This window comes from Rhipicephalus sanguineus, chromosome 1 (assembly GCF_013339695.2).
Source record: "Rhipicephalus sanguineus isolate Rsan-2018 chromosome 1, BIME_Rsan_1.4, whole genome shotgun sequence".
NCBI lineage: Eukaryota > Metazoa > Arthropoda > Arachnida > Ixodida > Ixodidae > Rhipicephalus > Rhipicephalus sanguineus.
In genome coordinates, this window is record NC_051176.1 from 54,150,644 (window position 1) to 54,280,283 (window position 129,640).

Here is a 129,640-nt window from a genome sequence, read left to right on the forward strand (position 1 = left end):
ACACTCAAAATTCCTTCCAACAAATCCTGGGTCGACATTCCTGAAAAGCTAACAGCTGTCCTCAACAATTTTTCAGGCGCACTCGTGGCGGTCGCGCCCAGAAGGCTTTTCTCGTCAAGCGGGGTGTACGATGCGCATGAAAGTTAATCACCCCCTCGTCGAGCCTCACTACTTTCCCTGTAGCGGACTTTTCTTTGTCGCCTCCTGCCACCTCGCAAAGGTCACCGACCTCGCGGTGTCGCACCTGTTTCAACGTTCCTCGAAAGGAACAACGGGGAGTTCTTTTACCCACTGACCCTTTCCGCGAATCATGCGCTTCTCTTTTCTTTTTCTTTCGGCTGCTTGGACGCCTGCGATCTCGCACCTGATCCGACGCTCTTCGAAAAGAACAACGGGAAGTTCCTTTGCCCGCCGACTCTTTCCGCGAATCATGCGCTTCTCTTTTCTTTTTCTTTCGGCGGTACGGGCGCATGCGGTAGAAACCTGTCCCTGACGGCAATCGCACTTGTCTTGCAATTTCGCGCCGACTTTTGAACTTCTTTCTCAACCGCGTCGCGACCTTTGTCGCATTTCTATCTTTCGGACGCTTTCTCCCTTTCGCACGCTTCTTGGTGCAGACTTTGGAGCATTCCGTCCGCCTCCGATGCTCATCAGCATTAACATGCTCCTCAGCTGTCTCGCGCTTACTGTCTTGATGATTGCGCATCAATTCATCCTCTGACAGATTCCGCGTACAATGCGCGGCGCACTTCTTTTGTTTCTGGCCTCTCGGACGCATGCGATACAGACCTGTCAGAGATGACAACGGCACTTTTCTCGCCTTTTCGTTGCGACGTTTGAAGCCTTTCTTCAAACGCATCGCGATCTCTGCCGCGTTTTTGTCCTTCGGACGCTTTCTCCGCTTTGCACTCTTCTTGGTGCCGCCTTTGGAGCCTTTAGTCCGCCTCTGACACTCATCGACATCGTTAAAACCCTCGCCAGCTTCTTCGCGCGCACTGTCTTGATGATTGCCTAGCAATTCATCCTCTCGCTCAGTCGCTAGACTGGCGGACAGCTCAACTTTCTCTAGACCAATGCCGCTACTTACATCTTTACAAGGCCGCTCGCGTACAAATGAGCTATTCGTAACAGCATTGTCTCCTCCACTCAGTTCCTCTGTTAGCCCTTGTGGCCCTTGGTCTCTCAGAGTGGGATCTCTTTCATTTTCGGCAATCCGAACGGCAGGACTTACGTCTAGGAGCTCTCCTGTGCACTCTGCTCCGCGATTTACTCGAGAACCCTCCGAACTACCCACTCCTTCCTTAGCTGGCGCGCCTTCCTTGCTATCGTCTGTAGTGCTGTAAGGTTTACTTTTGGTGGAACGCTTTTCCACCGACCCTTCACACCCTGACGTGGTCGCGAGCTCTCTTTCCTTGGAACGGGTTAGGGTCTCTGCTATGCCTTCACCTGCACTAGCCTTTTCTTCGGCTGTAAGCGGCACCGCCGCTACATCGCACCGTTTGTGCTCTACATCTACAGATGTCAGGCTTCTTTTCTGCTGTGCCTCATGCTCTAATGCCTGCTTCTTCCTCCTATGTTCTTCCTGCCGGCGCTTACTTTCTATATCCTTATCAACTTCGGTAAGCTGCTGCCAACTGTCTGACGTGGGGGTTAAAACTGACCCTTCCTCACGTTCTAGGCATTCCTCTATCTGGCCTTTCCATTCGGCCGAACCTACACTACCACAGTGGCTGAACAACGTATTCTTAACCTCAGTTACTACCTGCAGGCCTTTTGACACTAAGGCTAAAACTGAGCCTTTCCCCCGTCCGAGGCACTCTGCGTGCCTGTTGGCCATCTTTCCTCTTCCCCCATGCGTGCCCTCGTCCGATGTCCTAGCTTTGCGCGTATGACTCAAACGCTGTCGGAATGCTTTTGCTGACAAGCGGCATTTGCGCAACAGCGCCTCTTTGACCTTGTCATACGTTTGCGCGTCCTTCCTATTGAGTCTAGCTATTACATCGGCGGCCTCGCACGGAAGAAGAGTTAGCAACTCTTGCGGCCAACTTTCTAGGTGGATTCCTGCCTTCTCGCACGTTCGCTCAAAATTAACAAGAAAGAGCGCGATGTCCTGGCCAATTTCGAACGGCTGCAAAAGGTCTTCCATCCTTACCGCCTCCCTCACTATGGGAACCTGTCTTGCGGCGGATATACGAAGTTCCAGCTCCCTTAGGTTCAACTCATGTTCCTGCTCGGCAGCTTTCTCTTTATCCCTTTCCTCCTTTCTAGCTCGAATCTCCTCATGAGCTTCCTGGGCCTCCTCGACAGACACCCTCTCTGCCTCCATAATCGGGAGGATCTGTCGTTTCCGCTTGGCCGAGCCAACGGAAATGCCCAACTCCTTGCAAATTTCAAGGAGGTCCTGCACTTTGAACTTGTCCATACTGATACTTCACTGCGCCTCGTTTACCCTCGACTTAAACTAAGCGGTCAGACCATCCAATTCTTGGCTGACCAAACAAAGTTACAAGTCTACACAAAATGTCAAAACCTGCTAACAATGACTTAGGCTAGCTAGGTCTGGCAATAAGAGAGGTAAACTTCAGGCACTCACCACACCAGGGTAGCTGACGCTGGCCGATCCCACCGCTGCCACCACTGTTAGGTCTGGGGTAGGGCCCTTCGGGTGCGCGGCGTAGGATCCGAGGTCGTTGCATCCCACCGCTGCCACCACTGTTACGAATGGGGTAGGGCCCCTCGGGTGCGCGGCGTAGGATCCGAGGTCGTTGCATCCCACCGCTGCCACCACTGTTAGGAATGAGGTAGCGTGGCCCATCGCTATCGTGCTCGGAGTAGTCAGTAATGGCAAGGTGAAGAAGGAAAAGATTTTATGTACACTATTTACATATTTTTGCTGCCAGCCCGACCACGTCGGCTGGTTCGACTCCGTTCGAGTCGTTCTCCTTCTCCGATCTCCCTCGTTCCACGGACCGGCACGGCCTTAAATCGTCTAGCCGTCCATTGTCCTGCTGACTGTCCGCCGGTCGCAGGTGTTGGGCTCTTATCCAAGTTCTCCAAATTGCGGCGCGCTGCCAGGAGTATCAATTGCGACGAGCTGCCAGAAGCCGCACGCAGGTGTTGGCTCCTATTCAAGTTCTCTAAATTGCGGCGCGCTGCCAGGAGTATCAATTGCGACGAGCTGCCAGAAGCCGCACGCAGGTGTTGACGGTCTTCTAGTCTCTTGACCGCCCGCCGGCCGCAGGTGTTGACGGTCTTCTAACCTGTTGAGCGTCCGCCGGCCGTAGGTGTTGACCTTCCTCCGAACTGGGATGCGCCGGCATGAGCAACACGCAGGTGTTGACGGTCTTCTAACCTGTTGAGCGCCCGCCGGCCGCAGGTGTTGACGGTCTTCTAACCTGTTGAGCGTCCGCCGGCCGCAGGTGTTGACCTTCCTCCGAACTGGGATGCGCCGGCATGAGCAACACGCAGGTGTTGACCGAAGTCCAGGTGCTGATTCCTCTCCTGGTTGCCCGAAAGCAGATGCCCAGGCACAACAAGCCCCACCTGGCGCCGGCCTAGGATATTTTTTTTTAAGAGCTTGGCTTAGGTCCCCAACTATTGACATCGGACTTTTGGCCGTCCTGCCTGGCAGCTAATTCACAGGGGGCTGTCTATGCCCACTTTTTTTTTTTCATTTCAGTATTTTAAAATTCGGATCATGGTCCATTGACAAGGCGAACATTCACTGCAAAATACCCCTCAAACGAATTTGTATGTGCAGAATATGTTGTGTTGATGAACCACTGAAGGGATCATTTAAGCAATGACAAGTTAAAAAGTCTTGACCCGCGTAGCGACCGGCTTCCCTAAAATGCTGATAAGAATACAAGGCAATCCGACACAGTCAGTCAGTTAATGCTTTCGCACACACTTGCTCTCCAATAAAAAAGGGCAATTTCTTAGTTGTCTACAAATGGGTACCCTTCGACATGCCTGCCTATAAAAGTGCCGAGAAAAGACGGCATTTTTTATTTATCAGCAGAGGGTTTTACTACTGATCGGTGACCGAAGAGCAGCTCAAATACTCGTTTAGAAAACAACCTTTGGCGGAACAAGTCGTAACCCCAGCTTCGCACAAGGTGTAATGGTAGCAAATGGTATTTGCTGCCTTCTGAGAAATATTTTTGGTCATCTTAAATTGAATTCAATGGCATAGCTAAAGCTTCCTGTGCCAGCATTAGCCTGCTCTCTCCTGTTTGGTGCATGTTTTAACAAAGTATAGGATGTCAATAAAAATTCGGGAGATCCCACGCATTGTGGGAATCGATTTTATGCGATGCAATCAGCGAGTAGCAGCCTATGCGGCCTTCTTCGCTATGAACCAAGCGTTACGAGGTCGATCGATGCTTTATGTGTAAATTGAAAAATAAATCTGGAGTCTCCACTAGAGATCTTGATAATGACATCTCAGCGACTAGTTATATTAAATTCTTTAATCTGAAAGTCGGTCTCTATTTTTATATATACGGGCTGTCCCAGCTAACTTGGACCAAGATTAAAAAAAAAAAAAACATGTGCTCTAGGAAAGTTCTACCTGTTGTATATTAGCGGTAGTCGTGTGTGCATGCAACCTGTATTTTTTTCATGATTAAGCGCTAATTAATTAATGAGCTTTAATTAGCCAACTTTTTTATTCTTGCTCGAATCGGTAAAATATTAACTTTACAGTGTACCTCACCTCAAATAACCCCAGAATCAAGCATTTATTTTTTCCTGAAATCTGCCTGGTTGATTTTTCCGAGAAAAAACAAAAGTGCGCGAAACACGCCAAATGAAATAGACGCGCGCTCGAGCGGTGCTACCCCAGCGCTTCCAAGCGCTCTTTAGTTGATACACGGCTGCATTCGTTCACCACCGCATTGTAGAGGGCTTCACGCTCGATGATGGACGCGTCAGCAGCATATCTTGATGCGCGTCCATCAAATAGTGTGAAGCCCTGTACAATGAACGAACGAATGAACGGATATTTTTCCCATTCTAGCAAGAATAAAAGGGTTGGCTAATTAAATCTAATTAATTAATTAGCACTTATTCATGAAAAAATTACATGTTGTATGCACACACGACTAGTGCCAATATACAACAGGTAGGACTTTCCCAGAGCGCATGGTTTTTTAAAGTCTTGGTCCAACTAAGCTGGGACAGCCGGTGTGTATATATATATATATATATATATATATATATATATATATATATATATATATATATATATATATATATATATATATATATATGGGGAGAGTGAGAGAGAAATGTGTGTGGAAGAGCTATAGTCGGGCCACCGCCCCCTCCGGGAAAATGAAAACTCCGCCTATGGTACACAGTATTGGGCGTCTTAGTACCCATGTTGGCAGTCCTGGCAGCGACAGTAGAGCTGGATGCTGTAAGGTCAGATGATGAGATAACGTGCCCAGCTGTCCGGCTGGTGCCGTCAGGAGGGCGTCTCCACATTTCGGCGTGGTCCGGCTGCTTTTCGACATCCGTGGGCTTTTCCGGTTGTGACGTCGTGGTGTCTGCGGCATGGGTTTTGCTTGTCGCCGCTACACTAAAAAAGCTTGAGCCACGGTGCTGATTTTCATGGCCACAATTAAGGCACACTCCTGTGTTGTTGTAGTGGATCCCATCTTTGTCCGTTATATCTGGTCTCCAACCCTCGTTTATGTCGAGGAACCTGTGTCCGCTGCGCTTGCACCAGCTCCTCAACTGTGCGTTGGCAAACTGTATCGCAGCCCTGGTCTCGTCGCCTCTAGAGGCGATTTCTGGGATGGAGCACACCACGAGCCTGGCCGTGCGATTGCGCCAGCTGGTCTGGAGGGCCTGGGTGATATGGCAGGGATCCTGCCTCAGTGCATCAGCTAGTCCAACGTGTACTATCTATTGGCGGAGCACATTTCTGGCTTTCCGCTCATAAGTATCAACGTAGTGCATCGCCTTTTCACTTGTGGCTTTTCTCCCAAACAGGAAAACCACCGCTTTGGGGGGATCCACATTGGTTTCTACGTTAGGTACGATCCTCCCCACATTGCCATCTTCTACAATTATGACTTCACGTTCAGCTTCCGGATCTGGCCGCACCCATTTCTTGTCTTTTACATTCGGATACACCCTGGTTGACGGTGATCTGTAGTCTGTTGCTGTTGCTGACTACTGGCCCGTGTTTTCTCACTTGCCACGGTGGGACATCGCTTTCCGGCAGCTCTCTTCATTCGTGTGTCACTTTTCGTCGGTTCTCATTTGTTGTTACTCAGAAAGTAACAACAAATGAAACGAACCACGTTGTTCGTTTGAACGTCCGGGAGCTGCGTATGCGAGTGCCTGCTTATCCGGGAGGCCGAAGTCTCAGCGTCGTGGAGGCCTTCAATACTGGTACATACCATTGGGGGATGCTGTTGGTGAAGTTTTAGCAGTTGCTCAGTTAGCTTTCGCATTGTAGCTTCGAGCGTCTCAATTTTGCAAGCTCGCTGAACTGTGTTTCCATCTCGTCGATCTTTCTACATAGTGAGCACAACTTTTACAGCCAGGTCTCCGATGTGCTCTTTTCAATTTTTCTGTCCACATAAGCTAAAAAAATGTTACTGAGGACTGGCGCAACACTCGACCCAATGCATACTCCCAGAGCAATTCATACTCCTAGAGCATCGGAGACCTGGCTGTAAAAGTTGTGCGATATGTAGACGATTTTTTAGTTATTGTAAGAAGTTGTGATGTACAAAGAAGAGTTATTGATGTTTTCAAAATGTTCAGAGAATGCGGTAAGGGCCTATCTTTTAAGTGCGAATTGCCTGTTTCTAGATTTAAAGTTATTTTTTTCTACGGGGGATCACGTCTGTTGGGAGTATTCCCCTAGGGCAGATAAGCCTTTACTAGCGTTTTGATCTGAACACTCGAAAGTGGTAAAAAGCGGTATTAGCGTAGCATGCATCCAGTCTTCTTTGTTTAAATCATGTCACCACATGATGCAACAAAGCTTTGCAAGACAGGTGTCAAGACTACAAGAAGCAGGATACCCCACTTGGGTTATCACGAAAGCTTGTGAAAAAGTCGCAAAAGTAGTGAAAGCTAGGCCGAACAGAACAGCTGATGGTAATCGCGCTACCGCAAAAAATAATTTAGCAGTGATTCCTTATTTGCATAGGTTATCACATGGAATAAAAAATGTGGTAAATAGGTACCATGTTGACGTTGTTTTCAGTGTTGGCCACAAGTTGCGACAGGTATGTCCCGCCGTGCACAGAAAGTTAAATCGAAGAAAAAGTGACACGGCTAAGGTGCGCGGTCAAACATAGGGAAAAAAAATGTAGATTGCCAAACTAATGTTGTTTATAAAATTCCATGTTCCTGCGGTAAGATTTACATAGGGCAAACTAGTCGGTGCATAAACATTAGGGTCCAAGAGCATGCGCAAAGTGTCAAAAATGGCACAGGTTCTCATTTGGCTCTTCATTGTCGAAAAAGTGGTTGTAATCCCAGTTTTGATAGGACAGAAATTTTGCATAGGCACAGGGATCAGCGCACACGAGAAATCATGGAAGCTTTTTACATGTCATTGGAAGGTCACAGATGCGTCAGCCAACCTTCGATAGCCTTGTCACAGGCTGAAGTGCCATATTTAATTGCCTCATGTTCATGACTACTCAGCCACATAAGGTTTTTGTTGTTATTGTTGTTACTTGTGTCGCCTTGTGCATACGTGATGGTTGTTTGATACCCTTTTCCAGGTGCTATTTATTCTGTTCGTTGCGAAATAAAATTTTAGTTGCGAGTCAGCGCCGCGGTCTGTCGTTTCTTCTGTTCGTCCTCGTTCTTTGGCGCGTTTTATTTACTCAAGATGGAATCACACCAACTTGCCCAGTTAAACGTTCTAATAAAAAGAAGCAGTACAGCTCCCCCTCTACCCCGCAAAAAAAAAAAAAAAAAAAAAAAGAAAAAAAAAAAGCTTGCACAAGCTCACGCAGCAAGTCCCTTACTTTTCTCTGCTGCGCACGAATACAGCCTATGAGAGGTTGGTGGTAGAGTGTAGGATTACCGAATATAAGCGGCACCAGGTGGAGCCACATCACGCCTGTCACATTTGGCGCAAATTTTAAATCCACACTGAAGGTACACACACTTTCGGAGCCTGTAAAATGCAAACCAGAGGCTTGATATGCATAATTATACCATAAGAATAATGAAAGAAAAAGGGAGGAAATGTTGCGGACGAAATTTAGATAATTAGGCTATTTCCTTTAGGAGACAACAATAAAGAGCGAGATGTTAAACAGAACAACTTTCCTGGATATTTGCCTTTGGCTTGTAAAATAAAAATGAAAGAGTGAGTAAAATATCTGTCCGCAACTCTTCCTCGATATACTAAAAAAAAGAATACAGTGCCGAAAACCCCGTGTAAATCTGACCAAATTTGGGCACGCTAGGGCTTCTGAAAGTGCGCATGTATTCTCTATGCGGGCTCGCACTGGTGAATTATTTTAAAGGCAAAGTTCGCCACTAATAATCGGTCGGAAGCACCCACGCATGCAGGACAATCAAATAACACAAACATCGAGTTTGTAATTTTTGTATGAAGGGTCCTATAAAAGCTCAGCGCACTTCTGTACCTTTCATCAACATTACGTGTCACCTCTGTGGCGTGCGCTGCCGAGCGTCGCTTTTCGTCCACTTTAATTCACAGAGTGGAATGGCTCATGAATTTTACATTGACATTTAAGGACGAATTGCTATTCATTCACCATTGTTCGAAAGAAGCAAGAAAAAAAAACAGGAAATATGAAGTGCATTTCAAGACAAACTCTTGTAAAAATTACAGTTCGCTATATCCGTGAAACATTAAAGAAACAAGAGAGCCGACACAAATATTTTTATATAGCTAATAGAATTTATTTCTCACATATCTTGTTTATGCACAAACAACCACAAGTCTGTTCCAAACATTTAAGACTCCTGCAACATTGTGCAGTGACACTAAAACAATACTTACTTTGCATTGCATAGGGTGTGGTTGTAAAGCGTGATTTGACCAGTAAGGCTACAGCAGTGCTTGTGGGATTGCATTATGCATGTGCTGGTGATAAATACAATTACAGCAATTAGTACAGTTTTGTAAGCATTAAAAAAAAGGACATCTCATGACATTTAGGAAATTTTCAGCATTTAACTGGTGCTCTTTCTCAGCATAAGAGCTTCCACATAAAGATAGTTTTAAAGAGATACAAAAACAGAACTGTTTGCAGCAAACAAAAACGCATCTGGCAATACCCTTTTTTTTATTCATTTTCCCATCTTTTGTCCCGCCTGTCAAGGCGAGCAGTTAATCACAAGTAATATAATGTTATACAGCGGTGTCCAAGAGGATGAAAACTGTAAAAATAAAGTGGACTGTAACAATCTAGGGCTCCAAAGCATTCTTTTGAGTGTGTTCATAGATAGGCCAGCATCCTGGTATTCAAATATGAGAAATAAAAAATGTGTTACAAAAGATAAGACAATAATGCAGCGCTTAACTGCAAATACAAGTGCAAGAAAAAAAGCAATTGCAAGTTGTGAAAGAACGAAAAAATACAGGCAGATCCCAAGCACTGTGCGAATTTATGTAATGCAAAGCAGACAGTGAGGAGCTAGCTGCATACACCACATTTTTTTGGATTTGAGACATATCAAGGAATTCATGCTGTTTGCTATTGCATGTTTATCATGCATGCATGCATATACAATCCGGTATATACCATGCTAATGACTCATGTCATGACATACCAATTTTAAGTTGATGAAATGGCTGCGAGCACAGCAAGACAGTGTCACGTAAACTATGCCGTACACGACATGCATGTCATTATTTGCATGTTGTGACCTGTCATTTGTTCATCTATTCATGTCATGCCATACAAATTTTGCTATATATGCAGTTAATGAAATGGCCATGAGCACACCAATACTGTTTAATGCGACGCATACCATAAATGACTTGCATGTCAAGATTTTCATGTGACGACCTGTCATTTATGTTCGGCATACACTCATGTCACGCTATAGCACATTTAGTATTGAAACGGCCACGAGCACACCAATACTGTGTCGTGTGAATCATGCCATACATGACTTGCATGTCATGATTTTCATATTACGAACTGTCGTGTATGTTCATCATACACTCATGCCACGCCATACCAATTCTGGTATATATATCCAGCCAACGAAACGGCCGTGAGTGCACCAGGACCATGGCACGCAAATCATGCCATACATGACATGTATGTCATGATTTACATGCTATGACCTGTTCATGTTCGTCACATTCATGTCACATCCTATTAATTTCGGTATACATCAAATGAACAAAATGGCCACAAGAGCATAAATTCGCAGGCAGCTAGATAGGTAGATGGATAGATAATAGATAGCTAGAAAAATACGCTCAAAGTGCCTTTTGTTCACTAAGAAACACTTCACATTTAAATGTGTTGAGCCGTAAACCAACTGCAGCACAAGAGAAGAAAAGTGGACTCAAGGCATTTGGCGAGATCTATGTATGAAGAGTAGCAAGTGGAATTGCTAGGTCTCTATGACCAATTTTTTTGCCTCTCAGATAGAACAAACTTAAAAGGGCCCTGTAACACCTTTACAACATGATCAAAAAATGCTGCTGATCAGTAGTCGAGGCTCCAGAGAACACGCAAGCCAAACATTATAGCGCAGCCCACGGCCTGGAAGTTACAATGAATTCACAAAGTCGGCTAGAAATCGTTCCCTACAACCCAAATGATCGCACAATATACACAATTTCACAGCCATTGGCTAATTTGAGCATCGTTGGCTGCATAGTTACCGTGACCGCCGCGGAAAGCCACCATGTGCACACGCACATGCTCGCAATCGCACTGAAAGTAAGCCGTGCGTTAGAAGAAAAAAAAAAGAAAGAAAAAGTGCTCAAGGTCATGATGTGCGCGTGACGTAACTTCTTTCCCTCTGCCATCCCTCCCTGCTTAGCTTCCAGCGCACTCGTCGGGGCGAGATAAGAGAGAAAGCAATTACAACGTGCGACAAATCTCTAGCTCCACTCGTACTTGACAGATTCTAAAAATGTTTGCAGCAGTCGATTCGCGAGGCAATAGACTCTTTTAATAAAGCCATTCGATGGTTACCTGGAAAAGTGTTGCAGGGCCCCTTTAAGGCATATTCTGGTGGTTGATTCAAAGTGCTATGGCAGCACTACAATGTTCATGTAAAAGAACATCTAGACATTATAGCTAGTACAGGTGTGCTTCTCCGATGATAGGGAAACAGGATCACCACTTTCATACCTGCTATGTTTTTTTTCTACCTGCAACATGCCTTTATGCTGCTTTTCACTGCAACAGCTATGCGGCCAATGCGCTCTCAAATGGCCACCCAAATTTGCCATTAAAAGTTTGGGAAAGTTATAAGCTTGAGTATACATCAGCAACAAAGTGTGCCATAATACTTTGAGAGATTTTAGTGGAAGGCTCTGGATTAACTTTGACCAAATAGCGTTCTTTAACATGCACCGAAATCACAATGCTGAGGTGTTTCTGCATTTTATCTCTGTCTTAAAACAGCCTCAAATCAGATACAAGCTCGTTATCAACAGTGAAATGACATAGCTGCTGAGCCACTTCGGTGTATCTTCACAACCTTGAGCAGACTGCATAATTAAAAAGCACGGAAGGTCAAACATCAGGGCCAGTAGAAAACTACCAACTTCCCTATACACCAAGCACTTCTGAGGTAACAGAGCCCACATACATGCAGACAAAAAAAAACTGCCATAATAATAATCATCATAATAAAACAAACTGGATTCCATCAGAAAAATTTGTCACTCAAGTACTCCAACAATGTCCAAGAATCTGGAGATCTTGCTAGAGAGAAAAGATGGAACATGAAGTAATATAAATGATCAAATGACATAAACGAGCTGTGTGGCTGCTTTCCATTAGAGAAAGAACAGCAGTTGGGCTGAGATAACGTAAAGACAATGTTACGTGGTCCAGGCACCACTTTGCCCATGGTATACTAGTCAAGATAAGCCAGGTGCTAGCAGTGGATGACAAGAAACAAAGAGAATCAAATTGAAGAGATCCTGACATCATGCTGGCCCTGGACTATCTCTCTGCTGATGCCAGTTTACAGTGGGAGAACAAGAGTGGGAGCTTGAGAGGGAGTAGTGCTAGCATGTGCCCAGATTCTTGTTCTGCACTGCGAACCCTCGTACTTCTGTGAAAGCACAGCAGCATGAGGAAGGGTGTGATACCAAAATCTGGTCTCTAAAGATAATGCTGGCTCAGATCTACGCATTCAAGCTGAAATTTTGCCGATATGACCCGAACTGAACACGGTAGAAACGAAAACATGTGCATTACTTAGCCCTACATTGTCCTATTTCAATCCGTGAGTACTGTACACTGCCTTCTATAACTTTCTGGAAAAAGAAAAGTGGCATCACAAGACTTTCTCTGTAGTGCAATAGCAACAAGGAAGCAGCAAAGTATGCTCCTGTCCGTAAAAGTGTGACTGTTTGATCACAGGATCGCGGTACAACCAATACAACGTGGCAAAAGGGCTCGCGAGAGTGTCTCCATTCGTCTGGTGGAAACTCGTTTTTGACCTGTAAACTGCAGGTCAAAAACACTAAACACTATCTACGTATATCCCTGAAGTATGCATGTGTGCATATAGCGCCTTATGTGATAACAAGCCATGGGTCTACAACAAAAACCACCACCGCATATGCTATAAGAGGCTTGAACGAGTTCCTTACTAAGCAACTTTGAGTACATGCGCCTGACTATAGAAATCGAAGCACCATTGGATGATGCACTGCTCTCACACTAGTGCTACTGACACTGGCTGTGGAGTTTCTGGCATAACTGCTTCTCAATGATAGCAAAGAGCATCCAAGGCAATGTGTAGGTCTCACCACGGCCGCTAAATAAAAAAGAGGTGCGGCCTGCCGAACGCTCTTTTGCGCTGGTGACAGCGCTAGTTCTTGCTCCCGCCGCCGCAGCGCTGCACAACGGTAAAGAAAACCCGCTCGCACAGGCGGCCAGCCGGCTGCGTGCATTCGTTTTAGTGGTCATTACAGTCGCCTCACGTTCACCTGTGATTGCATTTCGGCTATTTATGTGCAAGACACGCCAGATGACGTATCAGTGTGGTTTCCTTTACGGTTATTGCTACTATACGCGAGAAGGGCGTGCTCCCATGAAGACACACCTTTAAGCGTGCTGTACAGCGCCGCTGCCATAAGATAGATGGATGAACGTAAAATTTTGTTGACCAATCGTTCTTTTTTTTTTGCTCTACTGGGAAGAAAAGTGGCCCACTGCTGTTCGTTGATGTCCTCAGTCGTTTGAATGCTCAAGCTTTTGTTATCTGCGTGGACGACTTCTTCATTGCGGGGGGGGGTTTTTAGAGATGCACGATTACTTTCTGCTCTTCAAAATAAACTAGCGTGGCATGAAATATCTCCCACGTATATACTTGCTAACTGTGGTGTATATCTGCTTCACATTGCACTAATAAGTGCCATTTTTAAATGACACCAGATTCCAACATGAGTTGTTACCATAGAACTACATGCTGAAACGCAGTAAATGCAAACGTCTTGCTTACATATTGTGCCAAAATGGCAAGTTGTGCGAGTTGGGCCGTACTCACGTCCTTGAGAAACAGCGCAGATGAAAAACGAAAACAAGAAATGGCGGAAGACACACAGCGCTGCACAACGAACTGGAGGTTCATTGGGTTTTAACTGTCGCGTTTTAACGCAGTCTTCCACGGCAGGGCTGTGTAGGCAGCCGTCCAGTCCAGAGAATCCTTCAGCGTTTGACATAATTCGACTCGCCACGCTTTCTGTTTCAGCAACTTCTGCACACAAGGGATTGACAATTTCTTTTCTTGATCTTTGGCACTCGTGTAGTTAAAATTGTTTGCTGTTCGACATGGAAGGAGTAGGCAAAACACGAACAAGTGGACTACCTCTCAATGAGGACGCAGCTAGCTTGTAAGCTGGAAAAGATGAAAATATCGTCGGCACGGCTGTAGGTCGCAGCACCTTGCGCTCTGCCTTGAAGTCGTACTGCTTGAAGTGAACGAAGTGAATGTGCGACTTCTTCGCAGTTACCAATCTCCACCACGGCGACAGGTCTTGGGCATCGTATTTATTGTGAGATGTCCAGTCACATTAAGCACTCACTGATAGAACCAACGCAACGAAAAACTCGCACATTTTCTACCTCGTAAGCAAGCGTACGGCTGCTCATTTCCAGCAAGAGCGTTTGCTTGCGCTCGCCCGAACCAACGCGCCGAGCGTTCGCTTACTAGCGGCCGCGGTTTACCGATGTGCAGCGCCCCCGCGGTAGCGTCTCAAAACTCTGCATGTCACGCGTTCCCCCATTGAAAACGCACCCATTCGGCAGGCCGCACCTCTTTTTTATTTAGCGGCCGTGGTCTCACACTCAGCCTCACAAACCACGTCACGGTCTTGCATGCCATGACACAACAGATGTGCAGGCTTATGCCTGGCCAAACAGCACGCTTCAGAGGCAACACTTTTCCGACATCTGATTCCTGTACTACATGTACTTTGATGAGGCAAAATTGGCACCTGCCCATCTGTAACAAAAAACTACAACAAAATCCATAAAGATTTCTCACGCAAATTTTTGTCAATGAGAAGCTATCCTCTCTGAGAAATTCATATAGATTTTCTTGTAGGCTTAAAATAGTATTAAAACACTAAAACTCAAGACAGAGTACTCAGTTGAGATTTAATGTTTTAATACTCTTTTTATGCTTCTGAAAGCTTTGCAAGAACCTTCTGAATAGTAATTTATTTGCAAGGTTTTCTTGGGCAGAAAGCATTGTCAGTAGCCTCATGACTGGAGTGAAATTGAAACACTTGTGCATCACGATGAAAGGGGTAATGTGATGTGTGATAGGTCAGAGGCCCTATAGGTTCGCATTGTATGGTCATGGTGTTTTATATATTACTAGGAAAACGTCTAACAAATAAGAGTGAGGGAGATTAAATTATGTTGTGACTCATACGTAGCCTCACTGACATCATGGTTTGAGCATCGCATAGCATTATCTTTTGAATATCCTGCGACGTACTGCCTGGCATGCAGTACAAACTCTTCCAAAGTAAAAAAAATGATGATATTTAGTAGAGAATATGGGCAACTAGAAAACAACACCTCTTTTAACAGCACTTGCCCTCCAGAGCTACAACAACCTTTGAAAGGCTACAGCACTTTTGTTTTGAATACATGAGAAGATTGAATAAATTTTCATTTGACTAGTGTTCAGAAGTGATAACAGAAATTCAATCATGGGATTATGCAGATACAGAGTTCTTTTGTAACTAATGTATTAAATGTACTTATGGTGCACTTACAACAATGCGAAGTGGTTTTATTGAGCATAATGAAAAGCACAGATAAGATCCAAAAGTGTTTGCGAACATGTGCTTGTAAACTGGCACTGTACAAAGAATACTGTGCAGGGGCTCTATATCTATACAAAGAATTTCAAAATGCTCGTAGAGGTAGCCGCATGCTTTGTGGCAACATGGGTATTTCCATGATTTTGTCTGCATTATACTGTGTGATTTTAACTGCATTATACCGTGCAGGTAACGACTGATGAACAGAATAGTGCAACCAAAACGAGAAAGCGCTACGGAAATGCTGGGGCGAGTGAAAGCCACACAAAGTTCTCTGAACATGAAAAGATTGCGAAACTACACACGCATGCACCACTGAGATCGACAGGCCCCCTGAACCATTAATTTTAAAGCAAGGTGACTCAAGGAAGGCACTCCTTACAGAAAGCACCCAGAAAACACCCGCTCCACTTTACTTAACAACAACAACAACAGGTTGTTGCTAAGTAAAGTGTAGCAGGTGTTTGTTGACAATCAGGATAGTGGAAACAACACCTATGGTGCTTTTTTGACCAGGTACTAGTACTACTTTATTGATTGCTGACTAGCAACAGACATGAAAGTGAGATAAGCAATGCATAAACTTCGCATTCACATGCTGCACGTAAAAGTAGGACCAAAAGTGAGGTGCGCAATGGCAACCAATCATGCAAAAAAAAACTTCAATGTGATTTGTATAAACGTCAAAGCAGTGTTATGACCTCAGAAATATGCAACAAAGCGATGTGTGGAGCTCCCTCGCCATGCAACAGGAAAGACAAATAATTTCATACCTTATATTGTTAGGGAGTCGAAAACTAAATCTTCAGAATCTGAATCGCACAATTTTGTAAATTAGCACTAAATTTCTACCTACAACTTTGTAACACTCACACACTTCCACTTGCAATGCAAACACCATGGACTTTTTATTGCGATAGCAATTATATGGACAGTCTCGGCTGGATTTTGCCGTCGCCGCCGTCATGCACCGTATATGTATAAGTATGTATATATACATATAAAGGCCCCAAAGAAAAATAATTCAGAAAAATGCTTCCGAAGCGCGCAATCGAACCAGGGACCTCTTGCTCCGCAGCGAGCGGCGCTATCCACTACGCCAGGAAACGCAGATCCTCCACGTAGCCAGCGGCGAGCGTTATATACACACCCTTTAGCGCTGGACGGACTCAGAGACAGCAGGCGATAATAAGCGTTTCTTCATTACCAGCGAGGTGGCGCTAGGAGCCCGACGGGCGCATTTAAAAGTCGTCGGCAAGCTCGCTCGCTTCTTCTTATATTTGCGCATGGGAGAAGCTTGCCCTTCCGCTGTCTGCTCGCGCGGTTTTCTCGTGGCGAGGGGTAGAGGAATGTTTCACGCTTTCACCGTGATGTCCGCGCTCATGTTACGGCCCGTACGAATGTCACTCGAGCTCAGGGACGCCGCTAAACGAACAAACAGAAGATGAGCGCGAACGATCAAATGTCACAGCTCGACACTTGAAGCACGCTAGTTTCCTTTGCTGCTTCGGCCGGCTTTGCAACAGAAGCGCTGTTCAAACTGAGAGTATCCATTTGCGAGCCTCACTTCGTATATAGCATTAGTTCCTTGCTATCGCATTCATTGCTTCGCCCTTGCGGCGAAACTGCGACTTTTTTAAAAATCAAAGCTGCTCTTTTACACGCTGACTTTTCTTCCTTATTCAGCACATACTCATCCACAACTCCGTCCATGATCAATGACAACGTAACATCTGGAAGAAGCAATGAACCTTACAGACAACTGCCAACAATTTATATCAACACTCTCAGTCTAATAAAAAGAAAAAGCAGCATTCACTCGAACGAAATCGATATTTACAGCTGCACTAATCACCCTACAGACATTCAATTCACGAATAATCATCGTGTGGGATCGACAATCCTTTATAACAGGGGTCGGCAACCTGCAGCCCACCGGGTAGTATTACGCGGCCCCAGCACGACGTCACAACCCCCCTCCCCTTGTCAATTCCTATCTGAAGGCTGACATGGCAGTTTGGACCTGAAATGGGGTCAGACAGGAACAAAGGAAGATCGCTTCCAGCTTGGCATTGTCCCTTATCTTCACACTTAGCCAGATAACATCTTCATTTCGTTTCTTTGCACAGGTACAAAAAAAAAAGAGGGAAGAAAGATTATTTGTGAAAATTCTAGGTCAGGTAAGGACCTTAAACCAAGAAAAAGGGAAATTAGTATCCGGCATGCTCGCATACGTTAAGGCATTTGAGCTGAAACTCAACCTTTACCAACGGCAGGCTAGTGAGTATAATCGTTGTCCCTTCCATTTCTGCAAAAGTTTTGTGGGAGATACGAGCACAGCGTTTGCCACAGGAAAACTGTTAAATATTACGGAATTTAAAGAGGGAGTTCGAAGTTCGGTTCTCTGATATTCAAAAACATTCGAGTAGCATGTGATTCTTTCAGAATCCTTTAAAGGTGGGCATATGTACCAGTTGGAACTGGATGATCTGCAAACAAACGATGAGCTCAAAGACACATTTGATGCGAAAGACAGTGTGAAGTTTTACGCTGGACTTGTGAGACTCAAAGTTTTCAAGTTTGAAGAAACTAGCAGCAGCCTTAATAACAGTGCTCAGCAGTACACATGTCTGTGAACAGACTTGCTCGAGAATGAAGTTCAAACTTGCATTCCTGACTAACCGATGAAGACGTCCACGAATTCCTGCGTCTGTCGGTGAGCAACCTTGATGAAGGTATGTGCGAGTTGACTAGAATGTTCAGCACCCAAAGGTCGCATGGCAAGTTTTTTTTTTGTGACCTTTGAGAGCGCATTCAACCTTGTGACATGCATGCTGAAAATTAACATAATTTCTATTGCAGTTTTGTACATTATTGTCAATTCGCAGAATTTTTTTTCTTTGCCTGCAAGCCCCTACCCTCTCCCCCCGCTTTGTCGTGTGGCCCCTGCCGTGTCGGCTTTATGCAACTCTGCCCTCCACCTCAAAAGATTGCCGACCCCTGCTTTATAACAATTCATTTCTGAAGTCACCATCACAAAATTTTCGGTAATCTTTAAAATAAGGAACAATAAAGGCAAATATTATGTTACACTGACAAATTATTACTCTCAAGTGTCAAAAATGTCACTTTTGCATACAAACAGTTTATGTAAGTACAAAGACGATGTAAACGCAACTGCGGTTGGCATTCCTACTATTGCACTACCCTAGAATGTCCAGTTAATAATATGTGCATTACAACACAGTGTATAGGGCCTTACACATAAGAACATAAGAAGGAAAGGCACAACTTGGCCAATTTTATTGAACCTATGCACAGAACCGATGGCAAACACCTCTTAAACTTACAACGCGTGGGTCAATGTTATCGATTTGGACTTTACACGGAACCTCACGACAACGCTGACAGCGAAAACATGCCTGAAGTGTTCATACAACTGCTATTGCAATAAAACTGTGGCCTCATGCTTAGCGACATAAAGCCACGACAACCGTGCTGTGGCCACAGTGGGTAACCGTCAAAGCACACAGTGCTGTGTGCATTTTCTGTGCTGCATCTACACTCACTTGCTCAGGCAATCTGCAGCCCCTCAACTGCCATGTTCCAACAGTCTATCTTGCTAATCATTTCACAGTACTATGGAATGCTGCAAAAGTCATTAAGGAAAGCTTCAAACCTGTATTATAAAAATAATTTGGTCTAGTAGTGGTAATCCAGCTTTCTTATCACCACTGCAACTCATTCAAGCTCGAATTTATTTGTTTTACACATCTGTGGTGCTACCGCAGTGCTCCAAAGTGACCTGTCGCATCACTCCATAAATGCACGTAAAATATTTAAAATTACGAGTGTGAACTAAGCGTCGCATTCGTCACAGTTAAATTAAATTTGAAAACCGAGCATTTGACAGTTTTCTTCCACCTGCAGCAACATGAATATCAACTAGAAGAACATTTGAGGGCGCATTCACTTGGCATCCTTTAATAGCTTAGAAATGTAGCACTTATGATTACACCTGGCAAACATAAAAAAAGAAACAGAGAAAAGCAGAGCTTTCTCCCAAAAACAAAATGCTCACATCCCGGTCCATCTTTATATCCTTAACTCTGTCACTGCAAACAGAACTTGTGAGGCCCCGAGTGCTCCACACATTAGGAAACTTGCATTTCATCTCGAGTAGAAAGAACCCGCCACTACCCCCAGAAAATGGAGAAATTCTGTGCCACCCGAAAAGGCTGTCATGAAAGGCTGGGGAACAACAAGTGGCTCTGCCACAATTTTATGAAGCAAGCAGCTTGCATGCTGTAGCATACATGCACAGTTTGCCACCATTCATTCAAAGGGACATGGGTCATGCAAGATGCACCCGATTAGCGAATCTACTGTAATTTTGGTGGCCTTTGCAGAGTTCACTTTAAAGGGACGGCAAAAAGAACTATATGTTGAGCTAAATATTTGTAAATAAGATTCTTTAATAAGAAAAAGTCCATTCTTACTAAGTGGGCTTGACAGGGCAGAAACGACGAACAAAAAACAGGTGGTAATGCCTTTTTAATTTTTTATTGGCAAAAATGAGCTACTTGGCGTTGTAAAGGAGCCAATAGCTGAACTTGGCAAGGTTACAGAGCCTCTAGCCTGCCACCATGCCCTATATGCAAGAAAATACTTTGAAATATGTGATGTATGTGCCAGCACTGAGGTTTTCAGGTGAAATTCAAAGAAAAAAAATTAATGTGATTTTCTTTTCTCGGACTCAACCACCTATTTGAACTAAACAAAATTTTCAGAGTACTATTTTAACAACTCAAAACCGACTTAATGTTTTCCTTTAGTGCCACATTAATTCCTAGCAGTTTTTTCTGAGGCATTTCCCTTGCGAGTTCAGAAATCTTGCAGGCAACAATGCGGCACAATGAAAATGCTAGTGGATCAATGAAAGGAAGTCCAAGTGTCATGTTCCAATGAATGCTGTGGTACGCTGCATGAGATGAGATCAACTAAGACCAATGACATTTCTGGGTGTCCGATCCAAGCATTACCTGTGAGCTTATATAAAGTGGCTCTGGCAGGACAGCTGAAGAATTCATAGGGTGAAAGCCAATGCAGAAATGATAATGACCCCAACAACACAAGACCAAATAAAGGTTATCGTCTGAAGACATCACTGTGCAGAGATCTCTTTTCAATGTTCTTGCAGTTAGTGCCGTGTCTGCGCCAGTCACCTATCAGAAATTTTGTTACATCTTGCTCAGATAAATATCATATTTTCTTAAGGTTGTATCATGCTGTAAATGATTCAAAGAGTACCAAATAAGCACGGTTACCCCATTTCCTAGCTCGCATTTGCCATTTATGGTAACATTAACAAGAAAACTCTTAGCAGACAGACGTGACGAATAGCATCATATGTTAAGAGGGAACTTCGGAGGACTGCCTTAAATTAAGAAATTTGCGATATTCAATCTGCAACTGATACAGCAGTAATCACAGAGATCATGTCAGCTCTGTGGCATAGTGTGACAAGCACAACGTGATATGGCATCAGTGTGACATAGCATTCTTAATAGGAAAGTGGCAAGCTCTCATTTTTCAAAAAAAAAAAAAAAGGGAAACGCAACCAAGCCAGGTGATGATTATTGTTTTGGGACAAAAAGACTCCTTCAATGGTTCAACCATTTTATGAGTGTGGAGTTCCAAGGTGCAGCAAAAGGAGTTTTTAAAACCCAATAAAGCAGACACCTGTTAACCCTTTGCGGGGCAGTGGGACTCATATGTCCCACTTTTTCCTTTGCCACGTTCTAACTTTTTAGATTAAAACCACTGAATCGATCACTTCCAGACTTTTAGTGCAGCCGCGTGGATGTTCTAGAAAGCGGTTTTGGTAGTTGTTTTTATGGTATTCGCAAGGCGCCAGCAGATAGCCGTGTTCCAAACGAACCATTCCGCTTGCACGCGCTGTATCCTTTTTCCATCAGATTCTGGCGCGCTCTCCACCAGATTCAGCATGAGCGGTATGCTTGAAAAGTTCATTTCATACTCACGAGTTCCTAAATGTGCTATTATAGTGGTCTTATTCGTTCCTACCCATACAGTTTCCTAAAAAATTTGTGCAGTGCAAAGTTGACAACCTTTCAGTGATATATCTCCGAAAGCGTAGCCAGTCTAACATTGTGTGCAACTGATTTCAGTATTCAATTTTCATTCTGCTTCACGCAGGGAAGTCTCTTCCAGTGGAAGAAGCAGCTGAGCTTCCTCCATGGACAAAAATTAGACTGTTGCAGGCATGCCCAGTACCCACATCTGCTGCTTGAGTGCTGTTAGCAAGTGGATGTACCATGGATATTTAGTTGAGTATTTTTGGTTTTGGTTTTTTTTTGTAATAGAGAGTAGGTGTTTGTAGGCTCTGTACTTTGTAGTTAATAAGGCAGCAGCAACTTTGCATAAAAAAATAAAAGTACTTTTTTTTTCTGAAACAACTGTCCTTCAGTGGTCAGTGGGACACATATGTCCCACTTTTTCCCCATAACCCTTAACAAAGGAGAGCAAAAATTTTGTACATATTATAAGAAGCTGATAGAAATGACAATGCCGCCCTTAATAGGTGGCATGCGTTGTTCGTAACATTATGCCCCATAAAGGGTTAATTTAACGCAGGTTAATTTGATCAGAAATTGAGGAATCCAGCTGGTGTCCTGCATTTATGTGGAAGAATGTTAATTACTTGGATCCTAAAGATGCTCCTCACCTATTAATTAAAACCTCACATGTCAGCATGCGAACACTGACCACAATGGTCTTGCTACGGTGCAGTGTCTGCTAGTGGCTGCTGAAGTCAGTTTATTCTGAAAAGTAGACACAGACTTGAATCTTTTATCGAGAAGACAATTGTATAAGTATAAATCTCCACTGTGTTCAAAAAGCCAAGGACTTAACATGGCAAGTTTTGATGACTTTTATTAAGCCAGTGTGGCCCAGACATGGAAAAAAAAGAAATAACACCTTTGAAATCCTCGACACCACACTGATGGCCCACTGTAAGGGTTATGGCTAAGGCTCTGTGTTTTCGTATAAAAAACACTCGCCGGTAAAATTTTTCACAATTAGGATTTATCCGATAAACTCAGATTTTAACGGCCAATACGCATCTGTTTCATTATTTATCGAAAGGGCATGTTCTAAGTGGTATTGATACATCGACTGGTTTGGCCGATATAAACTTTACCTCATGTCGGTATGTCGTAGACAGCACCCATCGCACGTTTAACAAAGAGCTTGACACGCACAGAGCGAGATACGTCAACACATGCAAGTCCCCGGAAGAGCGAGACGACGTTTTAATATACGGTCCCCTGGCAGCACTGGGCCGCACCAGACGATATCGATTATACGGACCTCGTAAAGTATGTTGCATTAAATTCCTTAGATTTTTCCCTTCTTGCCTAAGTATCGACAACTGCCTCCTTTCCCGGCCCTCTCTCACGCACAGCCAGCGTCTGCCGCCATTTTCTTCCCAACTTGGAAGATTTACAAAGCCACGTACATCTAAGTACATTAGCCACACATCTTTCAGCGGACAATATGCTAGCGTGACGGGCCTTTCTCCTCCCGCCAACCCCCCGTCATTAGTGAGCGGGGCACGCGTTTTACCAAGTGCTTGAAAAGCGTTAGGAAGAACATGGCTACCGAAAACGAGTGTTAGCCAATGAGATTCCTCGGCGGCGCTTCTATGGTTGTCGGTACTTAAGAAAGAACAGGGAAAAATCTAGGGACTTTATGTTGCATCTATTACAGCAAGCTTTAGGTTGTATTACGCACAAATGTAGGTGTTTTGTGTTAAGCATTTGTGCTTTGTGTATATGTGTTTTGTGCGTTCAAACCTTCCAGACAACTAAAATACACTTCGTGTGTCCTGATGTTCTTGCGTTCATTGTTTTTCAGTTCATTTAAGATATTGGGGTATTGAGAATAATGCAAAATTAAACTCCGAATTTGTGAGAATGAGGGATTTACGAAAGATTAACTCCGATAAACGCCGAATTACTGCCAAAAAATGAACTCCGAAAAACACCCTCCGAATTTCAAGAAACATAAACCCCGAAAACACGGAGCCCTAGTTATGGCACAGTATGGAAATGCAACACTGGATTAATTTTCTTTTGCATTAATGGACCTATGATCGTAAAATTAAGGACAGAGATTTCAAAGAATAACTTAACAGACAAGCTGATTCTGTGTCCCTTCAATGATTGCTATGGCTTGACTTCAGTTCAAAAATAAAGATGTGCTTATAAAAACATTTTTGTTGCCTCTGCTAAATAGGGCAGTGGTGGGCTTTATAGTAGTCATGTTTTTTCCTGTGCACATTTGAACTGTGCACTTATTTCATGTCGATTGCACTCACACATGCACAGCCTTGTAGGCACATATTTATTGGATTAAATCATCTTCAATTTCACAAAAGCTCTTTAGCAAGAGTATTGAGGCCAGCTCCATGTTGGAGAGCCAAAAGCTTTTGGATATCGTCTACCAAAAAGAAAAATTCACTGTGACAACTTTAATTAGCACTGTGCATCCATAGATCCATAAAGGCATGGCAATTTTTTCCCCTAGTTTTGTCTAATCAACTCCTAAAACTGCGATGAGGAATGATGCCACGAGAGCTGGAGATGGCGCACAATGGTTTTTGCCCTTAGACCAAAATAATGTATTCCAGAACCTCACTACAAAGAAATTCCTGCCTCAACGAAAAATTATCAATTCTCTGTCAGCCCCCCCCGCCCCCCCCCATAATTTCCTCACAAAGGATACTTCTCTTTGAAGCATTTTCACTTCTATGCAACTTTCGCGAACCAGTCGGATACGAAAAGGGTGCCTTGTCAGGACTGTGCCAAAATTCAACGACCGCTTGACAAGTTCGTGGAGGTTCACAACTCTCTTCCTGGTGCGGCCACAGCACGGAAGCCATCCTTTCATCTTTTCACTATCAAGTGCATGTCCACATTACTGTTTCACAACCATGGTGCTAATCCAGACTATATTTTCATGCAGTCATCACGACCATGCAGTTCTGAAGGCTTGCTGCCAGTGTGGTGTCATATATGACCATAAGTGCAAGAAAGAAGGCTATAAAGGCGTAAATATGTGTGACGTATTACAGCTTTCTCATCGTCCCGCTAATGACTGTGGCGGTGTGGAATCCACCACTGTGTTTTGGTTGGTTGTTAGTGCCCCTTATTGTCATAAAGTGCCTGTGCAATGGCACAGAAGAAAATTAGGGAAGATAAAAAAGAAAGAGGCAAAACCAAAGAGCCTTGTAGCATGTACTTGGAGAGAGAGAAATGGCGCCATTGTGAAGGGAGCCATGGAAGAAGCCCCCATTTAAACAAGGGATTCTGGCTGATACCTTGTGTTCTCGAGCCTAAGCATTTAATTCAATTAGATTAAATTGAAGGTGAATGAACAGCAGTCAACCGTATCGTTTTAGTCACTGCCCAGTCACAAGACAATTTGACGGTTCCATCTTCACTTAAAGGGATACTGAACAAAACTTTTACTGCCGAGATTTCCAGCCCAATTGAAAGCTTGGGTGCTGAAATTGGTTAACACAACCTTGCTTTCAGGCCAAAACTAGAGAAAAAGGGATTTAATGTGTTTTTTACGAATTGCTGTGTCTAATGGCCACAACGTGAGCTAGAGGAGGAGACGTTTAATGCCTCCGAAAATGAGCGTGCCAACCATGCCAGCTGTCACCCGGGTCTCTCAACCCGCTCCGCTCCCACTATGGTTCCGACAACCAGTACAAACAGCACCGGCAGCCAACAATGCACTCTGGTGGGGCACTTGCCTTTGTGGGAGGGGGAGAGCGGGATGCAAGTGAGAGGTGGAGAAAGGGAAGTGGCAGGACGGGAAAGTGTTCGCCCTGCTTCTACCACGAAGATGCTTGACATGAGGGCCGTCAATGTACAGCTTCGCACAAGCTGGCGTGCAGCCACTATGCGCTCACAATCCTCCAAAAATACAGCCAACTGTTCAAAAGTATGTTAAATCAACCTGCACTGGAACAGTTGCATCTACCGAGTGAAATTTCAATGTTTTAATCATTTCTTTTTATTTTTGTTCAGTATTCCTTTAAAGAATTGTAGGCTATACATGTTCGCCTCATCTCATCACACTAAAACATAACAACATAATAATGCCAGCAGCTTATCCATAATTTTTGGCTGCCACACAGCATACACAATGTACACAAGATGAAGATGACAGGTCAAGTTAGTTACACAGTGCTAGCATTTTCATTGTGCATACATGTTGTGATCCTCATCAGAGTTGCCAGTTCCCCCTGTAACAAACGGCTTTGAGTTGTTTTTTTTCACTGAGTAGCTTGTAGAATTAATTATCCAGTTGCTTGCTGTGTATTTTTGGGCTCATTCACGTTTTCATTGCAAATATAGTTGTTTTAGCACCCACATGTTCACTAATAGCACATTTGCCGATAACTTCATGTAGTTGGCGTTGAAATCAAACATACGTTCGGGCAGTCAACAAGTAACGTTATTCATGCAATGGTAAACGTGCGATGAAAAGAGTGGAGACTAAGCTGGGGACTATGTTAAAAATGTCAATATGTACTTCCGTAAAATCCCGAGCAAGCAGCCCTCTCCCTTCTTCAGGAGATTTCAAATATGTGCCTCCTTCTCCTCTCCTACCATTTTCACTGTTTCATTCACTGTTTTTATTCGCCTGACGAGGACGAATGGAAACAGTGAATGCATACGTATTCAATAAAGAATTTCATTAGAAGCCCGGGAGTGCATTCTTTATTTTTAGCAGCTCTTCCGTCGCCATCTTGAATTCTTATCCATGACCGAGTGAGGGCCCCCCCTCCAAATCTTCTTGGATTATCCTTCACCGTAGGCAGGGGCTTGCTTGGGATTTTACGACAGTTGTGCATATTTTTGCTGTGCAAAATGATTAAAGTTATTTTTTTCCCTTCCCTTTGTATTTCAGCCACATTTTTATTATAATTAAAAAGATATTTTCAAGAATGAGAGAATTTGGTAAACTACCGCTTCTTTTGGGCTTATTCACAAAAGTTGCACTGCTTTTTTTGGGCTTCTTTTCGGATGATTATTTCCATGTTAGCCTGGTGGCATCTGGCAACTGTGATCCTTATATTAAACGCACCAGACTGTTGTGCATCATACTACTGTTTGCAAGGGTATTTGCAGTACATAACAATAAACTCTCAGCTAAATTTTTTGCCCTGGATTAAACAGATAAAGAAAAAAACATATCTACACGTAAGTTTTGCTGCAGCATGTGGAGGCGACTGATATGAACCTTTGCTTTCGACCCACCCCCCCTCTCCTAGAGCAAGTGCCAAACTCATTGGTCCACTAAAAATGTTGATGTGTATATAACACCATGCCATAAAAAACTTTTTTTCCCTACTAAAATAGTTAACAGGATGGCCACATTTGCATATGTGATGCCACAGCAGAAGTTCCTACTACAGCTACGCTTCCAAAACAATTTCACAGATGAAAGTCTGCACCAGTCTAACATTCAGGCTTTTCATGTAGCCTCTCTCACACTTTACCAATTGCTATTCCTGAGTCAATATAACTCGATGGGAAGCATGCCGATATATTTAACCAGGCACACAAATACACCAAACATGCGCAATCTTGAGATTTGTACGATGACTATCACGCTTATCTATGCAGAAAAGTGGTGTTAAAATAAGAATGACATAAAACCCTTGCTCCAACACAATGGAATACCTGGCTTTGGAAAAAAGAAAAAAAAAAAAGATGCACACACACCTTCCAATCCCTGTTCTCCATTTTCCGTCCCTGTCTTTCACACATATATCCATTGCATCAGCGGAGGAGTTTCTGTCACAAGCCAAACCTTCCTTGTGAAAGCTCAGGGTTGGGTTGCACAGTCTTGTAGACTTTTGATCCGAGGAGAATTGCTTGTACAGCACCTCGATTACCCAATGCTACAGTCCAGTCTCGTGCCTGTGGCTAGACGAGACTTTTTGATCACTATGGCTCCTTGACGAGGCTGGCAACGTAGCCTTTGCTCTGCAGGAAGCCTCGACACTTGACAAGCACCGAATAGCGGGCCACCCAGGGTGCCGACCAGTGGCAGATGTCCTCCTCTGCCACATAGCCCTTGAGCAGGCGGGCCATGCCCTCATGGTCAAGCAGCACTGCGTGTACAAAACAATAATAATTATTCGGGCTCTACGTGCCAAAACTACGACACGATTATGAACGATTATGAGGGATGCCTTTCTTTACGTGCATTGATATTGTGCAGTACAAGGGCCTCTAGTATCTCGCCTCCATGGAAATGCGATCACCGCGGTCGGGATCGAGCCCACAAAGTAGCGGAGCACTTAAAGAACACTAAAGGCAAATATTAAGTCGACGTTGATTGTTGAAATAGCGATCCAGAAACCTCGTAGTGCTACTTTTATGCCAAGGAAGTGCTCATTTTGAAATAAAATCACGTTTTAGTGGTCCGCATCGCGTTAGCGCACTTCAAATCACCCGCCTGAAATCAGACTTTTATACGTCACTGCTGCCGTGCCCAACGTTGCCCGCCTTTACTGCGCGGCCGCCGACACTAGTAGCAGCCGAGCGAAAGTACCTGGACCCACAGCAGCAACAACGGCTATCGAAGCCATTGAAGCCTGCCGCAATCGCCGCAATGAATGTGGACGGAGAACTTGACAACGAGACATGGGCTCGCGACACTGGGCTCCAATTCAGCGAGAGGGTTCATTCCACGGCACCCAGTGAAAAGACACATCGGTTTCCTTGCTGCAGCACTGGCGTTGTGCACCATTCGGGCATCCGGCAATATCACACGCATGCGGCATTTTGTCGAACTTTCTGTTAGAGCAACTTTCACGAGAGCGCAAAACACACGAGGCAGTAGGCGATCCTGAAACTACCACTGAGACGCGACCGCATGAGCAAAGCAAGGCGCCGGGCGAAGCGCAGTTCGGCGAAAACGCAACCTTTGAACCACGCGCACCGTTCCCCATGGCAACACCACAGAGGTTCTTTTTTCCATAAATCAAACAGAAACAAACAAGCAGCATTTTATTACATCTCTTGATGCACGGAAGGTTCTTTTTTCATTGCAGCTAGTTTGATTACTAGTGATTTATTGTAGGCAGACTCTCATACGTCATCCGGATCACTTCGAAAATGTCCCACTCGTGGCGCTCATGATGGGATACATTTAACTTAATTTCTCGGTAAGTAGGGCACTGCTGTTGATAATATTGCCGTTTTAGAAGTTGTCATACATTGAGCTTTCACTCTGACATAAATTGCTATTTGCCTTTAGTGTCCCTTAAAACATGCAATACCTGGCGTAGCAGGTGCCAAGCGACATGAGGGGCTTTACAGGACCTCGAAAAGTAGAGACGCAGAAGAATCAATGCGCGCGCTGTTGGTTTGGCAGCTTGAAGCGCTATATTGGAATTTATCATCTACTGACAGTCTTACGATAATCGTAAAGTTCCGATAGAATGTCCCAATGCATATTTTCTTCAAAGACGCTTCGATAAGAAGGAGTGAGCATTTATTTAATGCTTGGAACTTTTCAGAGCAAGATGCAAGGCAGTTTCATTACAGTGAACCTGCCTTATTGAGAGCGCAAAGAAAGAGTAATAATAATTGCTAGGGTTTTACATCCCAAAACCCCAATATGATAATGAGGGACGCTGTAGAGGAGGGCTCGGGAAATTTCGACAATCTGGGGTTCTTTAATGTGCTGAGTGATAATCTAAGTACACGGGCCTCTAGCATTTCGCTTCCACCGAAATGCAGCTGGGATTTGATCCCGCGACCTTCGGGCCAGCAGTCAAGCACCATAACAGCACTGCAGATACAGGACAGGTGCAAGAGGCATTGCAGTGAAGTCCACCGCAGCCGCTACTGCTACTTGCTTGAGTGCTTTTCAAGAATCACTTCACAAGCTTAAGGCTATAGCTGTGACAAAAAACCGCAACATGCCGAGCCACTGCTATAGCTTAACCATTCACTGGTATACCAACCGTGACATGGACATGGGTGCACAAACCTCACAGGGAGTACAGCACCCTACATCCTTTGCAAGAACCAGTTAAAAAACTTATAAGACGCTTCAGCTTTGCCTTCAAGAGCGCAACACAATAGTGTTATAAGGCTGTTTACATCGCCTTCCCATTCACTTGCCATCCTTCGCTTCTCAGTGGATATATCAATTGCTAAGAGGAAAGGAAGTGTCCACTGGCAATCATAAACTCTTTTAGTGTGCCTACTGCAAGTGCTGTTGCGAAAGGCGCACTACACCATAATTCAACCTTTTGAGAAGTGGTGCCCACTACGTGTCCGTAAGGCAACACGCAGCTGCACGCTTTGTTGATGCTGTGGATAATGATGATTATTAATTATGGCTGAGCACTTTGTAGTGGACGGGCCTTTAAACCACCCACTCACTGAGCAATTCACATGGCATGATGCCTGGTGCGATTCTACGCTTCTGTAACGCAATACTATTACATTTGTTAGCACGACTCCTCGCTCAACATGACACCTGTGTAGGGTTTTTTTCCGAAGCACTCTCAAGCACTGGTGTGGCTCCATAGTAGAACACACGACTGCCACAGAATGCCTGGGTTCGATTCCAGCTCAATCCTCTAGTTTTTATTCGTTGCATCCGTGAGTTTTTTTTGCTCACAGACAACTCCGGCAACACTGACACCGGAATTTTGCCCTACCAGTTTTTTAATGCTATCACGTTAAAAGAAAGCTTTGCATTTAACGACAAAGCACAGAGCTGCAATTACTATGCATGGAATTGCAAAGCTCTTGAGAAGAATGTGGAAAGGGCTTTGCAATTTCAGCAATGCACATACCTCCTGCTTTCTGTTGTCTGCTTTGTGAAGCGATAATACACTAGCCTGCTGAGAAGCATGGATATCCTTTGTCATAGCACGTTGCTTATCAGTCTTTCTTTTTTTACTCTCCTCAAGTCTAGTAAGTTACCACTCTGCAAAGACAACAGGCAACAAAATGTAAGGGGCATGTGCACTGCTAGAATGGCGACACTGGTTCCCCTTTATTTTCGAGAGCATTATTCCGGCCAAGTTATAAACGCTGCGGCTCACACTGAATGTGATGGTACCTTTTCTAAAGATTGGAAACAGGCTCAAACAAGAACTCCTCACAAAGCAGGCAGCACATCACATGCTGGCAATCACAAGCCAGTTTCCCTCTTGCTAGTACCTGCTCCAAGTTACTGGAGCATACTGATCCTACACACCTTACGAACTGCGTAAACATGCTTAATTTGTTATCTCTAACCTAACACCTTACGAATTGCCTAAATATGCTTAATTTGTTATCTCTAACTGTCACTGATCCCGTTAATTGGGTTGGCAATCGCTGGGCGGATTCTAAGGGCTGGCGTCACGGCCCTCCGAAAACGCACCACGAAAGCGCGGACAATTTAGAGTTGGTCCTTTGGTGCGCCAGCGAACGCCGGTTGTGGTCCAAAGGCCGAGTCAGAGCCGAGAGTCGATAACACAAACGAAAACGAAATATATTCTCAGTTAAGGCAATACAAATAACACAAACACATGCACACTCGGCTGGTACCAGTTACAACTTCACAATATAACTCAGATGCTGTTTACACAACGGAAGCTAAACAAACAGATCACACGCTACAAATGCAATCGCATGCATTACAACTATTCAATGACAGTTAAAGTCCTGAATATATAATGGCGTATCCAGTCCACAATACTTGGACGGTAATCGAATGCTTCTCTTCCAGGAAACACTCACGCCAGCTCCAGCGTTGATCGTCGTAGCTCAACCGTCGTCGTAATTTGTCATGGCTCACACGGCGTCGTCCTCCAATGCTTCCAGATCGACGATCGATGGACCGCACACCATCATAAACATGTCTTCTTTGGCTAATAGAGCCACACTCAGCTTACTTCACCATATCCGGGCCGACTGACTCACTCCTGTCTCGACTGTCTGACTGGTCGTCGTCGCACACTTTTCATCCCCTCTCTCCCGGTTTCTAGAAGTGCCGGGAGCGTTCTTTGGCGTCTAGTACAGCCAAGCCTATGGAAAGGGCGAGAACTTTCTCGTAGGTTCAAATCGCGGTGGCATCATCGGGGATGCGTCACCCTTTCCTTCTAGGTTTTACCAGGCGTTTGATCGCGTTGCCTGCGTCTGGCTCGAGTGGGTGAGGAGGATGCAGCGTGCCGGCGTCTTTTGATGCTTGTTTTTTCACCGTTCGCGCTTCTTGGGCGATCGGCTCGCGCCGCCTGTCTCGCAGCCATTTGAAAGCGGCCTCGCGCACACTTTATTAAGCGCTCGTTTGTGACACTAACCTAACACCTTACGAATTGCCTAAACGTGCTTAATTTCGCTAACCTAATACTATAGCTTTTGCTAGGAGCTGTCAACTGTCTGCAGCTACTTCAAATAGTTTATAAGGTTTATATACACCGGACTCATTTTCTTCAACTTTGCCAGGGCATTTGATAAAGTGTCCCACCCGAACATTTTGCTCAATGTGAATTCACTGCCTTCCAAATGCTACATATACTGCAGGGCCCTCCACACCAAATGTACATTTGTTGCATACAGGTGCTATGCAAAGTTGCGCTGCAGAGCACTTTGTGACAAGCGCTACTCTGTAGTGATAAATGCGCATGCAGAAAAATAAGCTTTATATACAGCCTGAACCAACACTTTTGTGTTCTAAACAAAGTGAAAGCCAGTTTGATTTTTGGACCATAAAAGCTTGCAGCATCAAGCATGGGGACAACTGTTAACTGGGGCAACCTCCACCTTCAGAAGACATTCCAAGGAATCCACTGCCATAGCCCAATTCTTGAGGGTTGTCAGAAGAGAATATAAAAAAATTTTATTTTGTAATCCTAGACTGTGTGCCAACCACCTCTTGTTGCCATTTTTTCCCCAAGTGGTAAGCGTGTAAACCTTCTACAAACATCAATGGCAGCAACAAAGATATCTAATCTTCACTACAGTAGACAAGTAATGCTGTTGACAGCATTTTTATAAAAGTACATTACACAATGCTGGTTGCATATTTTGCAAATAGCTTTTTTAAACCAACCACACCCCACACCAGGCAACCTAGACCTCATGCATTGCATGCAACAAAATTGGGAACAAATTAACAAACATGAGCTACAACCTGGAAACTATCACTTAACATTTTTACGGATGTTCTTATAAGCACTGTCCCTCTCACCCTTTGGGTCACTGTGCGTCAGGAGCTGAATGTTGTTGGCCTTGGCAAATTCCTGCATCTCCTGGGGTATGACGCAGCACGAGTCGAGGTTCACCTGGTTGACGCTTGGCTTCACCTAAGGATGACGGCACACAAGTTAATCTGCCTGCTTGCGCAAAGCTTTGCATTCTGCAAAACTACAAGGCTACTTCTCGCACAAATGACTGCCATATAGTGCTGCCTCCAGAACGATTTCTGAAGTAACATGCATACACTTAGAAAGCTCCCCTCTTCATAAAAATATATTTACTCCTCTTGCTGCACACTTCCTGCCAGCTGCAATGGAAAGAAATAAAAGTGAGGGCACTGGGGAACAGGCTTCTGTTAAAGGAGTTGAGACGCCAAATTTTTTGAGGCTATAAAAAGCCTGCTGTAGGCTTCCTCTGTATGCAAAGACACTCCACACGAAGTGTTGGACACAGCAAACATTTAGAATACAGTCGAGCCCCCTTATAATGATCCCAGATATAATGATCGATTGGTTCTAACTACCACATTTCGGTGCACTTACGATTTTTTTAAGCTACCCATTGAAACTGCATCCATATAGCGAACATTTTTTAACCCTTTGAGATGCTATGTACACAATTGTGTACACCACTTGTTTTTGACCTTTATATCGAATAGGGGCTAAGAAAAGGCAAGATATATTTAGCTTTCAGGTCAAATGAACCTCTAGCATAATAAATTTGTTTTCATTTAACTTCATTTTGCAGTGCACTGTTGCACATTATCACTTTGCTGAAGGTACTACGATATTCGACGAGTCGTTCGCCGTGCCGCTTCCCGCCCGACTCACGTCAAAAGTAAAATTTTTTCTTTGCTCAGCATGAACATAACCAATAGAGAATTTGCACTATATTTCTAGCCTAAGACTTCATTGTATTGATGCAAAAACAGAGCATGAATGGCTTAAGAATATATAGATATTGAACTAGAGAGTAATTAAAAATGATTACTAGAACACACAGAAAATAACAGATTACGACAATACTGTTATTGCAATATTATATCCAGTGCCTGGAAATAGCATTGTGTCAATATGACGCATTTAAAGGCAGTTTTTCATAGGTGGCGTCTGAAAGGGTTAAAGCCTCACACTTTTACAACGAACACTTCAGACTAGGTCATGGTAAAAATATGGCACATACAAAGCGAAAAAAAAAATTTTAACAGGCCTTCTAAAGCATGAGAGGCGTACGCTCACATGTGCACCACTGAAGTTTAAATCATGACAAAGATATCCTAGATTGGCAAGTACCAAAGACTTCTGACGTCGTGAAAGAGGTCGCTCAGTTTCCAGGCATTTCTACAGAGACAGAATGACAGAGAGGAAAAAAAAAAGCAGGCAGCATGAAGCCTTACTTGCAGTCAGCTTTCACACATCAACCCTTTTTCACGCCGTTCTCTACAGCTACAAGCCCTTACGATGAACCACACAACGCCTTGAAATGCAAGAAGCCATCAATAAATAAGCAATAATCGTGATAACGTTTTGTCGCGTAAAAGTTATAATATGCTGCAAACGTTCTTCCGTCTTTTCGGTAACTGCAGAGACCGGTCGATCAATGATTCAGACTTACGCACGATAGCGGTGATGCCTTCATGGATAAGCATTAGAAAAGAGCTAAGGCGAGGTTGCGGTCGGCGATGAACACACCATTATGACTTATCGCCGACAAAATTATCATGATCATCGGCAGCTGGTATATTCATATGGTATATGAATCTTCGGGTGTGTATCACGCTTACTGGAGCAATAAGAAGTGTTTGAAACAAAGAACGCACACGGCACAAATTTGATGTTTCAACCTGAAAAGAGTTTCTCCTTTTACTTGTATATAGAACCAAAAAGCTGTGAATCACATGGTAAAAAAAGATACAGCTATGCTTCACATAATTCAATGCAACATTCACAACACAAGCTATGACATGAAAGGCATCACAGATCTGAACTTAGAATATTTACCTCTGAATGAGTGGAGTGATATGCTTTTATGACTGACAGCCACAGCACTTGCATAATGCAGTTAAAGGACCTTGGAATGTGCATAACAGTTAAAGGGGCCCTGCAACACTTTTCCAAGTAATCATAGAATGGCTTCATTAAAGGAGTTTATTGCCTCACGAATCGACTGCCGCAAAAAGTTTTATAATCTGTCAAGTACGAGAGGCGTTACAGGGATTTGCCGCATGCTTTAAGCAGTTTCTCCTTTCATACCAGCGAGCGCACTGAAAGCTACGTGAGGGGGGGGGGGGACGACAAGGGAGCAGGAAGCTGCGTCTGTTCACCAGCACGCATCATGACCTTGAGCGCTTTCTTTTCTTTTTTTTTTCTTTGAACGTGCGGCTTGCTTTTGTGTGATCACAAGCGAGCGCGCGGGCATGTGGCGCCACCCCGCGGCAGCCGCGGTAACTATGCAGCGGACAATGCTCAAATCAGCTAATTACAGTGGACTTCGGATTTGTGGTGCGGTCATTCGGGTTTATGGCATCATTTGTTGAGAGAAGAGCGAGCGATTTCTAGCTGAACTTGAGAATTAATTGAAAATTCCAGGTTGTTTGCTGCGCTATAATGTTTGGCTCACATCTTCTCAGGAGCCTTGACTACAGATCGGCAGCGTTTTGTGACTATGCTCAAAAAGTGTTGCAGGGCCCCTTAAAGGGCCCCTAAACCATCTCCGATACTTTTTCAAACATTTCAAGTAAGCACGCACATCGTGTGCAGAATGCTGTCACGATCAACAATGCCAGGCATGGCAGCGCTACAAGCCACGGGCGCGCCACTAATTTCAAGAAACAATCCCTTCTCCTCTCTGGGCCTTTCTGGCCTCCATAGTGACGTGTGTGACGTGAACATGTTGAATCTTTGATGCGGTATGCAGGCGATGCCGCGATTGGTCAAACAAGAACCTACGACTTCCGGATAGTCTGCAAGTAGGTGCCAGCGCTCCTTGCTGTTCTTCATCGTGTTGCACGTGTGCGCACGCTTGTGAACCGGCAACTGCGGCCCATAACAAAACTGCCAAATCGCTAGCGTACCAGCACAGTCAGGCCTAGTGGTCTGATAAGTTGCGCAGGCTGATTCCGACAATGTTTTGCGATGGCTTTCACGCATCAGTGTGCAGTGCTTGGCTGCAAGAGCGCCAACTGGAAAAACAAAAAGACGCGACACGTGTCACCGTACGGGTCCATCATGTTCGCAATCCTTTGAAGGCGTGCGCGCAACACAGTTTCCAAACCAGCACAATTCGTAGGAGCACGACCCAGCACGGCAACAGCAGCGGTTAGCCGAGAATCACGGAGTTCATGGAGTTGCAGCAACCGGAAGTGCTCGCTGTTTCGAAGAATGGGTCAGCGATGACGGTATGTCACGTGAGATTGGGAGGGGCACTCGACGAGGAGGGCGAAGTGGCTTTGGGAGAGGAGACTAGCCGACGAGCGGAGGGTAGCGAAGGAAAGAGTGAAACGAGTGATCGCGGCGTTTTGATCATCAAACGCATGTAACTCCGCTATTACGGCACCATTTCCAAAAATTCTCATGGCTACGTGTTCATTGTAGACTTGTGCACAATTGTCACACCACAATTAAATTTCGACCTCTGAGTGGTTTAGGGGCCCTTTAATGGTGCATGGCAGGGTAGGCATGAGGGCTGTTGTGCATTTAGGCGGAAACTGTAGGCCACCGTGGTGTCGTGCCGTACTTTGATAACACAGTGTGTCCTATGGTTGCAGCATCTCCCCTTTCTTAACATAAAATTCCCTAACAGGAGTTGTTAAGGTTGTTAAGTCATTTATTTGTCTTGCTTAGCCTGGCAATGCTTAAAACACATTTTGTTTCACCATACTCTGTAATACTCAAATGGCAGTAGAATATCTACATCCTGAAGTCTTTTGTGGTAATAGCCAGTGAATGTGCTTTTCATTTGCTTACATTTGCTTACTAACATAGGTGTCTGCACTGGAGGAGGGGACACGAATCAGGTCTCGTAACTCTTATTTTGCAAGCAGCCCATGGGAGCTCATATATTTAAGTTTAATATCTCACGAAGTCTTCCCCGTGACATTGCAGACATTATGTGTCCGTCTACTTTTACAGACGTCGCAGTAAACTGCTCCACATGAAGACTATACCTCATAACTTTTACTTGTTAGCCCAGTCTTTATGTAACACCTCCTAAGTGGCGTCTTCAAGGTAATAAAGTGAAGTTAAACATACGTGTGAGTTACTTTTTGTGAAACTGCGTGTCCAACAGGCATTATATTCCAGTTTAGGAAAGTGCTTGGCTGCAGTTTGTGCGTATATATTTGTAAATGAAGTAGAATATGTAAGCAGAAGTACATGTTTCACTGAAAATAAGTTATGCTGTTTGTGGCAGCGAGCATTTTTTTTTATCATGATGAGCACCAAAGCCAGATGTGCAGGGGAGAGGGAGTTGCCACCAGGCTATGGTGCTCCTCCTAAAGCGGGGCCTTGCAAACATCCATGGCCACCAACCAATACTGAAGCCCTCCAAATGATGTAAAATACTGCTATTCACCTCAGCCCACGAGTGAAGATCCCGCAGCTGTGCTGTGTCCAGGTCACAAACCCCGACCGAGAGTGCCAGGCCCTGGCGATAGAGCTGCTCGGCGGCAGCCCACAGGGGGCGCACCTTTTCGGTGCTGGACTTTGCACTTGGTGGGAAGGCCACAATTAGAGAGTCCAGCTCCGACACACCGAGCTCCTCCAGCACTGGAAACCGGGCACGTTGCCACAATGTTACTGTAAGCTGGTCACGTGGCACAACAAGAAGGCCGCAGAATAAACACAGGACATTTAAGAATGAGAAAAGATCACACAAATGGGCAATGCTAAATGTACTTCAGCCTTAGTGTGGATAGAGATTGAAAGAGAAAAGCGCCAATAACACATAACAAGCCGATTTCAACAACAATTTATCGTATTTCGACCATATGCCCACTCCGAACCATTCCATTCTGATGGTGGCACGGGCAGTCAACCACTTGAGTCAAAGAAAGACAATGTACAAAAAGTCGAATAGAAAAGTTACATTATTATAACATACAAGTGTTGCCTTTGGTCGTCATCTCATTTCATAGGTACGTCTAAATGTGCTAAGTCTGAACACATTTCTCGAGTTGTGAAATGGACAGGCAACTACTGAAAAAAAAAAAAAAAAAAACACTGTTCATTTCAGTCTCAACCACGCAGACTCAAATGCAAAAATATTAGAAATAACTGTTTCTCACAGAAAAGAGCATGCTCGTGAATTTTAATAGTTTAGGCATACCCCCAGGAAAAAGGTGAAATGGCACCTTTGTATACAACCTTCCCTGTATGCTGAGCTTCCGCAAGCAGCAACGCAAAACCACTGAAAGCAGGGTTATGCTTCTGATTTCACTGCACATGTTATGCCACTTTCCCTGGTCTCCGAATGCTGAATGAAGCAGTTACCTTGTTCTCCGCGGAACATTTAAACTAACATTTTTTGAAGTGTTGTCTGACCAGTTGTTGCAGCTGGTCATGTGAAGTCTATATATCAATGCGGGCAGTGCAAATACTTTGTGTTCTGCCAAGCCTTGCAGCATTCTGCAGAACTGATTTGCCATATTCAGTGCCCATGTGCCTCAATATGGCAATTAATTTGGCCTCACGCTGCCAATTGCTAGCCTCCACATTAGCTCAATTGGTATAGCAACTGCCCCAGACAGGTGTTGGGCGCAGGCTCAATCCCCAGACCAAGACGAATTTTTCGCCAACTAGAAAGCTTTACTTTCTGAGACATTCGTAGGGATTTCCTTGTAACTTTGTGCTATAAATGTGTTGATGGCAATTTTCTCATTCATTTCTATGTGACTAAGCTTCAATAATTTTGGTCTTGGCTTTTATACAGCAAAGTCGCAACATGCACAAGACAATCACTATCACAAAAATTGTCTTGAAAAAATCGGGACTGATACACCCTGTGGGCATATTTATATTTCATGGTATGGAAGGTGGCACCTACCTTTGACGCTACATTAAATGTCACATTTTTTCATCTTCATATTAGTGAATTTTGGAGTAAACTGACACAGGCACTGAAGTAACAAGAGTACAGACGAGCGCTAACTGCCCTCCTGCCTTTTCTGTCCCGGTGTCTCTATGCACTGCAACTCACCAATATGCTGCACCAACAAGGCTAAACAGTCACATTAGACAGAGTGAAATGACTAACATGATGTCAGCACTTGTGTTGTCCCTTCTGTTCTTGCGTTAGTCGTTTCACCTGGTGTGTGCTGCCATATGCCGTAATGATCAACCAACTAGCCCACACGCACATTTTAAACAAGTTTATTTCTAGTTACTCGGGCAGTCTTCCAAGTCAGCGCTTGTGTTGTCCCTTTTGTTTTCGTGCTAGTCATTTCACCCGGTATGCACTGCCATATGCCATAAAGCTACAGGTTATTAAATTTATCGCCAGTGAATGATCTATTGGAAAGCCCTGACTTAATAAAAAAAAAGCCCTTAGCATTCATTGCATCACCACTGGCTGCATGTACAACAGATGTCATAATCTAGGACTGTTTGGAATACTAAATTAAACAGTAGAAGGGAAACTAATCAAGGGGCCTGTTTTTGTTATACACAAACATATGAACGCTACAGATATTTAAGCTAAGAACCACTTAAGAGACATTTGTAGTTTTTCACTGCAGTGGAGTAATTGTTAGATAAAGGGACACGAAAGTGGACAAAAAAAAACAAAAAAAAAACCAACAACTTGGCAAACAACTTGGCACCAGTAGTGGGAACCAAACCCATAGCCTCCACATTAGGCATACCATTGCACTATGGTGGCAGCCGTTTCCCCCTCCACTTCAGGGAGTATTTCTGATGTTTCACCCAAGGAGTGTTGGCCAGTAACAACCACGGCAAGGGCAAAGAATGCATTGCCTGATAGGATCACGTAGTTAGTGAACATTTAGGAGCAGGCAGCCGACAAATAACACCTCACGTGCTACCTAAATGCATCAAAACTGCCAGGTCGAAACCCTCGCTATGAAATGAACCAGAGGAGAAAACAGTGTACATTACAGGTTACGTAATAGGTCATGCTAAATACTCACAACTTCCTATGGCAGGTCCTACAGTTCTTCAAATATCAAGAGACCCCCATGACGCAAACTTACATAATTACCCCTTCGTTTCCCACCAAGGTGAAATCGTAAACGCAACTTTGTGCCACTTTTTTTTTTGAAAGAGTGAACCAACTCGACATAGTGACTGGTCATCATTACCCTTTGCATGTTAAATGAAGGTCAGAACCCTCTAAACACAGGAATGAATACCAGTAATAATCAAAACACCTTAAATAATTTGTGATAAAACTCACTTCTGTGAACCAGATTTAGCTTTGTTACCCAGAAGAGCAACGTGTAATGATACACAGGCTCATTCTGTTATTGCGATCGTTATGGCTACACTTTGCGAGTTTTGCCACAAGAAAAACTGCATAGCACTCTCGTTCTCGTTGCTGTCAGAAATGTCTAGGCTTAGACATGTTGCTACGCGACAGAAAACTCTGCTACGTGTTATGATGTCATGACAATGCTGATGATGCCACACACAGCCATACCTCGGCAGAATGAAGACATAGTATGGAGAAATATTGCATTGCATATAAAAAAATATAAATCTAAAATGTTTTTTTATATAGCAATATGAGCACGTGATGAGTGCCGTTGCACTGAGTGTGAAAAGAAAAGCCAAAACAAATCAGCTCTGAGGAGGAGGAGGGATGAAATTTGCGGTGGGGCCACCTTTGCTATTTGTGGTCATGAACAAATTCTTTCTTGTGCTCGTGACAATATAGGCACTTTTTTTATGTATAGCAGACATTAAGAAAATACCTATGTTTGTGCTGGATGTGACTTCATTATGAGGAGGCCTGACTGCATCAGAGTTTCCCAACCTCTCAGTGTCCCCAATTAACATGCGAAAAGTACATGCAACTATTACTTGGAACCTTCATTTGTACCTTGACATAATGAAGTCATACATGCAGCGAAAAACTCCATTGTATCACAAACATTGTTGCACCGAGTTTTCAGTTTTTGAGATGAGCAAATGGTGTTGCGTATACCCAAAAACTTCCTGCACTGATACATTTTGCATACATGCGTTTGTGAAGATATCACAAACAATTTTAAAAGCAACACAAAGCAATCTGAGGAGTGAGCACAGTAGAGACACAAGAAAAATATCAGGATGTTCATGTGACAATGCAGCCATCGCTACAGAGCGGGTGCTTTTACCCAATGAAAAACCAAAACACCACGACACTGTCTAGAAACCACACCACACAACAAAGTGAACCATCATGTGATTATCCTGGACAGGATTGGACATGTGCGGGGCAAAAAGAACACGACACAGTATCTTTTTTTTCCTGCATCGTGCGGGGATTGTGAAACCACTCACAATGAGAGTTATCGTGTCATCCAAAGCACTCTTCACCAAGGATACACCAAAATTTTGCACACAACCTTTATGTTTTGACACTGCTAGAATTTGGCCATGTTGATTTTTATTCCTGACATGCTGCGATAGCTGAGCGCCTAAGCTGTTGGGCCAGTTCAAAGAAGCGGTTTTGATTCCTGGACATTTCAATGGCATTAAGTGCAAAAACGCACGTGCACTTACATATAGATGCAAGACAAAGAATCTCAGGAGACTAAAATTAATCCACTATACAATGCGCCTCATAATTGTGTGGTCGTTTTTGTATGTAAAGACCCCAGAATTTAATTTCTAATTTTGCTTGTTTGGTTACCAGAACTTATTTGTATCAAAACTGTTCCACAGATCTACTTCATGAAATCGAGAGAAAAATTACACTTCAATAAAAGCAAAAAAAAAAAAGAGTTTGTTACATGGTAAAATGCATCACAATGCGAGCGGGCAGTGTGCGTAAGCACTCATATAAATGCGTGAAAAGTTGAAAGCTTTCAAAAGTGTGGAGGTGCCACACTCGCTCTACACCAATATGAAAGGAAACACTATATTATCATTAAATGCCCATAATTTTCTTTGCCCACTGCACCAAAATTGGAGAAGTGCCACAAGGCAGATCCTCTTCATAAGAACTGTGCAAAGTGATGTGTGAACTCGGCACCAGCTTAGGAAGTATTTGAATACAGTTCAAGCACTCTCTTTCACATTGCTGCACAATGTGCACTGCAAATTGAATTACTATTTCCCGTTTTGCCTGTAAGACATGCATAGAGAAACAGCATCCGTATTCACAATATGAACAACTTTCATAGCTAGTATCATGGTTGTTTAATTAAAGGGTCACTGTACTTCAACCCAGAGCGACAGATTAAACATTCTTCAAACAACCGATAGCTTCCTCAAGGGCACAACCTACCCGCTTTTATATGTAGAAATCTTAATTTTAGGGGAAAAAAGGTTGTGAACAATACCTTTATGTGTAGCAGATTCCAAAGCTGCTGCATCAAAGCCACTTAGGAAGACCTTTACTGGAAGAAAATACCAACTTATGTAAAAAGCAGCACAGAGCTTTTACGGCAACCTTAGCAAAATCTTAGCCATGCTTTGCATACTTTACAGATTAAAAAAAAAAAGAAACTTTCAGTAGATTGGTGTAAGTGTCAAGAACAACATTAGCTGTGAGTAAACACCCAAAGGTCCTCATAGATTTCCAAATACTATTTTTTGCTCATTCCGAGGTATTCACAAACAAGACTTAAAAGCCAACTCCAGCAATTCTTTGACTACGTCAAAGTAATGGTGCTTTCCTGAGATGCTCCTGTCATGGGTCCGATAGCAGAAATACTCGGCAAATTGGACAATAATTTTAAATAAGCAAAAAAGTGCAACACCGAAACCGAAACCCAACCGAGCAGTACTGTCTTCGCGGGACGTGTAAGTCGGCAAAAACCTGAAATCGCGCAAGGCATGCCGGTCCCGCCAGCACGTAGTATGAAAGCTGCGAAAACGGCGAAGGGCGGATGATCAGGAGAAAGGTGACCCCATCGCAACAGCCGTACCATGTCTGTGACTAACCGTGCTATGTGCACAGGCTCCTCGGAGCTGTCGGAAAATGACAGCTGTGATTCGGATACATTTGGAGACCAACTAAAATTGATATTACTCTTCGATGAAGTAGAACACACCTGTTTAGTTATTTGTTTGCCTGGTTGCACATTCCACAGCCAGATGGCGCCACCTGTTTAGGCGGCTCAAGATTGTGGGGCCGCGATTGCGTAAAATGCTATCGCTGAGAAGTTGGTGAACTAACTAAAGCTTGTTAATATTGCTATGGGAAGAGTGCATAAGTTTGGCAATAGCAGCAGTCAACATCGCATTGGCAGGGCTGAAGGAAATGAAGCCAAGTGCGAGCCACATTTCGCACGACGCGCAGCTCACCGTATACCGATAGGCCCGGTCACAGTGCACCCTGCATGCGTTACGGAAAGTGTTTCCGTACGGTAATGTTCATGCATATGCACTCTTCAGCCAGTACCATATTACCGCACTTTCCATGCGGTAAGCCAGCTCTGTTAGCTAAAACACTGTAATATAAAGACGCGGGGTAATCGTTAGGTGCGAGTGTTTCTTGACTGTCAAGGTAATTGTACGGGGAATCGGGTAATCGTGTGCAGCCAACAACGCAACACACCCATGACATGCATGCCCACAAGGAAGTGAAATTCGCACAGCCAGCCAACGAAGCGCTGGCCAAACGCACACAATTTTTGCCTTGTGGATAGCAGATGCTGTAGTGGCACCTCAGTTCCGTCACTTCCGATACGCCAAAAATGACGTCACGCTCACAATGTTGCCAATAATTCTGGGAAGCAAGATGGAGAGAGTCGGGTCAATCAATAAAATTCATTTGTTATGAATCTGCATATTTCTCCAGCCTGTAATTTGGCATAAATGGTGGGAACGTGAAAAGGAATGTACCCAGCAAATTTTACTGAAATCCACTGACTACGAAAAATCGCCGGAGTTGGCCTTTAAGTACATAACTTTACATGAAGCTCATTATCAACTTTAGTAAACACTTGCCAGTAGCCACCACCTGCATTTGAACTCCCCTACTCTACTGTGAATTCACAGTGAACGCATTTATAAACATCACATCCAGTGGCGTTGGCGTTCAAACATTGCCATAGGTTATGTTCACCCGAAATAGCCCACCTGCAAGGTTTCTTACAACATTAATGAATGAATGAATCACAGGCTTCAAAACTTCACCATACACACTTTAGGGGATTTGCAGGAATATGCCATCTTGCCTTTAGAATATACCAGATCTAAGCTCATAAATCAGAATGTAACAGCTAACCAAGAAAACCGGGTTATGACGTCATACGTATTAGTGAAACAGCAACGTGTCAGTGTGTCACCATTGTCAACATAGACAATGATAATCCACATATGTAGCTTTCCAGCGAGGCTTCACTTGCAAAGGAAACTAGACGACTGTATGTATTCAGATGTATCGTATGGCAGTCAAAATGTACATGGTTCCCCTTTCAGGTTCAAGAATGCAGATTAACAAAACAACTATAGATACACCGCTCCTTTTATTCTGGACAACTGATGATTGCTTCAATTCTCCATAATATTTCTTCAAATTTCACTTCAGAATAGCAAGTGATGAAATTTCCTTTAGGCAGAGCCAGCTACATGGCATGTACTTGGCATCTGAAGCACCTACACAAGGTTTCTTTTATGGGAGTACTCACAAACAAGATCACAACAAAAAATGAATAAAAACTTTTTGCTGAATTTTCTGGATCCAAGAATGACATCAGCATAACTAAGATATATGCATATTCGACATCTAAACAGGACAACACTTCTGCATTGGTGGACACTGACAACTTCAGCTAGGGGTTATTTATCGTACCAGAAATAATCTGGCAAGCCAAAGAGCACACTGGATAATTTAAAAGCTCTTCTATGGCCAGATATGGTTTTATTTCTTGGCAGATGACTGTGTCACGATGCAGAAAGGGATCACACGGGAGCAGGATATTATATAATGTTTTGACACTCGTTTCTGCTTGCTCAGTCACCTCTTATACTGCTAATCCTCATGAGGCCTAATGTAACAGTATAAGCGAGCTGGAGCGAGAGTATAATGCTGCAATGTCCTCTTCAATAGAGTTTACTCTTCTTTCAATCTCCCCCATCCCTTCCCCCTGTGCAGGGTAGCATACCGGTTATGCCAAACTGGTTAACATCCCTGTCTTTCCTCTCTCTCATTTTCCTCCTCCTCCTGACGGAATGGTGCTAGCCTGGCCTAGCATCAAGGTATTCAGGCTCTCTGAGAAACATGCCAATTTGAAGCCATCAGCTTCCAGAATTTCTATGTAAGCAATCGTGGCACAGCGACAGTTTTTCCTCCAGGTAACATGGCAAGAAACTGTGCAATGCTCCACGTGACCACCTTCCACGTCATGTTGTCACGGCACAGTCACCTTGTGAGAGATTAAAATGAAGCTGGTTGTAGAAGAGCTATCAAAGTGGCACCTTGTTATAATGTACCCACACATATAGTGAACTAATGGCTACAGTGATAAGAAACATTTGTCCAGATTACATTCACATAGGCTTCTAAGCTTTGTACATGTGATAGTGAAAACAGCTGCAGTGGAGCAGTTAGAATACATGTAGAAGAAAAAGAAAACTACATTTTTTTTTCTACATTCATCACAATGTGAATAAGCATGTAGACAAAAAAAAGAGAGTAAGAGAAAGGGGGCAAGAAAAATTATGATGGAGTAAACAATGATTGCATTCAATGTGGTTATTTTAGCAACAAACAATTTATGTGTGCATCAGCTGCCTTGAATTCCGATTGGACAGTCACCACGCTTTTCTATCAAGGTGCACATGCTAAACTGTGACAGCACCCACACATGTAATAATAGCAGCCTCTCCTTTCTTCTGATCTGTATCTTGCATAGCAACAACACTGTTGTGCAGCCTAGCTAAACACATGGTGGTATCGGCTTCTCATACGCCCAGAGGAAAAATAAATGACAAAAAGAGGAGTGGGGAATACTTAATTGCAATGCTAGCACAGCTAAAAAATAATGACAAGACTAGAAAACAAGAAACAGGGCAGAGACAACGACAGCCTCGATTGAACACACGAGAAGCACCACATATGTGTAATCTGTGTTTAAATAAAAAGCTAATCATATTTGCACCTTCTTTCAATGAGAATTGGTTTTGCTTAGAGCAATTTTTTTTTGTAGTTAGAAAAAAATGAAAATGGTGAACAGTGGTTTTGGCAAAAATGTTGCTGTAGTGAAGAGTTTCCCAGTTCTGAGTACTCCACTGTAATCAGCTCCCACTGCTTGTTACATTATTCAAGGCTCAAAGGCTTGTAAGTATTTTTTGCTAGGGTTTGCAGGTCTAGTTCCACTCATTTAATGCAAAAGTATGAAGAGTCAAAAATAGCATGCCCTTGCAAGCCAAAATTCACTAAAGCTGCTGCAACTATGAATGACAATAGAGTTGGAGACCTAACTATGCAAACGCCTTCACAGAAATTCATTAAAGGAAACAGCACAGTTTTAATATCCAAGTTTTAAGTTTTGTTCAGGTCACAGCACATGAACACTCCCGCCACAATGAGCATGCCCCGAAGCCCCGAAAATCGAAGGCCCTAAACAACCAACAAATGCTGTTGTTTATTCTAGTCCAGCACCACGGACGAAAACTGCGGGGAAGAAGCAGGGGGGAGCAATAATGTTAAAAAACGAAAAGTGGCACTATATTCCACAGCCCATAAGAAAGCACAGCTTAGTGCCACAGGGAACGGAGTATAGGAGCAAAAGAATAGAACAGAGAAAAGACAGGAGATTTTGAACCAAAGTGTGAAGCGTACACATGCACTTCTGTGACCTTCACTGACCAAACAATGAAGGCCACGTCCACTTGTGACGACTGCCACGGAGGGACTCCGATGATTGTAAGCAAGCATACAACCTCTGCTATACTTAAAGTGATAGCCATTGTATTGCAACAAATTAGGTGTTATGGAGCTGAACAGCAAGCAACGTGTTTAAAAGTACACAACATCATGGCTGATCTAACAAGGACGCTTGCGCTTTTTATGTAAAGGGTGACTGCAGAGCTGCAGAGCTGTGGTGCTGGGAGTGGCAGCAGGCCTACCACCCCCATTGGGAAAGACGAGAAGTTCTGATACTTGAAAGTTATCTATATGAATTGATGTGCACAGTATATATGCGAGTGCAGTGACGCTTACTTTTTGTTGCTATGCAACACTAGCAATCGTTAATAAATAAAATTTTTTGTCCCCTGGCCTTTTTTTCATGCAGATTTGATCCAATCACCACACTGAAGTATTTGTACAAATTTGGAAAAAGAATATTTGTGTACTTTTCCTCGTGTGTTGCCTTATTTGTTCAGTCTTAAAGAGATTTAAACAGTCGCAAAAAAGTATGACAAGCCCACCTGTGATTTTGAGGGTTGACCTTTCTTTGATGGCTACTCGACATGGCAGGTCCTTGTTGGCATACTTCAGCACTTTCCCATCCTGGAAAAAAATGTGCCAAGCAAGCTTAGGAGAAAAAGAATTCTGTGACTGTTTTATTGCTAAGAAAAGTGCTGCATGAAGAATAAAAGTCAAGTAGATATGTATGCAGAACCAAAAGCAAATACACAGTATCGCATACTGCAAGACCGAACACCCAAATGTGTAGCTCTTTCTTTTTTTTTTTTTACATTAAGCACAAGAACCATAGTCACATGGGCTTTACTGCCAGCATTGTGTTCCTTAAAAGGTACGAGTTGGCTACTTTGTAAATCTCATGCACAACGAACATGAAGAAAAGTGATGTGAAGAATGCTACACCTCAAACTGCTAATGCTATGGTGTTCTGGCTTTTCCACACACCTTCTCATCTGTGTATCAACAGCTTTACAAATTGGCATTGACTTATTTTTCAATATATAATAAAACCTTGTTAATTCAAAGTCACAGGGACTGCGAAAAGTCTTCAACATAGAAAGGTTTAATACAACATAAAAAAAAGGGATCCAGGAAACTTTGAATTACCGAAAGTAGTCAGAGATGCAGGTTTACAGTGTCCAGTTGCTTGCGGCTCAAAGGGTCATGCCTTTCAGGAATACCCGATCTCGATTTTGCCATAAACGCACAGATATGATGGCACGTCGGAGTCACAAAGCAATGTCACACATAGATGTTGATGATTCATAGGTGAAGCACCCCAGCCTTGTTGTTGCCAGTGCAAAAAAAAAAAAAAAGCGCGGGGGAGGGGTCTATGGTATGCCTAATGCACAGCTGAAATGCATGCCTGCGTTGAAGACACGCTTCACTACAGCACAGAGGTCACATGCAGGATGCGTGTTGTATGCACCCTGCAGCATTGAATGGGCAAATGGTCACGATACGACCATTTGCCCGTTCTTTCTAGGAATAAGAAAAAATAAAAATAAAGCCTGGTGCGACGGAACATGCAGGGCATGCTGCCTGCAAAATATGACATGGAATTTTCTAATTAAGCTTCCGAACTAAGTGCAGCGGGCAAGCAATCCGCAAGCAGCATTAGTGCACAAGTTACTGAAGCAACAGCCAATTGGAGGTCCACAAACATCGCAAGTTCTATCAGACTGGTCCTTACATTTTATTTTTTTTTCTCCATTTGCAGAAAAAAATGGGCAAATGGTCGTATCATGGCACAGTGACGCTGCGAGGAGCATGTGACATGCTGCCCGCATGTGGCTGCCATGTCGCAGTGAAGCACATCTTCTCTAAAGGCATAGATTGCAGCTGTCTCCGAGGTGTACCATAAACCGCATTTTTCTTTTTGTGCTGGCAGCAATGAGACTGGGGTGCTTCACCAATCACTCATTAACGTCACTATGTGGCATTGCCTCGTGGCTCCAAAAGGCCACTGTTTCTATGGATTTGCGGTGCAATCGTGTATTGCCACATAGCACTGAAAATATCTGTGTTAACCTGGTTGGTGCAGGCCGCTGCATCAAGTTGTCCAGCCAAATTTACATGAGAAAATTCGGGGCTGCAGGAATTCTTCGACTTAAGGAGGATTTCAAAACAACCAAGTTCAAATTATCTAGGTTTTATTGCCGTGTACACACAAAATGCCATCCCTAACGTGTAGTACTTTCAAGAAGGCAATAAGAAAAGTTTCATTCATGTAATAGTTCAGGTACAGACCCGGAAAACTATCATTCCCTGGCAATGGTGAAACATGGGCTCAAGTTTGGTCATTTCAAAAATGTGAGTGGGGGGGATGGAAGCTGGCACTACACGGTATAGCATTGCTATTAATCTAACTAGAGATGATAAGGAACATGGAACAAGAGAAGAGGAAATTCTGACGACAAAATATAGGAATTATGGAAACTAACAGTTGCAGAATAGTGCCATCAAGTGCACATGTGAGCCAAAAGACAAGAGTAGAGCAGACTCCCCTTGTTCTCCAACATGAGTGGTACCTATACTTATAAATGAAAAACAGACACTGCATATAAATGAAAAACAGCACTGCACCAAGCGCTGTATTGGAAAAATAGGAGACTTCAACACTTGTATAAACCCTGTACAGATCATCAAAATACTGTCCTTAAAGGCAGGATGCAACCGTCAGAAGTGCATATGCTAATTTCTCTAGCAATACAAGTCGATCCATTGTGTACAACTTGTTGCCACACTCAGAGACACCCTATTTTGTGCGCAGAATCTTTCACTCCGCGACTGAAAAGTTAATATATTGCAAGTACAACGTAAAGGGAGTGCAATAAAGCCAACCAAATTAACCGTGTACTGCGCTACATACTATTTAACATTTATTAACATCGAATTTAACACTGTGCCATCTTCAAAATACTGATTTAAAGGGCCAGTAAATAACCCCGCGGTCCAAAATTTCTGTTCTAAAGATAACTGCACACTCGTGCTGTGTGAACATACTGCCGCAAGTATTTTGCTAATAATTGGTGGAATATTGAAGTTACAGGGGTGTGATGTGATAAGTGGCCATGTGTGAAGGGCCAAGTGAACAGTGAAGCGCGGGAAACGCGTTTGAACGGCGCGCCTCTGAGACCATCGAGGAAGACGACAGGTGGAATCGGCGCGAGACGCGGTGGCGCGAGACGCGGTGAAAAGAGACGGGGCTGAGACGTGGCGAAGGGAAGAACGTGACCAGGGCGCGGGAGTGGCGGCCGGCAGGTTCCTGCGTAGAGGCCGCTGCGGGCTCCCACCTGGACACAGACCCAAGGTTCTTCCATCGTCTGGCGTTGGCCAGGCTCTTCTCAACGTCTGGCGTTGGCCAGGCACGCCTACGTCTCCTGCTCTCTCTCCAAGCGTCGGTGGACGAACGCTGAAAGGTCGCTGACCGCGATTCGCCCGACGCCACTGTCCCTCCGAGCGGCGCCTTCATCCAAGCCGAGCCTGCGTCCCGCATCTTCCAGCATCGCCGACTACACTACTGCGTCTCTTCTGTGGGGCTACGTGTACGGAACGGTGAACGGTCTTTTCCTTCCGAAGTTAAAACACCTATGCATTATTATTCTTAAGCGTTTCATAGTACTGTTAACCTTGTCTAGTTCTTGCATGTTTTGATTAACTTTTCTATGAATTTATCTTTTTTTCCGTTTGTTTAAATATACTGAGGGTTGTTCTTTTCTTTGGGCGCAAACGGTCTCGTTTCTCCTTCCCTCGATGACGGTTGTGTCATCCAGGTTTGCTTATACGAACCTACGCGAGAGCTAGTTAATTTAACAGCCTCGTGACAAGGGGATAAAACAACCATTTCAGCTGGTTTTGATTCTTCGCTCAGCCTTGCCACCCTTCACCACACAGAGGGGTAGGCGTAGCCGGTCGTTGCAACTACACTTGCAGTGGCAACGTAACGAGACGTCAGCGATTGCGTCATAGGCGCACAGCTAATGACGGAGCAAGGCTTTTTCCACATGTTGCTCGTGTCAGTTACTCACAGGTGAAGCGGTGAGAAAGCACTGTGTGAGGCACTGACAAGGTAAACAAATACGCATCATGGCTAACAGCGTGAGTAACATGGCATAGTCGAGAAGTGGACATGGCACTTCGTCCGTCTTACTCGTGCTGTTAGCCACGTTGAATCTGTGCCAACTCGCCCAGTATTCCATCCTACTTAAACAAATACTGCAACACCCGCAATAACTCTGGCCAAAACCGCATCACCACAGGGCCAAGGCGCAGTTTACGTAAAATCCCAGGCAAGCCCCGACCCCCCCAAAGTGAAAGATAATCGGACAAGATTTGGAGATGGGGCTTTTGCTCGGTCACGGACCAAAATTAAAGATGGAGGCGGAAGAACCTCTAAGAATAATGCACACCTGTGCTTCTAATCAAATGCTTTATTGAACACACATGCACTTACTGTTTTTACTGAACCGGAGGGAGTCCTCGTGTGAAATTCCATGTGTTATGACAAGAGGGAAAGACGTTCTTCATGTGTTCTGACAATTTGAGACAACTCAAAATGCAACCCTGAGGTATGACACTGTAAAAGTACCAAGAAATCATGCACATATCTGAAGACTCTTAGAACTTGGGTTCCTAGGAACCACTGCTGCAGGATTCTGTAGTGGAGAACAGGTTGAAAAAAAAAATGGTGGGAGGGGAGGGGGAGGTGGCACTTGCTCGGTCATTAGCGCACGTTTCAAATGTCCCGAAAAAGAGAAGGGGGCGCTTGTTCAAGATCTTTATGGTAGTAGTGCAGAGGACCGACCAATAAGCACAGTGCTACGTAATGTTGCCCATGGGCAACGTTACGTCATTTAGTGGGCGAAGAGGACTGGACAGCAGCGCCTGTCTATTTCAAAAAACAATGTGCGAATTGTTGCTCAAAATGGTGCATATACGCAGCACGCAGGGCTGTGATATTCGCAAAACGTGAACACCGCGGCCTTCTGATGAATGAGCGAGCTTGTTTGGGAGGTGAAAAAAAATAAATACTTGGAGCATGTTTACTCGCCCTTTAAATACCGACAACATTGACACATGCTCTTGAAAATCAACTGTGGGTGAAATAAGTGGATGGCTCAACATTGCTTGTTTCTACCAAAGTCACACTTACAGAACAATTTACATCGTTGCTGGACGATTTCCACTTGACAAGAGCCAGTGTGAGGCTTTGTATGAGCTGCAAAATAAAATAGAAACACACCAAAAACAAATGCTTGAGACAAACAAACAAACTCAGCAATGCAGCATCACATTTGCTTAAGAACACAGCTTCAACTGCACTGAACGCAATAAATGCTGCATGATAGAAGTACCTAAAGAGGTCAAAAGTTCAACAAAGCAAAAATAAAAAACCAAAACAACAGGAAAATGTACAACTTTCTGTGCCCTGATATTACTATATGCATGCTTGTGCAAAAGACCATCATCAGGCACCAGATAACAATTATGTCCCATACTTTGATTATTGGCTAAATGGCAATTGAATGCAGTGGGCAAAAAAACTGTAGAGCAAGCACTTCGTTAAGACTTATGCAATACTCGCAGCTAATATGTTCGAATATTTTTCAGCCTGCTCTGGTTCACATGCACAGGAGATCACTTTGCATAGTGCATGTACAGAGTGCAGTTTAAGCATTACTTAAACTGCACTAGTTTCAAAAAATATTGCAAAGCTTTAGGGGATTGGGTGCAATTACAAGGATCATAGTGAAACCAATGCACAATAATTTTAATGCACAGCTGAATGCAAAAACAGCAGACTAATGAGTTCCCCAAGACTATCTCTTTCGCGATGGCTAATCACACCTTGACAAACTTGAGCACAAGCAGGCCTAGTCATAGACCCGACTCTCATCTCAAAGAAAAGCCAAACCCAATCAGCATGAGTGCATGGTAAAGATGGTCTAGCAAATTATCAAGATCAGTCTTGTAGCGGCTGCCACAGTTAGGGGCCCAGCCTACTAAAAGGTGAAGATGTGTGTGTGTGTGTGTGGACATTGTGAAAACGGACAAACCACGCATTATTGATATGCGTATGAAGTGCAGCTTAATAAGCTCTCTCACAAATTTTCAGACAAGCATCCTCAAAGAATGGCTATCTTGCAGTTTTGACAATAACGTGTGTTGACGCTCACTATACAAGCTTTGCAGAAAATTGACAAAACAAAGGTTCTTCAACACCCACAAAATGCATGTATGCCTGGAGCTTCTCAAATATTATCAACACAACTGGTGATTGATGTCATTTGAAATACGCCGCCCCTTTGAAAAATTGGTTTTCTTTTTTTGTAAACTTGTAAGGTTGCTGTTTATTCAAGACTATTCAGTAAAAAGAATTAAGTTTCTGTTTCAAGTCATTCAGAAATTATGAACATTTCTCCAGCCCCTCCTGCACACATCTGAAACCGAGACTGAAGTTTCCAATCTAACAGTGCTAGCCATCTCACCAGAAATATCACTACATATATTCATATGTAGTGATTAAGTAATAATTTATTGTGGTACGCTACAAAATCTTACAAAATCATTTTGTGGCACCCAATCTTTTTAATTTAGATTAAAATTTCAACTAGAGGGCGCGAGGTGCTCAATCATTGTGAAAATGTGTATTTTAACCCGCCAATTTTTAAAACATGGGTTCAACGATACTGTCACTAAGTTAAAATGATGGAAATGGGCATGTTATGACACTCTGAAGGAGGCAGGCATTAAACCCTGCTACCACATGACTAAGGTCAGCCTTTGAAACTGTTACAGGAAGCCTCCAGGTCAAATTGGGATGCTAAATGGGAGAAAAAAATACACATGCTTCTGCTTGTTTAAATGAATGTGTAGCTTTTAAAGAGAGTCTGAGCTACTAGCATGATGAACTTTAAACATTCTGCATGGCTTTTTAAATAGATGGACACTTGCTTTAAATCTTCAAATCCATTTTTCTGAATACATGCTTTTTTACAAAACAAAGTTAAAGAAACAGTGACAACTTCTTTGCGTTTAAATACTCCTTCCTGCATGGAATCTGATGTGCCATTTTTTATACATTAATTTTCTCAATGAATCAGGATAACTGAAAACGGATAGCAACCTTTTACACTGCGGGTAATTCTATAAAAAAAAAATTCACCAGAAGTTCAATTTTTTCAGTATGACAATTTACTTTAACTTGGGAATATGGCGATTATAGTAGTTCAGGGCACAGTATTTTGTCCTCATTGCATTCGAAGTTATCGCTGTTGGCGTAACACCCAAATTTTTCCAAAGTTCACTCAATCTGGGAAATGTTTCTTTAGTGATTCAATAATTTAATCATCTTAAACATAATGAATGCCTAAGGTTTACAACAGAAACATGTAACTAACTTTTAGACTAAACCTCTTGTTCTTTTTTTGTTTTGCAAAGGCGGCGATATAAACCTTGAAACTAAATGTAGCAAATAATAGTACCTCTGCAATATGAAGCATCGGTGCTACCTGCAATCCTTGCAGTACTGTCCCACTCTCTCGATGTTATTGGTGGGTTTTTTTTTTTGGTTTGGAAGGCTACAGCTTGAATTTTAGAACAGGGAGACAGTCAATAACGGTGTACTCTCACAACTACATCGATAAAACTTTAAAAGTCAGTGCTCAAAGCAGAGGAACATTACTAGGGCATTCACAGACATGGACGAAAGGGTAGGTGAATAAATAATGTACAGAATGTAATCTCGCCATGGCTCTACTAGAGCCATGAATTACGCGCAATTTATGCAAGCATGCGCGACATTTCTCTCCAATGAATGCAGCTCAACATCGCCCCGTGCGTCCTCCACACAAATTTTACGGACTTACTACCACTGCGTTTAACACCTCGGAACAATTTACAAAAGTGCTATGCGAAGGTTGGCCGCTGGATTGACGAGGCACTTCAGGCGTTGGCTAATCGATCATTATGAATTGCTTACGCAACTCAGTGCAATTATGAGCTATCCGTTGCAAGCGATCGCGCGTTGTCGCCCCACTAGGATTTGGACTGTCTCCTTCTGCAAGCCGACCACAGGAGGGAAGTTTATGAGATTTCAATAAATCAGTTGTTAGTCTGCGTTCGTCCTGTCTGCTTCTACCCTAGTGTCTCGCCCTAAGCGCAGTTTAGGTTTTCATAATGCATTATCAACTAGCCCCTCAAAGCACGCTCCTCGACTACAAACGTTTGCGCAGCGCAATTTCAACGCGATTCTAACATTTTCGGACAGCGTGTGTTCCGGAAATAACGAAGGTACAAATGAAAAAGAAAGTATATATAAAATCGGGCAACTCACCTCCTCTCCAAGAGACTGAAAAACTTTTTTTGTGAGGTCCTTGCAGCCCAGAATGTTGCCCGTGTTCAGGATAACTTGCTGCGTGGAGTCAGGCAAAACAGCTGAGCGGTCGTTGTTCATGGTGTCTGCGGCGGGACGGTTGTGTGCAGCTGGTCGCGTGGCGACGATAAAAATGTTGGCAAGTGAGCCAACCAGCTGAGAATCAATCTCGCTCCCCGATCTCGCCGGCTACGTCACGCCCTACGACAGAGCTGTGGCAGCAGCAGCGTCGGGCCTCGCTATCACGTGGATCGCGCTTTGGCCTCTTCGGCGCTGCTTAAACATTTCCTGCGCTTGCGTTTGCTTTCAAAGGACGTGTCAGTAAGTACGTTCCGTAGCTCATATTTCCGGCACATTAAGTGACCATGCATGCATGAAATCAGATGACGGCAAAACGCGGAATAAGTTTCGTTCTCGTGCTCACGTAAAGCCACCCACGATCCTTTTTTTTTTTTTTTTTTAATCTTGCCGTGCGCATGCGCTTTCAAAGCACGTGATGAACACCTGCCCGAGTGCTGCGGATTGGATTGACTCGCGTGCTTTAGCCACCGTGTACGCCACAAGGATTTATTTCATCGTGCTTGCTCTTAGAAGCTATAACACAAAACTAACCTTTTAGCGCTATTAATTCATATCTGCCCCGTTGGCTTACCGGTCCAAATAATACTAAGCAAAACGAGTGTTCGTTGCATATGTAGGTGGTTATCTCGGTTATGCTCATTGAAGAAACAAATGTTTAATTTTCTTTTAGAGTGACTGCAAAAATATCCAACCTACTAATTATTATCTTCTAGTAAAAAAAGAAATAAGCCTGGCGTTGTGATCAACTTTTTGTTTTCCTTCCTTTTTTTTTCTTCTTTGGCGCAAGCCAGCAGCAGCCTGCCGTCACCTTCGTGGTCAGTCATCTGTCGGCCATATTAGGTGTCCACCTCCGTTTCGACGATTAATAAATCGCCGTGCGATTGCACCTCGGGACTCTGCTACGTGCCCGGGGCCCGCGTTGACCGGAAACAGTCACCCAGGTGAGGTCTTAGCCGTGTGCCCGCCCCGTTCTGGTCGGGCCCGTGAGGGACGAGCGTTCCCGATTCATTCGCCCGAGCTGCGCACATCGGCCCCGCTGCTTTCTCCGCCTGTGTGTGCGAGCCAGGCTGGCCACATAGCCGAGCTTCGTGCGACTGCGTCCGCCAGTTGCTCGATCTTCGAGCTTGTGCCCTGTCCTCGGCGCTAACGTCCGTCGACTTCGCGGAGAAGAAAAAACAACAAAAGCTAAAGGCAGAAAAAAAAAAATTGCGATCGTCGCGTCGCTTTGCTCGGCCCACAGAGACCTCTTTGTTCGTCCCGTGGGAGGGGACGTCGCGAAACCGCCTGTGCGGGCAGGCAGTGCACACACGTTTCGCTTCGCACTTTAGTCCCCCCCGTGCAAAGCACCTCGTGTGTGGTGTGGCTCGCGATCGCCTCGCGAGCGACCCCCGGCGTGGCGTCTCAAACGGAACACTGCATCGGACCTTGACCGTTTCCGTCATTCCCAGCTGGTGAGTTGCCAGCTTCGGATTTTTAAGTTTTGTTTATAGCTTTGTTATTATAATTACCGGGCTAGCCCTCGCGATGTAAAAAAAATTGCGTGGCCACGTCAATCCCTCGAGAGATGAACGCCCCGCACCCGCCCCTCGATAAACCTAGCGTGTAAACTGTCTCGAGTCGTGTCTCGTTTAGCCTTTGGGACGACGACGGACTTGTCATTTGGCGGCAGCAGTCGGCACAGATGTGCTGTGGCCCGCTCTTTTGGCCGTGCCCTCGCGCGGTGTAAAGGGAACCCTTCCTATCCGGACATTGCATTTCCCGATCTGCAGTGGTAGGTGACGGTTCGCGTGTAAACTGTTTCCGCAAGCCCCCGCGCGCCGTTCGGAGGTTTTAGCCTCGGCATTTTGAGTCTTGCATGCGTCGCTTTACGGCCTTTAGCCAACTTTCCATCGCTGACGCAGCACCGATGGGGCGCTTCCATTCAGAACACTAAGGGCCGTGGTGAGCATTCGAAACCAGGCATGTGTTGTTGACGCGGTGCGCTGATTATCTTTTCGTACGCCTGTGCTGTCCCCTCCCAATTGAGACGTCGTTCGACCGATTTGTTTTCGTCCGCACGGTAGCTTTATAAAATGTTTCGTTGCTTCATGCGGATGAATTCATTAACGCTTAGTTGGCTGCAGAGATGTTTACTTGCAATCGCATATGGCCCTCAAGCGATCGAGACTTGCGCGTGATTTCGGCGGTGGTGTAGCTGCATTCTGTGCGCTCGTCTTTCCATGTGTGTTTGCATATTGGTAAGGCTTCTTCTGATATCCCCATTCAGGCGCCACGTAGTCCTGTCCGTGGAAAGAAAACAAAAAACCTAGCATCATTTGCTATTCTTTTTAAAACCAGGCAGTAGCACAACAGGGTAAAATTCTTAGATTGATTAGCCCTGCCCACAACTGCACGGGCGTTTTGGCACTGCCTAAAATTGGTCATTTGTGCAAAATACAGTGTCTGGATATCCCCAACATGTTATTGGCAAGATCAGCTGTTAATGGTGCTGTACGTTTAACATGTGCAGTCAGTTTTGCAGCACAATGCAAGCAGTATATTTCATACATCAGTGTTTTTGTGTTGGTGCTTCTGATTTTTTAATGCAACGTCGGCGTATGAAATTGTGCACACAGCATCCCCAAAATGCCCACCATGCATACAAATTTACCCGTGGAAAAGGGAAAAATATCGCAGTAAAACATATTTTTTTTGTAGCTTATTAACTTGTAAATGTAGCAGTTTGACTTTGTGGGGCATCTTCTTAACTAGTTAACTGGTGTCCACATTTTACAGCGGAAGTTGCACTGTTTTTGCCTGATTTCTTTCATGCATGTTTATAAAAATTCTATTACCTCTTGGTGATTTTGAAGTAAATGCATTGTTTTTCTGTTCTGTAGGTTGTTTTACAAGCACTGTCATTTAACAGTGCAAGTATCAAATAACAGTGCATTTTGTATCAAATGCTACCCTGTCCTCCAAAGTCCATGTTCTGCATTATTTGCTCCTATCAGTTTTGTTAGTGAGAAATACCAAGATTCCATCGCTAATTGATGATGTGCTATGAAAAGTGTGGTAGTTGGTGGCCACACTAATAAAAAAAAAATACACTGTCATCATCTTGCATTTAGTGGTGCTTATGGTGACTAAAAATCATTCTGCATTGTCATGGTGGAATGTTGGCAGGCATTTGGGCAACTTGCATAGCTTGGCTTCGTTCAATTTTCACGTATTAAAATATTTTCTCTCTACTTCATTAAGGAACAGCCTGATAGAGTAAGCATATGCCATACAGCCTCTTTGTAGCCGTTCATTGTCAGCACTGTTAGAAAAAAAAATTTCTGTTTGATACTGTAGTGGCTTGTGACTCTTTTCGGCTGCTCTGTATCGCCCTGCCCCCCTATTTTTTTACACTTCTTGCGTATGTTGCTTTCCCTTTTGTAACAGCTGTGCTACAAGGTTTGCAAATGCACTGGGCCTCGCTGTGTAACCTATTTTATGTGGCAACATTTTTGTCCCATATTTGGCTGCTCCTGTCGAAATCTTGGATCGTATTTTGGTGTACAGTGGTTTATTCATTTGGTACAGGCGTTGCTGATTAAAAATCTCGTACCTTCTCACCTGTGGGTACGCAAATAGTCCAGCATTCAATTGCTGGCCTATTGTGCAACTATGTATATCAATGTGCCAGCATCAGTGCACTGAGTGACCAGAGTTTTTTGCAATTCTTGACATAGCACCCATCACAAATGTGTCTTCATTTCCCCGTGACATGGCTCATCATGGGACAGGGACCTTGCACTCACAACTGTGTGATTAGTATTGCTCTCTTGCCTTTTTTGTGGGTTGTGTTGAGGCATTCGTCAGTCTATTCTTTCATATCATCCATTATCTCATTGCAGAATGCTGGGCCCAGGTTATCATTGTTATCACATTCCCACTTGCTTGTTTTCTCCCTTTGGAAACTCTGATTATGGTTTGGTTTGCCTGTGGTGATAGCATGTTGCCACTGTTATTCTGTATTGTTCCCAATGTACACTAGTGTCCTTGCTGGTCGTTATTAATTTTTTATGCACGAGTCTGCATGGCTGATGTTTGCCAAAGAAAAGTGCAATTAATTTTCCACCTCTCCCGAAGGAAATTCTTCTCTTTTTTTTACCATTTGTTTATTTCTAAAAAGCAGTTTCACACACTTTGTTTTGGGTTTCTTGCTAGCTTAGACACACTGTGGATTAGCATGGGCGTATAGCTACACTTCCCTCTGAGAAAGGAGTGTGTCGATAGCGCATTCCTCCTGTGCATAATAATTGCCCTGTGTTGAGGGACCTTGCCATTGGCTGTTTGCACAGCGCGCCTAAAATTCAGGCCCTACAGGTGTGGTGGCAAGCAAGAGGATGCAGGTTGTGGTTTATGCCTACCAAACTGGCCGTTATTCTGGTTTGGATCGCATCGAGGAGAGCCGCTTCACAGAAATGCATGCTGTCTGGCTGCAGTGGGGAAGCTGCAGAAGAATGCAGCTTCCCCACTTTTCGTTGCAACAGAAGAATGCAGATGTGTTGTGCTGACCGGGCTCCATTCTCGTTGCAGGGGAATTTGATTGTGTCTAACATTCAGTTGCTTAATAACTACCAGTGGACAAATATAGTAAAACCATTTGTTAAAGTGACAGTAAACAGAAAATGATATTTCATCATCAACGCTCTCTGGAAAGAAAACATCAATGATATCTCAACAAATTTACTGCAATTCTGATGGCGTGCTTCTACTAGCGTACAAAACATATGCGCAGATCTTGTAGGAGTAAAGAAATCCTTATGTTTTTGTCCCAGAAAAATATTTGCAGTATAAATTATTTTTGCCCCTTTAACCTATATAATTGCCATGGAAATTGCGAGTGTTTTTGCGAAGGCATCCGAGGTCAGCCTTGCTCGCTCAGGAATTCAACAACCAGAAACGTATAGTCGCAGTTAGAAGCAGACAGAAGCAAATTTCCCTACAGCTCTGATAAACAGTGCTATAGAATTGCAGGGACAACTTTCTGACAACTACAACTTGTAGAATTTAAACAACAGCTCTATTTCTAAGCTGTCGTCGGACAGCATGCCTCGCTTCTGAAGGAGTGTGTCTGCAGCTATGGTAAATAGGTGCTCAACAAACGCATTAGATGATAACTCCTATTGCCAACACCTGGCAGACCGATAGCAGTCCGCCGCTAAGACACAAGGATAGGTCTTGGAATGTGACACCTTTGAGATGGAATAAAAGGAAACGAGTAACGTGACACCTCACGTTACCGAAAAATACTACATTACTAAATTACCAAAAAAAGGAACTCGTTGCCGCCAACACTGTGTATGGTAGCCATATGTCCATGAATGTTCACACCAGCTTTCTAAAAAATGTTGGAATAGGTTTTTCAAATTATGGTTGTATGAAACATTTAGCAGCTGAAGTAATACTGAAAGACGAGCTAGTTGGTATGAGTGCATGGTAACTTATTTTAGCGCACACTGACACACGGACACAGAAAAGAAGGGTACACCACAAGCGCTCAACTGAAGGTTTTATTCAGAAAAGGAACATATATATATCAAAGTAGTCACCCTCTGCCCATGCGCACCGTCGTAGTTTCAAATCTATGTCATCGTACCGTACGGTACGATGACATGGATTTGAAACTACGACGGTGCGCATGGGCAGAGGGTGACTACTTTGATATATATATGTTCCTTTTCTGAATAAAACCTTCAGTTGAGGTACGATGACATGGATTTGAAACTACGACGGTGCGCATGGGCAGAGGGTGACTACTTTGATATATATATGTTCCTTTTCTGAATAAAACCTTCAGTTGAAGCGCTTGTGGTGTACCCTTCTTTTCTGTGTCCGTGTGTCAGTGTGCGCTAAAATAAGTTACGATTTAGCAGCTTTCTAGTTAGTTTTCTCTTGATTTAGTGAGGCACGAATTTCAAAACGTCTGCAGTTAATTTCCAACTACTTGTGTGCTGCAGTGAAAATTGCTGCATGTGTCATCACATACTGTGCACATTGCCAGATGCCTTTGATTCTGTCCATCGGAAACCTCATTGAAACCATGTGGTCAAAACAATGTTGTTTACAATTCCTGTGCTGCAACACTGGACTGCTTGTAAAGAAAAAGAAATACTGATTCTATCGTTCCCTGTGTATGGTTCCATGAAGCACTTCAGTGCCAGCTAGTTATGCACTGACCGTAACTTGATTTCACTCTACGCACTATTGCCAAAGGAGTGATTTTTGCTTTTTGAATAGGTAGGCCAGTAACGAAGGAAAATCTCTTCATTCAGATTTCCTCATAGAGGCGAAAATAAAAATATTCTTTTTCTAGCATGGGGTAACCTTGAGCCATGCATACTAGACAAGGGAAGGTTTTGCACTCCTCTTGAGCATGCGTCCTGTGTACAAAATTGTTGCACCACAACATGGCAGGGTGCCAATGCGTGATTAAAAATATCAGTTTCTCAGTGTATACTTATGTTTGTGGATACATGTGTGCCTGTTCTCATGCTCCATTACTGTTTGGTGAATTATTTGCCGAACATTGATGCGTGAGGGTGGGAATGTTTATTGCACTTCCTAAAGCTTTTTGTAAAGAAAATGTCTTTTTTATGTATAAAGACATTTCTATTTCGTTGTTTTAAAATGCCAAGTTGTCCTTTGGCAGTTCAGTCACTGTGTGCAAGTGTTTGACTAGAGAACAGTGTGGGCCATCAGTTCTGTGCTGCTTCCTCATCTGCGCTAACACATCCAATGAATGTATGCAGGTAACCCATCAAGTGGGAAAGTGACAGATAGCGCGTTAAAAAGCAGCAGCCTAAAGCAGCCACCACCACAGCCAGCAGGATGACTGCGGGGCCATACAACTACTCCTACATCTTCAAGTACATCATAATTGGTGACATGGGCGTGGGCAAGTCATGCCTGCTGCACCAGTTCACTGAAAAGAAGTTCATGGCCGACTGTCCGCACACCATCGGCGTCGAGTTTGGCACGCGCATCATCGAGGTGTGTGGTCAGAAGATCAAGCTCCAGATCTGGGACACGGCCGGCCAGGAGCGCTTCCGTGCTGTCACACGCTCCTACTACCGCGGCGCCGCTGGAGCACTCATGGTCTACGACATCACCAGGTGCCCAAGATTGTACAGTGCGGTTTGCACTGTGCACTTCTGTGTGAAAAGTTCTTGGGTTTGGGGGTGTGGGGCTAATAATGGCTTGACCAAAGCTTACTGGCCTTGGGTGTGTGCAGTGACCCGCCATCGTGGCTTAGCAACTTGGGCGTTGTACTGCTAAGCACGATGTTGATGGTGGCAAACAGTAGGAACAGCTGTCTACTTGGATATAGGTGCACGGTAAAGAACCACAGGTGGTCAGAATTAATAAGGAGTCTCCCACTACAGCTTGCTCACAATCATGGCCTTGTTTTGGCTCTCACAGCCCCAGAACATTTTTTGGGTGTGCAGGGGAGCTCACTTGATACTTTCAGCTTTCTGTAAAACTTATCGAGAGTGATATGAACAAGTTGTCTTTGCCCTCTAAACCTATGGAGTGCAAGCGATGGCATTGTGAGCTTCAGTGTGCAGACTGGAGTCCACATTAGGCCACCCTTAAGTGGACATTTAAAAAAGGAGCTGGGTTGTACCCTTGCAAACGCAGGTAACATGCACATTGTGTGAGCATGGCAATGTTTTTGGTGGCACATGCAAAATGAGACAAAGTGAGATGTTCACGCATACAGCGCTGACTGCGATGAAATGCTTAGTAAAAATATTCAGGTGTAGGGTTCAAAGGAGGCCTGGTGTGGTCGAACAAGGAATGTTCAATGGAGCCTACATTTGAACAAAGGGGATTTCATAAGGGCAAAAGACTGGTCCCCTTGTTGAAATGTTGGCTCTGGCAACAATTTTTTTTACCTTTTTTTTTTCTTCTGCTTCACCAAGATCCGGGAATACCGTCGATCGTGTGTTACAAATCATCATCATTATGTTCAGGGATTTTCCTTTTGTGTGGTAATGCGGGGCTTTCTTAATAGCCATTAAAAAGCTGCTCATTCCTTTTCCAGAGAGCTGCGCAGAAGAGTTGCTCACATGTATGGCAGCGCAGCAAAATATTTTGTACTTTTGGGAAGGTTAGCATAGTAATCATAACACTGCCAGTGGATTGCTAGGTTATCAGACATATAGTGGTTTTTCCTGAATTACAGTTGCAGGTTGAATGCACCCCCCCCCCTTCCAAGAAAATGGCAATGATCTTCCCATTATGATTTGATACAAAAATGGGGACCTTGTTCGCGACATTGACAACAACCAGCTGGAGCCATTGTCATCGCAAGCAGTATGTTGGTGGTGAAAAATTGTTTTCATTGTTAAAACTCTTTAAGCAATGTTATTTTACAGGCCAACTCTGGAGCCACATAGCTTTATGGTATTCTAGAGACCTGAATAGATTGCACGGCAAGTACGGGCTAAGGTATTATTAGAAAGAGCTATATTTTATTAAAATGTCACCGGCGCGTCCTTGAAACCGAAATTAGCATAGCCTAGTCCATCCAGTAGCTGTAAACAATACACCATACCACAGAACAAACTAGCTAATACATTCACTCCGTTATGCTTGACATATTGAGACTGTCTGAAAGAGTGTGCTGCGCTTTGTAACTTTTTCTTAGTAAACGGAGCTGTTAATCTAACCATATTTTTCTCATTCCTTGAGATTCTATTTAATGAGATTCTACTGAACAGTTTCTTGTTTGCTGCATTGTAATTATGTCACTTGCATTTCTTGAACAGTAACTTGGCAATCAAACTGTTGAGCTCATTGGATTGGGACATGCCTGCTCATGCTGCCCAATCTTTTTGTGTGAATTCAGCGACAACATATATAAGTTCGAAAAAAGTATAGATGGGCCTGTGAATACGGTGGGACGAAATGGAGCTTTGTGATGGCAGTATGTCACAATGGAAGAGCATGGGCCTAATGTTACAGATTCAAGTACATTTCTTTAGGAACAAAAAGAAAAAGGATGGGGCTGCCGCTAGGAGAAACTACATCAAGTAGCTTGACGGGCTGAAGACTTATTTCTCAGAAACTTGTCTGCCTAATATTGCAGTGATGCCTGTTGCTGCGGTGGCCTCTCTCCCTTTAAAAGTAGTCTGACTGCAGAGGGCTTAGCAGCTGACAGGCAGCACTTCAGTGACCATTTCTTGGTCGTTAGGTTCATTTAGAATTCACTTTCTTAAACAGGATTTGTTTTCAGCTGATCTTGCAGCTGTGGCCTCACTAAAATGTGAACTAGGCTGCTAAATATGACCCAATGGCCAAAAGTGACTGGCACTTGTGAACAAGGTTCACAAGCGCTTGTGAACAAGAATTGGGATAGAATAATGACATTATCCTGATTCTTGGTTAATATACAGTTGATTCCAGATATATCAAACTCTGATATATCGAATTATTGGCTATGTTGAACAGTTGAGAAATCCCCTTGAACTTCTCATGCAAAAGTATGGGGCTGGTGCACACTTATATCAAACCCTAGCATGGCGAAACATTCCATATATCAAACGCCGCGCCAATGCCCAGAAAGTTCATTTTCCCCAACAAATATTGGTCATTTTTCGGCCTCGTTTCAAGAAGTTCCAATCCCTCTTTGCGCGCAGGTGTCGGAAAGGCGGTTTTCATTCCAGTGCGTTGCTCTGGCTGGTTGCATTGATTGGCAAACTCGCTCATGAGTAGACTCACTCGTGCTCACTCAGACTCTGATCGGGCCATGAGTCTGAGTGCGTCCGGGGGAGTAATAATTTGGTGAGTTTGAGTCCGAGTTGTCTGGTCGAAAAAAAAATTTTAGTGAGTCCGAGTGAGTCTGGTTGAGGAAAATATTAGTGAGCCTGAGTCCAAGTGAGCCTTATGCGCAAAATATATTACTTGAATGAGTCTGAGTGAGCTCCACTTCTTTTGCCAACCTATGGTCCTATCTATTCATCTTTAGCATTACTATATCAGCTTGATATCAGCTCACGTTTATACTCGCTCTACTCACCATATTTCACCACTCTAGCGTTCATACGCCATCTCAATATTTATTGTTGAGAGGCTTGAGTTAAGGGCGGGGTTGCCTTGACCTCCACCCCCGCAAATTCTTTCACGGGAAGTTCTCGATAAAAATATCTCGTGTGAGTCGCGTCTTTCATAAAAATGTCCTCATGGGATTGCAACCACTGATAACTCGTACCTGAACGTGCGAGATCAAAAGGTGCCACGTAGAGCACCAATTATGTGAGATATTGGGGTGAAAGAGCATTGACAGCATGATCGAAAAAGCAAATTTAACGCTAATGCATTCATTCAGACTCTGATCTCACTCAGACTCTGATCGAGCCGTGAGCCTGAGTGAGTCTGGGTGGGTAATATTTCCGCGAGTTTCAGTCGGAGCGAGTCCGGTTGAGAAACCTTTTAGTGAGTCGGAGTTCAAGTGAGTTCGGTTGAGGAATATATTAGTGAGTCTAGGTCCAACTGAGTCCTAGGCTCAAAATATATTTCTTGAGTGAGTCTGAGTGAGCTCCACTTCTTTTACCAACCTATAGTTGGTTACGCAGCACTTATGAGTGCACCGGCTTGTTTGATGCGCGATCTGTAGATTGTAACACGCGGCTATAATGTGCTTCAAAGAGACTGATTGTCGAGGGCACCAAAATTAGATGAATACGAAGTGACTCTGCAGCCTAGTTGCAATGTTCACATTCTCTTCCTTGTTCGCTCACACACGATGGCATGCGAGCCCCAAAAGCATGGCCTTTGAGATCTGGAACCTCATGCCGTATTTTTGGCATTTTCGGCTATCAAGCACAAATCTCGGAGGCTACGCTTTTTCTTGCTTTTCGTGCCAAAGCAGCGACTGCCTGCTAAAGCCACAAATGCCATCACCAAGATGTCGAAGGTGAAGACTTGTTTTGTGTTTTTTTTGTGTGTGTGTGTGGGGGGGGGGGGGGGGGCAGCATTGTCTCTTGCGGCGTTGTGGACTTGTATACTTCTCGATTGGTTCCTGATAAATCCTCAATCGGGAGTTTGATCAGCTCGTAGCGATAAAAATCTTGACTTGTACTTGGAACAGTGTCAAGCAAAGCACAGTCACGTGTTTCTTTGCGGGCTTTGGTGCCAGGTGACTACTTTGGGTGCATCGTGACTGCTGACAATGGCATGTGGTGCCTTAGTGAATTTTCCGACTTATTAGCATTTCTGGGCGCCATTTCTGACGGGGGTACAGCAAGCGAATTCATTGGTGCAGATGATGACGTAGCTGTTTCTGACTGCACCGCAGAAGTGGACCCAAGCAGTGATGAAGATGCTAATGCCGCCACTAAACAACCTTTTACCGCGCTCCAAAGCTTGCATCGGCGTTCAGAGTCATTCACTGCTGTTGTGGTGCAATGGAAAGGCGCTGAATTTGCTTATTTGCAAAGCTTCAATGATATTGAGGATGACTTGATGAACTTGATGGTGCACAAGAAGCAAGACATGTTTACAGACTATTTTCATGTGAAATAAAGTAGGGTAACTTGCAAAGGAAGAAGTCACCTTGTTCTTTAGCATATTGTGAGCAATTTGGCATGTTAGCACTTGTTACAATTTCTGAAAACAGTTTTCAGACTGGGAATGAATAAATATAAGTAGGGGTGTGCGAATATCAAATTTTTCGAATACGAATCGAATACAAATATCCACCTTCGAATATCGAATCGAATATCGAATATCAAAGGAAAAATGCCTCCACAGTAACAATATTTTAAATGCGAAGCATTTCTTAGCGAACTTCTGCGACTTTGAGCGTATCTATCTATCTATCTATCTATCTACCTATCTATCTATCTATCTATCTATCTATCCATCTAGCCGCCTACGACCTTGTGCTCTCCTGGCCGTTTCGTTAATCGGATGTATACCAAAATTGGTGTGTCATAACATGGCCTTATTGCAAACATAAATGACAGGTCATATCGTGAAAATCGTGACACGCATGACATGAACAGCATGATTTACATTCCACGGCCTTTGGGCTCCCTGGCCGTTCCGTTAATCGGATGTGTACCAAAATTGGTGTGTCATAACATGGCCTTATCCCGAACATAAATGACAGGTCATATCATGAAAATCATGACACGCATGTCATGAACAGCATGATTTACATTCCACGGCCTTTGGGCTCTTGCGGCCGTTCCGTTAATTTCATATATACCAAAATTGGTACGGCGGGACAAGAGTTCATGACGAACATAATGACAGGTCCTAACATGCAAATCATGAAGCGCATGTCATGTGCAGCATGATTTACATGACATGGTCCCGGGGCGCTCGCGGCCGTTGAAATGAAGGGATACATACGAAAACTGGTATGACGAGACATTTCTGTATGACGAACATAACTGACACGTGGTAACATGAAAATCATGATATGCATGTCATGTATGACATGATTTACATGCCGCGCTCATGGCGCACTCGCGGCCGTTTCGCTAGATTGATATGCACCAAAATTGGTACTGTGCGATGTGACTTTATGAAGAACATGAATAACAGGTGGTAGCATGAAAACCATGACATCCATGACATGTATGTCATGATTTACATGCCACGCTCATGGTGCATTCGCGTCCGTTTCGCTTGCGTGATATACACCAAAATTGGTGTTACGCGACACGACAGTATGACGAACGTAAGTGAGACGTGGTAGCATGAAAATCATGACATGCAAGTCATGTACGACCTGATTTACATGCCACGCTCATGATGCGCTAGCGGCAGTTTCAGTAGATTGACATACACCAAAATTGGTATTGCGTGACGCGACTGCATGACGAACGTAAATGAGAGGTGGTAACATGGAAATCACGACATGCAGGTTATGTATGTCATGATTTACATGCCGCGCTCATTGTGCATTCCCGGCCGTTTCGCTAGCTTGGTATACACCAAAATTGGTATTGCGCGACGCCACTGTATGACGAACGTAAATGAAAGGTGGTAACATGATAATCATGACATGCATGAAATGTACGACATGATTTACATGCCGTGCTCATGGCGCACTCGTGGCCGTTTCGCTAGATTGATATGCACCAAAATTGGTACTGCGCGATGTGACTGTATGAAGAACATCAATAACAGGTGAGGGAAAGCAGATTATTTTTCAAGGGCTCGTTTATCTTTGTTAGACACAATATTAATGAGAACTAACAGACAATAACGCCAAGGAAAGTACAGGGGGTGTTATCTGTAGTATTTAGAATATAAATGTGAAGAAAGTAAAGTGGACGAAAAGATGACTTGCCGCCGGCAGGGACCGAACCTGCGAAGGTCGCAGGTTCGGTCCCTGCCGGCGGCAGACTTAATGCCTTCAGGTAGTATGCGAGGGATTATTGGTCAGCTGCCAGCTCGTAAAAAGATCACGTGCTACGTGACGCCAACAGGCAAAAAAAGAATGTTACACACTCGCCGCCATGGCTGCGATTGGCGCTCACTAACACTCCTAGGTTTAAATCAACATATATACCCCAGAAAGTGGACGGGAGGATGACCGCAGCCGTAGCTCAGTGGTAGAGCATCGGACGCGTTATTCGAAGGTCGCAGGTTCGGTCCCTGCCGGCGGCAAGTCATCTTTTCGTCCACTTTACTTTCTTCACATTTATATTCTAAATACTACAGATAACACCCCCTGTACTTTCCTTGGCGTTATTGTCTGTTAGTTCTCATTAATCAATAAGAGGTGGTAACATGACAACTATGACATGCATGCCATGTATGTCATGACTTACATGCCACGCTCATGGTCCATTCGCGGCCGTTTCGATAACTTGATATACACCAAAACTGGTATTGCGCGATGTGACTGTATGATGAACATTAGTGACAGGTGGTAACATGAAAAACCATAATATTCATGTCATGTATAGCATGATTTACATGCTCTACTCATGGTGCACTCGCGGCCATTTCGCTCCTTTGATATACACCAAAATTGGTATTGCGTGATGTGACTGTATGACGAACATAAATGAGAGGTCTTAACATGCGAATCATGTTATGCATGTCATGTACGGTATGATTTACATGCCACTGTCATGGTGCGCTTCCGGCCGTTTTGTTAACGGGATACATACCCAAATTGGTATGGCATGACACGAGTGCGTGAAGAACATAAACGACAGGTCATGCATTTATATACCCAAATATGCGTTTCACTGTCATGGTGTACTCTAGACTGTGCATGCATGAGTGCATGGCAAACATGCGATATATGGTGGACTAGATGCCATGGCATGAATGATTTCATTTGGCTCAAAGACAAACAAGGCGATGCGTGCAGCTCTTTGCTGACTGCTTCGCATTACATCGATTCCCCGTGGGATCTGCCGAATTTTTTTTTATTTAACATGCAGCTATTTAAAAAAAAAGCATTAACAGCCTGACTGGCAACACAGCATACGCTGCTATCACCAGAACACAATGTCCAGGCTAGCACAATGCACATCACAACACAAGCAAATATCACGGCACAATGAACGTAATGACTAGATCTTATCATGAAGAAATATGAGTTGCTCCACGTGATCAGGCAGCAGGCGCTACCTTGTAACAGAGGCAACCCCCCACCCACCCCCTGCCACTGAAAATGCACGCTCGCTTGGAACAGAAGTGGCTGGTATAGGGAGTTACGTGGGGCAAAGCTTTGCCAGACTGGGGTGTCTGAAGGCGCCTACAGTCCGCCACCAGTCACGTGGGCCACTGTCTTTCTTCAGAAGTGGTCCCGCATAGTGAACGAGTGGTAGTGCGGCACGTTACGGCCGCATAATATTGAAAATGTACGGTTACATGATCGCCAACAGTGCTGCACGTCGGAGATGCACCAGCAATAAATCATACGCATTGGGGCGCTCGTCGCAGGCAGATATCGTCTACTAACGATGTGTATCGCTCCTCTCGGCAACGTTTTTAGCGATACGAACGCAGCAGAAATGTGGAAGACGAGTTATTTTATGCGTGATAATCGAATCGCATATTCGAATTTTTCGAATAATCGAAGTTGTCGAATATTCGAAACTTTTTGAATACATGATTTTCGAATCGAATACGAATATTTCTAATGTAATATTCGACGAATATTCGAAACTTTCGAATATTCGCACACCCCTAAATATAAGCCTTAAGTGCGCATATTTTTTATTTCGAATTATCAATATATCGAACTATTTCGCACTTCCCTTGGAGTTCGATGTATCCGGGATAGACTATAATGCCAAATGTGCCTATTTGTCCTGGAGGCTCCCGATTTCTGATCTGTCCTTCCGATTGTATGAGCATGGCCATAAATCTCCCGATAAACTGCCTCAATTCAATTCTTAAAAAATCAAACCAAACCAAATCGGGTCACACAGCACAGCCACATCACGATGGTGAATATGAGCTGGGTGGCTAGCCGATGTCGAGCTTGAATCCAAGCAATTTGAGTGCAGGGAGTGTATAGGTGTAACATGTACATCACGGAGGAAAAAATAAACTATGAAAGAGCATTGCACCTACACAGCCTGCCTTGGTAAGCGAACGCTCCATGAAGCCTCGTTGGCCCAACACATTACCTCTGAGAAGCAGTGTGTTGGCCTGTTGGCCAAGTACTTTTGTGCGTCTGCACTAGGCAGTAATATTAATTGTTGTGGTTTTTATGTACCAAAACCGCGATATGATTGAGAAACGCCATGGTTGAAGGCTCCAGAAATTTCTACCACCTCGGGTTCTTTAACGTGCACCTAAATCTAAGCACACAGGCCTCTAGCATTTGCCTCCATCGTAATGCGGCTGCCGAGGCTGAGACCTGATCCCGCAATATTTGGGGCCAGCAGTCGACCACCATAACCACCGCCATGGGTGTCTGCATAAGCTGTTGTCATAGCTTTGTCTGCACTGAATGCGTGCATTTACACGAGTATCACATGTTGGGCCAACACTTGTTTTCTGTCTTCAATTGTATGTGTTGCGCTCCCTTCAAAGTTTTCTTACCTCTATGTTTCATGCGTGACAGTGCTGTAGCGTCGCAGCCGCTGAGCGGCACCGTGAGGCACAGATGCGGCTTTGTTTCACATGCACCACTTTTGTACCTAGCCACTGTAGCTTTGACACCTGCCGCTGTGATGCACTTTACTGAGAGGAAGCAATCTTTAGTTGTCTGTGAAACGAAATTGCAAATTTCATGCTGCGTGCAGCGCTATATTTCGCTGATATCTTCACAGGAGGCTTGACTGCTGATCAGCAGCAATTTCCAAGTATGTTCAAAATTAAGGCAGCTTTGCACTAGTGGTGCCAAGCCTGAATGAAGTGTGGAACTGTGCGGCCTTCCTTGTTTCTCTTTATTTTAAATGTGAAGCATTTCTTAGCGAACCTTAGGCACTTCGAGCGTTTCTATCTATCTGTCTATCTATCTATCTATCCGCCTACATCTGTGTGCTCTCGTGATCGCCTCAACTTGGTGTAGACCAAAATTGGCATGGGAGGGTAAGAGGATTTGACAAATATGGTCGTCTGGTCATGACATGAAGAACGTGAAAATCCTGCTGCATACGTCGTCAAACCCTTTCCTCCAGACACGTGTGGCACATGCCTGTTTACCACAGGTCGCGGTGTACGGATATGCGCCACAGGTGGTTGAGAGTTTATATCTACCCAGGAACGGCGAGAACAGACATTGGTAATTTTAATGTGAGAGCATTAAGAAAAACTGGCCTCGGCCGCGTTGACCCGATGAATGCAAACAAAAAGAATTGGGATCTCAGCAGGAATTGAACCCAATCATTCTGCGTGGCGGTCAGCTATACTATCACGGAGCCTGCTTTGGAACTTAGAAACTGTTGGAAAAACACCCTATGCTGGCGTAATGTCGATGCAACGTCAATTGCGGTTGTGGTGCTGGCTATCTAATTTTAGAACAAAGCGATAATGCTACAGATCTACTCCTACCATACAGGCGCCATGTCAGGTTAGGTTCTGTGGTTCCAGTGTTGGCTCCGCTTTTACAGCAGTCTAATAAACATTACATTTGGATTCTATATTCAGCAAGCTATGTTCAAGCGTTGCTCGACCCCGGAGGAATGTATCAACGAAAGTTACATATGATATTCACACCATTGCACTGTATGGAGGCGAAAATGTTTGAGGCCCGTGTACTTAGATTTAGGTGCACGTTAAAGAACCCCAGGAGGTCGAAATTTCCGGAGCCCTCCACTACGGCGTCTCTCATAATCATATCGTGGTTTTGGGACGTTAAACCCCAGATATTATTATTATTATTACCATTGCACTGTAATGTGAACTTTGTTTCGATAATAGTGACGTATGTGCTCTAACGTTAGTGCTGACATTACGTTACGCCTAAGTTACCCTTTAAATTCCAGTGTTGTCGACGTGCCTAGTAAGCCCACAGTGTGCACACTACTAAATTTACAAAAACACGTCGATCCACCTCGTAACGCTTGCCTCAAAGTCATAAAATACAGCATAGAAGTACTCGCTGACTGCTTTACATGAAACAGATTTCCAGAAGGAGTGGGATCTGCTGAATATTTTCTTTCTGTTTCTATCTTTTTATTATTGTTTCCATTTCTTTCTCTTTCTTTGATTCTTTCTATTTATCTCTTTCTCTGTTTATTTTTTTCTTTCCTTTCTTCCTCTCACTTTTTTTCTTTCTCTCTCTCTCTGTGTGCTCATCCTGCCGCCTATCAGAGTTATTGCATTCTACACCGGAGAAAAATCGACGCACGTGTTCAGGGAGCGAAGCAGAAGATGAAGAGGACAAAGAGAGCGCGTGCTGGTTTATGATGATGATAAATTTTTGTTCACGACTAACGGGAGTTTCTCCGAGCTTAAACAGCTCCTCTTTTAAAAAGCGTTCCAGGCCCTCTTTGATGTAACCATTTAAGGTCATGATGAATCTCTTAGGCTAGACAAATCACAGGCACTGCCTGAAACGGTTTTTGTCAGGCCTCCTCCTTACCCGTGACGAATCTCCCAATTTTAGAAGTCCCCTAGATTTGCAGGTAATGTAATACCTTTTACTCCCCCCTTTTTCAAACCGCATAATATGAATGGTCGCCACCGTGGCTCAGTGATTACGGTGCTCGCCTGCTGACCCAAAGACACGGGTTCAATCCTGTCCGCGGTGGTTGCATTTCGATAAGAGGCAAAATGCTAGGGGGCCATGTGCTGTGCAATGTCAGTGCAAGGTAAAGAACTCCAGGGGCTCAAAATTATTCGTGGTCCTCCGCTACGTCGTTTCTCATAGCCCGAGTCGCTTTGGGATTTTAAACCCCATAAACCTAAGAACCACCTATCAAACCGCGTAAAGCATACAGAAAGCACTGGTTGTTAACATGAAAAGATGCTGTAACTATTGGTACTTCCTATTGAGTGTCACTGTACTCTAGTGTCAAGAATTATTGTACTAAATGTATTCGTACTCGCTTGCCATGAAATTTTAAAAGGCTTCTCGCCAGCCTCTGAAAATACAAAAAACGAGCGCGTTATTCTCTCCTGGCGTTTCTCTTCTTTCTTGCGTACTTCGTGACGCAGGAACTGGGATTCACGTGACATCATTACAGTACATGCTCTCGATTGGTCCATATACGCAAAATATCAGATGTGAATTGTCTCCTGCACTGCTTTGCCATGCAGCCGCCCACTCGTTCTTCCTTCTCTCGCATGACTATCGGGCGCAATCAACTGATTTCACTTCATTTTGTGTATTTTCGACTGCACATTTGGAGATAACAGCATGTAGCCGACAAGCGTGAAATCTTGATAGGCCCCATGCTTAGCGCTGGCATTGTACAGGTGCTTTTAAGAAATAAGTGGCAAGGAGGAGATATATCCTGTAGGAAGGGTAGTGAAGGTGACCACTCCCTTGTCTTTGAACTCAGGGTGGTGAGGGGCCCTTTAAAAGCCGCTTGTCCCACTGTGGTAGGTCGTTGTTGATGGCATTCTTTTACTGAGCATGTGGTCATATGCTGGATTCTTCGATGTGACAACTTTATTCCAAGGGGGTGGACAGCACTATGTTTCTGTGGTTTATATTTAGGCGCACACTTGAGAACCTCACGATGAAAATGTAATTTGGTGTCTTCAGCTGGAGTGTCTTTCATGGCAGAAGTGCTGCTTTAAAGGGATACTGAGCAAAAATTTGAAACTTGCATTCGACTCGGACGACATGACTGTTCCTATAAACAGCGTTTATTTCACGTAATTTCGAGCAGTTGGACGAATTTTTAGTGGATTGTGAGAGCGCGGCGGCTGCATGCCAGTGTGCTTGTCGACGGTCGTGACGTCGAATGCTCCAGCAAGAGGGGGGCTACCGGCACGCTCTCTCCTGCCCTGCCACCTTCCCTTTCTCCACATCTCCTCTCAAGAACACCTTCCCGACCGTGAGAACACGTTTTGAGAGAGACGCGCGGCAGCGGGTGGCGGCTTGAGATGTCAATTGGTAAGCGATTTTGCAGCGAGCACGGTTGGCGAGTCAGTATCCGACGAGTTTCGCGTCACTTCCTCTCTAGTTCGCGGCGCGGCCGCTAGACGCGCCAATTTGCGAAAAATGCATTAAATTCATTATTTTCTGCTAGTCTCTGGCTCAAATGAAGGTTGTTTCAACAAATTTCAGCACCCGATCTTTCAATTGGGCCATTTATCTCGGCGGTGAAAATATTGTTCAGTATCCCTTTAAGATGTTAAACCCTGCAAATTATTCAGTCACAAGAAATCTGTTACATTTTGCTAGGATCTGTGGTCTCGAGTGCACCATGAAGAGTGTCGCATTTTTTTTGTCTTGCCTGCAGGCGCAGCACGTACAACCATCTCAGCAGCTGGCTAACTGACGCAAGGAACCTCACCAACCCCAACACAGTGAGTCCATATTTCTGCTATGGCACTGCCCTGCGCGTTGCTATACAGGCACGAATCAGTAAAATCTTACTGTTTGTGCAAACAACTTAGAAATGGGCAAAAGCTATTGTGTTCTGCTTTTGCATCAGTCTTATAATGTACTTGCAAGCTGCATGTTTTTTTCCTTGTTGTTGGGCAAGATGCCATAAAATGTGATTTGTAATACAAGACAAGCATAAAAGTTCACGTCACCCAGCCTAACCATAAACAATCCAATATGGCTGCTAGCATTCAACAGCCTGTCTGTGGATGGCAGGAGCTTGAATAAAGTGTTCTAGTTACCTTAGTGCGAGGGTCAGCAGTTCTCTAACACTTGAGTAGAGGAAGGTTAGCGTCTCTTCATTTTTTAATTTGCTTAGTCATTCCAGAGCCAGTGCGCATTCTAAAATGTGTTTGCATTTTTTGAATAGCAGCCCTTTTAATTCAAGGATAGTGCCGATGCTTTGTTGTTCAAAGCTTCAAATATGCGAATACCACTCAAAGTTAGCAAAATAGGCAGCAGAGTCACTGGCAGCAATTTTATCTAATTTATAGGATGAACCTTTTTCAGACCTGCGTACAAGGTCTTAAAGGGACACTAAAGGCAAATAACAATTTATGTCAGAGTGAAAGCTCAATGTATGAAAACGTCTAAAATGGCAATATTATCTACAGCAGTGCCCTACTTACCGAGAAATTAAGCTAAATGTATCATACGATGTGCGCCACGAGCGGCACATTTTCAAAATGATCCCGATGACGTATGAGAGTCTGCCTGCAATTAATCACTAGCAATCAAACTAGCAGCAGTAAAAAAAGAACCTTCCGTGCATCAAGAGATGTAATAAAATGCTGTTTGTTCGTTTCCGTTTGATTCATGGAAAAAAGAACCTTTGTGGCGTTGCCATGGGGAACGGCGCGCGTGGTTCAAAGGTTCTGTTTTCGACGAACTGCGCTTTGCCCGGCGCCCTGCTTCGCTCATGTGGTTGCGTCTCAGTGGTAGTTTCGGGATCGCGTACTGCCGCGTGTGTTTTGTGCGCTCGTGAAAGTCGCTCTGACAGAAAGTTCGACAAAATGCCGCATGCAACGACACTGGCACTACGAGCCCTCAGCAGCATATCGCGTTCATCGGGGCTCAAGTCGCTGAATTGGAGCCTGGCGTCGCGAGCCAATATCTCGTTGTCAAGTTCTCCGTCCACATCCATTGCGGCGATTGCGGCAAGCTTCGATGGCTTCGATAGCCGTTGTTGCTGCTGTGGGTCCCGCTACTTTCGCTCTGCTGCTACTAGTGTCGGCGGCCGCGTAGTAAAGGCGGGCAGCGTTGGGCACGGCAGCAGTGATGTATGAAAGTCTGATTTCAGGCGGGTGATTTGAAGTGCGCTAACGCGATGCGGACCACTAAAACGTTATTTTATTTCAAAATAAGCACTTCCTTGGCATAAAAGTAGCACTACGAGGTTTCTGGACCGCTATTTCAACAATCAACGTCGACTTAATATTTGCCTTTAGTGTCCCTTTAAGAACAAGTTTAGATGCTAGGTTAACTAGGCCCAAGCACTAGTTGCTCTTCTTAGTGTCTGCTGAACATTGAGTTGTGCTCGTCCGGTTCATTTTTGCCAGTATTGTCAAGAACAAATCCTGTTCTTTTGTACCAATTTTGCTTTGCTATGTGTTAGTGAGTCAAGGTGTCGGCTTATTCCAGTGATAATAGGTGACCTTGGGTATGAATGCATAAAATTTATTATGACACAGGTCGTTGGTCACTTGCATGGAGCTATACGGAATAGAGAACTGTACTGCACCTACTAGTAGATTTGGGAAGCACATCCTTGGCATCTGCTTGTCTTTAGGTAATCAAAATAAGGCAACACATATTCTATGCAATTGTACAAGGTGATAATAGGGCCCACAACCTATCAACCTTACTGCGAGTACTCTTCTGGCTGAGCTGGCAGCTTAGTGATACCATGGTACTCTTGACAGGAGCTACTGAAGCCCTCTAGAGGTGGGTCTCGTAAACCAGGGCTCTAAGACAAGATAGAAAAGGGCAGCCCTGTGCCCGTGTGGGCCTTTTCCATCTTTTCCCAGCTCATGCCCTGGTTTCTGTGAACCAAGTAGCTCTGCAGTTTTATTCTTCAGGAAGATGATCTTAAAAAGCCCCTACACTCATGTGCCATTGCCACTTTTGCTGTTCCACTTCCACAATTTCTGCTTCCTGAATTTTGCCTTTGCTGTTGCATGCATAGAGTTTCATACAGTCACCTAGAGGGAAAATGCGCTGTGACGCTGTTGTATGCATGGGAATGCATACAACACGTTCTTCGAAGACACAATCCTTGCGTCAAAATGGTTAATTTTGTACTGAAGCACCACATAGTAAGCTAGTTCTTTCTTAGCATTATACAGAAAGAAGTATTATTTTACTTTAAGAACTTCTGCTTCGATATACACTTTCATAAACGTAAAAAGTAGCGAGCGGCCACTTAAGGGGGGACGTGGTAATGGGAATGGTAAATTTGGTCAAAATGTTCAGTTTTTCAATTAATTTTTTTCTGCAATCCTCAGGCCATGTTTTACATCATGGTGAAATATTAGACCAAAATAAGCAGTAGAAGTTGAAAAAAAAAAAGCATTTTACTAGTGTGCTGCCGTCAAAAACGATGAGAAAATTGGGCTTTAGAAAATGCAAATCTGCAGTTTTCCCTTGACACAGTGCCACCATATTGGCGTCATCATAAAGAGAACAGATAGAGCTCAAGATAGCCACAAAGCTGCATTTCTCCAAGGAAAAATAAAACCAGCTTCCTTCTGAGTTCCATTTTCTTAGCTTTTAGCTCCATTTTCTCAGCTTTCATTTTTTTTTAACAGCTGCTGTCAGTCATCCCTGGGCCGTTTCACAACAAATAAAGATATAACCATTCCGTATTCTGCGCTTAGATTCCGAGACACTGGTAAGTGCCGTAAAGCTGTCCATATTTGTCTACACGCCATACAGATTTTTATAATTGCCTTTTTGTAAAAGTTGTTAGTAAGACAATGAGTACAAGAAATTTCAAAAAATTTTTGCATGCTTAATTGCATACTAAAAGTAAACCAATAGCTTTATGGTACAGAATGGGCCCTTGTGAATATGTTTATGCAAAAATCTTGATGAACTTATGTCTAATTCATTAATTAATTTTGGGATGACAATGAGAGTCTATAAGTGTTGTAACTCAGAAACTACAACAGATAGCTAAAAACCGATTTCAGTTATGATATTAGCACAACATATCACATCTGCATGCCAAATTTCATCACTTTATACCAAGATACTTTTCACCCAAGATAGTTTTCATTGCCACATCCCCCCTTAAGTAGGAAGACACAATACTGTCAGCATTCACTCTGCAACTGTTTATCGTCTGTTTTTTTCTTTCGCCATTTAGTTACTCTACAGGTGAGCAAACTTTTATTCTATAATGTAATATGGCTGAATGAGATTCTGTTATAAAGTGTTTGTTTTAGAGAAGCTTTATTTGTGCAGCCGTATCCACTTTTTAGCACAAGCCTCGTAGACACACATACTACAGTCATTCCCATCGCGGTACAGCACCCCTTAGGAAATTTGCATAGTCGGTGGCACCATATTTCCCTCTAGGTATTATTGTGAGAAACTCTATGGTTGCATGCTTGTATACCTCTGCGCAGTAGTAGCAGACAGCGGATCAGTCACTTCTGTGTGGAATCGGTTGATGGCATGTGGGTTGAGTTGAGTTCCGGCATATAAGATGCTGGAAGCTGAAGTGATGAGGGAGAAGGGAGGGTAGTATTGTAGTATTTAACCTGGTTGGTGAAAACACACATTGAAGGCTTTTTAGAAGGGAAAACCTGGCAGCAGAAGAAGGATGGTTAACATAAGCTGTGGTAGTGATCTCTGCGGTAGGGAGGAGTATGGTGGCAGGTGTCCAGTTAATGTGATGACGGAGCATTGGCAATACAGACACACATCTTGCTTGTGTCTCCTCTGGCCATGGCAGCTGCATTTTGAAGGGGGGAAAATTCAAGCACACCTTCATGCACATGGGGCTTACTGCAGGTGTTCAAAATGTATCCCCACCACTACAGTGCTTCCCAAAGGTGTATTGTAGTTCTGGCATGTAAATGTGCAGAATTTAATTTCACCTTAAGTATTTTGGGGGTAGCGAGATATGGTCTCATTTTTTTAACCTTGTACTTCGGTTCAAGCCATTAAAAGGTGCTTGCGTTTCAGATTTCTTTTTTTTGTGCCATCGGTTACATTGTTCCCCTTCTTTGATGCAGGTCATCTTTTTGATTGGCAACAAATGTGATCTTGAAGCTCAGAGAGATGTCACGTACGACGAGGCAAAGCAGTTTGCTGACGAAAATGGTGAGCGGATTCTAAATCTTTCTAGATTCTAAATTTTTCTGATAGTCCATATACATCCCTTGTGCCGTTAACGTCACTTTTGTCGAGGCACTTAATGGCCAGATTGACAAGCAGTCATATGAGGGGCACTCGCTACAGTTTCAATCATAAGTTGACAGTGTGCCAATACGTCTACTTCATAACTTCTTGGGTGCATTTGTTGGCCAAGTTAGCTCAAAACCAACTATTGGGGCCATCTGGATGCTTCTAGAGCAAGATGTTCTTGCCTGGTGCAAGCTTTACACTAGACCAGCCAGCAGCACCTGTGCTTGTGATGCCATCTGTTTGTCTACTTATAAGGCCAAGAGGATCTTGCTAATAAAAATGGGAAAGCATTGCATCCCACTGATCTGCTTACAGATGTCTGAATGTCCACTGAGCACATCTAGGCTACCACGCAATACAAGCTTGCTCTGTGTGTTGAAAATGCAGTACATTGAGATTTGCACTATAGAGCCTCATTGGGAGTCAAATGCTTTACCATAAAACGTAATTGTCACTAAATGTCTACACAATGCCTTTGGCACTATAGGTGCGAAGTGAAATAGGAATCATGTACTGGTACCCCTGATGTATGGCAAGTACTGTGTTGGACAGACTGGCCAGTCTTAAAGGGTCATTAAACAGGCCCCAGTTTTTTTGTTGGTTTTTTTATCTCCCAAAAAAAGCTTGCCATTTTGTGGAGAAAGCCATGGTGATCACATTTTATGAATATCACAGCACTGCGTGCCGCGCAGACCTTCTATTTCGAAAAACAGTTCCCGCGCCCCACTCTAGCACCTGTCCAATCCTCATCCGCGAAGCGACGTAAAGTTGCCCATGGGCAACTTTACATAACACCGACTTTGTCGATTGGTCCTCAGCACAACAAAATGCCGCCTTGGCTCTGCAGTGATGTGGTTCTGGCCCCGCATTTACTGCACCTTCACCGCGCGGCTAGGAGGACCCTAGCGCCGCTCTGACGTGAGCGACATGTGGAGGAAGCCTTGCTCGGTCGTTGGCTGTGTGCTGATGACGCAATCGCTGACGTCGTGTTACGTTGCCAAAGTGGGCAAAGTCGCGATACTGGGCTATGCCTACCGCTCATCACTGCCAAAAAGGTTGGGAAGGTCAAGCAAGAAACCAAAACCAGCCGAAGTGGGTTGTTCTATGCCTTGCAATTTCCTTATTACAGCACTTGTTCGTAAAATTTTTGTGGCAGCATGTTCACATTGTACAAGTGCGCAGTTATCACTTTATCACACAATTTGGACCGTGGGATTGTTTACTGGCCCTTTAACTATCAAATCAGTGAGCGTCCGCCTCGGTGAAACAGTAGTTACGGTGCTCTGCTGCTGACCTGAAGGTCGCGGGTCCGATCCCGGCCACGGCGGTCGCATTTTGATGGAGCCGAAGTGTTAGAGGCCCGTGTACTGTGCGATGCCGGTGCAAGTTAAGAAAACCAGATGGTGGAAATTTACGGAACCCTCCAATACAGCGTCCCTCATAATTATAAACGTAAAACACTATATATTATTATTAACTATCAAATAAGTGAACATGATCTAAATCGAAGAAAAAAAATTAAGTTGCGCATGTTCCTGCATACTTCAAGATCTTTTAATGCGAACCATGATTTCATAAAAATTCTTGGCAGAAGCAAGTATCAGGAGGCTTCTGAATTAACTTTTACATTAAAACAACTTAAATGGCTGTTGCATCAGTAACACATCAATACAACTTCACAGTTTAAAGATTGGATTCTGTGAAAGCTGGTTGTGACATTTGATAGGGTTTGTTTTTCTGCACTTTTTTTTTTGTGCCTGAAATAAATTACTAGTCAGCAGTGCCATCTCTGTTTGTGTTTCATACGTACGTTGCGTACGAGTTTTTAACAGCAATTACGTCTTGCAGCAAGTACCAACCGGGCCATGAATAAGTTCTTTCAAGTGGTTTGTGTGGAATCCACCGAAGTTTAATTTGGGAGGAATGCTATAGATTTTCGTTGCTTTGTATTCTTGAACTCGCTGATCAAATTATACTTGAATGGCATTACAAAATTATGGGTGAATGGCATTTCAATGAAATGTCTTGTGTAACAAATGCTATACTTAAGTTTAGGCTATATTATTGCAGCATGTGACCTTTACAATGAAGCAGTTTGTAAAATAAAAGTATTTTGAAGGTCCCAAGCATTTCCTAAGGTGTTTGACTGTTCTCCCATTTCCATTTGAAAGTAGCTCATGAGCTCGCTGAATATCGAAGGAGAGCTATGTGTAGAAAGCAGCTGTTTAAGACGCTATGGAGCCTGTTTAATGAACAACCAGCAGTGTACGATTTCATGCTTTTGTTCAAGGGGTTGGCCTATTGCACTTTCACTGTATAATGAATGCAGTGTACTAGTACTACCACCTGTGGTCAGAGTGCTTCAGTAAAATCCCCGTTTATTCTTTTCTATTTCTGCACTATTTTTTTTTTCTTTGCCCTACCTTGTTGCCTGTAGCGCAGTCAATGGCAGAAATTCTAAACTTGTTAGCTTTGACCTTCTACTAAAAGCATAGCAGAGCTGCCATCTCTGAACAGGAGTAAATTTCATAATTCCGATTAAAAGGTTCCTCACCAACGTACCTTAAAAAAAGTAAGTTCTTTATTTGTTTCTGTAATATTTAGACTATGCAATGGCTGTAGGCAACGAAGGAAATATTTACAGTGTGCCAAGGCTCACCTCAGTGCACTGTAAATAATTTAATCAAGATATTAGCTTTTCCGCAGCCAGTTTTGATTTTGTTTCTCTCGAAGTAACTATCGGTGACCTCGTAATGTAGAAGGTGGGAGCAAGGCATCCAACATTTTGACATTATCTTCAGCCCACTTTTTCATCTGCTGCGCTGCTACGTCTGACCTTTATGGATTAGCAGTTTAGTAGGTGACAGGGAGCTGGAGCGAGTGCTGCATGTTTTGCTCCTGTCTTCTTCAAAACTGGCTTACTGCGTTGCGAGAATTCACGCAGGAGATTCTTATTTATTGTTGTCAGTTTCTTACTTCTGCTGGTTAGCTCGATTAGGAGGTGTGAAATATGACAATTTTCATTAGGATTGTACACTTGTGTTTTCAAGGACTGTAAAAATATAAAAGCATTTCATTTCTTTCAAGTTCTTTAATTTAAATGAAATTATATATGTACAGACTACTTTATAGTAGGGCTTCTGCATATACACTTCCTTGCTATATTTTTTTCTAGAAAACTAATTATGTTGTGTTTATGTTGCAAACTGGTTTCAGGTACCTTCGTAGTGTAGTTTTCAGACATGCACCTAGTTTTCAGGATGCACATGCAGCGCTTGCGCATCCATTAAAATGCACTTTTGAACTTTACTCAGGGGAAGTCTTGTGCAGCATGCCAGCGTGGTGGCTTGTGAAAGTGGGTGGCAGTTCATTTCGATTGTGTGTGAAACAGCTCTTACAGGCTGTTTCACACTTACGGGCGAACTCATTGTGGGCACTGCAATGTGCAGGGGTGCAACAGCTGCACCAATTGCGCCAAAATGATACAATTCCTTATTTTTGCGCCAAGCTGAGCCAAAACTGTGAAGTTTGTTGAAATTGTGCCACGTTGCGCCAAAATACTCGACTAGCCTCAAAATTTTCTCAGTACCACTAATTTTAGCAAGAAATGGAGAGCATTAATCACCTGCAGTTTGCACATTATCCTATCCAACCCAGACGTGCAGACCATAAACCTAACTACTAGTTCACTATACCCTAACCTCGCCAAGAAAGAAAAGAAAAAAAGGACAGTGGTTCTAAAATGTCCTGGCCTTGTTCTGTCACGTGCAGAACACTTTTTAAGACACTTTTGCCACAGTACACCTTTGCTGTGCAGAGAAGCGTACTATGATTTAAAAGAAGCTACTAGTGCTCGCTGTCATGGGACACAGCACATTTTGTTCCTTAATTACTCGTGCGCGCCCGCTGTATAATAATGAGTACTAGTATGATTGCCAACGTCTAAAAAATTACTGGCAATCATTCAGAGTGGTGTGTGAAGTTCCTGCGGCCCTCAGAAACAATAAACAAAAACATGCGCCAGTTTTCTGTTTTGTTTTTTTCGTCGTTCCCTTTTGCTCCTGCTTTACGAATCTACTGAATTTCGAGGTCTCCAGGTAGGCAGATTCAGAATAGCATATGCAGTGCCTATCAAATGGTTTGACAGGCTCTGCAAATGCTAATGTGAACTTTGACATTGTTTGCACTGTGGGGTGCTTCAACAGGCTGCTTTTGTTGAAATAGCAGTGCTCACGTGCACTTGTGCACTGTGCACAAGTTAGCTTATGTTAAATAGTTAGTATATATATATTTTTCTTTTCTAAAAGTACATCTTATTTGTTGTACTGCTCCAAATTTGGGATTCCGGGATAAAAAACCGGAGCGTTCTTTTTCCCGTAACCTGCTCCAAATTTGGATTTTCGTGCCCCGAAGCAACATCTTGCTGCTCCGAAAATTTCTCCAAATACATACTAATTCAGCTGTTGCACCCCTGAATGTGCTTCAAGATTTCCCCTAAAGCGTGAAACAGCCTGTACATGCCATTTGCTGTCTATGCCATTTTGCTGTCTGGCTGTCTGCTTGTTCCTTGTTTTTTTTTAAATATCTGTGTGCATAGTGAATTCCATGCAAAAATCTGTTAACTTGACAAGTACAGAAGATTTGCCCATGTTGTCCCGGCTTTCAGAGAAATTACCTTTGCCTCCTAGTTCATTGCTTCAGAACGCATAGTTTCTCATTCTTGTGCTCCTTAAACCCTCCTCTATTGTTTTTCACATATTGCAGGTCTAATGTTTGTGGAGGCTAGTGCAAAAACGTAAGTTTGTTACAGCTTTTCTTATTCACATTTGTAATGCCATGACTAAACACAAATCCTGTATTGATATGAAGTTCCTTTGAGTTCCTTTGAGAAATGTTCCAGTGGCTTTCTTAATATCTGAAACGATGAAAGCCTAGAAGAATAGGGGCCGAGTTTTTGGCAGTTGTTGGCAAGAGGACTTCGCATGTTGGTTACTTGTTGGTCTATTAGTTTACGGAATGTGCCAAAACGACATCCAGCCGTAGGGTTATGTACCAAGGAATACTAGAACGAAGTGAAGGTGTCTGCTGTCGTTCAGGCCGTTGTGGGTAGCATATGGATTTTCCTATGGTTCGACAAAACATGTCGCATTATTACTATTTATGGTTCATTTGTGCAGCGTGCTGGCCTCTCTGTGATCATGTAATGTAGTCGTGCTTTACATTCGGCATTCATTTTAATGCATAAATTGTAACCTATTTGAGTATTTTGTGCTGCTGAGCTAGACTCGTGGTTTGCTTTATAGTATTTACTCTCATGAAGATTGCACTTTTTTTTTCACTAAAGACTAGCGAAAATTTGGGGGGGGGTGATAATTGTACGGGGCAAAATTTTTTCGAGAATTAGTTGGAGTACTGAGAATCCAAACATCGTGCACGGTGAAATTCTAATGATTCTTACTATTACTGTAACCAAACAATGAGATTTTAAAGGCCTGCCTATGTTATAAACTGCACTTGTTCACCACGCACTGCATGAATTGCTTCACAGAAAGCCTGGCATGTACACTTGGGATCGTGATATTGCTAAAAAAAGTTTGAAACCACTTGTTTAATCACCTCCAATGCTTAGTATATGCTGCATCAAAATTACTTAGCTGCACTTGCACTGTGCCCAAGGAAGAAATTTAGTCGGGGTGCACGAGAAAGGAGCTCAAGGTTGCCCTAGGTCATCCAAGTTCGTGGAGCTATTCTGCCTTTCCCATTACCGATAACTGCAGTCTTGGTATCGTTCAAAAGCTCCAACATGTGCCATTACGTTCCCATTCTCCCCTTATACTGTTGCTGCATAGAAAACAGGAAAAATTAAGGGAAAAGTATAATGCTTATTCTGATGCAGATCATTGGTAGGCAGTGGCTAAGCAACTTGTATGCCACCACTGTCGACAAAGTGGTCGCCTGTAGGAAAACCTTGTTGGTCCACTATTCCTTTGTTGGAATACTTTGCGATTGTCAGGAGTGACACATTGACACCTGTTTTAGAGAGATTGAAACTAGAATTGCATGCAGAAAGCAATGCACGAATTTGGCCGTTAGGAGCTGCTTATGACTAGGGTGGCACGAGTCAGTGATCGTGTTGGGCTGGAAAAAAAATATCGTGTGCTTCATGCACTTCTGCACCGTGTCACCAATTTAAAGGGACACTAAAGGCAAATAACAATTTATGTCAGAGTGAAAGGTCAATGTATTATCAACAGCAGTGCCCTACTAATCGAGAAATTAAGGTCAATGTAGGACACCACGTGCGCCATTGACTGGGACATTTTGGAAATGATCCCGATGACGTCAAGAGTCCAGAGTACAATTAACCACTAGTAATCAAACTATTTGCGATAAAAAAAGAACCTTCCAGGCATCACAAGACATAATAAAATGCTGCTTGTTCTTTTCTGTTTGATTCATGGAAAAGCGAACTTCTTGGCATTACCATGGGGAACGGAGTGAGTGGTTTAAAAGTTTCGTTTTCGCCGAGCTGCGCGCGTCTCAGTAGTATTTTAGGTATCGCGTACTGCAGTGTATGCTTGGCTCTCGCTATTTTCGCACTGCTGATACTCTACTGCTGCTGGCCAAGCTAAGCTCCGTTACAGTGAACTAGACAGTTTCGGAGTGGCCAGTGGCTGCGTCTTGGCTAGGTTGATGGCCGCTGTTGCGCAAGAAACCGTATCGTCAGCAGCCGGGCAGTAAAGGCGGGCAACGTTGGGCACGGCAACTGCTACGTCAGAAGGCCCGTTCAGGCGGGTGATTTGAAGTGTGCTTAGGCGGCACGGACCACTAAAATGGATTTTCGTTCAAAATAAGCATTTCCTTGGCAGGAAGCAAGCGCTACGTGGTTTCTGGAATGCTATTTCAACAATCAACGTCAGACTTAATATTTGCCTTTTGTCACTGATCCCGCTAACGGGGATGGCAGTCGCCGGGTGGATTCCAAGGGCTGGCTTCTCAGCCCTTTGAAAACTTTCAGCCATCTGCGCCTCTCTTTCTTCTTTCTCCCTCTCAGCTGCTAGCCTCTCGCTCTCCAGCTCTGCTTCTCTCTGTTGGCCCTCTCAAATGCCAACTTCTCTCTTTCAAGCTCTGCTTTCAACTGTTGTTCCTTCATCTCTCTTTCTTCCTTAGCTCTTTCTTCTTTTTCCTTTTGGCTAACCCACTTTCGTAGTTTGTCCCCAGAAAGACCCATCTTCTCACCAAGGGCAACTAACTTCTCAAGGTCCATGGTGCCCGTCAACAAACCTAGCCGCGTGTACAAAATATCTGCCTAACTTCGAATACCAAAACACTCTCTGCACACAGGCAAGCGTGAACGCGGTGCAACACTAAAAAATCGTTCGCGAGCACTATCAACATCTCAAGGCTCTTTCTCCGTACTTTGGACACACTTTGCACCAAAAAGGTCCTGTCGCGGACGCCAGAATAATTGTCACTTGTCCCGTTAATGGGGATGGCAATCGCCGGGCGGATTACAAGGGCGGACGTATCGGCCCCCCGAAACGCACCACGAAAGCGCGGACAATTTAGAGTTGGTTCTTTTAGTGCACCATCGAACGCCGTTTGTGGTCCAGAGACCGAGTCAGAGCCGGGAGTCGATAACACAAACGAAATATATTCTCAGTTAAGGCAGTACAACATCACAAGCACGTGCACACTCGGCTGGTACCAGTTACAACTTCACAATATAACTCGGGTGGTGTTAACGCAACGGGAACTAAACAAACAGATCACACACTACAAATGTAATCTCATGCATTACAACTATTCAGGAACAGTTAAAGTCCTGAATATTCAACGGCGTATCCAGTCCACAATTCTTGGACGGTACTTGAATGCTTCTCTTCTAGGAAACACTCATGCCAACTCCAGCGCTGTTTGTCGTTGTTCGTTCCATCGACGTAACTTGTCACGGCTCACACGGCGTTGTCATCCGATTCTTCCATATGGACGATCGACTGACCGCACAACATCATAAACACGTCTTCTTTGGCTGACGGAGCCACACTCAGCATAACTTGCAACACTAGACCGACTGACTCACTCATTCACTGCTCGCTGGTCGTCATTGCATGCTTTTATCTCCTCTCCCCAGGGTTCTAGAAGCGTCGGGAGGGTTCTTCAGCGTGCAGTACGGCCAAGGCTACGGAATGTTCGAGGTTTCTCTCACCGGTTCTACTCGCGGCGGCGTCGCTCGGCGATGTGTCATCCTTTCCCTCTAGAAAGATCCAGTCTTTGCCGGGCGTTTGATCTGAGACTGCTAGTGGGCGAGGAGGATGCAGCGCGGCGGCGTCTTTTGATACTTGTTGTTTCGTTGTTCGCGCTTCTTGGGCGAGCGTCGGGAGCCATACTATTCCGCTGCCGTTCGAAAGTGGCCGCACGCGCGCTTTATTGACGTGCTCATTTGTGACACCTTTAGTGTCCCTTCAATGATGGCAAGGCAAAACCCTGTGTCTGTAGGTCATGCACTATGTATGGGTGCACAAATCTTGCATGGGTGCCGTTTTATAGAGCTTTAGCTATCTATGGCCTGTTTTAAGGCATGATGCACGCGATACCACTGTTCGAGTAATGATGTAGGGCGCTGTCCCGTGCATGCTTGCCGGCAGTGCGATCGCTGCACTCAGACATGTACTCAATGGCTTTTAACGGCAGACATCTAACTTGCATACCTCTGCACGGCAAAACAGCATATAGCAAGGTCAAAGTGTGGGGAGCGGTGGCGCAGCCACTGTTCTGAAAAATGGCAAACGTGCTGTCGTCAGTGCTGTCGCTGCTCACTGGCAGTAAGGTCAGGGTGCAATCATTACGCTGAAGAAAAAAATTAATGGATATTCATTAAAAAATTCAGAGGTGCAATGATTACACCAGCAAATATGGTATTTTACTGCCTGATCCGGTGCTATTGCTACTTGTGGTCTGTTCTTTTCAATAATTGTGTTGCTTTGTACAAGATTCACATGCCTCTTTGTTGCCCATGTTACTGACTGTATGATGCTGTTTGACCATATCATGTCTACGTAAATTTCTCATTTGGAAAAAGAAAATTGATTGCACCTGAGCTACAGGGGATCTTCAGATTGAACTTCATACTTGATTCTGTCAAGCATGTAATATTTCAGTGAACTTCGTGAAAGAAAGAAAAAGAAATGTGTGCATTAGAATAGAGTAAATATGATGAGTTGAATGCAGCTCTGTATTGCCTTGTCTCTTGAACGAGCTAGTCTGGAGGCTCGTCTTTTTTGTTCACATGCTCTTGAATATATCATGAGTCACTCTTTCCCTGCTTGCTCTCAAAATTAGGGGTGAGCATGTCGAGGAGGCCTTCCTCGAGACTGCTAAGAAGATCTTCCAAAATATTCAGGATGGCAGGTGAGTTCGACAGTTTTTGTTTGGAATGAGTTGCATATTGTTTCTGTACTGCATGACAGGAAAGGTTGCATTAATCACCGTTTCATATTGATAGCTGCATTTCATTATGCCAGCATGTGGTGTGCTTTTTTAAAAAAAATGTAAGTTGTCTGGAAAGGCTGTATGCAGCCTTGTGCTTACTTATGCTATGAAACGAGATGTAGTACATTGCATGTTGTTGCACTCATCTTCAACAATTGGAACAACCAGTTTTCGCTGTTTAATTGCTGTATTCGTACAATGTAGTTCCTGCAAGGGGTGCATTCTCACTGACATGAGCAGTACTGAAAAAATTGAAATTCATCATGTTGATTAAAAACTGCACTTTGTGCTGAAAACATGCTTGGGTTAGTGTGCTACCTAGGCACTTGTCTCTTAAATGCTCCTTTGGCACTGAACTCTTGCTGACGGAGCACTTGTGAGACATGTTGAGGTGTTTAGGTATGTTGCCTGATTAGATCAGAATACTTGCCATACTTCTCATAGACTGTTTGTGCTCTCAGTCAGCGTGCATATGAGCAGTTGTTGGAAACCTGAGTCCTCACGTTTAGATGCTGTCAGGAAGCAGTAGGTCAAGAAAAGCCTTGGCAGGGTTAGAATGGACAAATTGTGAAGTTAAAACTGTCACTGGTGCTGAAGCCAGCAGGAAATGCCATGCCACTCATATCAATCGACGTAATGTACTGTATGTACAGTTAGCTCAATGGCTCTAAAGGCTGTGCTGTTTGGGCAGTGACGGGCTCTCCAGCAGCTTCAAATGCGACATGGCATGTCGCAGCACAGCTGTATTCCTGGTGCAGTCGAACCCACATATATCGAACTCACTAAAAACGGGAATTAGTTCTATATAATGTACAATTCTATAGGAAGCTTTTTAAAAATTTATCGTATTTTCGGTGTGCAAGTTGTTTTCACGGCACTGCTTCACGATAATGCAAGGAAGGAGGCTTACGCCAATATGTGAGGACTTTTTTAGCTATTATTTTTCCGCGGTTTGTAGTTTGGGATGCAGATTATCTATGTGCAGGCGCAGGTTGTAGGTTAGAAAATACGGTATCGATGTAAACAGTGACTCAGCATCGTCAAACGCTGCTGTGTGTACTCGTTGGGTGCCGGAAGCCTCTAGTCTGCCTTGGCCCTAGTGTTGGTTCTGGGATACTGAATGCAGCAGCGACATCAGATGTTCCTCTACTCTCGACTGTGTTGATATTGCGGGGAACAGCCAGGTTCATCTGTTTTACGGCAGCCATTGCATTAACAAAGGGAGCTGATCAGCGAAGGCGACCCCGCATGATGGCCGCGACAAGAAATCCTAGAAGGAAGCATGTGATGGCAAGCGATAGTTTCTACTCTCTCTGCGCAGCGCCGTCCTGATCGCACCGCCCACTCTTCAAAATCCATAAGGGGACACACCAAAAGTGCTAGCACAGCGATTTGCTCAAGCCTGAGTGCTCAAGTAGGAGTGTTGCTCAAGTAGGAGTTCCTGGAGTACTGGATGGGTGGCCAACACATTGATAACCACATCTCCTGATATGAAAAGCTTTGATTAATTCACGAGTGGTTTTGTCTCTATGTCTAGATAAGATGGTCACAATAACGAAAAAGTGAGCAGCTGCATGTAGTGCAGTGCCGCGCCAAGTGTGTGCCTTCCTTTGACGCTACCGCTCTTTTATGCTCCTGCAAACGAATGTTTATGCTATCGGCCAGTTTGGCCCACATATCCGCTTTAGCAGCGGTAGCTGCGTTTGTGTACGCAACTTGTTTATGCTAGTTGTTTCAACTTGTGGCCAAAAGAGAGCAAGATGCATTGCTCATTAGAAGAATTGAACCTTCTGCATAGTCAATATGTCTTGACTTAACCTCAGTGTGGTGCATATGACTGTAGCCGGTCACATTGGTCAAGGCACTACAATGTTCGACGGGTCATTTGACGTGCCAACACTGTGAGGAGCAGGTGACATGCTGCCCGCGTGTCACCACTGTGTTGCATCGAAGCACGTCTTTTCCACAGGCGCACATTTCAGTTGACCACGAGACAGTTTTTCTCCCTCTTTCTTTCTTTTTTCTTGCGCTGGCAGCAGCGAAGCCCGCCGTTCCCCCGCTTTAGCGGCAAAATCTGGACTGGGTATTGCTGGAAGACATACCGTATTTACTCGATTCTACCGCGCCCTCGATTGTAACGCGCACCCGTTTTCCGCGACCAAAAAAAAAAAGTAATACATCGATTGTAACGCGCACCCATTTTTCGTGAGAGAAATGAACAAAAAAAGTCCGTAGGAGTCAAACTTCGCACATTCAAAAGAACAAGTATTTGGGTTTTAAAGAACTAAAGTTTCAAAAAAGTAAAACACAAAGTAAAAAAAGCGGGCCTTGCCGCTAAAACTGTCACCACTACGGCGGCGATAAGAGTCGCGTAATGGATCAGTCGTCGTCGCTGTCAGACAACTCCTTGCTGTCAACGCTCTTCGATTTCGAGAAACCGGCCCTGCTTTGGTCCACTGAAACCTTTTCGTGAAGCTTTGCTGTAAAACATCTTCTGCTTCTGTTTGCGCCAGTCTCGTACACACGTTTCGGGAACTCCGAACGACCACGATGCGGCCCGATTTCCATCAGTCTCTGCACATGTAATAACTATTCTTTTAAATGCGGCATCGTGGTGCACTCGTCGAGTATTTGGAGTCTGCACTTCCATGCCGTCGATGCGAACGCAGAACGGGGTGACAATCTCCTCAGCACACGAGAAATGGCCAAGGCACGTAGGAGGCGGCCATTTTGAAATGCCGATGGCAATATGATAAGTTTCTTTTTTTTTTTCGGTACTCGATTCTAACGCGCATGCGAATTTTGGACTTGTTTTACCGAGAAAAAGGTGCGTGTTAGATTCGAGTAAATACGGTAACCCTTGTAACCGCAAACTAGCAGGAACAGCAAACAACCACTTCTGATTACTTCCACTAATTCAAAGTTCCTTGCATCCCGCTTTTTGTATGTTTGGTTAATTCAAAACCCCACCTAATTAGATTTTTCACAGTCCCAGGGACATTGAATTAACGAGGTATTACTGTATGCTCATTTAAACTTGAAGTGGGGCTTCGCCACAGTGCAGATTATTCATGGAAAGGTGTATTCACGGTGTAGTACACCTCCACTGCAGTGAAACCACCTTTACAGGGGGTTACATGCGGTTTATATATGTCTATTCGTTCATTTCGAATACTTCGAAATTTCCTAGAATTTAAATTCGTTTCGAAGCGAATTCGAATACTGTAATATTCGTTCGAATATTCGAAGTGCTCGAATACTCGCACAAGGCCTACTGACAACGTATGTTGCGAAATAGAAAGATATCTGCGATATCTGCCAATACCAGTTTGTCCTGTTTACTGCACACCTGGTGACGTCGTTTCGAAGGAGAGAGCAAGTGACTTTTGGGCCATTTATGACACGAGATTGTAAATTCTCTGCCCCATGCTGTACCATAATGTTTGGCTCATGTTCATGTGAGCATCGTGTAGAGGTAGGCATTATGTTCTACCTGAAATGACTCACTCGCCTCATCGTTATCATTGCCAGCCTGGACCTGAATGCAGCCGAGTCTGGTGTGCAGCACAAGCCCCAGACACGAACCACGACAAGCCTTACGAGCGAGGCTACCACAGACAAGGAGGCCTGCGGCTGTTAGGAACCCCTGCATCTCCCCTCCCCTCCTTCCGGGTAAGTGCACACAAGTCCGTGACCAGCTAGGTAATGCCTCTTGTACAAGTAAGCGATGAGTAATCCTTGAACACTTGGTGTCGCTGGAGCCAACATTTCGACAAATGGCCTTCTTCAAGGCAGCAACACTTGCTGCCTTGGAGACCACTTGTCGAAACCTTGGCTCCAACGACACCCCGTGTTTAACAATTCTTCAACTCTTGAAGTTTCCATCTTCCGCTGAACTTCAGCCTTGATTTGTGCAAGCAAACTGTTCCTTGTGAAGGCAGCACTCACCTGTGATGGTGACAGCTTGCAGAAAAAAATCTTGTTTTAATCGTGTAAAAGAGGCGCCAAACTTCGTTGTGTTTAGCGGGTGGGTGTGAGGCATTGTGATGCAACTACAGTTGCCGGCCATTTATTCGGACCCAGCGGGAACCGCCAAAAAGTCTGAATAATCGAGTCTGAAAAAAAGGGATTCACCAGAAAAAAAAGCCCCTTTATTGGCCCAGTGGCCGGGAAAACTTGTCAATGTGTGTTTGCACACGCACGACGCTTGCGCGCGACCAAAGCGGCCTGTATTTGAGCCAGTGTTTTGCCATCACTGTAGATCGACAATAGCACTATTACAGCCCATGCTAAATCCGCATTTGATTGCTGGGGTGTGGGCAGCGCATCGTCATCGGTGTCACTGTCCACTTGCACTGGTTCGAGGATCTGAAGGACAATCTCATAATCGTCCAACTGGGCAAAAACTCCACAGCAACTTCGGATTGAGGACGACCGTCTTACACCTGTCGAATAATCGCTGCTTTTTTTAGCCGTCGTCAGTGTCTTGTAGTTGCCACGTTTCTTCATCATTCCCGACGGTGCTGATGGAATGGGTGGCGTTAAGCCTCGCACGCCAAGCATAAACAAGAGAGCGAGACAAAGCACGAGACACAGATCAGGCCTAGCCTCAGAAACATCTGACGACGCAAACACTGAAATGCCAACAGGGAACGATGTTGGGCTAGTTGGTGTTGCAACGCTCGTGGTGTCATTCTTTGTCCGTGCCGTACACGCTGTCATTCACTTCAGACCTCGAACACCGCACCGAGCTGACTTCAAGCTTGGCTTGGCCTGTGGTTTGGCAGTGGTAGCCATTCAATGGATACGTGGCTGACTAAATCCAAAAAGCAAAAAAAAACCATTACATGTAGCAGACAAACATAGCCTTCGAGATCGGCAATTGTAATTTCTGCGTGGATTTTTACACTGGCATGATATCCAGCCATAGCCAGTCAACCTTTCTGTGCTGGCAACCTAGCAAAAATGTTGTAAACATCTTGGACAGCTTGTCATGGCATTCGTCATTGCACTCGATCAGCCAGCCAGAGTCCGAAAAATAGAAAATTTTCCAACATAATAATCGGGATTTTCTAGTTCTCATGTTCGCTACTCTTCACGGTGACAGTACTGAATGATTCCGACTTGTACGCGCACATCTAAAGCGCCGTTAGTCCCGTTACAGGGGCTCTCATCATCTTCATCACAACTCAAATCTGCGCTGCTCAATTGTCCTCCAGGTTGACTACAACAGCTGGACCATGGTAAACGACATCATCGATGATGTGGTCCAGTTCTCTCCTTACATCTTCCTGTTTGAGAACATGCTCTCCGCTTCACTCGTCCACACTTCTCGGCAGTCACTTGCATAATGTCTTGCCAAACCAGACGCTCCGCGGAGATTAAACATGTTTGCACTCGCCACGAAGCCCTTGACATCGTTCTGTCGGCTGTCCGGATCGACATGCTTCGTGCGCAGATTGCATAGTGCCGTCAGTCTACACTGAGCTACATGGTTGGCCGGCGTTAACCCATGTTTCATCGGTGAAAAAATTGGCCTACCTCGGTGTCGCAGCTTCGTTATTGGCGCTGGTGCCGGCAGCAACACTGCAAGATGTGCGTTGCTTTGATGAGAAGTGAATTTTGAGAGCGTTATCTGAACTGGAAGCCAAGGTTCTTCAGCACCTTCTGCACCATCACTGTGGACACGTCATTAGCGTCTCGTACACATCGAAACGCTGCCTTACCTTGGCGATAGTTGGAATTTCCCTTCTCTTAAAAAAATGCTGTGCACCGCTTTTTGCAGCATGCTTATGTTGAAATCGTACCGCTTCGCCCACTTGTGACCTTTTCCATAAGAACATTTCTTCAGTGACAGCACTCTGCCCACCTACTCCATCCACCCGTCGAGCGTTTGTTCGCCTGGGTAAGTTTTGCCGTCCTCGTGATGAGCGAATTCATACTTACATTGTACCTGCACTCGACGCGAAGCGCTTCAAAAAGAATTTGGCAGATCCCACACACCGTGGGAATTGATGTGACGCGAAGTATGCGGCGGGAAGGAGACTGTGGCATAATTTTTTACATTGAGCGAGACATTACGAAATGACGCTAAAGATATGTGCAAATGGTATACGCACACACATGTGTTGAACAGTTGCACATGTGTTATATAACCAGTTGTTTACAGTTGCGTAACGATGCCAACAGCGACATGGGTATTAACAACACCTGACGCGGTAAGCTGATATGTAGCGCTTATACTTGCCCGTTATGATAGAGAATGCACACACATTTCATGAACCCGTGTGCATGTGTGGAAGGGGTTCTTGAGAGTTCTCAGGTATATGGCGGCGAGCAGCATCTCTGTTATTGCAATTGATGTCCGCAACGCAGACCTCGCCGATTCCACTGCTTCTCTGTGTGTGCGTTGTCTGGCGGCCGGCGAAGGGGGATGTGGCCTACAGCATCGCCGTGTTTTTATGTGCCCACACCTCGACACCTGCAGTGAAGCCGCTTGCTGTGGACGGCACAGTGGGCTCATCGCTCCAGGTTTTAGAAAGTGATAACACGCCAGTTTCTGTGAGCAGAGAGTCTTTTTCAAGGTCGTGTACGTGCACAGACTGTCCGTTGAGAGAAGCGAGCGTGAAATGATTGTTGTGGTTGTGACATAGAATGAAAGTGGTAGCCTGGTCCAAGACAATGTCTAGAGGCCTGTTTGCTAGCCGGGTCATGTCGTCGACAGACTGTCTGTCAATAGAGCCAACAACATGTTGGAGCCTGAAGTCGCCTTTTGCGTTGGGGAGGTATAGGCTGTTGAGGCTGGAAGCCCTGGAAAGTGCTACGTAGACCAACTTCATTCGTTGATGCTTATGGCATCCATAGACTACCTGGGCATATATGGCCTTTCGTGACTTATATATAGTTATTGCGTTTGCTTGCGCAAGGGGAAACTGTGTCCTCCTACATGAGATATTTTCCTGGCGTATATCGTGGTTGTGGTAATTCACATTACCACGGGCACCCATTTCAATTCTACTGAGGGGTGTGCGGTAGCGATGTGCTAAGCCACAGTTGCATGAGGTTGCCGTGTTCTGTGTTCGTCGCGCTCGATGTACCACAATGTGCCCATGTTTCCATTAACGTTGCCGTCCCTTACGTCGATGTTGGCCGTGATCATGTACGGCTTGCTGATGCTCAAGCAAATTGAGGCCGGAAGGCCACCCATGTCACCTTGATCAGGGCATCCCTGTGTACCTGCTGGCTCTTATAGCCAGTTATGTTATCGCATGCGGGATGACAAAACATGTCCACAGCGTCGAGGCTATGTGCGTTAGAGTGGTTGACACCTGCATTGCTGTAGTATAGCCATATGCCGTCAGAACACTTTGCAGCGGCTTCTTCGCATGTCTCAAAGCAGCTCTCAATCCATCTGACGTCATCCTCGATCAGCATGAGGCCATCACCCAGCCTCCTGTGAAATGAAGAGAACACTGCGTCATTCTGGCAGACCACGTGGAAGAGGGTGTCTACCGACCGGGAAAACCGGGAATTCTCAGGGATTTTGGATATTCTGGAAAAACTCGAGGAAAACTCGGGGAAATCGTGCTCCCATCAGAGAAAATCCAGAGTAACTCTATTGAAAGGGAAAGAAAGTCGCGGTAACGCTAGCTCGAGATTTTGTGAACACATTTTTCAAATCGAACGGCGGCTGTGGCGAAGGGGCGCACCTCGATGCTCTCCTCGCCTTCGGAGTGGCGGAGTGGGAGAGAATCGACTAATGCGTGGCATGCGGGAACCATGAACCACAACACATCGTATCACGAAATGTTGTCAGGGTGTTCTGTGACTACGCGGTGTAGTTCTGTATTATTGGTCACGCGTGCCTTGCGTTAGCGCCCGATATGGTGTTTTTGTTATCGCCGCGTGTCAAGTAGCAAGCATGATTAGTTGTAGTAATGTAACAAGCTTGAGTTATATTGCAAGCGATTGCGATCGTTCAGGAAGCGGATGTGGCTGACAAGGCTGGTATCTTGCAAGCCATCCCGATTGGCGAGAAAAAAAGACGGTGACGCTTGTTGGCGGTTATCGGAGAGCTCACTCGCTCGGATCCTGAGCTTTAAAGATGCTATTTAGGACTCTGTGAAGAATAGAATAAATTTCCAGGCGAGAGCGAGCGTAACTAACAGGCCTATGTACAGCAAGTGAAAGCTTTTTTTTTCTCCAGTGAGGGCACTGCTGAAACAAGTTTTAGGCAGTCGACCGATATTTTTGGGGGCTGCAGCTCACAATTACCCGCCACACCGCTGCATATGTAGATTTTTTGCTACAAAGACGAATTACAAAACTTTTCAGAGCCAAGGCATAGCAGCAACCGAAATTCGCGGCACCGGAACGGGTCTCGCTTGCTCGGTTCGGCGCGTGATGTCGGAAAACAGAAACATGGCCACCATAATCGGATGTGCCGTTATTCAGGCTGTTGCTGTGCTTTCATGCGATCTTAGCCTGCAGCTATACAGTCAACTGCCGATTTTTCGGACGCCCGATTTTCCGGATATGCTCGAAAATTCGGACGCTTTCGTGGCACCGTCACCAGCCCCATAGACGTCAATGTATAAGAACGTCCGAAATTTCGGACGCTGAAACTCTTCGGCGTCTGATTTTTCGGACTTTCTGCCCAAATTTCAGGTCCGAAAGGCATTAATTGAAGACCCCTCCCCCCCCCCCCCCTGCCGCGTCTATCATCTCGTAGGTTCGAACCAGCGCTTTCACGAGTCGACCTGTTTGAGACAGTAGCAGAGTCCGCAAGTCAGCTTTCTCGCAATGCCGAAGTGTTATGGGGTGAAGCAGACCAGAAAATCAAAGGGGCCGTTATCACGGGGCCGTGCGGCGATGTTTTTACGGATAAGCAGTGAAAATGCACGGAGGTGTGATGGCGGCAGGTGGCAAACGCGCCAGTACGGCTTAATCACTGACAACCCTTACGATAAGCATCTTCAGTCCACATGCTCGGCCACATGCTCGGTAGTGGATGTGGCCTAGTGCAGTTGCATGCAAATGCGCCGCGCTGCCATTCATGCTGCCTCTTTGAGCGTGACCGCTAAGTGCGCTGCACAGACGCATTGCCTTCACGAATGAAACCAGCTCGTCATTGTCGCGCCTGTGTGCAGTAAGGAACGGAGTAGGCATCACGTACCCTTTCATGACAAATGCGTGCGTACGGTACAGCAACAGTACAGTGACGGCGTCAGCTTAGTTGGCGATGTGCTGCACACAACTAGAAACGATCGGCGTCACACGGCAGCAAATGCTGCGTATCGGCGGATATTTGGCGATGTGTGTGCGCATCATTTTCTGTGCGCACACGCATCAGCGAAAGCCGGACGAGTCGTCCGTTCTTCCGCCACTTTCCTTGTGTTCTGCGTCATCGTTTCCAAACGCTCTATGCGAGATAGCCGTAATCTACTCCGCGCTTTGCTGGTATCAGCGGCGCTTATCACGAGACGCAAATTTGCAAGTGGCGGTTGGCATGTAATTAAGCGGGGTTCGCGGCAGGTACGGAATGTATTTGCGAGATCCTGGGCGCGCACCAAAATGCCTGATAAGTGTACTGGGAGGCACTAAAGTTATTTCGGACGTCGCTGTGGTGATTTGACCGCCTGAGCGCAATAAAAAAGCAAGAATTCGTTTTTTCGGACTGCCTGATTTTTCGGACGATTTCGCGGTCCCAAGGGAGTCCGAAAAATCGGACGTTGACTGTGTTGCTTTTTTCTGCGATAGTAATTATATTACACTTCAGGTGAATTTTTTGCCTTCGATCTTCCTTATCAAGTCCAAATCACGATTACGTCACCCCGCGCATCGTATACTTTGTGCGAATGAAAGTGCGCAAACGCTGCCGACGAAAGGGGCTTGAGCAGAGATGAAACGAGCCGACTGTCTCCTTCGCGCGATGGAGATAGGAGGGGGCTGTGTGAGTCCGACAGGAAGGGCGTACTTTGTACCAGCGGGTGTGGTCGCTGATCCCCTTTAGAGGGGATCAGCAGACGGCTCATACCTTTGTAGGTGTTGTGCTCTAATTACAAAACTTCCGTTGAAGCCACAGCAGTGGCGGATCCAGAAGGGGGGGGGGGGGTAGCGGCGATGGCTTCCTCTCCCTTCAATGCCTGTCGTCCACCGCGTTTGACAGGTTGCCTGTTGAGTTTGCCCCCTTTGTCAGGCTGCTTTGCCTACCACTGCCCAGAAAAAGTTAAAAAAGAAATCTTGTCCCTGCTCCCTACCTCTCTCCTCATCCATATACCCTTTCCTGCTTCCCTATGCACATTTCCAACGAAGGCTTTTTAGGTGCTGCCATAATCCCATCTGGGCTGTTGTAAATATACGTGACCCACGAAAATGCACTGCTGAGGCGGTGGCTTCAGCCTTTGTACTCCCCCCGCCTCAAAGTAGGCACCTGGATACGCCCCTGCGCCATAGATAGGTCACTTCTCTTACTTCAGCGGCTCCTGAAGGAGTGAGCTGCTAGCCTATATTTGTATAAAATTTCTATTTGTTGCTATGAGATTCACTATTTCGCTCTTGCGGTGAAACTGTGACTTTTTTTCTAACGTACAATGATTTTCGATGTTGCGCGTTTGTGGAGAGCAAATGGTTCGGCTGGGCAACATGATAGCAAAAGCGTCACACTGCTCTGGGCAACACGCGAGGATTTGACAAGCTGCAGCAGCAGAATAAGCGCAATTCCACAGTGCATTAAACCTGCATTTGTTTCATCTTTACACGTGACACTCAGGCAAGGCATATTATTGTGATTGCTGCACCTCAGGCTCAACAAAACTGTTTTTTTTTTTTTTCATGCAAAAAAAAAAAGCTTTTCCATGTTGCCGAGCATTCTTGTGGCGTTTTCAGTATAATATTAATCCTTCGGTAACTATGCCTTGCATGAAAGGTCGAATTTCAGTTAAACGAAGTTTTGCTACAACGAAGTAAATTGCCGTTTTTACCAACTTCGCTATATTGAGGTTTAACTGTTCTTTGTACCATTCAAATGGGATGAAGTCATTTTTATTTTTAAACGTGCGTACTAGAGAGTGACATCATCGGGCAACACGGTGTCTACCCATCTTGACATAAAACAAAGTTGTGTTTCACTCAGAGAATTTTAGCAAAAACACTCAGGGAAAACCTGGAAAACTCAGGGGAATTTAGAAACGTCAACTCGGTAGACACCCTGGAATGGCAGTCGAGCGTCTTCCAGGGTGTCCAGTCTTCAACTCCCTCACTTGCCTTGCGTTTCGATGTGTATGTTTGCCGTTGATGTGTTCATTGAGACTAAATCACCTGTGGCACATATCTGCATAACATTAACTCTGGTATGCGAATATCTATCTCTATCTATCTATCTATCTATCTATCTATCTATCTATCTATCTATCTATCTATCTATCTATCTATCTAGATAGACAGACAGACAGACAGATAGAAAAAAAAAACGGCCAAAGTGCCGGAGGTTTGCTAAAAAATGCTTCGCATTTAACAAAAAGGTGACTGCTTCGCTGGATTGGGGAAACCACGCTCATTACATGGACGACGCACAGGCGAGACATGTCGACACACCAAACTCGGGCAACACCATGTTGACGAAAGACAGTGAATCACCACCTCTCAACACTCTGTAGAGGCGTGTATGTGCCGGTCTTGTGTATTTTTACAACGGAATGAATCGCTCTCCATAGCTCAGTTATATCCGTCCTCAATATGTTTTAAATTTCCATGTTTTTAATTTGAGACATAGCCTAGATAGCTAAAATATTAGAGGTACTATTTGCTGTGCTCCTCAATACCTGATTGGACGAGAGAGCTGTACCTTTGGCAGTGCTGACAACAGCTTGTGAAGTGGAGTATAGATGCCTCATCAGAATCGAAGATTGACCGTTGGCATCAACACAAGTGATGCAAAGAGTCATCACGTGATGACGTCACCATATGTCGTCATCATGACATCACATACGATGACGTCAAATGATGACGTCCTCACAGGACACCGTTGTCGGTCAAAGGTGGCCCGATCACAGAGGCAGTGCAAGACGATTTTGGGTGTAGAAAGCTTTCGGAGGTGGGCAAGGGAGGATCAATACATCAGCTGAGAAGAAAAAGAAGACGGCTTTCGCCTTCAAGTCTTAAGTGAATGCATAAGGGACCCTGCGAGATTTTTTTTAACAGCTTTCTCAGTTTCTCCTATGGGCCTTTCCATAAGGCTGAGGGAAAAATCCCACTCTTGACTGTTGCACAGCAGACTGCAGTGCTTTGCAGTAAGCCTTGTGCATATTGAAGAGTCCAGAGGGCATGATGGGGATGCCTAGTGAGCTCCGTTTGGAAAGGTCCGTAGGCCAGTCTGTCAGCGTGATCACCGTTTTATGTGAGGAAACTTCAACCTATAGGTCTGCTCGCTTTCTTCCCGACTTGCAGTGTGCGGCGACTTCTACGCAGTCCAGGACTGCCTTTCGACCACGGGAGGACAAGGGAAGCAGAGGAGTGGAGCTGGACGGAGGCTGCTTTGAACGGGACTACTACTACTACCAAGGGGGAAATGAGGGAGGAGCCTAGAAGAAGGGTTGGGGGGAGCAGGGCAGGGCTGGAGGAAGAATCGGACATATACACACAACACACACGGGTCTCTCCTCGTGTAGCGAGGACAGTGGCGGCGACCAGACGAGAGGGGGGAAGGATGGCAGTCTACCGGCCCCCTTTATTTTCTTTAGTCTCTCCCTTAACTCTCCCTGCCGTCGTAACAGGCCCCGGTACTGCTGCTGCCGCTGCTTAACTCTGTTCTTGCCCTCAGTCTCTCACACAGCTCTCGCCTATCTTTTTTTTTATACCTCGGTGTTCTTTTTGTTCATTTTTTTTCTTCTCTGTGTATGTGTGTGTGTCTCACAGTGTACTAGGGGTGGAGAAATAAATGTGGCTTCTCTTCCCCATGCACATGCCACCCTGCTGCCACATAACCTCTGTTCAACAGGCACCATCTCTGAGCAGTAGAGCATAACCTGGCTGGTGATTTTTTTAAAGTCTGCAACACTGGAATGCATGTTAAGATTTGAAGAAAGCAACTGCTGAAACTCTCCTGTCTAACATGTTCAGCCTGCACTTTGGTCCCTTTTTTTTTTTCCCGTTTTCTTTCTTCACTACCAGGTCTAGTTAGACTTTAGGATGCCCACTTTTTCAGCATTCCCACCATTCAGGTGGCTTCACATGGACTTTGCTGAGGCGGGGATGCAAGGCAGAAACGGTGTCTGTTGCTTAGAAGGCTGCCGCTTGCTTGTGTAACCTGGTCAGAATTTCCTGTTTTTTTTTCTCACATTCTTTCTGTGTAAATTCCTTGATTCTTTTTTTTCCTGTGATTGAATTTGTTGTTATACATCAATTCTGGCAAGGAAGAATGCAGACATTGCAGTGCAGTGTCGTATCTCACCTGTGCTTCTGGTCCTTGTGCATTGCCTCTGTTAAAACATTCCTCACTTTTTATTGGGAGGCTCGGCACAAGCTATATTTCTTTGCTTAAGAGCTGCTGACACTGCATGTTCGGTAGCAGCTACAGTCTCTTCTTTCTTTTTTTTCTTTTCCTAGTGTGATTTGAAGCTCATATGTAATTCCTGCCACTGCGCAACTCCTTTTGAATGTAGCTAATGACATCAACAACCTTAGGGCCATCAGCAGCTTTTTTGTAAGGCCCATCATAGTAGCTGGTGTTATGGTTGTAGAATTCAGAAAAAAAAAACCACAAAGCTCCTACAGTGGCAGGTGCTTGGATGAGTATGTTTTCATGCAAGGATGACACGGAGTGTTTTCTTGTTTGCGGTGCAATCTGCCTTTCCAGCGCTGCGCAAAAATGCTGAGCAAAACGCTTTTTATGGATGTTAAGGGGTGGAGAGAGAGAGACTAGAGGTGGGTGATGTTGGCTGTTTACTTTCGAGATTTCTCTACTGGGCTTTACTTTCTCTTTCCCCGACAAATGATGTGTATTGACCAACTGTGGTCAAACTATTTTTCCCTATGGCGCTTGTATGCTGCTTTTGCGTGTTGCGTGTATGTGTGAGTGATTCATTTAATTGTACATTTAAAACAAAATGGGGGCAAGAAAGAAAAAAAAAGGCTTCTCACTTTCTTGTGCGTTGTTGGGTGCAGAGTCCTGTTCTTGGCCACTCTATGTTGGGCGGTTATTCAGGATGTGATAGTCGTATGCCTCTTTCTTTTTGTCCCTCCCCTTCCAAGTATTAAGGAGCCACTCTGTGTTGCGGATTAAGAAATGGCGTGCTACAGATTGGCCAGATGCCTAAGCAGGGCCACCGTACGAGATTTTGTAGCCACTGCTGGCTATCCCAGCACTGGTTTTGTATAGTTCGTGCTCTCAACACAACCAAGTACCGCCAACTGAACGGTGGAGAAACGGTGTGCGCTCATTTTGTCATGCTGTACGTGTGTGCACAGCTGCTTCTGTTGCTGCTGCTGTGGTTGATTATTTGCAGGCCTGGGAGCAGCAGACAAGTGCAGCTGCATGTGTAACTTGCGCAGCACTCCTGTGACCCTAATATTGTTGCATTGTACGTAGGCTGTTTACAAGTTTTTATTTTCCTCCCTGAAAAGATGATCACCAGCAGTGAAAGAAAAATGCTGTACTTCAATTTTTAAGAGGCTTGGACCTTTTTTGTTTCTTTTTTTTTTTTCTTCTAAAATGTAATTATATCTTCCACCTACATAGCTGAACACTGGTTGGCACACATTGCAGGTGACATTGCTAATAAAAGGAGGAATTAAAAAAATTGACCTTGTGTTTTTGTGTACATTTGAGTCTTTGTCGGTTCAAGCAACTGGCATGATACAAAGATGCGAGTTTCAGCTGTACTGTCTTGCATCCTACGCACAGTACAGCAGCAAGGCCTACGGTTAGCATCAGCCAACCAGAACGGAGAACCAGAGGAAGAGCTTGTCCATTGCCTTCCTCTGATTGCACTCCACAGAGTGGCATAGACAGGGGGCTAGTTTGGGGGACGGGGGTCAACCCCCCTCCCCCAATATATTTACAATTTCTATGTGTATATACAGGGTTTGTCGAAAACGAGATCCAATCGGTATGTATGTATTAGAATTTCTCAAAGCACTGCAAAGGCTCCCTGAAAATCAACTGCTATGACCTTTTTCAGAGACTCCGTGACAGTCCGTTGGATGGCGGGAACACTGCTGAAACGGTGACCTTTCAGGCTTGTCTTGAGCCTTGGGGACAGGAAGAAGTCTACTGGGGCTCACGTCAAGGCTGTATCAGGGCTGCATCAGCCGTGATGTGAACCCAGCAGACTTCGTTTCCAAAGCTCAAGAGAAACCTGAAAGGTCACAGTTTCAGCAGTATTCCCACCATCCAACGGACTGTCACGGAGTCTCTGAAAAAGGTCATAGCAGTTGATTTTCAGGGAACCTTCGCAGCACGAAAATCTCGTTGGAAGCGGTGTATCGACACCCCAAAGAAACTATTTTGGAGAATTTTAAAATGGGTACCGATAAGATCAATAAATTCCTTTTCTAGAACTGTGCGAATTGCAAAATTTTGGGTGCGAAGTGAATTGGAATGTTCAAGTTTGAGTGTAAATCGAATTGAATATATTTCTAATACTTCGAAGTTAAATTGCAGAAAAAAGCTTCAGAGGATCTCTAAGCATATATTTACGAGACAGGAACATGAAAGCATTTCTTTTGGCCAGCTTGGTGAAGTGCTGGGGGGGGGGGGGGATTCTAAGTGGTGCTGCCTAGTTTTCTTATAATGAGGTAATCCAGAGGCTGAGTTGTGTTTGTTTACATAATTTGGTTCAGCCAAAGTTGTGTCGGCAACACTTTACACAAGAAAGACTATTTCCTCAAGCTCTCCTCCTCCAACTTCTGCGGAGGCCCAGCGGACACGGGCACACTCCCTTCGAGTCGGGAATTCATCTGCTGCGCGGATTTCTCCTCCTCCGCAGCTGCGATTGGTTTCTGCGGCAGTTGTTGGTGCCGGCGTCAGTTCAGGCAGGAAAGGTCGCGTGTTTTTCGCACGCAACTTTTGTGGACTCCAGACGAGTGCGCGCGCTTTCGCAAACCTGGCCAAGTAACGCTTTCACGTTAAAATGTAATGCAAAACATGGCCAAAAAGAAAATCCCTTGTGCACAGTAACTCATAGATAGACCTGGCGGCAGCGCGCTGTTCGCTGCTGCTAGCTGTCGCGTGGTGATGCTAGTGACATAACGTGCACTATTGCCACGAGCCTGTTTAACTTGATATTTCGCTGCTTTTCGGGTGATACTAATGACTTTTACATCGCATGCCGATTTCGCGGCGTTAATACATTATTCGGAAAGCACGTTTCGCAAAACCAGTCGATCGAGTACGAAATCGAAACCACGTTCGTGGCATTAGCCACGTGGCCATCACAAAATGGCGGCGGAAGTCCAGTGATGTTCCATGCAAAGAATTTTCCCTTTTTTGGGAATTTTCAGCTGTCAATTTGGACGAAAAGAAAGAAGGGAATCTGCGATGTTGCAGGGAATTTTAGGAATGGTGAAATTTGTCTATGATGTCCAAAACGCAGCGGTCGCATGGCTCTTGGCTTCTGCAATCGGCATAGGCGTGCGCAGGATTCCCCTTCAGGGGGGGGGGGGGGCGAAGGTTCATCGTAGCGCCCCCCTCCCTATTAACTCAATGTATGAGGCAGACTTTGCGCCCCTCCCTCTTAGGTGACTAGGGGAGGCGGCCGCCCCCCAGCCCTCATGCAGCACGCAAAGGCTGCATGCACCAGAGGTTTGTTTCTGAGGCTTGTTTCAATTATCAGAAACAAACCTTGAGGTTTGTTTCTGATAGTTGTATGGATCGATTTCTAGGTTACTCTGGGTGGCAGACTGAAAACCCACGTATGAACAATGCAATTACGGCACAAGTTACGTGCGAAAGTTATGCCTTTGTGTTGTGCAGGAGTACAGGCGCTAGTCATGGACGTGCATTATATTGTTGCGAATGTATAACGAGTGTCCCAGCTAACTCGGACCAAGATTTAAAAAATAAACCATGCGCTCTAGGAAAGTTGTACCTGCTGTATATTAGTGGTAGTCGTGTACATGCAACCTGTATTTTTTTATTACGAAGTATTAATTACTTTAATTAGCCAACCAACTAATTATTCTTGCTCGAATTGGTGAAATATTAACTTTAGTCGTAGGCCATGTCAAGTAACCCCATAATCGTGCATTTAATTGGTGCTGAAGTATGCCTGGTTGTTCTTTCCTGGAAGAACAAAAGAGTGCAAAACACTCCAAATATGAAATATAGACGTGTGCTCACGCGCCGCTACTCGGGGCATCAACGAAGCATACTCGAACCTACTGGAAGAAACCTACAGTGGATACACAGCCACCATAGTCCTCGTTAAAGAAAGCGACAGACTCCCAATAAAGAAGGGTGTAAGGCAGGGAGACGTGATCTCCCCAATGCTATTCACTGCGTGATTACGGGAGGTTTTCAGGGTCGTAGATTGGGAAGAGTTTGGGATGCGAGTTGATGGAGAGTACCTTAATAACCTGCGATTCGCTGATAACATTGCATTGATGAGTAACTCGGGGGACGAATTGCAACTCATGATTACTGGATTGGATAAGGAAAGTAGAAGGTAGGTCTGAAAATTAATATGCAGAAAAAACAGTCTCTGAAGAGAGCAACGCTTTGTGATAGATAGCGAGGCACTGGAAGTTGTAAAGGAATAAGTCTACTTAGGACAGGTAGTAACCGTGGAGCCAAGCCATGAGACTGAAGTAACTAGAAGAATAAGGATGGGTTGGAGCACATTCGGCAAGCATTTGCAAATCGTGAATGGTAGTTTACCATTATCCCTCAAAAGGAAGGTGTATAACAGCTCTATCTTACCGGTACTTGTCTACAGAGCAGAAACCTGGTGGCCTATGAAGATGGTTCAACTTAAATTGAGGAAGATGCAGCCAGCAATGGAGAGGAAAATGATAGGTGCAACCTTAAGAGACAAGAAGAGAGTAGAGTGGGTCAGGGAACAAACAGGTGTTTAGGGAATCATAGTCGAAATCAAGAAGAAATGGACAAGGGCAGGACACCCACTGATCAATGAAGAGCGACAGACTGGATTCCAAGAGAAGGCAAACGCGCGAGGGGGAGACAGGTGGGCAGATGAGATTAAGAAGTTTGCGGGTATAACGTGGCAGCATCAAGCACAGGACTGGGATGATTGGCGGAACATGGGAGGGGCCTTTGCCCTGGACTAGGCATGGTCAGGCTGATGATGATGATAACACATTTAGAACCAGTCATCAACTTCAAAGCTGTGGGGCTCAGTTGCTTAATGCTTTCTTTTTCTGCACTTCAGCACTGACGTTTTCATTTGCATGTATTGCATCTTCTCCCATTGTTTGTTTACATGTAGTGACATGATGTGGGCTTTCACATCATGAAAAATGCGTGAAATGAATTAAGAGTGTTATTGCAAGGGCTGCTGTGGCGGTATGCATGTTTCTGTAAAATTAACCATAATCGTCATTCCATGCTTGCTGACTTCCCCGTACAAACAAACAAAAAAAAACTGACCCGCCCCTTTGAGAGGCAGTGTAGGCTTGGCCTTTATTGTACTGCAAGAAGAAAAACTTCTTGACCGGAAGTTTCCATTTGTGGCCTTGGTGACTTCAAGGCAGGCAAAAGTAGTGTGTCCAAGTAGAAGAGGAAGTGAGCAATCAGTCTTGTCGATTGAAATAAAATTAAAGAAAAAGTGTTGAATAAGGTTGAGAAACATAACCATACAGAAAAGTTCAAATGTGGGTGTTGCATTTCACGGGTAGGAGGGGAGCAGTGATCCTGCTATAAAAGGTGGGACAATACATCGCACTGTCCAATCAACGGAAGGGTTGGCAACGACATTGCCCTATCCCCTCCATGCACACTGAAAATGCCGTATAGTATTTCTCTCCTGGACGAGCTTACTACTTACAAAGGTTGTATACTAATCATGTTTTTGAGCATTTCATTGCTAAACGATGCATTACTGCACCGCCACTCATGTCAACCGGTTGTATTTCATTAAGAGCACGTGACGTTTGTGCTGTGAATATCAGCATTGGACAAAAGTGATTGAAATTGCATGCAGTGCAATGATGCACTGGAAGCTGGTTTTGATGCTATAGTAACAATGTGCTGGCACCGTGCAGTTGTCTCGTGCAGAAGTTTCAGATCAATAGTTAGCCCATTGTTGCTATAGGCACCCAATGATAAAAGGTTGCATGCCAACAGCAGCGCTATGACATGGCCTATCGAGTGGAGGAAAAATTTTTTTGTGCATGTGGGATACACTATTCTTTAGGCATGTCTGGCATTGAACTTGAGTGGGCGCTGGAGCGCTATAAAAAGAGCACTCGTACACCCTGGTGTGTATGCCTGTGGGCAGAGTATGACTGGGTGGGTGCAGTGTTCACGTACATTGGTACAGGGGACATTCTGCAGTACCATTTTCAGTGCTTCAATATCGCATGGCATTGGCATGCTCAAATTGGTCAAGCACTTCTTGGCTACTACTGGTTCCCAGAAGGGCTTCATAGAGTGGGACATTTGTGTATTTCATGCCATCCAGATGCGCAACATTGCCATTTATGCTGTAAATTGTCAAACATTTTGTCAAAGTGTTTACTTTCATTTTCCGCTGGGAATTGGCATTTTACAGAGCCATATAATCGCCACGAAATAATTTTTGCACATTTTTTAGCTTTTGAATGCAAGCTGTGTAAAACAGGGAGCTCTTGAGGTACAGGAATGCTAGACACCAATGTTGTTGCTGCTCTTGAATACCTCCATGACTGGTAACGTATTCGTTGTGCCATTTATCTCCAGTTCTTCCAAGAACCGATGTGCAAGTCCATATCAACCATGGAGTCCAACAAGGTTTAGCATAGCTTGGTTCTCTAAAAAATAAGCATCCTACCAGTGAATTGGCCAAGAACCAGACAGGACTACAAGAGGAATTTTGCAAAACAATGAAAATATGTAAGGACTAATTTAAGATAGCTGAAAACGGCTTAACATATAAAAACTTTATAAAGAAGCAGCAGCAAAACAAATGCAAATTCTTGAAAGTTGGCAATACCTTTTTGGTATCATGATAAATATAGCTTTGCCATCAAATTTGTATTAGTGCTGAACAACGGTATTGCAAGTATAGGATCTTAGCTTCGGGAGGTTGTGGCATGTTGTGGCAGTCCAGAGGATACATGACTACTTGGCTGGATATGGCCTTTGTAAATTGTTGCTCTAGTTTACTGGCTAGCCTTTGCTTGTTTTGTAATGATGAAGAGGCCATTGGTCGTTTTTCTCCTTATTTCTACCATATTGCCTTGTGAAAAATACTCGAACTCTGATGACAGTGTTTAGCACAGCATGCAAATGGCTGTTTTTTGGGGAAAAAAAGGCACAAAAGAAAAGAAAGTGCTAAACACCGTCATGTAGTACCAACTCACCCACGTTTCTACCCTTGAACTCTCCTTGCCACCTTGCATTTTTCTGATAAATTGCAGTCTAGGTAGAGCAATGCAGTTTGGATGTTGCCACAAGGCAATTTTTACTGCTCTCCAAAGTTGAAACACATCCAGCTAGTTGCATTCCTAGAAGCGAAGCTCTTGCTCCACTTAATTCGCATGGTTTTTTTCGTCTTTTCTGCAATTCCATACCATTTAATTTTTTCTTGCCAATTCTGACGTTTTTTGCTTGACGTGCGGCTAATGTGGCATATGTTAGTCAAGAAGTAACGTTGACAATGTGTAGCGCAGCCTCGGTAGGACACACTGTTGGGCTAGTTGGTCCTGCATTTTAGCAAGGTGAAGTTGGCGCAGATGAAGACGGACGCAAAGGCGAAGCAGACAAGGGCATAGCGCCTGTCCTTGTCTGCCTCATCTTTGTGTCCGTCGTCATCTGGGATCATTTCTCTTTGTTAAAATGCACTACAGCCTGCTCATATAGGGCTGCATGAGTGCTCGTAAACACACGTCTGGTGCTTCATATGAGGCCCATGTTTACGAGTGAGAATGCTATTGTCACTATTACTGTTCAGGCACGTCTAAACCAGTGTGTCGGAACGGAACAAAAACCAAAAATGAAAAACGAAAAAGAGGATATTTTTGACCGGAACGAAAACGTAATCGAAACTTTACCTATTATTTCGTTCCGGAGTTAAACCGGAATTTTTTCAATAATTTTTCGGTTCACGAGAAAACTTCGCAATCCGGAACATCTGGGCTCATGCAATGTGAGCATATCTCAGGGTACAGTATTAGCGCGTACCTCAGGCAGGAATTCCAAAGTAAAGATATGTTGAAATTGTGCGAAAAACGAAAACAGTGGCAACCAAAGATGTTTATATTAACGCAAGTGGACTTTCGCGCGCCTGTCAGGCCAGCGTGGAGAGGGCATTGTCAGCGCTGAAGTTTGTTACAGCGAAAGCTGTTATGAGATCACAACAGCTGATTTTGCCGCCGTAGTTGTCCGCCGCTGCCGGTGTCCGTGACCGCTATCGCGTGAAGTATGAAAAAATTAAGTGAGAAACAAATTTCTGGGATCGTATGAGATTTTAATCTGCGCCTTCTGCGTGGCATTCGGGTCTTCCACCACGGCGCCACGCTGGTGCTTGTAACTCCTTCGCAAAATTACTCTATACAGGCGTCGGGTCGGGCAAGGAATCGTGTTAACATATGTAATATAGCGTGGCAGAAGAGTAAAATAACAACCAGTCATCACAGAATGCTAGTAGTGCAAAGGTTTATTGCTTCCCACCAGTGTTGCAGAGTTGCCACTCCAGAATTGGAATGACTCCAGAATCATTCCACATTTTCGCGACCCCGGAATGGAATGGGGACAACGCTTGGAGGAATGGAATGGAAGTGGAATTAAGCGCCTTTTGCACGGAATGGAGTGGGAATGGAATTGCATCTTTTTCCGAAAATAGAGCACATTTACGTCTACGTGCTGTCTTTCAAACTTCAAACATTGGTAAGTCAGAGCCTCGAATTTAACAATAAAGCAGTACTTTTAAAATGTCTTGCCTGATTACAAGCACGGTACATTTATAAGCAACGCGCCTACTACAAACCGAGGCATAAGTTAGTGTACAAACAAATGCATTATCTTAGAAGATACTGAAGGGAGAAGCAAATTACCCCTGCGCGTTGGTTCCCAGTGATAATCCCACACGAAAGTGGCGAATACTTTATGCACAGCCTGATCTTTATCTCACGAGCAGTTTAGTACCTGACAGACATAAATAACATTTGAGACAAGGAAGACATTGCATACCTGCGCACAGGCGAACACAGAAAGTTCTCCACACCCATTCATGCTTGCGAGTTGCGCTTGACAAGCGTGAGTGCTGATGAGCAGTGCGGCCCAGTGTTCCGTATTCGATGCAAAGGCACAAGGTGCCCAAGCGGTGCAATGTTCCAACTAATACCAGCAGACCTATAGGCTTTTGTTCCCCATTAACCAAATCTTAGTTTTCTCCATATTCACGACCACTCCAGACGCGTGGCAAAACTACTTAATCTTCTTGACTACTTTTGTCAGCATAAAAATACGCTATGTCGTCATTTTAGCATTAACACATTTAGGCTTAAATAATATTAAAACATCACCATTCCTTTAAACATGCTGACCATGCAAATACTGTAGGTAGCGGGAGAACTGAGAACTGCCCCTATAGGAATTAGTAGGGTGGTTGTACTGCACGAGATATGTCACCAAGCTACTATCCCTCGACATTGGTAACATCTTTTGCGTACTTTTGCAGTTCTTAATGCATCTGATGACATCAGCTTTATGGGGGCATTCATTCTTAAACCGATAAAACTGTCGATTCCTTTCCTACGTTGAGGAATTACAGGAATGGGATTGAACTGCCCAACCATTCCCGGAGTGGGAATGGGCTAAGTTTTTTTCATTTCGAAGAATTGAAAGGAGTGGAATTGCAGCAAGTTCTAATTCCCCAGAATGGAATTGGAATGGAATGGAGGCGCCCATTCGCAACACTGCTTCCCACCCACTGCAAAGTGCTCAGCCATAATTCTTCATCATCATGAGCCACGGCACATAGTGCACATAATGCCTTACAGATGTGTAGCAGGTACCACGATTCTCCGAAGAATGACGATAAATGGCATAGTGGGAACTTCGCTACTTCAGAAAAATTACGATGATTTATGGCGTGGTGGGTACCTTACATGTGTACTTGTATTAGTTGCCCCAAGAGACGCTACAACGGGCTCTACGAAGTCTGCTCTTCCAGCTTTCGCTGTGACTGTGCTGCGTGTTCGGCACAGGCCTGGCGATCTTTTTATCAGAACAGCGGTCTCGCACATCAGAGAGTACACTCAATGACGTGCTGCTTCTGAGTTCGTGCTCGCTCCCTTGACACAAAGCATTGAGCCCACTGAAAAAATTCGTACATGCCTTTTGAGAAAATAAATACTATGACTTTGAAATTAATACTGGTTTGTGCTAGTTGGTAGGAATTCGTGGTACAGTTACTTCTGCTCCTCTGAAAAACGTGTTTTACACGTCCCACTTTCTTCAGAGGAGGTCAAGTAACTACATCACAAATCCAATGTTTTTTACGATTATCTTAACTTCAAATTTTTGCACAAAAAATACCGTTACGAACCATTACGGAATATTTTTTTTTTCATTCCGGAACAGAAACGGAACTTTTTGCGGTAGAACGAAACTAAAACCTAAACGAAAAACATTTCGTTCCGACACCCTGGTCTAAACACGACATAAGTTCAGGGGAAAATGTGGGTTTGAAGTGAGAAATCTCTGAACACCATAATCGTCCAAACCATCAAATGTTGTGGGCCATGCTATACTACACAGCCCCCCAGAGCTGCTGTCTAAACCTCTGCCAACATAGTGGTATTGCAAAACATGCATTCGCGGAGCTTCCTGAAACAAATGCATGCAGAAATGTCATGCATTGTTAGGTGAACAAAAGCTTGCTGCACATAATACTGGCAGTGCTGCAGTTTGCACTAGTGAATACAACTCAGTGATTAGCAAGAGCATGTTTATTGATCACATAATTTTGTCATTGTCAAAATGACCTCTCAATACGGCACCCACGCGGCCCTTCAGTGTCCATGCTCTCATTTATGCAGATCGAAGCGCACTTTCTTGCGCGTGTTGCTTTCGGAACCGACCGACTCGCGGCCTCGCTTTTTGGACTTGTGGAGATCGAAGCGCACTTTTTTTGCGCGTGTTGCCGGTGTTGCTTCCAGAACCGACCGACTTGCGACCTCGCTTTTTGGACTTCTGGAGATCGAAGCGCCCTTTCTTGCGCGTGTTGCTTTCCGAACCGACCGACTCGCGGCCTCGCTTTTTGGACATCTTCATCGGCCGCAATCTCTCTCCGCGGGTTCGTCCGATGGCTCGCAGGCCCGCCCTGCCAGTCTCGAGCGCCGCAGGTTCGTTGCTTGAGCGGCGTTGTTTCTTTGCCGCGGGCCTTGAGCTAGCGCTGGTGGAAAGCGTAGCAGTGGAACGCAGTCGCTTCCGGCTGCCACGCGTGTTACGACGTGCTGGCGCGGCCGCCGGAATATCTGGTTCCGCAGTGGCGACGGTACGACGCCTCTTGGACCGTCGTACTCCGCTCGTTGTCGATGGCAGGCTGGCTTGCTTGCGTTTCTTCGCCTTGCTGTTGGACGCACGTCGGGGAGCCCGGGCTGACACTGGTCGCTTCTGTGGTGCCCTCGCGACACTATCGCCGTTGGCCTCCATCGAGCGTCTTCCCTTGCGGCTGCTTCGCCTGGGACCTCGCTGGTTCTCACCAGTGCCATTTAGCATCCCTGCTGTAGCGGACCCTCTCCCGTCTCGATTGTTTTCGCGCCCATCAGCTGAACGGCGTCCGCGCTGGTCTGCGTAAGCGCTGTCGACCAGTGGCGCTTCTTCACGGCGTGGTCGCTTGCGGAGCTGGCGGTCATTAGTGCTGACGGGGGAACGCATGTTGGTACTTGTCCTCCTCCGCTTCTCAGTAACGCGCATGTTAAGTCTGCTCGAGGACGCAAGACTTTCCACGTACGTCACATTCTTCTTCCGAGAACGCAGCGTGCAGCTCGTTGCTGAAGGCTCTGCTAGGATGAACCCAGAATGGCGTCTGCCACATGCCTGCCCTGAGATTGGAGCTCCACTTTGAGGCTGAGCCCCGCAATGTTTGCTCACAAGCTCTTGTCCCATGTCTCTGCTGCGGTCTGGTTCCTGCTGTACACGAGCGGCAAGCATAAATGGTACCCCAGTTATGAAATCTGACTGCATGCCGGATTTCTGCAGAATAAAACGAGTGAAGGAACTCGAGTCGGTCGCCTCCTCTTTGTCTCTGATCTGGATGACCCACTTCCTCTGCGCCTTCTGAGACTCCTAGCAGTAATGATAAGAAGTGCGTTAATTAACAAACGCAACGTTTCATTTGAATTTCTTCTTATGCTTCCAGTAATAGTTTCACAAGTATATATTTATTTTACTTGTTTTTGGAGGTGGGGAAGCCAATTACGAAAAAATACAATGTTAACGGAGATGTCAGTGATGTGCCGATAATGATGATAATGAATTGCCGTGGGAGAGCGCTCGCCACCGTACGGCCGTAAAGTACCGCTATTCATTGTACTCGCCGCTGCGCGCGCAACCTCCTCTCTCCCTCCTCGCCCCTTTCGCGTCCTCCCGTTGTCCGCCGCTTTTTCTGCACGATGATTGGTCTTTTTTGCGGTTGCTCTTAGAGACGTGCGGATCTTGCGTTTTGCTGGTATTTTTCTTTTCCGTTCGCGCCATTTTTCGCCGTGGCTCTGTGTATCGAACGTTGTGCGCGCTTTGTTTTCTGCGCTGTGTGCTGGCGCTATGCCGTGCTGTTGTGCCTATAACCGCAACAACCTGAGTGCAAATAGTTATCCACTTTTTTACGATACCCAAGGTAAGCGCGATGGCTTGCGCAAAAAGCAGTGGCTGCGCAACATCGGCAGAAAGAACTTTGTTCCGTCAAACAGTGTACTTTGCGAGGTAGGGCGCCTTTCTTGTTGCTCTTATCAAAGCATCGCCGAATGCTGCATTTTAAATATTCTTCCGGCCTGATCATGAACGGTTTTTTCCTCGGCTATGTGTGCGTTGCATAAAAATGCGATTGTACTCAATATGCTAAATATTCTGCTGAGACTCCATCAACTCGCATGTCGGCAACTGTTATTTAATCTGAAATTGCACAACCGCAGAATCTGCTTTCCGCTGCTAACAGTTACGTGCGACCATACAGCTTCTCGATCGCGCTTGTTGTGATTCTTAGGATCCGTTTAACGTGAATGTTTGATGGAAAAAATAAACGAATAGAGGTGACACTTTCTGGTGCTGGTTTCCAAATGAGTTTTTTTTTTTTTTTGGGGGGGGGGGGGGCAGTTCACACATAAAAACAATGACACAAATGTCATCCGGCGCATGAAAAAAAGAACAGAGAAAACAGAAGCACTGCGCAAAAAAAAAAAAACATCCTGAGAGCGAAAGTGAGCCGCTTTATGATTTATGAATGGTTAACTGTTTTCCGAACTTGTGGAAATGTACGTATTCTCTCTATTTCTTCTATTTTATATATGTTTTGTTAAATATGTTTGTAATAATATTTCCGTTTTGTATAACTTTTTTTCAATCTATAACATGTGCATTGTTGGTTTGAGTTGCGTTTAAATTTACTTTGCTTTTGCCGTCGTGTGTTGCCACAGTGAATCTGGGACTTGGGGCACTGTCAAGCTGTTTTCAGCAGCTTTTTTTCCCGTCCAGACAAGTGTCATGGAGTGGGCCACAAAGGTCGCCGTCAACCTTAGGTTGATGGCCATCTAACAGGGAATCGTCCGCAGCTGCTTTCTGATGAAATAAAGTTTTTCCATCCATCATCCCTGTCCCAACCACTTACTGTAAAACTGTATGTGGTAAGTAAACTCAACTCAGCTAGCTACATTTCACTAAAGACAAATTTGAGCCGCCTATTTTACAACAATTTCGGAAAAAGAAAAAGTGAAGCCCTACGCTGTTCGAACGATATTTCCCCACCGACCTGTCGTGAAGCACAGGAAGCCCCTTCGACAGAGACATGAACCTCAAGCTGACAGTAGCATGGAGGAAGGAATACTGAGGAGAGGCCGTTACGTCACATTTTGTGGAGCCGGAAGAGGGGGGAAGGCGAGGGCCATGGAGGAAGGGCGAGGGCCCTCCTTGCCAGGTTGGTCACGCTTCAGCCAGGCCAGTGAAAGAAACCCACGTGACTGGTATGGCAAATTGAGGCGCCATCCATGAACTGGGATCAGAGTTAAAATCTGCGTTCCGTCTCTTTTCTCCCAACTCTCTTCAACCCCCTCTCTGGCGGGATCAACTCCCTCTCCTTCGGGAGGCGCGCTTTCCCAACACCACCTATTGGCTTTCCGCCGTCCTGCTGGCACCGCCGACTTTGAAAACCGTTGGAAAGTTTCGTGTCTGGCGTTGGTAAGGCGTGCGTTAGCCGTCGTCGCTCCGGTGCAATCGCGGAACGATGCTATTTCCGATTCCAATGCCATATTCTATGCTATTCTTATCATCCACCACTCGCGGCTGGCTGATCGCATTGATAACGCGGACGGACCGTCGTTCTGATCAATGGCCAAGATCAGCCAGCTGCGAGTAAAGCCCCTTGATGTTGGAAAGTAAAGCCCCTCCATCGCGTCTACTGGAGGGGCTTTATTGGAAAGTAGCGGCGCTCCTTTATCCACGCCGGCTCATCCTCGCCGCGCCGTCAACCTCCTCTTTTTTCACCCTCTCTTTCGCGGAGCCGGCGCATCCGCAACGCTGAATGGCTGCGACGCGCGATAGCTCCCAGTCAGGTGACCCTGACGTCACGAGAAACGAGCGCAAGCAAACTTCGCGCGCTTTCAGCTGCTCACGCCGCTCCGTATCTCCGCCAGCGGAGGAGGGTGGTCCGAACGGCGGTCGCGAGAACTAGCGGCGCTGCAGTTCCGTCTTGCGCCACTATCGGCGCGTCGTCTGCTGCCACGCCATAACGCTGTGGTCCGCCGCGCAGTTGCTCGCGGCAACTTTCTTATTGTACTAGTTAGGTGGATATGCATAATGTCGTCTGTATGCATTGTCCCGCGTGCGTTGTTCATTGATTGGCTAAGAATTTATGTTCGGTCTATATTGCCACGCCCACTTGTTTTATTTTGATGTATTCGGGTTTGACCAGCGAGGAGGGTTATCAACGCTCGACGCTGTCCGAGAAAGCAGTGTTCGAGAAGCTTCGCGATTGTAATAGATCGTTTTGGAAAGATTACGCGCTGCACGAGAATGTTCCAGCTTTGCCGAGAGATAACGCCGCTACCAGCGATATCGCTGGAAAGTTCGATAGCGCCTGTATAAAAGCCGACGCGCTTGACCGCTTGTCAGTTGATCGACGGTCGACGCCCTGTTCGCCGCTATCGGTGTATTGCTGTAGTTTGACTTTCAGTTTCCCGGCCACAAGTTCGGCCAACTAAAGAGTTTCATCTCGGACCTGCTGACTGCTGCCTTCGTCGACGTCACGACCCTATGACAATATTTGAGCTGTCTACATTGCGCTTAACTTCCAAGCCTAGGAGTTTCTAAGCGAATGATGGTTTTCAGAGTAATTTTTATAAGTACCACCACAATTTTAGTCGCTGCCGTCTTATCTAGACCAAGAACAACCCAACACGTTTGTAAAAGCCTTTATAGTGCACAAAGAAGCGTACTTACTCGAGATACAAAAAAACGTTCTAGAAAAACAGTACTCATGTTTCTACAATTTATTGAAAAAAAAACTTTCTCGAAAAACATCACCAATGCCTTGCAATGCTTACAAGACACGTTTTCGCGACGGTTAAAGGGATACTGACCCAAAATCGGAAAATTTTACGAGAACTCGGTAAATGAAATCTCAGTGTGCTATTACATCGAATAGAAGTCGTCTCTGAGCAGTTATTTCAGCGGATAGTTGTATTTTCGGTGTCTCATCTTTCTACGTCGCATCCTTCTACGGTGCCTTAAACAATTCGAACAGATCGGCCGTGATGTGAGGACCGAGCAATTATTCGCGCGTACTCTGTCGCTAGAAGAGTCGTCAGTATTCAACTTCAGTTTTTCAACTTCACCGAGCAGATGGTCCATGCCCGCAGCACTTTACACTGTACGACAGCCGTTTGCGTTTCGTGCTGTAGCCGTTCACTACGCAGTTAAACTGCTCGTGAAATACAATTATCTTTTGCACAAGTAAGTCTCCGTTCCCGAAGCAAAGTGTGGGATTGGGCTAGTTGGTATTCCATTATTAAACTGCTCAACGCAAAAAATTTGACACGGTACACATAGAAAAGACGAGGACCAGCGCTGGTCCTCGTCGTTTCTATGTGTACCGTGTCAAATTTTTCCGCTGAGCAGCCCGTTCCCGAGTTGGCCAGTGTAAAATATTCCGCACATCTTGTTCAATACCTTGTCGTAAAATCTCTCGAAAATCCACTGCTTTGAAGGCTTAGCGACAGCTGACAACTGATCGAATGTTAGCGTGATGCAACTCAGTCTTGGTAGCGTATATAGGTAATCGCCTGCCTTTCGTTTTGCTGTTCTATTTCTGGCGGCTCCTCCAAATTGGGCACTGGGCTTTCGCGGGACGCCGTGCGTTTTGGGGGGGAGTTGCGCCTAAACACCGAACATTTTGGCTTTGACATGTGGGGTGGAAGTGCTGGGAACTAGAGTCACTGTATATGCTACCTAGTAACTCTACTGGGAACAAGCGCGGCACGGCACCGGGCGCAAGTTCCCACTTTCCACGTGGGATCAAAACTTCTTGTCCCGCAACGACACGATGATAGTGCTTTACAATGTCGTCACTCTCAAAATGAACGTCACAGACCTTGCATTTCGCAGTAAGCTTTCTATCTTTGCGATGCAAAGCTTGAATGGCGTATGGTCTTTTGGAGGTCCGAAGAAGTGTCGTGAAGCGGAATCGTCGTTGCGGCAGCCGCTCTTGCAGCCCGGCGCAAATCAAGTTGGCATACCGCACTGTGAATCTGTTCGCCCTCGTTACGCTTCGTACATCATGCACGTGTCTTCGTACAAGACGCTAAGCGTGGTAAAGAACAGTCGCAAAAATGACGAGCTAACAAAGCGCAGACGACGCTGTAACCCACGTGTGCTCGTACATCGGCGGCGCCGATCACAAGCGCCAGCCGCGGGAGCTAGACGTGACCACAGAATACTTATACTACCATTTTGGTGACCACAGACGTGACTGCAGCGCCACTAGTTCTCACGACCGCCACGCGGACCGCCTCTCCGGCGGAGCTATTAAACTGAGTTTGTTCTAGTAACGTTGCTCACGCCTGCCATGAACCCTCCAGGCGTCAACCCTCCAGGCGTGTGTGTACGGGTGTGTGCAGGTGTATGCGTGTTTGTATGTGCTCATATGTGCGCCTGCGTTTATATGTGCGTGTGCGCACGTGTTAACGTGTGAGTGCAGGTGCGTGCGTTTGTGTATTCGCGGTGTTTGTGCGTGTACGCACGTATGTGTATGCGTGCGCCTGCGCGTACGTGTCTGTACTCTGTATCACTTGTGCAAGCGCGTGCGTTTCTGTATCTCTGTGTATGTGCGTGTGTGTCTGTATCGCGTGTGTATGTATGTGCCTGCGTGTCAGTATCGCGTGTGTATTTATGCGCGTGCGTGTCTGCATCGCGTGTGTATGTATGTGCCTGCGCGTGTCTGTATCGGGTGTGTATGTATGTATGTGCGTGCGTGTCTGTATCGCGTGTGTATGTATGTATGAGCGTGCGTGTCTGTATCGCGTGCCTATGTATGTGCGTGCGTGTCTGTATCGCGTGTGTATGTATGTATGTGCATGCGTGTCTGTATCGCGTGTGTATGTATGTATGAGCGTGCGTGTCTGCATCGCGTGTGTATGTATGCATGAGCGTGCGTGTCTGCATCGCGTGTGTATGTATGTGCCTGCGCGTGTCTGTATCGGGTGTGTATGTATGTATGAGCGTGCGTGCCTGTATCGCGTGTTTATGTATGTATGAGCGTGCGTGTCGGTATCGCGTGTGTATGTATGTGCGTGCGTGTCTGTATCGCGTGTGTATGTATGTATGAGTGTGCGTGTCTGTATCGCGTGTGTATGTATGTATGGGCGTGCGTGTCTGTATCGCGTGTGTATGTATGTATGTATGTGCGTGCGTGTCTGTATCGCGTGTGTATTTATGTATGAACGTGCGTGTCTGTATTGCGTGTGTATGTATGTATGTGTGCGTGTCTGTATCGCGTGTGTATGTATGTATGAACGTGCGTGTCTGTATCGCGTGTGCACGTATGTATGAGCGTGCGTGTCTGTATCGCGTGTATGTATGTATGTGCGTACGTGTCTGTATCGCGTCTATATGCGCGTGTATATGTATGTATGTGCGTGCGTGCGTCTATATCGCGTGTGTATGCGCGTGTGTATGTAAGTGCGTGCGTGTCTGTTCGCATGTCCACGCACGTGTGTCTGTAACACGTGTGTACGCGCGTGTGTATGTATGTGCGTATCTATATTGCGTGTGTATGAGCGTGCGTGCCTGTATCCCGTGCGTATGATCGTGTGTATCTATGTGTGTGTGTGTCTGTATCGCGTGTGTATGCATGTCCGTGTGTGTACGTATGTGCGTGTCTTTATCACGTGTGTATAAGCGTGTGTGTGTGCCTGTGTGCATGCATCGTGTGCGTGAGTGCGTGCGTGGCTCACTCATTTGGCCCAATTTAAGTAAACCACCACATTCCTTCTTGGGTGCCTTCTTTTAGCTCATCAAGACCACAATTATGAAAAAAATTCTCGCCTATACTTTATGCTGGTTAGATTATATGCGTTAATACACCGCGTTAAGGACAGCCGAGGCGGCGACGGGAAGGTAAACCGCTCAGCCGCCAGTTGATATACTCATTTTTTCGAAGCGCTTATTTGTATTTACCGAAGCGTCTTTAAAAATATATTTGTCACTTTGTTCTATCGGAACCCACTTTCGTCATGACTATTGCTTAAGAAACAGGTTCTCATTTGACGCTTCAAGGGGCCGATTAAACAAGCGCGCGCAGTGATTTTAATGCGGCTGCGGCGAGCCAGTGGAGGGTTCAGCGTGCCGTGCGCAGCTTGCCGGCCAGGGGAGGGGAGAAATCCGAGGAGAATTGAGGAGGAAAACGCGCGCGTGGAGGAGAGTGTCGCTACTTTCTAGATCAAGGGGCTTTAGCCGCGAGTGGTGGATGATAAGAATAGCATAGAATATGGCATTGGAATCGGGAATAGAATCGTTCCGCGATTGCACCCCTGCTTCAGCTCGCTTGCGCATGAGCAACTGGCGCCGCCGAGAGGGAGGCGAGCGCGCGAGCAGGCGATCTCGGTCGCGCCGGGCGGCCGCCGCCATCTGATAGACGAGCTTGCAAAGCGAAACTTTTGTGCCGATCAAGAGCAAACGTGCTGCGATGCTCGATTATAACGTCCCTGGGCGCCACTCGCAGCCTCGTTACGGCCCATATTGTGCATCTACAATAAGCTTGCGGCATTGCACTTCGTGTTTAATCAGCTGAATGCAAGAGAGCAACGGTGCGACTCGGCCCAATAATCGCTACGAACAGGTGGGTTTTTTCTGCAGATACGGTAAGTTCGGGGTACGCAACATAATGTAACAGTGAAATCTGAAATTGGTCTTGCTATTCAGCAAGATAATGCGCCTCCGTATTATCCTTTGTATGTGTGTCACGATACGTTCGCACGAATATCGTTCGTGGCACACGAGCTAAGCTGCAGCAGCACGGATCGGTCGACTGCGACCACATCGAACAAAACTTAGCTTCAGGTAAAGTTCCCGCGCGCAAAACGTAAACAGGACGCGGATAATACAAACAGCTTCGGAACGGGTCGCCGCCGCCTCTCGCATTAAGAGCTGTCATTCTCGTCTTGCAATTCTAGCCTTCCATCGCTGAGGCATACAATGGCACAGTGCCGAACGAGAGCAGCGAAGCTGCGGCGCCTACCATTTTCGGAGAAGTGGTCGCGGGCTTCGAAAACAACCGCTATGGACCGCATGCAAAGTGAACTAAACACGCAACCGTGTAGATCAACGCTCACTGTAGGCTTCCAACACTTTGCATCATCTGTGAAGTGCAACGGCCGCATAAAAATGCACATTCGCAACTCCAGCCGGCTTTGTCAACAACTCGGTCATATGGGTGGTGATGCAGACGACGCGAGACGACGGCGTGACCAAGGAATCCTAGTAGCCCGTGCGAAAGCACGTGACTTCCGCCACACTTTTCGCTGTGCAGCCCAGATAGCGAGGGCCTCTCCTTAGCTGTCCTTCCTCCATGCAGTAGTGAGTAGTGGCTGCTTGCTCCTTGTCCCATGTATAATAGTTGCCACAAGCAAAACTATATCAGATGCAAACGTAAAACATGTTGTCTCGTGGCAGAAAAAACGTCTGCATCATAGAACTCTCCATGAATCTGCTTTTAAATGAGCGTGTCCCATTTACACGGCTTTTGGAAGGAACTAATATTTTCACTAACGTCCATTTCAGTGTTCTTGACGTTGTTATCACCGTTTTTTTAAATGTTCTACACACCGGCGCGCGCAAGTGGGCCGAAATCACGCGCCTCCATTGAATTCCGCGGCGCGTTCGCGGGAAGCGCGGCGAAAAATGGTGCCGTGCGAAGCGCGCGCCGGCGGCGGGCGAGGAGAATCGAGGAGGAAACGCGAGCGCGGAGGAGAGTGTCGTTACTTTCCTAGATCAGGGGCTTTATCCTCGCCTAAGTGTGCCTAGAGTCAAGGGAGAAAAAATTTTCAGAGTATCGCATGTTTTCCGCGCGTCGCCGCCGGTGTGACTGGCTTACTTGCGTCACGTGACCTATAACTGCCATATCCCTTCCAAGCGCTTTGGGTTCCTGTGCGTTCAACGTGCAGCGTGCACCTCGTCACTTTCCACAGGCGTCGGCCGGGGGTGCAAAAGTAACATTTGCCCCCTTACCCCAAGCCATTCCAGCACTTGCCTCCCATCTGAGCAATACCAGTGCTCCCCCCCTTCCCCACCGCGATGCAACACGGATTTGCACCTTTAGCGATGTATGTTCGCGTTTCAGTTATCGTAGTCTTTGGGCTAGTTGGCATGGTTAAATAAAAAGAAAGCGTCAATTTTAAGGCCCATGTGCTTTTACAGCGAAAGCTGTTATGAGATCATTTCACCGACCGTTTTTGGCGCCGTAGTTGTACGCCGCCGCCGGTGTCCGTAACCAGTATCGCTCGAAATAAGAAAAAAAAAACGAAATAAGAAAAAACTTCCAGGATGGAACGAGGTTCGAACCTGGGCCCTCTGCGTGGGAGCCCAGCATTCAACCTCTGAGCCATGCCGGTGCTTAAAACTGTTTTGCAAAAAGGTCCTATACTGGCTTCGTGTCCGGAAGGAACCACATTAGCATATGCAATATAGCGTGGTAGAGGAGTAAAATAAGCACCAACCGTCGCACAACGCGAATTCTGTAAACAGGCGTCACACAATGCGAATTGCGCAACGAGTAGGTTGTTGAATGCTTCCAACCCATTACAAAAGGCTCTGCCATAATTCTTCGTCGTCAACAGGCACCGCATCAACAAAGTGCGCATAATGCCTTACATGCGTTTAGCAGCTACCACGGCTCTCCGTAGAAGGACGAAAAATGGCACAGTGCCTGGTGCCCTACTTCTCAAAAATTACAATGATTTATAGCGTAGTGGGTTCCTCGCAAGTGCACTTGTATTGGTTGCCAAGGAAGCCCATAAGAGCCCATAAGCGCATGATCCATTTCCTCGGGGTCTCAGTAAAGTCCTTCGCCCCCCCCCCCCTCTCTCCCACGTCAACGTATGTTATACAGCATGGCGGGAGAGGGAAATAGCGACCGGGCTCTCCCGTCCCTCCCCTCTCTGGACCCAAATAAAGTTTGCATCATCATCATCATCATCATAGCGACCGGGCGTCACCCAATGCAAATTACAAAATTGGTGGGCCGTTTAAAGCTTCCAACTAGGGGTGTGCGAATATCAAATTTTTCGAATACGAATCGAATACGAATATCCACCTTCGAATATCGAATCGAATATCGAATATCAAAGGAAAAATGCCTCCACAGTAACGATATTCTATTTAATATGTAGTAGGGGTGTGCGAATATCAAATTTTTCGAATACGAATCGAATACGAATATCCACCTTCGAATATCGAATCGAATATCAAAGGAAAAATGCCTCCACATAACAATATTTTATTTAACATGTAGCTACTTGAAAAAAAAAAAACATTAACAGCCTGACTGGCAACACAACATACACTATCTCCAGAACACAATGTCCAGGCTAGCACAATGCACATCACAACACAAGCAAATATCACGGCACAATGAAAGTAATGACTAGATGTTATCATGAAGAAATATGAGTTGCTCCACATGATCAGGCAGCAGGCGCTCCCTTCTAACAGAGACACCCCCCCCCCCTGCCACTGAAAAGTTACGCTCTTTTGGAACAGAAATGGCTGGTATAGGGAGGTACATGGGGCAAAGCTTTGCCAGACTGGGGTATCTGAAGGTGCCTACAGACCGCCACCAATCACATGGGTCACTGTCTTTCTTCAGAAGTGGTCCCGCATAGTGAACCAGTGGTAGTGCGGCACGTTACGGCCGCATAATATTGAAAATGTACGGTTACATGATCGCCAACAGCGCTCCACGTCGAAGATGCACCAGCACATATTGGGGCGCTCGTCGCAGGCAGATATCGTGCCTCCATGTACTTACGATGTGTATCGCTCCTCTCGGCAACGTTTTTAGCTATACGAACGCAGCAGAAATGTGGAAGACGAGTTATTTTATGCACGATAATCGAATCGCATATTCGAATTTTTCGAATTTTCGAAGTTATCGAATATTCGAAACTTTTCGAATACACGATTTTCGAATCGAATACGAATATTTCGAATGTAATATTCGACAAATATTCGAAACTTTCGAATATTCGCACGCCCCTACTTCCAACCCATTACTCGCTTCTCCGCAGAATGACGAATATTGGCTTAGTAGGTGCTTGCAAACTTCACAAAACTTGTGATTTATGGTGTAGTGGGTACCATGCTAGTGTACTTGTATTAGTAGCCCCAAGAGTGAATACAACGGGCTCTAAAAACGCCGCTCTTCCAGTTTTCGCTGTGACTGTGCTGCGGTTTCAGCGCAGGCCTGGCGTTTTTTTTTTTCTCTCACGGATAAACAACAGGGCCACATCATTCATTCCGGATGATATCGAGAAGCGAAGAATGGATGCTGAAAAAAGAAGTTGAATCTAAGGCAGTGCAGGAATCGCACCCCTGTTTAGGCACTGGCAACGTACGCAAAAAAACAATTTCTCAGAATACAGTAACACATCTGCAAATGCATTGAAAAATAGAGAATGTTAGGGACAGAAATAGGAAATAGAACGACACCTCGAACGCACATGTACTTATGCCCGCTTGCAAGAACAGGTCGCATCTCGAGTGAAGTGCTGTTAGCCGCTCTTCGAATGGCTTGTTCTTCAACGAATCTGTAAGAAAATGACAACGCATTCTCAAATAAAATACGCCAGTAGCCACCGCACGCCGATTTGCCGGTACGTTCGGATAGTGGCGTTCCCACCTGAGCCGTGAATACGCGGCGCGCAACTTCCAGTTGATGCATGCAACTCACTCCGATATCAACTAGCTGAAAGCAAGCAAACAAGGTGCGCTTCGACAATCTGTCGAAGGGCGAAACCGAGCCCGACGAAGGCGACCTGAACACTGCACGCTGCACATTCAATCGACCGTCAAGCTAGCGTAAACACTCAAGATTCACCCAGTGTTCGAGTAAATGTCGTCTTATACAAAGTCATTGAGCGCATGCAAATATGTTTACCTCCGCAGTGGCGTACCAACTCGGTCGCGAGTGGGGGGGCTGGCGTCGCTCACTCTGTCCGCCGTACACACACACACACACGCATACATATATATATATATATATATATATATATATATATATATATATATATATATATATATATGATTTGAAGTTATTTTTTTATTCATAGAGCTGATCAGATGACTTGCTTTTCAAAACTGTTTGTTCTAAATCAAGGAAGTATCTGCACACAAACAGATTGTGCAGGCTGGGCCGCCCTATACCGCGACAACACAGCTGTGTTTATTAACATTCCGGAAATATTATCGTGAAGTTTAAAAAGTACACCCAAATTTAACCTGATCATCTGAGCATTGCATCAGCAAACTTCCCAGTCTTAGTTTGGCGTTGTATGTACGATGACTATGAAGAACCTGCTATGATTCTAGTACCTAAATTCTCACTTAATAAAAAAAAAGAAACATGTGGCTGACAAAGCAAGGTACTTCGCAGAAGTCTTCAGGATAAGCCGAGTGCCAATTTATTTACTGTTAGAGCCCTCTAATATAAAGTATTTCTTAAGGAGAGGACCAAGTTCAGTCGATTAATACTTAAGGAAACCACATTGAGCTGGTTGTGTGTAGTTATAAGATTACAAATGACTACGAATTTACATGCCATAGGTGTAGTTCCTTGCCCTCCTACTTTTCCCAGCTTGGGTGGGGGGTGGAAGGAAAAGCGGTGAAGTGGCCTTTTACTCCTTCCCTTCGGTTCCTCCAAGTAAATAGCCTACGTAAACTCTGTAGGATCAACTTTTCCTTGAAAAAATGTGCGATTATAATGTTAAACTACTCTGCATAGTTTCCTTCCGTATGGGTCGTTAGCTGTTAATGATTGGTTGAAATTTTCTGGGTCATGCTCACAGGACCTGTTCGTAAAATGACGCAACAAATGACGCGTAAATGAACCACCGCGTAATTACCACTTACGCATGACTGCGTAAAAAAAGAATAATAATGAACTATGTGCAATACGGCGTATTGTTTATCACTGGTTCTTCGCTATTCGTCAAAAATTTTCAATGTGCCATTAAATCGCCTCCTTGTTACGCGACGTCACAAGTCTGCGAAATCTCGCGGCGTTAAAATGAAGTGTGCACGATAGGCAGCACATTACTGTGCTGAACAATAATTCTTTTTTTTTTTTTTTTGGAATAGCCAGAGAGTGTCTCTTTCTGAACGTAATTTAAGAAGGCTGCCCGCGAGTCACATTGGCAGCGGCTGCTTATAGCAGCGGGCGAGATGCATTCATATGTGTATAATAGATACTCTCAGTTGTAGTATAACGATGTTGAGCTGTTTTTGCGCGTGTACTGTGCTCTGCGAACTCATCGTTGCTGACAGAGAGGTAGAGAGAGAAGTAGGCATTATTAGGAACAGACAGAATCCTTTGCAGGTGGGCAGCCTTCTTAGCCCAGAAAACCGTGGACGCTGATCATCTCCCGGGTGAGGTAGATCAAGTTACGGGGCAAACATGAAATCTGTGCTCCTCAATGGGCTCGAGTCCACTGCCCTGTTTCAAGCCACCGCGATCGCTGCAGGCTACCATATGATAAGCAAAGTGAAGCAGGCTAATCGGATACTAAAGTGGGAATCTACTTTAGCTGTCCTGGCTAGGCACAACTAAAATACTGGACACTTCTGCACACTCATCAGCTCACAGCAGCTTGAATATGGAGCAGTGGTGATGCTATTCATTTTCAAGGAAAGAAACTGAATCTCCTGAAAAAGGAGAGCGTTCGATCGGGCTATAAAACGTTTACTGGTTCCCATCCATATTTGCCTCGCCGATTACTTAAATTTCAGGCCAGGCAGAACAAAATAAAATCATGACAGATCGCTGTAATGTTATAGAGCCCCTGCTGAGCGATAGCCTCCTCTGCAATGCTCGAGCGCAAGGCGCGCAAGCGTGGAATAGGCAGCCCGCACCGCAGGTAGCCTAGAGTGCGTGGCCATGACACACGGAGGACAGTCGTCACAGCAGAATCGTAGGACAAATTGTATTGCATAATTACGTTATTGCTGCGATCAAGTAAAACGTTGCCTGACTTATTAGAGTCTGCAACCGACAATAACCATAACCACTGTCGAAAGTGGGGGGGGGGGGGCTCCGCCCCCCTAACATTTCTCAGTGGGGGGACTAGCGCCCCCCTTGCCCCCCTGGTAGATACGCCTGTGCACCTCCGGACTCGGCGAACACAATGACGCGAAACGAGACGGATGAAGCCACGGAGAGTGTTCGCAAACACATGGCAACAACCGCCGCACATTTCATACTCAGTCGCACCGCTTGTCGCTTACTCCATTCGTAACCATTGACGACTCGGAATCACTTCAAATATCCACCTGAAGAAACACGCAAAAATATTCCATTTCCGCCGACCGTAACACGACACTGGGGCGGAAGATCGGTCTCTTCTCAGTGCACGCTAAAGCAATGCGTCGGACCACTCACTATCCTACCACAGTACACGTCGCACAGCCAGGAAGGGCCGCCGCCGTCGCCCAATTTTGCCATTGCCGGCATGCCACCTACCTTTGCGGTACTGTGCATGTTATTCCAGTGACACCAAGTCTGAAAAAGCTGCATATGGTCAAATAGCATGCGGCATGGTATGTGCTCATGCAGACCAAGTGCGAACCAATATTTGCGCACCTGCGTGTGTAGCGTACGCAATTTTCCGCACGTTCGCAAGGGTCTGCACCATCAGGGGGGCGAAGGTTCATCGCAGCGCCCCCCCCCCCACCCTACTAAGTCAATGTATGGGGCAGATTTTGCGCCCCCCCCCCCCTCTTAGGTGACTAGAAGGGTCAATGTACGGGGCAGATTTTGCGCCCCCCCTCTTAGGTGATTAGGGGTGGCGGCCGCCCCCCCTGCCACCCCCCCTGTGCGCACGCCTATGGTCTGCACTGCACGCATGCGGACGGTGTGCGGAAGGCATTGCTTGCTGAGCGTATTTGGGTCCCAAGGCTGGACAATAGTTCATTTGCATCTGTGTACGAATTAGGCCGATTACTGCCTGTCACGTAGGCGGCTTCACGAAAGCAACGAAAAGTATACACCAGTCAGGAGATTTCCGTGTGCAATAAAAAAAAGCCCATCCTGAAGACACCTTTAAGGCTATACAAGCAAATGTGAACAAAGTATACGGTTATGCTGGACGGTTTTTTAAGAATTGGACGTTGAACTGGAACGACGGCAAACAGCAATTGCGGTAATCAGCGTTACGCACACTCGTTCATCTGGTCTGACTCAAAAACCATGAAACAAAAGCCTTTCGTAAAGTATCGGTAAAGCAGAACACGTGGAAAATATTTCAGTTTTGTTATA

The 129,640-nt window shown here is 44.9% G+C and overlaps 2 protein-coding genes across 4 annotated transcripts; one reads left to right on the plus strand and one right to left on the minus strand.

Moving 5' to 3' along the window:
• Positions 1 to 18,312: 18,312 nt before the first annotated feature.
• On the minus strand, positions 18,313 to 55,678 carry LOC119391495 (glutamate--cysteine ligase regulatory subunit). The gene is made up of 7 exons (XM_037659175.2): positions 55,199 to 55,678; positions 52,016 to 52,081; positions 47,364 to 47,445; positions 42,323 to 42,379; positions 37,393 to 37,586; positions 32,813 to 32,927; positions 18,313 to 27,722 (listed from the first exon to the last, which is right to left on the minus strand). Exons 1-7 carry the CDS (start codon positions 55,316 to 55,318, stop codon positions 27,556 to 27,558), a joined length of 801 nt encoding a protein of 266 aa, XP_037515103.1. The 5' UTR covers positions 55,319 to 55,678; the 3' UTR covers positions 18,313 to 27,555.
• A 427-nt stretch (positions 55,679 to 56,105) lies between these two features.
• On the plus strand, positions 56,106 to 104,011 carry LOC119391505 (ras-related protein Rab-14). Of its 3 annotated transcripts, none has more exons than XM_037659185.2 (8): positions 56,106 to 56,259; positions 62,101 to 62,463; positions 75,199 to 75,265; positions 79,586 to 79,673; positions 84,522 to 84,552; positions 89,100 to 89,168; positions 92,781 to 92,921; positions 101,697 to 104,011. In XM_037659185.2, the coding sequence occupies exons 2-7, from the start codon at positions 62,180 to 62,182 to the stop codon at positions 92,887 to 92,889; spliced, it is 648 nt and encodes a 215-aa protein (XP_037515113.1). In that variant the 5' UTR covers positions 56,106 to 56,259; positions 62,101 to 62,179; the 3' UTR covers positions 92,890 to 92,921; positions 101,697 to 104,011. The 3 variants fall into 3 exon arrangements, with proteins under 3 accessions (XP_037515113.1, XP_049270337.1, XP_037515118.1); XM_049414380.1 differs by having other exon boundaries at positions 92,781 to 92,914; positions 101,691 to 104,011; XM_037659190.2 differs by lacking the exon at positions 56,106 to 56,259 and adding an exon at positions 56,631 to 56,769.
• Positions 104,012 to 129,640: the final 25,629 nt, after the last annotated feature.

Excerpts from the sequence above, each read along its gene's own strand:
- LOC119391505 (XM_037659185.2), top strand. The coding sequence starts at position 62,180 with ATGACTGCGGGGCCATACAACTACTCCTACATCTTCAAGTACATCATA. Across the intron at positions 62,464-75,198 it reads ATGGTCTACGACATCACCAG|GCGCAGCACGTACAACCATC; the intron begins GTGCCCAAGATT and ends TCTTGCCTGCAG. Across the intron at positions 89,169-92,780 it reads CAAAATATTCAGGATGGCAG|CCTGGACCTGAATGCAGCCG; the intron begins GTGAGTTCGACA and ends TATCATTGCCAG.
- LOC119391495 (XM_037659175.2), bottom strand. The coding sequence starts at position 55,318 with ATGAACAACGACCGCTCAGCTGTTTTGCCTGACTCCACGCAGCAAGTT. Across the intron at positions 42,380-47,363 it reads GTCAACCCTCAAAATCACAG|TAAAGGTCTTCCTAAGTGGC; the intron begins GTGGGCTTGTCA and ends ATTTTCTTCCAG. Across the intron at positions 37,587-42,322 it reads GGAATCTGCTACACATAAAG|TGCTGGAGGAGCTCGGTGTG; the intron begins GTATTGTTCACA and ends CCCGGTTTCCAG.